The sequence below is a fragment of the Oryctolagus cuniculus genome, chromosome 4 (genome assembly GCF_051225735.1).
Source record: "Oryctolagus cuniculus isolate XC-2025 breed Fujian yellow rabbit chromosome 4, ASM5122573v1, whole genome shotgun sequence".
Taxonomy (NCBI): Eukaryota; Metazoa; Chordata; class Mammalia; order Lagomorpha; family Leporidae; genus Oryctolagus; species Oryctolagus cuniculus.
This window is the reverse complement of record NC_142870.1, coordinates 64825312-64969490: the sequence shown is the minus strand read 5'-3', so window position 1 is coordinate 64969490 and position 144179 is coordinate 64825312. Positions and strand designations below refer to the sequence as shown.

Genomic DNA, 144179 nt, shown 5'->3' with positions numbered 1-144179 from the left:
TCCGAAGGCAGGAGCCAGGAGCTTCTTCTGGGTCTCCCATGCAGGTACAGGGGCCCAAGGACTTGGGCCACTTTCTACTGCTTTCCTAGGCCTTAGCAGAACTGGATCGGAAGTGGAGTAGTTGGGATCCAAACCGGCACCCATATGGGAAGCCGGCACCGCAGACAGCAGCTTTACCCGCTATGCCACAGCGCCAGCCCCTGGTAGTTCTCTTTGTATCCAGTCTTCCAAAATTTCATGATGACATATATTTGTTTATTTATTTAAATTTTCATTTTATTTGAAAAGCAGACAGAGAGACAGAGACAAAGACAAAGAGACAGAGAGATAGATATAAAGAGGTCTTCCTCTTATGCTTAAGATTTGCTACTGGTTCATTTCCCAGATGCACTGGGAAGTTTGATGTACTGGGGTTTGAACTGGGGAAGTTCAAATCCAGGAGCTCAGAACTCAGTCTGAGTCTCCTATGTGGTGGTAAGGACCCCAATATTTGAGCCACTCTCTATTGCTTCTCAGCGTGTACATTAGTAGGAAGCCACATTGGAAGCCCGGCAGCCAGGACTTGAACCAGCTACTCCAATATGGGATGTGGGTGTTTCAAGAGGTGACCTAACTGTTGTGTCCAACACCTGTCTCATTATGAAATATGTTAAATTTCTTAAAGTGGGGTCCCTTTCTTCTTAAAAGTATTATATGCACTGTTTTGCTTCTTGGTTTCTTCTTTTTTTTTAACCAAGTGTATTCTAGGATCTCCACATATTAGACAGATGGAAGATCTGTCTCATAAAATACACTATGAGAGATGACTGTGTATGCTTAAGGTCCAGTCATCATGAGTGATAGTGAAGTAGTTCTCTTTTGTAGCTTAGAATATTAAAACTAATTTTAACACATGTAGTAGAAAGAATAGTATAAAATCTTCATGTACTTATAGTGGGTATTAGTATACATTTCGAGCAGACTTCTTGGTCTTTGCAAGGTTTTGGACTGACATCGGGTCAGGCATGATTTGATTGTCACTGTTTCTGTCTTGATTGTGACTAATAAATAGCCTGTATAAGGACTATGGCTACCCACTCTGTCTTTATTTGTCTTTGCTCTTCTCACCTTGTGTTTCAATTATTCTCACTCTGAATTTCCCTGGCAGAACTCTTTTGAGGTTATTTTTCCATTAGTTGTATTCACTTAACATGACACACACAAACTGCGGAAAATTTCAATAAGCAGGCAGTGCTGCTCCTAATCTCATGAACCATCTGACACATGAACTAAGTGTAAGTACCAATATCTATTGGATATTAAATAGTATATCTTAAAAAGTGATAGAAATTAATAAATAGAAAACTTAATAAAAATTCTAATATTTTCTCCCTATACTCCATTGTATAGTTTTGCATGCCTCTAGGGCCAAATACCTCTCTTTGAGGTAGATGCTTCTATCCTCCACCTTTTTGCATATAGCTATTTTTCATTTTTTAAAATATTTATTTTACTTATTTGAAGGGCAGAATGACAGAGAGAGAGGAAGCCAGAGAGTTGGAGATCTTGGTTTCCTCCTCAGATGACTGCAGTAGCCAGTCCTGGGGGCCAGGCTGAAGCCAGGCGCCTGGAATTCCATCTCTGCCTCCTGGCAAGAGTCCAGGGAAGAAGAGAAGGGCCAGACACACTGTGTCCTAGGCTTTTAATCCACTTCCAAAGGGGAGTGGTTAATTACCCTGATTGGCTGGTTGGCACCCAGGTGTGGCCAGGTAGGGGGATGAGGTCACATAGGGGCGTGGCAAAGGAGTGGTCTTCCAGCTCACAACCTAATCAATTTTAACCTGTATGCTTGCCTACTTCAGTCCTGAGCAGGTAGCATTTGCTGCCTCCCAGGCACATTTGTGGGAAGCTGCATCAAAAGGTGGAGGTCGGACTCAATCCCAGGCACTGATTGTGGCATCTCAAGCAGCAGCTTAACCTGCTGTTCTGCAATAATCACTCCTACATGTAGTGAGCCTTATTGGTGCATAAGGTACTGCGCTACTGCAGTAATGCTTCTTCTTCTTTTTTAAAGATTTATTTTATTCATTTAAAAGGGAGAGAGAGAGAGAGAGAGAGAGAGAGAGAGAGAGAGAGATGCCTTCCATCCACTAGTTCACTCTCCATTTGGCTGCAATGGCTGGAGCTGAGCTGATCCGAAGCCAGGAGCCAGGAGTTTCCTCAGGATCTCCCACGTGGGTGCAGGGGCCCAAGGACTTGGTCCATCCTTTGCTGCTTTCCCAGGTGCATTAGCAGGGAGCTGGATCAGAAGTGGAGCAGTTGGAACTTGAACTGACGCCCATATGGGATGCTGGTGCTGCAGGCTGGAGCTTTAACTTCAATCCACTGTGCTACAGTGCCAGCCTTGCAGTAGTATTTTTTTTTTGAGATTTACAAAAATTTATTAGAGTCAAAGACTTCTAGTAAGAGTAGCATGTAGGGGGGCTTCCAAGAAAGGAAAAAACCCAAAGAATCTCATAGCACTGGGGTTTTTAAAGTACAATTTCAAAGGAAAAAAACTTGACAATCAGATTGGCATTCAGTTACCATGTGGGGACAAAAACTCATCAAAAGACCTGATTTACAATTCTCCATCCTGTCTGGCCATGCAGAAGGGTGGGATAGGTAACTTGCTTTCACAATAAGCTATGAAGAGCTCCCTTGCTATTCTCTAGGCAAATTTGGAGATTCTGAAGAAAGGAGGGCGGCCTTTTGTTCTTGCTTAAAGAAGCAAATATTTTACATCTCCAATTCCATTGGGACCACCCTGACTACCCACCCTGACTACCTATTAACCCATCTGACTCCTCACATCCCCCCCTTAACATGAATGGACGCTTGCAGTAGTGTTTCTTAAATTTCCATATATATATATATATATATATATATATATCCAAATCACTTGTGGATCTTTTTTTTTTAAGATTTATTTATTTATTTGAAAGTCAGAGTTACACAGAGAGAGAATGAGAGGCAGAACAAGAGAGTGGAGAGAGAGGTCTTCCATCTGCTGGTTCACTCCCCAATTAACCGCAATGGCCAGAGCTGTGCTGATTGGAAACCAGGAGCCAGGGGCTTCCTCCAGGTCTCCCACATGGGTGCAAAGGCCCTAGGACTTGGGCCATCTTCTGCTGCTTTCCCAGGCCATAGCAGAGAGCTGGATGGGAAGTGGAGCAGCTGGGACTTGAACTGGCACCCATATGGGATGTCGGCAATGCAGGCAGCAGCTTTACCCACCACGCCACAGCATTGGTCCCTGGAGATCTTTTAATATGCAGATTATGACCCAGTCTTCTTGGGGTGGAGCCTGTGATTCTGCATTTCTAGTAACTCCCAGTTGATGGCAATGATGTTGATCTAGGAAGAATACTTTGAGTTGTACAGCTGAAATGCAGAGGTTTGCACAACCTGGTCTCTATCCTTAAGGGATTTATACTACAGTTAGTGATGAACATGTGCATAAATAAATAAAATTCCCAGATTTCTGAAATTGTGATATTGTTCTCCTGTGTTAGTGTCCCTGTGGTCCTAGTTGCATGCCCACCAAATTCCACCTAACTTTCCGGACAGCTGTAACATGTGCCACACATTTTCAACACTCACTGATTTTGATATCAGAAATGATCCCCTAATAAAATATATATGAAAATGTGGCCCCTTAGAGTTACTCAGAAGTCCCATCTGGGGTGCCACATATGCTATTGAAATTTGGGGTGCCAGATGATATCACCCTATGCTTATTAATAAATCCCTGATATTAATAAGCCAAAGAGGGTTCTTGCCTAATATTTAGAGAAGAATTCTAAACACCGGCATCCATAAGTGAGGCAGCATGGTACATTTTAGGCTTTTATTCAGTGAGAGAAATCATAGGAGAGTGAGAGCTTTATCTAAGAGAGAGAGAGAGCTAAATCTGGGTTCATACTGAGCACCAGGAACCAGCCATATGGGGGAGCGTCTAGGCCAGGAAGCCTAGGGCAGGTGGCCCGAAGGCCACGAGCCCTGGGGGCACAGGGCTACAGCCAGCCGCCTCCTGGCAAGAGGCCAGGGAAAAGAAAAGGAAGCCGGACACACTGTGTCCCAGGCTTTTAACTCACTTCCAAATGGGAGTGGTTAATTAGACTGAGTGGTTGGTGGCCACTCAAGTATGGCCAGGTAGGGGCATGAGGTCACACAGGGGTGTGGCGAAGGCGTGGTCTTCTAGCTCACAAACCTAATTGATTTTAACCTGTGTGCCTGCCTACTTCCCCTTCCCTGAGTGTAACCTTCCTGAAGAGTTTGCCTTAGAGAATTAATAAGCTAAACTATTGTTTTAAAAATCTACCAATGTCTGTTCATGTCTTATCTCTTTCGGATAATACAATTAAATATTTTAGAGTTAAAATATTTTATTTATTTATGTGAGAGGAAAAGTTACAGAGAGAGAGAGAGGGAGAGAGAAAGGTCTTCTACCCACTCATTCACTCCCCAAATGGCCACAATAGTCAGAGTTGAGCTGATCTGAAGCCAGGAGTCAGGAACTTCTTCCAGGTCTCCCACACAAGTGCAGGGGCCCTAGAACTTGGGCCATCTTCTGCTGCTTTCCCAGACCATAGCAGAGAGCTGTATTGGAAGAGGAGCAGCCGGGACTTGAACCAGTGCCCATATGGGATTCTAGCACTGCAGATGGAGGCTTAGCCCACTATACCACAGCTCCTACCCTTGGGTATTATATTGAAGTTTGTACTAGGTGTCATATAACAATGAAAACCAAAGACTTTTTTTCTACTAGGAGAAATTATGACACTGGGCACATGCTAGAAATTGCTTGCAACTTAGTCTTACAAGCTGGGACTAGCATGAAGGGTGAGTGGCGCCATGGATAAAGCGTCTGACTATGAATCAGAAGATAGGACTAGTCTGTGGTGTAGTTCCATGACTAAATACTCAGAGGAGTTACATAGTTAGCATAGCTCCAGAAAGTAAAAATTTTCTGAATGAGCAGGACTATGGACTTGATATATAAAGAACAAAGAATATAAGGAACCCTGTTAGCCTCAAAATGGACTTGTGAAGGATTAATCATCAGTGATAAATGTTCACTGTCCCCAAAAAGCTGAATGTGTTGTGCTATTTTGAGCAAATCCTATCCATCACTGTTGACCCATAATAGCTATCCATTTATTATGCTGACTGGTGAGGATCTGCTCCCATTGAGGTCAGCTTTGTAACTTGCTTGGCCCCAAATTACCACAGTGGCTATCATATCTGTTGCTAATACCAAGCATCCTCTCCTTCTCCATTATTGCTAACACACAGACTCACCTCTCCTTCATTCTAAAGCAGAAAAGAGAAATACAGCCACGTGACTCTGTCTCTCCACATCTGCCTGCCAAGTTCAACTGAGAGCATAAAAGAGACTTTCAAACCTAATCAATTATTGAACATTGAGTGCTGACTTCATAGATATACTCTGATGTCCTGTGGAATTTAAATTGCATAAGGGCTAGTTCTCATCTTCACAGAGCTCCTAGTCCAGTTCTAATATTATACAACACTGCGAAAAGTTAACTATGTGAGATTAATCACATCTCATTTACCTTTGTGTTTTCAGTAGTGCAATGGTTTGAACAGGAGATGGTTCTTAAACTCATGCAGACAGGTACATCCCAGTCATGGATTGATGGGACGAAGAAGGTAGAGGCTTGTTCCAGGTATTGTGTCTAAGAGGTTTGCTTAAAGAAAAGTCTGTAGGTCACTGAGGGTGTGCCCTTGGAAGCTAATTCTCTCCAAAGTGTTTTGAAAGTCTAAGTTGGGCCCAGCTGATCTCTCTGCTCTCTGGCTCACCATGTGAGTCTTCCTCCACATGCACTTTGCCGTTATCACTAGATAAGGATCATGGACTCTAATCCCCAAAACCATGAGCCCAAATAATTCTTTCTTTGTAAGGAACTTGTCTTAGGTATTTTACTGTTGTAATGACAAGCTGACTAATACCAACACTTACAAAAAGTGACTAATATATAGTAGATGACTAAAATTTGTATTGAGGAATGTCTATTAAGCAATGAAATTAGGGGGCCAGCATTGTGGTTTTTCGAGTAAAGCCTCCACCTGTGACACTGGCATTCCATATGGGCACCAATCAGGCTCGCTGGCAATGGCTTGGGAAATGCAGAAGAAGATGGCCCCAGGGTTTGGACCTCTGCCACAGTGTGGGAGACCCAGATGAAGCTCCTGGCTCCTGCTCCTGGATTTAATGAACCAGCAGATGGGTGATCTCTCTCTCTCTGTCTCTTCTTTTCTCTCTGTAATTATGCCTTCAAGCAAAATAAATAAATCTTTGTTGGTAGAAATAATTGAGAAAATCTAAGGATTGAACTATGTAGGGTCTTCTAGGCCTAGACTAATCTAGTTATTGAATAAATTTCAAGATTGATTTCTATATTTTATTGAAGTAAAAGAGAAGAGATTAAATTTTGGGGTATACTGAGCTACTGTATTTTTCTGTTGTTGCATAATAAATCATTGCAAATTTATCACTTTAAGGTAAGTCTTTAGCAAATGCTTATTAACCTATAATTTCTGTGGGTCAGGAGTCTAGGGACAGCTTAACTGGGTTCTCTGTTCAGGGTTTCAAAAGGCTGTAGCCAAATTCTTTGCTAAGCCACATTCTCATTTGGAGATTCAGCTAGCAAAGAATCCGCTTCCAACCTTGTTTAGGTTGTTGGCAGAATTTTCTTCTCTGAGATCCTTAACTTTTATTGCCTGTTGACTGGATGCTAACCATGTCTTGCCATGTGAGCCTTTGTATAGGCAGTAATTAGCAATCTACTTGTTCTGGGCCAGCAGATCTTGACCTTGATATGCTCATGGTAGGTAATATATACATACACACATGCACACATATGATCATGTATAGTATCATTCACACACACCTTAGTTCTCTTGTACAGAATAATTGACAGATAGATAACCTAATCACAGGAGTGGTGGTTTTCCAGCATCTTTGGCCCATTTTGTTAGTTAGCATTAAGTCAGGGATTATGCTTCATTAGGTGTAACCTTAGAGTGTGTCAATCTAGCTACCAAATATTAAATAATATACTTCTAGTATATTTTTTATTGTACTAGGTAAGGTATCAGCACTCTAGTTAGTGATATTAAATAACCTCATTTGGCTCATTAAATCTCAGTGTCGTAAAACATTTTTTCCATGTGTCTCTCAGGCTCCTGCACATCTTGTGAGCAAGAGGCTTTGACGTATTTGTTCTGATAGCACAGATGTTTATATAGCTAGTGTCGCCTTCCTTCCATATCAGATAAGAGATTTGCTTCCTTTCCTAGAAAACAGTCTGGCTTGCTAGCTTGCTTCCTATAAGATTGAGGGCTTCCTAAAATGAGGGTTCCTTAGCAATGATGTAAATCCATTTTGTGCAGCATCCACCTGGGCCCACACAAATGATGAGAATCAATGTGAACATGAAGTTCATGTTGCCTGCTGTGCCTTGATGTGCCCTTTGTTCTTATCCAGGATCTCATGTCTTCTGCTGGCATGAAAGTGTGGGCAGTCTAATGCATTAGCTTGCAAGCAAGATAAAAATCGCAGACCTTTCTCAGTTCTTGACACTCAATTTTTCTCTATGTCATTTGAGATTGGGATGAGATGATTTCTAGGGTTCTTTTCACTTTTAATCTTTGATATTCTAATACTCTTAATTGGCTCTGTCATTTTTATGATTGTCATAGAAGTACTCAACCACTTTTGTACATGATCTCCTAAAAGAGTCTATAACTAAACACTCTACAGTAGTCTGGCTATAATCAAGATTCTTTAAAACAACATTTTGTAAATTAGGAAACTAAATTTATTTTAATTTGCTGGTAGTACTAATGTAGTACATTGGCCATTCAGGGAAAAATCTTTGGCATTCTGATTTTATGGGGAGTGAGGTGTTCATTTCTAGCTCCTGTTTCTGGTGTATTTTATGTATGTATATGGCACCCTTATAAAATCCCACTCTCTGTATTTCTTTAATTCCTATTTAAATACAGATGACTGAAATATTCCACATTCTATATTTTATTCAAAGTTTTCTCACATTTTAAAACATTACATTTGGGGCTGGTGCTGTGGTACAGCAGGTAAAGACACTACCTGCAGTTCCAGCATCCCATATGGTTGCTGGGTCAAGTTCCTGCTGCTCCACTTCTGATCCAGCTTTTTGTTTTGGGCTGGGAAAGCAGTAGAAGATGGCCCCAGTCCTTGGGCCCCTGCTTCCACATGGAGGACTCAGAAGAAGCTCCTGATTCCTTGATTTGGAAAGCCCAGCTCCGGCCATTGTGGCCATGTGGGGAGTGAACTAGTGGATGGAAGACCTTCTCTCTCTCTCTCTCTCTCTCTGTGTAACTCTGCCTTTCAAATAAATAAATAATTTTTTTTTACAAAAAGAAAATTGTATTTGGCTTAATCCTTTACAATGAAAACTCCAACATAAAAGAAAACAAACATTCTAACATCAGATATCGTGCCACACATAAACATTCCATGTGTGTGGTATGTGTGTGAGTGTGTACGCGTGTGTGATAAATCAAAAACAAAAGTGGGCCCTTATTTTCATCAGAAGGGTCACGTGTTGGCAAAATGCCATTTATTTGATGCTAACTCTTCTCCCCTGACAGTCCCAAGTGGTGATGTTGAGGTGTGATAATTAAGATGACTAACGATGACATTGGCAGCTCCAAAAATAGTTAAAATTCACTGTATTTATTGTGTATCAGGCTTTATATGCTTTTATTTTTTAAAGATTTATTTACTTGAAAGGAACAGTTAGAGAAAGAGAGAGAGAGAGAAAGAGAAATCTTCCATCTGTTGGTTCCATCCCCAAATGACTACAATTGCCAGAGCTGGACTGATCCTGGCAGAGCCAGGAGATTCTTCTAGGTCTGCTGTGTGGATGTAGGGGCCCAGGGATGTGAACCATCTTCCACTGCTTTCCCAGGCACATTAGAAGGGAGCTGGATCAGAAGTGGAGCAGCCAGGTCCCAAACTGTGCCAGTAGAGGCACAGAGTTGGTCCCTATTTTATGTGCTTTACTAATGTTTCATTTGAGCTTGAAAACCGTTTATGGGTTGACTATTACTATTTTTTTAAGATTTATTTATTTATTTGAAAGTCTGAGTTACACAGAGTGAGGAGAGTCAGAGAGAGAGAGAGAGAGAGAGAGAGAGAAAGGTCTTCCATCTGATGGTTCACTCCCCAGTTGGCCGCAATGGCTGGAGCTGCGCCAATCCGAAGCCAGGAGACAGGAGCTTCTTTCGGGTCTCCCACGTGGTTGCAGGGGCCCAAGGACTCAGGCCATCTTCTACTGCTTTCCCAGGACACAGCAGAGAGCTGGATAGGAAACAGAGCAGCTGGGTCTCAAACCAGTGCCCATATGGGATGCTGGCGCTTCAGACCAGGGCATTAACCTGCTGTGCCACAGCAACCCATTTTCATGAAATGATGGTAGAAAGATACTGTAATTCAAACTATGTTAAGTAGTGTTTGACTTGGGTCCCATGGACTTAGAATATTTTTTTTTTCCAGTTGAGAGCCTCTCAAGAGAGAAAGAAAATCAGTCAACAGTTGAATTAAGAGAAACAAGCCAAATTTAGATTTTGAAAAATCTATTAAATATTCCACTCATAATTAATTTAGAACACTGAGAAAAATAAGAAAAAAATCCCATCAGTTTAAAGAAAGACAGATAGGACTGAATAAAGAGGGATAAAGGCTGGCGCCGCGGCTCAATAGGCTAATCCTCCACCTGGTGGCGCCGGCACACCGGGTTCTAGTCCCGGTCGGGGCGCCGGATTCTGTCCCGCTTGCCCCTCCTCCAGGCCAGCTCTCTGCTGTGGCCCAGGAGTGCAGTGGAGGATGGCCCAAGTCCTTGGGCCCTGCACCCCATGGGAGACCAGGAGAAGCACCTGGCTCCTGCCTTCAGATCAGCGCATGCACTGGCCGCAGCGTACCAGCCGCGGCGGCCATTGGAGGGTGAACCAACGGCAAAAGGAAGACCTTTCTCTCTGTCTCTCTCTCACTGTCCACTCTGCCTGTCAAAAAAAAAAAAAAAAAAAAAAAAAGAAAAGAAAAGAAAAGAAAAAAAAAAAAAGGGCTAAAGAGAGGGCTAAAGAACAAGAGCTCGAAGACTCTTTCAGGAGCCTCCTTCCCCACATCCCAGACTCTACAGCTCTGTCAAATTAGTCCCAGCAGCATTTCATGTGCTGCCTGCTTTCTTTTCTTTTCTTTTTTTTCATGACTTGAACGCCTCTCTCAGCTGCACATTTCTCTTCAAATACCACCCTGTTTCTCTGCTCCCCTTGCCAGACAAATTCTCCAAAGAACTGCCTGTGCTTGCTGTTCCTACTTTGATTTCGTCTTTCATCTCACTTCAGTCGAGTTTGCTGCGTGATATGACGTGGAAGCTGCCCTTGCCAAAGTCATCAGTGACATCTGTGTTGCTGTCTTCAGGAGAGGGCTCTGGTTCCTATCTTACTATACCCCTCCACACCATCTAACACAACTCATCATCTTTTCTTCACAAAACACTCCTTTCTTCGTAACATCCTCATCTGATGGCTTTCTTTCCCACTGGTCCTTTTTTTTCTCTTTTCTTGACTTCTCCTGCATGAACAAACCCAAGTCAAGTCCAACCTTTTTGTGCCTAGCCCCATGCCTGGCCCAAGAGACTATTCAATTAATATTTGTTATATCTATGGATCAACACACTGATCCATGAATAAATAAGTCAGAGAATAAAGGAAGAATTATAGAGGCACACAGGCTGGAAAGCTTAACTTTGCCTGCAGTGGTCTGAATAGCTTTTCTGGAGAAGGTGAAAATTGATGTGTACTGAGAAAGGAGTCAGGATGTGTCTGGTGAACAAAAGGAATTCATTTCAGAAATGAATTTGATTATAAAATTGCCTTGTAGCATTTTATTCTTTCCGGAGCTATGGGAGAATATACTATTTCAAAGGAGAAAGCAAAAAAGAGAGGGAAAAAGAATTCCTTGGAAGATGTATAACAGAATTGCTATGCTGATGGCTGGGCAGGTTTAGAGATGAGTAGTTCTGCTTGGATCAGAAGGACAGAGCATTGCAAGAAAGTTAGACTGATAGAGTATACTCTGCCAGGGAGATCAGTTCTGATAGGCACAGTCAGCCCTCCACATCTGTGGATTCCACATCTGTGGAGTCAATCAACAAAGAATCAGATATTTTCAGGAAAAACTGTCTGTATTTTGTCATTATTCCCTACAAAGTACAGCATAACAACTATTTACATGGCATTTACACTACATTTGGTATTTTAAGTTATCTAGAGATATTTAAAGTATACAGGAGGATGTGTTATAGGTAAGAGCAAATATTACATCATTTTGTGTATGAGACTTGAAGATCCAACAATTTTGGTATCTATCAAGGAGTCCTGGAACCAGTTCCCCCACAGACACCAAGGAATAACTGCACACAGAAATACAGGTAATAGGGGCCAGCGCTGTGGCGTAGTGGGTAAAGCTGCCACTTGCAGTGTCAGCTTCCAATATGGGTGCCGGTTTGAGTCTCAGCTGCTCCACTTCCGATCCAGCTCTCTGCTGTGGTCTAGGAAAGCAGTAGAAGATAGCCTAAGTCCTTGGGCCCCTGCACCCACATGGGAGACCTGGAAGAAGCTCCTGGCTCCTGGCTTCGGATAGGTGCAGCTCCGACCATTGAGGCCAACTGGGGAGTGAACCAGCAGATGGAAGACTTCTCTTTCTCCCTCTGCCTTTCTTTCTCTCTCTGTGTAACTCTGCCTTTCAAATAAATAAATAAATCTTAAAAATAATACAGGTAATATACATAAGCATTGTTTAAAGTAAGTAAAATAATATGCAAAAATATCATGGTTCAGGTCATAATAGCACAATACTGAATATTTATTTGATTAAAATTATATTTTTCCTCTGTTGAAAGAATGAAAGAAAGTGAAAATTCTGTGTTTTCAATAGAGGTAGGCAGGAAAAGGACTGAATTTCTCAGGCTTTACAGAGGAAATTCAAGAAATAATGTCTGAAACTAAAAAATTATTCAGTCACGGTATTAACATATTGTCAATAGAGAATTAAATGCTAAAGAGAAAGCCAAATCAGTTGGAAATGGCTACTTTTAGGGAAAAAAAATAGAAGAGGGAAAGAATCAAGTGCTTATTGTTTTTCTTAATAAACTATGTAAAAGTGTTTTTGCTTTAAAACGTATGTTAACAAGAATTAAATTAGAAAGGAGGGAGATTAAGCAATGTAGTTAAATAAGCAATCCAGTTGTCAACACTGATTTTTTGACTGTGCATGCCCAACTCTTGCTTCCATGCGGGAATTTTTTCAAAAGAATTGGTGGAGAGGATGTGGACTTTGCGTTTAGTTAATCTTTATAGAAGTGCAAATACTTTTAACATCAAGCTTGTCTGAGAACAATATATTTTATTTTATTTTTTTAAAAAGATTTATTTATTTGAAAGGCAGAGTAACGTAGAAAGAAAGGAAGAGACAGAGGGAAAGAGGTCTTCCATCCACTGGTTCACTCCCCAGACGACTGCAACAACCAGAGCTTGGACATCCTTGACAAGGATGGCAGAGGCCCAAGACCTTGTGCTCCCACTTCCACTGCTTTCACAGGCTCATTAGCATGAAGCTGGATCAGAAGTGGAGCAGCAAGGACTCACACGTGTACCCGGAATTGGGATGCCTACATCCCGGGTGGAGGCCTAACCCCCTGCCCAACAGTGGTAGTTTTAACAATGTGCTTTCTTTTCATTAAAGCCCTTTGAGGAAAATCATTCTTTCTTTGAGAAACTGTAATTCGTAGCTCTTACACTGCAGAATTCACTTTTTTTGAAGATAGCAGAAGAGACATTTATTATACATGCTACACTCAGCCACAACTGAGAAAAGAACTCGGAGAATGTCACAGGCTCAGGGCAAAGGCGTAGCAAGGTCTGTTTTGGTGTGAGTGAGGTTTGCCTCGGTGATCAAGTTGTGATAGAAATTCCAGATCCGTTGACAGACAGGTTCTAGACACCATGCAACCCAACAACTTGTACCAGCATCTGACATTGCTTGTTGTTGCTCTTTGGCCGCCATGAGAGGGCCAGACAGTGCTTTACTTGGACCTCCGCCTCATCTTTCTCCTTTGGCACTTCAGCCTGCCCCTGTGTTTCTTCCATGTGGGTAATGTCAACTTTCAAATGTTTGGCTTTCTGTAAAAATTATTATTACTGGCTCATCCTATAAAAATTATTAAGCAACAGGAAACACTAGTGTTAAACATTTATTAGTATGCAACAGAAATAACTTAGAATAACATTTTAAAATATTTTTGGCTTTCTGCAATTAAACCTCTGAAAAAAAGAAAAAGTCACTGAGGTCAAAATAGAATTCATTTTCTTTCTTTTTAAATGTTTCTCCCATTGCTTACTTTTTTTTTAAAGAGAGAGAGATTTTTTTTTAAAGATTAATTTTATTTATTTGAAAGATGGAGTTTTACAGAGGGAGGTAGAGACAGAGAGAGAGGTCTCCCATCTGCTGGTGCACTCCCCAGATGGCTGCAATGGCCAGATCTGCACCAATCTGAAGCCAGGAGCAAGGTGCCTCCTCCGGGTCTTCCATGTGGGTGCAGGGGCCCAAAGACTTAGGCCATCCTCCACTGCTATCCCAGGCCATAGCAGAGAGCTGGATTGAAAGAGGAGCAGCTAGGACTAGAATAAACTTCTATATGGGATGCCAGTGCTTCAGGCCAGGGCTTTAACCCGCTGCGCCACAGTGCTGGCCGTGCTTACTTAATTTTATAATTATTTGAAATACAGAGAGACAGAGAAAGATCTTGCATCAACTGGTTCACTCCCCAAATGCCCACAACAGCCAACATTGGGTCAGGCCCATGTCAGGAACTGGGAACTCAATCCCAGTCTTCTACATAGGCAGGGACCCTAGTACTTGAGCCATTCTCACAGTGCACATTTGCCGGAAGCTGGAATCAGGAAGGGAGCTGGACTCAAACCCAGGCAGTTCAATATAGAGTGAAGTAGTGCTACACTGAATGCCTGCCCACCCCAGAATTCATTTTCAGTAAGAAAAAAAGTCATCCAGCAGAGGCAACCTATTAAAGAAAGGAAAGTCTTACCTGGATAGGTGTGTCTGCTACGTTTATAAAAAATGTTGTCACAGGATGGTAGCAATACAGACCCAAGACACTAAACAGACTCAAATGGAAGCAACTGCTCTCAGATTCAATCTGAGAATTTTAGTATAGCAAATTCCTCCCATAGAAAAACGAGTTACATCAGGTGGTTTGTGCTTGAGAGGAAAATACTTTTTTTTTTTTTTTTTAAGATTTATTTATCTGAAAGGCAGAGTTATAGAGAGGCAGAAGCAGAGAGAGAAATAGAAGTCTTCCATCTGCTGGTTTACTCCCCAAATGGCTGCTACAGCCAGAGCTGGGCCAATCTGAAGCTAGGAACCTGGAGCTTCCTCCAGGTCTCCCACATGGGTGGGAGGGGCCAAGGACTTGGGCCATCTTGTACTGCCACAGCAGAGAGCTGGATTGCAAGTAGAATGGCTGGGTCTCAAACCAGTGCCCACATGGGATGCCGGCACTGCAGGCGGTGGCTTCACCCACTAAACCACAGCACCGGCCCCGAAAATAATTGTGTTTAGCCTGCTTATGTCTGTGGGGTTCAGCTTGGAGGTGAAATAGATTTGGTTAGAGAAAATTATTCTTTGAAAAGAATTGGGTCAAGTATAGTTTCTGCAGAGTGTAGAACTACAAGGGTCTCCACACTGCTTTCCAAATGGTTCTATTCTTTTTTTGCAGGCCTACTAAATGTCTTGAAAAACTGGTTATTTGAGGGTAGAATATTCTGTTTCCAGCCAGTCTTGTCCCCCCTTTCTTGGGGCAGCGGAGGTCGGTAGAGGCAGTAACAGAACTCTAGTGTGTGAATGATAGCCTTCCAAAAGAAAAAGGATTTTTGCATCCCATATGGGTGCCAATTCGAGTCTCAGCTGCTCCACTTCTGATCCAAATCCTTGCTAATGCACCTGGGAAAGCAGCAGAAAATGGCCAAAGTCCTTGGGCCCCTGCATCCACGTGGGAGACCAGGAAGAAGCTCCTGGCTCTTGGCTTCCACTTGGCCCAGCCCTGGCCATGGCAACCATCTAGGCAGTGAACCAGCAGATGGTTCTCTCTCTCTCTCTCTCTCTTTCTCTCTCTCTCTGTAATTCTACTTTTAAAATAAATAAAATAAATCTTTGGAAAAAGGATCTTTTCAGGTGTAAACATCTTAAGATGAGATCATACTGGGTTAGGTAGGCCCTAAATCCAATGACAAATATCCTTAGAAAAGAGAAAACATAAGGAAGTCAAGTGAAGATGGAGGCAAAGATTGGAGTGATTCATGATCACCAATTATTGCTTGCAGCCTGCAGAAGCTAAAAGGGAGATGTGAAACTGACCCTCTCGGGGCTGGCACTGTGGCATAGCAGGTAAAGCCGCCAGCCTGCAGTGCCGGCATCCCACCTGGGCGCCGGTTCAAGTCTCTGCTGCTCCTCTTCTGATCCAGCTCTCTGCTATGGCCTGGGAAAGCAGTAGCAGATGGCCCAAGTCCTTGGGCCCCTGCACCCACCTGGGAGACCAAGAAGAAGCTCCCAGCTCCTGGCTTCAGATCTGCACAGCTTTGGTCAGTCGTTGCAGCCAATTGGGGAGTGAGCCAGCAGATGGAAGACCTCTGTCTCTCTCTCTCTGCCTCTCCTTCTTTCTGTGTAACTCTTTCAAATAAATAAATAAATCTTAAAAAAGATTATAATAAAGTAACTGACCATTTTGCAGAGCTCCCATAAGGAACCAACTCTGCTGAAACCTGTGTTTCAGACTCCGACCTCCAGAATGTTGAGAAAATAAGTCTCAGTTGTTCTCAGTTACTCAGTTTGTGATTATTTGCATGACAGCTGCAGGAAACTACTACACACCTGTTCCAGCTTTGCTCCATACACAGCCCCCAGCTGGGACATCCCTGCCCATCTCAGTAGCAGGTGATACATGGGCCATAACCTGCCGCCTCCCAGAGCTACATTAGCAGGAAGCTGGAATTGGAAGTGGAGGAGTCAAGACTCAAATCAGGCATTCCAGATATGGCATGCAGATGTCCTAAATTTAAAAACTGCATCAAATGTCTGCCCTTGTATGTGGCTTTTTTTTTTTTTAGAATCAACCTGTAATTTTTTTTTAATATTTGTTTTTATTTATTTGAAAGAGTTACAGAGAGAGGTAGAGACACACACATATATAGAGAAAGGTCTTCCATCTGCTGGTTCAGTCCCCAAATGGCCACAATGGCCAGAGCTGGACCCAGCCAAAGCCAGGAGCCAGGAGCTTCTTCTGGGTCTCCCACATGGGTGCAGGGGCCCAAAGACTTGGGCCATCTTCTATTGCTTTCCCCGGCCATAGCAGAGAGCTGGATTGAAAGAAGAGCAGCCGGGACTAGAAACAGAGCCCATAAGGAATGTTGGCAAGTCAGGCCAGGGTGTTAACCCGCTGCTCCACAGCGCCACCTCCTGTGGCTATTTTTAATAGCACAGTTGTTGGCACTTACTTGCTACATTAACAGCTAAGTGAAAGTGTACCAGCAGAAATGGTAAGAGGACAGGACAAACCAGATGAAAGAAACAGCACAAACAGAGGCACAGAAGGAGACAGAAGAAATAGGTGCCTATATGAACACTGCCTTCTTTACAAATTCACGGCAGGCTGATCTCACTTAAGGATACATCATTAGGGCTGGAACAGTGGTGTAGTGGGTAAAGCCCTCACCTGCTAAGCTGGCATCCTTTATAGGTGCCAGTTCAGGTCCCGCTGTTTACTACTTCCAATCCAACTCCCTGCTAATGTACCTGGGAAAGTAGCGGAAGATGTGTCAAGTCCTTGGGTCCCTGCACCCTTGTAGGAGACCTGGGAGAAGCTCCTGGTTCCTGGCTTTGGTTTGGCACAGCCCCAGCCATTGTGATTATTTGGGGAGTAAACCAGAGGATAGAAGATCTCTCTCTCTCTCTCCTCTGTAAACTCTGCCTTTCTTTCTTGTTTCTTCATTTCTTTCTTTCTTTTATTTATTTCAAAGACAGAGTTACAAAGAGAGGTAGAGCCAGAGAGAGAGAGAGAGAGAGAGGTCTTCCATTCCACCGGTTCACTCCCCAAGTGAACACAATGGCCAGAGCTGATCTAAAGCCAGGAACCAGGAGCTTCTTCCAGGTCTCCCATGCGGGTGCAGGGGCCCAAGCACTTGGGTCATCTTCTACTGCTTTCCCAGGCCATAACAGAGAGCTGGATCGGAAGAGGAGCAGCCAGTACGCAAACCGGAGCCCATGTGGGATGCTGGTGCTGCAGGCTGGGGCTTTAACCTACTGTGCCACAACGCTGGCCCCATAAACTCTACCTTTCAAACAAATAATTTTTTTTAAAGATATATCAATAAAGAAGTCCTTCAGCTGCAGGTAACAGAGCCCAACCACAATGGCTTAAAAAGCAGAGTTCTTTTTTCCTTTAGAAAAGAACCTAGATAGAGACAGCCAAAGAATGAATCACTAATGACTCAGTCTCCCTTCATTTTTTTAACTTTTATTTAATGAATATAAATTTTCAAAGTACAGCTGATGGAGTACAATGGCTTCCACCCCCATAACTTCCCTCCCACCCACAACCCTCCCCTTTCCCACTCCCTCTCCTCTTCCATTCACATCAAGATTCATTTTTTATTCTCTTTATATACAGAAGATCAGTTTAGCATATATTAAGTAAAGATTTCAACAGTTTGCACCCACACAGAAACACAAAGTGAAAAATACTGTTTGAGTACTAGTTATAGCATTAAATCACAATGTACAACACATTAAGGACAGAGATCCTATAGAGGAGTAAGTGCAAAGTGACTCCTGTTGTTGACTTAACAAATTGACACTCTTGTTTATGGCATCAGTAATCACCCTAGGCTCTTGTCATGAGTTTCCAAGGCTATGGAAGCCTTTTGAGTTCGCCAACTCTGATCATATTTAGACAAGGTCATAGTCAAAGTGGAAGTTCTCTCCTCCCTTCAGAGAAAAGTACTTCCTTCTTTGATGACCTGTTCTTTCCATTGGGATCTCACTCACAGAGATCTTTCATTTAGGTGGTTTTTTTTTTTTTTTTTTTTTTTTTTTTTTTTTTTTTTTTGCCAGAGTGTCTTGGCTTTCCATGCCTGAAATACCCTCATGGGCTTTTCGGCCAGATACTCATGCCTTAAGGGCTGATTCTGAGGCCAGAGTGCTGTTTAGGACATTTCCCATTCAATGAGCCTGCTGTGTATCCTGCTTCCCATGTTGGATCCTTCTCTACCTTTTTTATTCTATCAGCTAGTATTTGCAGACACTATTCTTGTTTATGTGATCCCTTTGGCTCTTAGTCCTATCATTATGATCAATTGTGAACAGAAATTGATCACTTGGACTAGTGAGGTGGCATTGGTACATGCCACCTTGATGGGATTGAATTGGAATCCCCTGGTATGTTTCTAACTCTACCATTTGAGGCAAGTCAGCTTGAGCATGTCCCAAATTGCACATCTCTTCCCTCTATTATTCCAACTCTTATATTTAACAGGGATCACTTTTCAGTTAAGTTTCAACACTTAAGAATAACTGTGTATTGATTACAGTATTCAACCAAAAGTATTAAGTAGAACAAACAAAAAAAATACTAAGAAGGATAATGCATTAAGTTGTTCATCAATAGTCAGGACAAGGGCTGATCAAGTCACCGTTTCTCATAGTGTTCATTTCACTTTAACAGGTTTCCTTTTTGGTGCTCCGTTAGTTGTCACCGATCAAGGAGAACATATGATATTTGTCCCTTTGGGACTGGCTTATTTCACTCAGCATAATGTTTTCCAAATTCCTAACAGGGTTCACTTTTCAGTTAAAATTTAAACACCTAAGAATAATTGTGTGTTAATTACAGAGTTCAACCAATAGTACTAGAACAAAAAAATACTAAAATGGATAAAGTATTACATTGTACATCAACAGTCAGGACAAGAGCTGATCAAGTCACTGTTTCTCATAGTGCCCATTTCACTTCAACAGGTTTCCCCTTTGGTGCTCAGTTAGTTGTCGCCAATCAGGGAGAACATATGATATTTGTTCCTTTGGGACTGGCTTAGTTCACTCAGCATGATGTTTTCCAGGTTCCTCCATCTTGTTGCAAATGACCAGGTTTCATTGTTTTTGACTGCTGTATAGTATTCGATAGAGTACATGTCCCATAATTTCTTTATCCAGTCTACTGTTGATGGGCATTTGGGTTGGTTCCAGGTCTTAGCTATTGTGAATTGAGCTGCAATAAACATTAATGTGCAGACAGCTTCTTTGTTTGCCAATTTAATTTCCTTTGGGTAAATTCCAAGGAGTGGTATTGCTGGGTTGTATGATAGGGTTATATTCAGGTTTCTGAGGCATCTCCAGACTGACTTCCATAGTGGCTTAACCAGGTTGCATTCCCACCAACAGTGGGCTAGTGTCCCTTTTTCCCCACATCGTCTCCAGCATCTGTTGTTGGTAGATTTCTGAATGTGAGCCATTCTAACCGGGGTGAGGTGAAACCTCATTGTGGTTTTGATTTGCATTTCCCTGATTGCTAGTGATCCTGAACATTTTTTCATGTGTCTGTTGGCCATTTGGATTTCCTCTTTTGAAAAATGTCTATTGAGATCCTTGCCCATCTCTTAAGTGGGTTGTTTGTTTTGATGTTGTGGAGTTTCTTGATCTCTTTTAGATACTGGTTATCAACCCTTTATCTGTTGCATAGTTTGCAAATATATTTTCCCATTCTGTCAGTTGCCTCTTCACTTTCCTGACTGTTTCTTTTGCAGTACAGAAACTTCTCAATTTGATGCAATCCCAATAGTTAATTTTGGCTTTGACTGCATGTGCTTCTGGGGTCTTTTCCAAGAAGGCTTTGCCAGTACCTGTATCTTGCTGGGTTTTCTAATGCTCTCTAATAATTTGATGGTGTCGGGTCATAGATTTAAGTCTTTAATCCATGTTGAGTGAATTTTTGTGTAAGGTGAAAGGTAGGAGTCTTGCTTCATGATTCTGCACGTGGAAATCCAATTTTCCCAGCACCATTTATTGAATAGACTGTCCTTCCTCCAGGGATTGGTTTTGGATCCTTGTCAAATATGAGTTGGCTGTAGACGTTTGGATTGATTTCTGGTGTTTCTATTCAGTTCCATTGGTCTATCCATCTGTTTCTGTACCAGTACCATGCTGTTTTGATTACAACTGCCCTGTAGTATGTCCTGAAATCTGGTATTGTGATGCCTCCGGCTTTGTTTTTGTTGTACAAGATTGCTTTAGCTATTCGAGGTCTCTTGTGCCTCCATATGAATTTCAGCATCATTTTTTCTAGATCTGAGAAGAAGGTCTTCGGTATCTTGATTGGTATTGCATTGAATTTATAAATTGCTTTTGGGAGAATGGACATTTTGATGATATTGATTCTTCCAATCCATGAGCATGGAAGATTTTTCCATTTCTTGGTATCCTCTTCTATTTCTCTGTTTAAGGTTTTGTAATTTTCATCGTAGAGATCTTTAATGTCCTTTGTTAAGTTTATTCCAAGGTATTTGATTGTTTTTGTAGCTATTGTGAATGGGATTGATCTTAGAAGTTCTTCCTCAGCCGTGGCATTGCCTGTGTATACAAAGGCTGTTGATTTTTGTGCATTGATTTTATACCCTGCTACTTTGCCAAACTCTTCTAGGAGTTCCAATAATCTCTTAGTAGAGTTCTTTGGGTCCCCGAAGTAAAAAATCATATCATCTGCAAAGAGGGATAATTTGAGTTCTTCCTTCCCAATTTGTATCCCTTTAATTTCTTTTTCTTGCCTAATAGCTCTGGCTAGAACTTCCAGAACTATATTGAATAGCAGTGGTGAGAATGGGCATCCCTGTCTGGTACCAGATCTCAGTGGGAATGCTTCCAACTTTTCCCCATTCAATAGGATGTTGGCTGTGGGTTTTTCATAGATTGCTTTGATTGTATTGAGGAATGTTCCTTCCATACCCAGTTTTTTTAGAGTTTTCCTCATGAAAGGGTGTTGTATTTTATCAAATGCTTTCTCTGTGTCTATTGAGATAATCATATGGTTTTTCTTCTGCAGTCTGTTAATGTGGTGTATCACATTGATTGTTTTGCGCACATTGAACTATCCCTGCATACCAGGGATAAATCCCACTTGGTCTGGGTGGATGATCTTTCTGATGTGTTGTTGCATTCTATTGGTGAGAATTTTATTGAGGATTTTTGCATCTATGTTCATCAGGGATATTGGTCTGTAATTCTCTTTCAATGCTGCATCTTTCTCTGGCTTAGGAATTAAGGTGATGCTGGCTTCATAGAAAGAATTTGGGAGGATTCCTTCTTTTTCGATTGTTCTGAATAGTTTGAGAAGAATTGGAGTTAGTTCTTCTTTAAATGTCTGGTAGAATTCAGCAGTGAATCCATCTGGTCCTGGGCTTTTCTTTGTTGGGAGGGCCTTTATTACTGTTTCAATTTCTGTCTCAGTTATGGGTCTGTTTAGGTTTTCTGTGTCTTCATGGTTCAATTTAGGTAGGTTGCATGTGTCCAGGAATCTATCCATTTCTGATAGGTTTCCCTGTTTGCTGGCATACAAGTCCTTGTAGTAATTTCTGATGATTCTTTTTATTTCTATGGTGTCTGTTGTTACATTTCCTTTTTCATGTCTGATTTTATTGATTTGGGTCTTTTCTCTTCTTTTTTTAGTTAGTTGGGCCAATGGGGTATCAATTTTGTTTATTTTTCCAAAAAACCAGCTCCTCATTTGGCTGATTTTTTTGTAATTTTTTTTGATTCAATCCTGTTGATTTCTTCTCTGATTTTAATTATTTCTCTTCTCCTACTTGATTTGGGTCTGGTTTGAGCAGATTTTCTAGATCTTTGAGATGCATTGAAAGCTCTTCTATTGGGTGCCTTTCCAATTCCTTGATATAGGCACCTATTGATATAAACTTTCCTCTTAACGCTGCTTTTGCTGCGTCCCATAAGTTTTGGTATGTTGTACTGTTATCCTCATTTACTTCCAGAAAATTTTTGATTTCTCTTTTAATTTCTTCTATGACCCAATGTTCATTCAGGAGCATGTTGTTCAATCTCCATGTGTTTGCATATGCTCTAGGGATTCCTGAGTTGCTAATTTCCAACTTCATTCCTTTATGGTCTGAGAAGCTGCATGGTATGATTCTAATTCTTTTGAATTTGCTGAGACTTGCTTTATGGCCTAGTATGTGGTCAATCCTAGAGAAGGTTCCATGTACTGCTGAGAAGAATGTAAATGCTTTCTGTGTAGGATGAAAAGTTCTGTAGATATCTGTTAGATCCATTTGGGCTATAGTATCATTTAAATCTACTGTCTCCTTGTTGATCTTCTGTCCTGTTGATCTGTCTATTTCTGAGAGTGGAGTATTGAAGTCCCCCAGTACTACTGTATTGGGGTCTAAGTCTCCCTTTAAGTCCGCTAATAAATCTTTTAGATAAACTGGTGCCCTGTAGTTAGGTGCATATACATTGATAATTGTTATATCTTCCTGTTGAATTGATCCCTTAATCATGATATAGTGTCCCTCTTTGTCTCTCTTAACAGTTTTTGTGGTAAAGTTTATGTTGTCTGATATTAAGATGGCTATGCCCACTCTTTTTTCATTTCTGTTGGCATGGTATATCTTTTCCCAGCCTTTCACTTTCAGTCTGTATGCATCTTTGTTGGAAAGTTGTGTTCCTTGTAAGCAGCAAATAGATGGGTTTTGTTCCTTAACCCAATCAGTCTATTGGTGTCTTTTAACTGGACAGTTCTGACCATTAACATTCAATGTGACTATTGATAAGTAGTAACTTTGCCCTGCCATTTGCCAAAGATATTTTCTAATATATGTTTTGAACTTCCTGTGTTCTTTTGCTGTGAGGTTTCCTTCCTTTACCTTATTTCATATTGGTGACCGTGTTTCTGTGTTTCTGTGTGTAACACATCTTTAAGCATCTTTTACAGGGCTGGACGAGTGGCGACAGATTCTTTCAATTTCTGTTTGCTGTGAAAGGTCTTTATTTCACCTTCATTCACAAATGAGAGCTTAGCAGGATATAATATTCTGGACTGGTAGTTGTTCTCTCTTAGTACCTGGGCTATATCTCGCCATTCCCTCCTAGCTTGTAGGGTTTCTGATGAGAAGTCAGCTGTGAGTCTGATTGGAGATCTTCTGAGAGTAATCTGACATTTCTCTCTTGCACATTTTAGGATCTTTTCTTTATGTTTCACTGTGGAGAGTTTAATTACAACGTGTCGTGGTGAGGATCTCTTTTGGTCATGTTTATTAGGGGTTCTATGAGCTTCCTGTACTAGGATTTCTCTGTCCTTCTCCAAACCTGGGAAATTTTCTGCTAGTATCTCACTAAAAAGGCCTTCTAATCCTTTCTCCCTCTCCATGCCTTTAGGAACTCCTAGAACCCGAATGTTGGGTTTTTTAATAGTATCCTGAAGATTCCCAACAATATGTTTTAGATTTCTAATTTCCTCTTCTTTTCTTTGGTTCGACTGTATATTTTCCTGTTCTCTGTCTTTAATCCAATATTCTCTCTTCTGCTTCACCCATTCTGTTTTTAAGGCTCTCTAATGTGTTTGTAATTTGATCTATTGAATTCTTCATTTCATTATGATTTCTGGTCACTATCACAGTTTCATGTTCTACTAGTTGTTTCATTTCATTATATTTCATTTTCACAAGAGAGATTTTCTATCTTGTCCATTAAGGATTTCTGTAGTTCAAGAATTTGTTTTTGAGAACTTCTTAATGTTCTTATCAATTTTTTGAGATCTGCTTCTTGCATTTCTTCTAACTCATCATCTTCATAATCTTGAATTGGGGTGTCTATTTCATTTGGGGGCATCATAGTGTCTTCCTTGTTCTTGTTACCTTGGTTTTTGCGTTTGTTGTTTGGCATATTGGAGATATTCTTGGTTTCTTCGGTGTACTGTGACTCTAGATTAAGTGGACTGTCTGCTTTTGATGGATCCTTTGAGGCTGTGATGGGTGTGGCCAGAGAGCTCTGTTTGTTTCTTCAGGGTTAAGGGTGTGCCAAATGTGACTCACCCAGATTGTTCTCTCTCTCTCTCTCTCTCTCTCTTTTTTTTGACTCAGTTGGGAAGTAATTCCACACAGCTGAGTGGAATTGAGGGTAGTTGATGTATGAAATCTGGCCCCTGTGGGTATTCGTCTGCTTACCCCTGGGACATCACAAAGAGTTTATGCAGCCCTCAGTGTGGTCTCAAATTTCTCTGCAGTCTCTCACCAGGTTGCCCAGGTTACCGAGTTTGTGTACTCAGTGAGTTCTCTCACCCTCCCCCCCCCTCAGATTTTCACAGTCTCAGTTTGTTAGCTCCACACTTTCACTAGTTCTTAACCTCCTGTTATTTCTCCCCACCAGAGTCAGGTTTTTCTGCTTGGCTAATGGCGGGCGCCGCTTTACATACGTAAAATGGCGCCTGCTCTTTGTCTTGCTTGGCTTTGTAAGGTTATTGGAGAGAGAGGCTTATGTCCGAGCTGTTTCCCCTTATTTATTCATTTTTTCCTCTCCTCCAGTCAGCCTGGTGAACTTTCCCCAGTGGGGCTTCAGGCCTCGTTCCCTGTAGGCTCTTTCTGCCTTTCTCCGCCAATGTCTCAGGTTACTGGGGGTTTTTGTCTCACCTCCCCTTCCAGCACTGGCACGCAGACTCTGCAGCTTGGCTTCTGTGGCAGCTCGGCTCCCGTGTCTCGGCTTCCATGTGGTGGATGACCTTGCTCTCCCCATAGGTCATCCATGTCACATCTACTAGATCCGGAAGAGTTTCCTCTGCAATTTTTTCCTGAGTCTTTTACTGAGGCTACAGTAACTCCACTTTTATTAAACTATCTTTTCCCGGACTATTGGTGCGCGCCCTTACTATTCTGCCATCTTGGCTCGCCCCCTCCGGCACATTTCTAACTCCACCACTTGGGGCAAGTCCAATTGAGCATGTCCCAAATTGTACATCTCTTCCTTCTCTTATTCCCAGTCATATTTAACAGGGATCACTTTTCAGTTAACTTTAAACATCTAAGAATAATTGTGTATTAATTACAGAATTCAACCAATAGTATTAAGTAGAACAAACAGAAAAAAATACTAAAAGGGATAAAGTATTAAGTTGTTCATCAATAGTAAGGACAAGGGCTGATCAAGTCACCGTTTCTCATAGTGTTCATTTCACTTCAACAGGTTTCCTTTTTGGTGCTTGGTTAGTTGTCACCAATCAGGGAGAAAATATGATATTTGTCCCTTTGGGACTGGCTTAATTCACTCAGCATGATGTTTTCCAGATTCCTCCATTTTAGTGCAAATGACCGGATTTCATTTTTTGACTGCTGTGTAGTGTTCTATAGAGTACATATCCCATAATTTCTTTATCCAATCTACTGTTGATGGGCATTTAGGTTGATTCCGTGTCTTAGCTATTGTGAATTGAGCTGCAATAAACATTAAGGTGCAGACAGCTTTTTTGTTTGCCAATTTAATTTCCTTTGGGTAAATTCCAAGGAGTGGGAATGCTGGGTTGTATGGTAGGGTTATATAATTAGGTTTCTGAGGAATCTCCAGACTGACTTCTATAGTGGCTTAACCAGTTTGCATTCCCACCAACAGTGGGTTTCCCTTCATTTTTTTATTCCATCCTCTCTCTAAACAACTTTAATGGCAGTATCACTTTATTGTCACACTCCAACTTCATATTTGCATTCTAGGAAGGGTGAAGAAATAAAAGGAAACAAGAGGAAAGAAGAGTTGATTCTTTTTTTCCCAAGTTTTTAAAATTTATTTCAGAGTTATATAGAGAGAAAGAATTAGATTGATCCTCCATCTGCTGGTTCACGCTTCAAATGGCCACAATGGCCAGGCTAAAGCCAGGAGCCTGGAGCTTCTTCCATGTTTTCCAAGTGGGTGCAGGGATCAAGCACTTGGGGCATTTTCTGCTGCTTTCTCAGGCACAGTAGAAGGAGCTGGATTTGAAGTGGAGCCGCTGGATCTTGAACAGGTGCCCATATGGAATGCTCGCACCACAGGCTTGTCTTAACCTGCTATGTCACAATGCTGGCCCCAAGAAGAGTGATTTCTACTGCATGAACCAAACTTTCCTAAATATTTCAACAAATTTCTCCCTAAGTATTTTTTATCCAAACAATACATATGTCCATCTTTAGCTGCAAGGGGATTTGGGAATGTCAATTTTTTTAGTGGGCCACATTTCTGCCATAAATATAATTGGAGCTCTGTTAATAATGATGTGAATATGAACACTGGATAGGACTAGCAGTGTCTGCTACAAAGCAGACAGAAGACAGTGAAAGAATTTCTTTACAGCCTAAAGTCTAAAATCAGAGGCAGCACTTATTTCTTTCCCATTATAGTTCTGAAGGTTGGTTACCAATGGCTCTCAAACCCATTGGCTTCACTGCCACCAAACCAAAGCTGTTTGTAATTCTGTGGCTTCACCCCTAGTCTGAAAGCTATTATGGAGAGATTAGAAGCTCTGCACTGTCGGCCGGTGCCGTGGTTCTCTTGGCTAATCCTCCGCCTGTGGTGCCGGCACCCTGGGGTTCTAGTCCCAGTTGGGGCACCAGGTACTAGTCCTGGTTGCTCCTCTTCCAGTCTAGCTCTCTGCTGTGGCCCAGGAGTGCAGTAGAGGATGGCCCAAGTGCTTGGGCCCTGCACCCGCATGGGAGACCAGGAGGAAGCACCTGGCTCCTGGCTTCGGATCGACGCAGCATGCCGGCCGTAGGGGCCATTTTGGGGATGAACCAACGGAAGGAAGACCTTTCTCTCTGTCTCTCTCTCTCTGTCTATAACTCTACCTGTCAAACAAAAAAAAAAAAAAAGAAATTCTGCACTGTATTCATGTAATGTTTTAGTGGTAGGCTCATTGTAGCCACGCCCATACCCTTTTCTTTCAATATCATCCTTAATTGGGTAGAGTCTTAGGGTTCTTTAAAGGAAGAAACCTCTAAGCTCCTACACTCCTGAACAAGAGATAGTAGGCAGCCTGTGCATGTGGCGACTGTGTCGGGCTGCAGGAGAAGATGGTGGTCTCTACAGACAAATTATGAGGACGGAATATATAGCCTGAAAGTAGAATGTGGCCCTAAATAGCTGGAAGTTCCTCCATCAGTTAGATTTGTAACAAAATTTAATATGAATGAGATAAATAATTCCAGTGGAATGTTGGATGCACAGAGCATACCTGCATTAGCAAAATGGGCAAAATTCATACAGCATTAAAGTTGTACTTCAAGAACTAAGATGTCTAATGATGTCCAAGGAAACTAGGAAGCTTCCACAGCCAACAAAAGGACAAACACACCACACTTAATTTTAGTGGAGCTCAAACTTGTCTTAAACCAACAATCTTCTACTCATATTAGTGTCTTGATTAAATATCAAAATGCAAAGTGCCCACACATTAAATAAAGAATTCCATCTGGTATAAGTGACCCACACATTTATAAGAATAAAAAATGCTGATGAGGGTGTGGGGAAAAATGTACCCTAATCCACTGTTGATGGGAAGGTAAACTGGAACAGCCACTGTGGATGACAGTAGAGAGATATCTCAGAAATCTGCATACAGACCTACCATATGACCCTGCCACCCCACCCCTGGGAATTCACCCAAAGGAAATGAAATCAGTGTATGAGGAAGTTCTCTGTACCTCTATGTTTACTGTAGCTAAATGCATGGATGCAGCTACATGTAGCTAAGATATGGACTCAACCTTCATGTCCACCAAGTGAAGACTAGATAAAAAAGTTACGATAGATGTACACTGTGGAATATTACACAGTGGTAAAAAAAAGAGAATGAAATCCTGTTGTTTGTAGCAAAATGGAGGCAACTGTAAACAACTATACTTGGTGAAATAAGCCAGCCTCCAAAAGACAAATACCATATGTTCTCCCTGATATGTGGTAACTAATAGAGTACCTAAAAGGTAATCTATCGATGTGATGATTTTATCTTTTTTTTTTTTTTTTGACAGGCAGAGTGGACAGTGAGAGAGAGAGACAGAGAGAAAGGTCTTCCTTTGCCGTTGGTTCACCCTCCAATGGCCGCCGCGGCCAGCGCGCTGCGGCCGGCGCACCGTGCTGATCCGATGGCAGGAGCCAGGAGCCAGGAGCCAGGTGCTTTTCCTGGTCTCCCATGGGGTGCAGGGCCCAAGCACCTGGGCCATCCTCCACTGCACTCCCTGGCCACAGCAGAGAGCTGGCCTGGAAGAGGGGCAACTGGGACAGAATCCGGCGCCCCAACCGGGACTAGAACCCGGTGTGCCAGCGCTGCTAGGCGGAGGATTAGCCTAGTGAGCCGCGGCGCCGGCCCGTGATGATTTTGAACAGCCCCTGTCTTGACTGTTGAAGAACAGATTTTTAAATTTTTCCAAACTATTTGGTGAACTCTTTACTTAGTGTAGGGTTAACCTTATGAGTTTAAAGTTAACTAAAAATAGATATTTGTGGGGCCGGTGCTGTGGAACCATAGGTTAATCCTTCTCTTGTGGCACCGGCATCCCATATGGGCGCTGGTTCTAGTCCCAGCTACTCTTCTTCCAATCCAGCTCTCTGCTGTGGCCTGGGAAAGCAGTGGAAGATGGCCTAAGTCCTTGGGCTGCTGTACCCACATGGGAGACCAGGAAGAAGCTCTTGGCTCCTGGCTTTGGATTGGCGCAACTCCGGCCATTGAGGCCATTTGGGGAGTGAACCAATGGAAGGAAGACCTTTCTCTCTATCTCTCCCTTTCACTGTCTGTAACTTATCTTCCTCTCAAATAAATGAATAACATCTTTAAAAAAATAGATCTTTGTATAAAATAAGAATAGAAATAGGAGAGGGAGGAGGAGGAAGGGTGGGAGTGCGGGAGGGAGAAATGGAGGTGTGGGAAGAATAACTGTTCCTAAGTTTGTATATATGAAATGTATGGTTTGTATACTTTAAATAAAAGATTTTTAGGTAAAATGAATGTATTTACTATATGTACACCCATTATGTTTTGAGGTAACAGGAGGCAAAATGTAGCACAAGTTTTCTTTTGTTGAGGCACTGTCATTTAAACATAAGCCTGGAATGTTCCAAGTAGGGTTTAGGTTTACAGACACAAGCACGATGACAAGTGTTAGATGGCAATAGAAATGTGTGTCTCTGAAGAAGGAAAAACAGAAATGGCGTCCTCTAGCCTTCTTGCTCAATGAAAGAGCTGCAGTTGAAATTGTTTAAAGTAGCAGGAACAATGAATACTGTCACAAATTGTTAAATTTTGAAGTAATGTGGGTGTTGACTACTAGTAGTATAAAAATATGTTTAGGATTGTTTTAGATACCTGTATTTATAATAAGAAAGTATTGGGGGTGATCAATGAATTTCTGTAAAAAGCTGTTCCTGTGTGTTATATGTAACAGACATGGTTAGTATTTGTTTGCAGTCTTTGTTTAAGAAATCTTGCATTTAAGTTTAAAATGAAGTAAACAAAAAAGGAAACAGGTATATGCAGATGTGATTCTGAGATTAAAGTTGATCCTAAAATTACATAAGATGCAGACTGGGAGAAAACAAGTAAAAAGAAACAGCAGAGCAGAGCAGAGCTGGAAGAAAGGACAAAATTCCACAAACACTATGTTTCTCCAATTTAGGGCATGAGTCATTATGCAGCTACCAACATTTCCTGACCACGAATAGATTTCTGGCGTTATTCAAGAATCTGGGTCATCATCCTAACTTTCAGATTAGATCACAAAACAACTGATTTTTCTAAATGTGATATTGTTAGTGTGGGGTAAAGCTGTTGTCTCTGATTTCTTGGTGTATAGTTATTCAAATATGCTTGTTCAAAATTCTGAACATTTGGGACTCTTAAACACAAAGACTACTGTTCATGACACTGAAAATTATTTCACTAATAGATTCTGGACAAACCCTAAATCAATTATAAACTCTTAAAAATGTCAGATGACCAGTGAAAATATATCCCTTCACATAAATATGCATCACTTCACATATATGCCTTGGACTTCATTATTCTTTAAATGTTTTCAGGCTGCATTTATGACACTTTGAAGCCCCCAAGACAGAAATGTATTTACAGCAAAAGCAGGGTAATGTAAAAACAAATTGCATTTTTTTCTATCACAAATGGTATAATTTTTTAAAAAGATTTATTTATTTGTTTGAAAGTCAAAGTTACACAGAGAGAGGAGAGGCAGAGAGAGAGAGGTCTTCCATCTGCTAGTTCACTCCCCAGTTGGCCACAATGGCCAGAGCTGAGCTGATCTGAAGCTAGGAGTCAGGAGCCTCTTCTGATTGTAAAGTGTAATTTCAATATTTATTTGAATTTCAATAATACCATGTACAGTTATGATTCTGTTTCTGAATTTGTGCTGTAGTTTTGTTATAAGATTCTGCTCTATAGAAATTTTCAATGAAAAGAAATATTTGTTAAACTAGTTCCTCAAAACAGTTTGCAAATGGAAAGCTCTTGCCTATAACTAAGCAGTGTGTGACTGAGCATCCAGCTTCACAATACTGAAGTTTAAGCCTATCTCTAATATTTATGTACTTGACCTTGGGTAAGTTTCTTTTTTTCACAATTTTTTAAAATTATTTTAAAGGTGGAGCTTCAGGCAGGAGGGGGGGGATATCTTCCATCCACTGGTTTACTCCTCAAATGGCTGCAACAGCCAGATCTGGGCCAGGCAGACACCAGCAGTTTGGAACTCTAATCTGATCTCCTATTCTGAGGAGCAGAGACCCAAACACGTGGGCCATCTTCTGCTGACTTCCCAGACACATGAATAGGAAGCTGGATTAGAAGCAGAATAGGAGCAGCAGGTTAAAGCCTCAGCCTGCAGCACTGGCGTCCCATATGGGTAGCGGTTCAAGTTCCAGCTACTCTACTTCTAATCCAGCTCCCTGCTAATGTGCCTGGCGAAGCAACAGAGAATGGACCAAGTCTTTGGGCCCCTGCACCCTCATGGGAAACTCCGAAGAAGCTCCTGGCTCCTGGTTTTGGATCAGCTCAGCTCTGGCCATTGGAGCCATTTGGGGAGTGAACCAATGGATGGTAGAACCTCCTACCCCTCTTCTACCTCTCTCTGTTACTCTTTCCCATAAATAAAATAAATCTTAAAAAAAGAGCATAACAGCTGGCACTCCAGCTGGCACTTAAATATGGGATGCTGGCATCTTAAGTGCCGTCTTAACCCACTGTACCACGATACCAGTCCCTGGGCAATTTTTTTTATTTCTCTGTGACTCCATTTTATCATTTTAAAATAGGAGAATTAAGTATACTGATGTCATTATTGTGAAGACAAAAAATTGGAACACTCATTTCCGCATTAGAAGTGCCATATAAATTTATTCTTATAAGTTTAGTCATTATTATTGGGAAATAGGGAAATGGACATGGTTGGTTTACAGAGGTCCATAATTATTCTTATTCTCAGCCTTTGTGGAGCAAAAACTCTCTAACATGCTTCCCCTGGTCTACATGGTACATGTGGCCAATACCTGCTTCAGGGTGTGCTCTGACTTTGGTGCAATGTTATTTCCCATGTATTCCTCTGATGGCAAACTTGAGGAGCTGTATGTAGGAAAAGAGGAGTAGGAATCATGTCAACAAGTGACAGTTACCGAAGTCCATCATGGAAGAAGGTCAAGCACTTGATCTTTTTTTTTTTTAATGATTTATTTGTTTGAAAGGACAAAGACTATGAAAGACAAAGAGAAAGCTTCCATCTGCTGGATCACTCCCCAAATGGCTTCATCAGCCAGGGTTGGGCCAGGCTGAAGCCAGGAGACAGGAGCTCAATTCAGACCACCCATCTGGGTGGCAGGAACCAGAGTATTTGGGCACATGAGTAAGGAGAAGCTGGATTGGAAGCAGAATAGCCAAGACTCAAATTAGCCTCTCCTAACATACGGGATGCAGGCTTCTCCAATAGTGCCTTAAAGCACCGCACCACACCACCGGCCCTGAAGTGCTTGATTCTTGCCTTCCAAGTTAGAGACAGCCCATGAAATTTACGTTTATTAAATAAAAGCTTTCTATAAAAAGAGACATAAAATGTAGACAATAATACCATTTAGAAGCGTTTTCATCTGTACCTATCAGCCAGTGGTTTAAGCCACAGAGTTCTTTTGTTATCTCACACAATCAACAGTCTAGAGGTTGATAGTTCCTGGGTAGGGGCAAAAGTTCAATGAGATGATCAAGGGGCCAGAATGTTCTCTCTGGCTTTGCATTCTGAGCATGTAGACTTTCACGCGTTGCCTAATGCTGGAGTATGGCTCCTGCTGCTTTCAACATCATATGCCCATAGGTGGAATTCCAACCAGGATTTAGGCAACAAGTCAGGGGGAAGGGAGCTTGTTTCTCACTGGAAAGAATTTTTCCTAGAAACTGCCCAGTAAATTTGGCTCTAAATTTCATTGCAGGAAAAGGGTCACATGGCCTCAGCTAGCTTCATGGAAGGTTGGGAAAGCATATGACAAATGTGGTGGTGCTGACCTGATTGTCCCCCATCAGTCATGATGCCTCATGTGTGACTGAAGGCATCATCACCCTTAATAAACCTGGTGTTCTGTTAGCAGAAAAAATGGGCAACAGCTGCCAGTAGGCAAATGATCTTTCTGCCACAGAATCTGGGACAATCAGAGAACTATTCACAAAATTAAATCCAATTAAGTATTCAATTGATCAAATTGGGAGTAATCTTTAAACTTCTTAGGAAACAAAAATGTAACAATTGTGGAATTACAGAGAAGACAACACGGAGCAGATAAGACTTGCATTTGGTCTTAAAGAATTAAGCTAGTTGGGGCCAGCGCCATGGCATAGCAGGTAAAGCTGCCACCCGCAGTGCCAGCATCCCATATTGGTGACGGTTCAAGTCTTGGCTGCTCCACTTCCAGTTCAGCTCTCTGATATGGCCTGGGAAAGCAGTGGAAGATGACCCAAGTCCTTGGGCCCCTGAACGTGGGAGAGAGACCTAGAAGAAACTGCTAGCTCCTGGCTTCAGATCGGCACATTGTGGTCATGTGGGGAGTGAACCAGCGAATGGAAAACCTCTCTCTCTCTGCCTCTGCCTCTCTGTAACTCTGAATTTCAAATAAATAAATAATTTTTTTAAAGAATTAGGCTAGTTTACTGCTAGAGGAATCTTGTCAAGCCTCAACTGTACAGTGAATTCCAACTGTTTCAAATAGTTATCTTGTATCTTCATTGGATGCTGTATCTTTCCTCTAAGTGGAGTAAGTCAGAAACCTCCCTGACCTCTCCTTCATCCTCCATATCCAACCAGTCACCCCCCATAAATAAAGGGCTTCTGTCTTGTCTGGATTAAAGGTTCCTCTGTATCCAATGATTTTGTCTTCAGTACAACCTTCACTATGTAGCCAGTGACACAACACAAAGCTGATCCTCCCCACTTCTCATCTATCCACATTTTCTCAGGACTTACAGAGAAAGCCCCACACTCCTTAGGAGCTTGTTCTCATCCACTTTCTGCATCTCACCTCCTTCTCCATCAACATTTATCCACCACACTAGTCTACTTGTCATTCTCTTAATGTGTCAAGTGCTGTCACACTTCACCCCAGTTCATGTGGGCCTCTCTTCCTACACTGAATGTAGTTTACAGCTTCGTTACCTGGGAGGCTCCTTATTCTTCAAGAATGACCTTATATCATCTGATCCCCTGGATTGAGAGAAGCCACTGTGTTCCTTGCTTCCTTGTTTCCAGCCATAACTCCAGGCAAAATCCTTTATTATTGGGGAGAGTTTTGTTGAGAACCTCCCATATGCAGATATCAGGTTGGGTAATTTTAGACATTGTATTCTTCAATCCATACCACACTTCACTGTAAAATTTTTCTAGACAAATCCCAGGGCCAGTGTTGTGGCATAGTGAGTTAAACTGCTCTCTACAATGCCAGTATTCCATAAGGGTATGGATTCAAGTGCCAGCTGATCCACTTCTGATCCAGCTCACTGCTAATGTGCCTGGGAAAAGCAGCAAAAGATGGCCCAAGTACTTTGGTCCCTGCCATCTGCCTATCTGGGAGACCCAGATAGACTTCTAGACTCCTGGCTTAGGTCTGTTCCAGCCCTGGCCATTGTAGCCATTTGGGGGAGTGAAGCAGCAGATGGAAGATTTGTATTTATCTGTCTCTGTCTGTCTCTCTCTCTCTCTCTCACTCTCTAACTCTGCCTTTGAAATAAAATAAAATGAATTATTTTGAAAAAAATTTATAGATAAATCCTATTAGCATAGGATGATCTCATCTGACACAGAAAGCATTTAATTGGACTTTATGAGACTCATAGACCAAAAGGATCGTGGGGATGGTTTTCCCAGTATCATACACTGGCAATCACCATTTTCTTCTTTTAAAATCAAAAGTTGTGACATAACTCCAGGCATAATTTCTGCAGGATACACTACACCATTGGTGGTCACTTATACCAAAGCTGTTTTTAGTTGGTCTTCATGTCTAAGAATTTACACAGATGGCTGATAGACTATTTTACTTTACTATTAGTTACTTCCATCAGCTTTTTTATGAGGTATCATTAATTTTTTTAAAAAGATTTATTTATTTCTTTAAAAGGCAGAGTTACAGAGGGAGAGGGAGACATAGAAGTCTGCTGGTTAACTCCCCAGATGGCTGCAATGGCCAGGGCTGGGTCAGACTAAAGCCAGGAGCCAGAAGCTTCTTCCTGGTCTCTCATGTGCGTGCAGGGGCCCAAGTGCTTGGGCCATCTTTCTCTGCTTTCTCAGGCACATTAGCAGGAAGCTGGATTGGAAGTGGAGCAGCTGGGACTTGAACTGAGACCTACATGGGATGCCAGCACTGCAGACTGTGGCCAAACCCACTATGCCACAGTAAATATGCAATTAACACCTGTTGTGAAACTGTACCATAATATTTTGCATTATCTCCAACATGATCAGTTTGCTGACTATTCATCAACCATTAAAAGTTCAAACTGCTCAACAAAACATGAAATAATGATAGAAAGACTATGACATAGTAAGCCCATACATTGGCTGGTAACAGATGATATTGCTTTCTCTGTATATTGGTTGATAAATCATGAAAACGATATATATTAATTTTACTGTTCAGTGGAGTAATAAATACATTCAAAAAAAAAAAAAGAAAGCAAATATTTTTGAAGCAAATAGGCTGCAACAAATCAGTGCTACATTTGACAGAACTAAATAAGGAACCCTGTGCTCATAGGAGATATACTAAGTCCAGGAGGTTGGGAACTGACCCACGGTCACTTTCCTGGGAATCAATAGAGCCAGAATTTGAGCTCAGGTCTGCCTTTCTCTGCATTAATGTTCTTTTCACTATACAGCACTATCTCTGTATAGCACTTGATATACAATGTTGCAATCATTACTTTTTTATTTATTTTTATTTATTTATTTATTTATTTTTTTTTTTGACAGGCAGAGTGGACAGTGAGAGAGAGAGACAGAGAGAAAGGTCTTCCTTTGCTGTTGGTTCACCCTCCAATGGCCGCCGCGGCCGGCGCGCTGCGGCCGGCGCACCGCGCTGATCCGATGGCAGGAGCCAGGAGCCAGGTGCTTTTCCTGGTCTCCCATGGGGTGCAGGGCCCAAGCACCTGGGCCATCCTCCACTGCACTCCCTGGCCACAGCAGAGGGCTGGCCTGGAAGAGGGGCAACCGGGACAGAATCCGGCGCCCCGACCGGGACTAGAACCCGGTGTGCCGGCGCCGCTAGGCGGAGGATTAGCCTAGTGAGCCGCGGCGCCGGCCGACAATGTTGCAATCATTACTTTAATGTTCTTTATTTTTAATTTATTTGAGACAGACATACACAGGTGTATACACACACAAGAGAAATGTCTGCAATAACCAGGATGGGCCAAGGCTTAAGTGAGGCGCCTGGAACTCAAGCCATGTCTCCTTCGTGGGTGTCCAGAATCCAGGTACTTCAGCTGTCACCTGTTGCCTCCATGATCTGTAATAGCAGGAAGCTGGAATCAGAATTGGAGCTGGGACTTGAACCCAAGGACTCTGATATGGGATGCTGGCATCCCAAGTGATATCTATCACTGAACCAAATTCCACCCCAAGTGCATTCTTTAAGATCTGGCCACTCTGTTAAAATATATCTCAATATAAATCATTATCACACCATGTGTGTCTTTCATTGTTACAGAACTAATTAGAGATTGTCCTGAACTACTCCAAAAAGTGGGACCATGGGGAAAAGGACTCAAGGAGTTCCTGAAAAAGTCTGATAAAAATTATTGCATCTGGGGTTTTTGACACAGTTATTTCTTTTAGTTGCAAGAACATATTGAACTGGTTCAACCACCTGATATAATCTGAATTAATATTCAAATAATTTCTCTTAAATTGCCTCGTTAGCTCTAAAACAGCTACTCCTGTTCCTTCCTCTTAGTGAAATTTTGGTTGCACTAATGTGTTTCTGGCTACCTGTGGGTACTCCAATGCAGAAATTAAAATAGCTAGTTATATTTAATAGTATGAATACTAAACTTAACTTAAAATCAAGGACTGGGGCCAGCATTGTGGCAGAATTAAGCCACCTCTTATAATGCCAGCATCCCTTATTAAAGTGCCAAATCGAGTCCTGGTTACCCTGCTTCCAATTCCACTCCCTGCTAATATACACAGGTAGACAGCAGCTGATGGCCCAAGTGTTTGGGCCCTTACAGTCATGGGTAGAACTGGATGGAGTTCCTGGCTTCAGGCTTTCGGCCTGGCCCAGTCATTGCCATTATGGTCATCTGATGCGTGAACCAGAGGATTATAGGTATCTCTGTGTCTCTGCCTCCCTCTCTGTCACTCTGTCTTTCAAATAGAAAATAGACTTTTGACAGATAGACAGATATATAGATATAGATAGATGATAGATTTTAAAAAACTTTATTTTATTTTTTAATTAGATGTAACAGATTCAATGAGATTTGTAGAAACAATTCCAAGAACATAACAAAATTCCCTCCCTCTCAGTCTTTCCTTCTCCCTTTCTTTTTTTAGTTTTTGAGATAACATATTTTAAAATTACATTACAGTAAAAAAGGCTTAATACCTCACTGGACAAGAATTTTAACAAGTAAAAGCAAAAAGACCCTAGTTTAGTGGGAATATAAGCAGCAACCATAAACAATGATTTAAATGGAAAAATGACCATTTCACACATATATAGTAAAGATTTTCAAATATTTATTGGCCATTTGTATTTTTTTTCTTTTGAGAAATATCTATTTTTTTAGGATTATTTTTAACTTTTATTTAATGAATATAAATTTCCAAAGTACAGCTTATGGAGTACAATGGCTCCCCCCCCCAACTTCCCTCCCACCCACTCCCCTCCCCTTTCCCGCTTCCTCTCCTCTTCCATTCACATCAAGATTCATTTTCAATTTTCTTTATATACAGAAGATCAGTTTAGTATATATTAAGTAAAGATTTCAACAGTTTGTGCCCACATAGAAACACAAAGTGAAAAATACTGTTTGAGTACTAGTTATAGCATTAAATCACAATGTAGAACACATTAAGGACAGAGATCCTACATGAGGAGTAAGTGCACAGTGACTCCTGTTGTTGACTTAACCAATTGAGACTCTTGCTTATGGCATCAGTAATCACCCTAGGCTCTTGTCATGAGTTTCCAAGGCTATGGAAGCCTTTTGAGTTCGCCAACTCTGATCATATTTGGACAAGGTCATAGTCAAAGTGGAAGTTCTCTCCTCCCTTCAGAGAAAGGTACCTCCTTCTTTGATGACCTATTCTTTCCACTGGGATCTCACTCACGGAGATCTTTCATTTAGGTCATTTTTTTTTTGCCAGAGTGTCTTGGCTTTCCATGCCTGAAATACTTTCATGGGCTTTTTAGTTGGATCTGAATGCCTTAAGGGCTAATTCTGAGGCCAGAGTGCTATTTAGGACATCTGCCATTCTATGAGTCTGCTGTGTATCCCGCTTCCCATGTTGGATCGGAGAACTATCTATTTCAGTCCTTGGCTCATTTCTCAAGTGGATTGTGTTTTTTTGTAGTTGTTGAATTTTTTTTTAAAAATTATTTACTTATTTGAAAGTCAGAGTTACAGAAAGAGACAGAGAGTGAGGTCTTCTGTCTGTTGGTTCACTACCCAAATGGCTGCAATTGCTAGAGCTGAGCTGATCTGAAGGCAGGAACCAGGAGCTTCTTCTGGGTCTCCCACGCAGGTGTAAGGGCCCAAGGACTTGGACCATTTACCACTGCTTTCCCAGGACATAGTAGAGAGCTGGATCAGAAGAGGAGCAGCCAGGATACGAGCTGATGCCCATATGGGATACCAGCGCCACAGGCAGAGGCTTAATCTTCTACACCACAATGCCAGCCCCTGTTGTTAAATTTTTTAAGTTGCTGATACATTTGGGATATTACTCCTCTGTCAGATAGGTGGTTTGCAAATATTGTTTCACATTCTGCTGGATATGTCTTCACTCTATTGATAATTTCCTTTCCTTTGCAAATGCTTCTGAGTTTGATATAGTCCCATCTGTTTAGTTTTGCTTTTGTTGCCTGTGCACTGGGGAGTCTTGTCAGAGAAGTGGTACCCCACACCAATGTCTTTGAAGTGTTGCCCCCGTTTTCCTCCGGCAACTTTGTAACCTCATGTCTTAAATCCATCTCGAATTGATTTTTGTATATGGTGAGAGATATGGATATAATTTAATTCTTTTTTAAAAGATTTATTTATTTATTTGAAAGTCAGAGTTACACAGAGAAGGAGAGGCAGAGAGAGAGAGAGAGGTCTTCCATCCGCTGGTTTACTCTCCAGTTGGAGGTAATGGCCAGATCCAAAGCCAGGAGCCCAGAGCTTCTTCCAGGTCTCCCACGTGGGTGCAGGGGCCCAAAGACTTGGGCCATCTTCCACTGCTCTCCCAGGCCAAAGCAGAGAGCTGGATCAGAAGTGGAGCAGCTGGGATGGGAACCAGTGCCCATATGGAATGCTGGCACTGCAGGTGGTGGCTTTACCTGCTATGCCACAGCACTGGTCCTGGATATAATTTAATTCTACACATATACATCCAGTTTGGCCAGCACCATTTGCTGAAGAGATTATTCTTGTTCCACTGCATGGTCTGAGCACTTTTGTCAAACATCAATTGTCTGTATGTACGTGGATTAATTTCTGGGCTCTATTATGTTCCATTGATCTATGTAGCCAGTATGAAGCTGTTTTAGTTACTATAGCTTTGTAGTCAGGTATTAATATGTTCAATATTTCTTGCTCCAGATTGTCTTGGATGTTCTAGGTCTTTGTGATTCCATATGAATTTCCAGATTGTTTTATTTAACTCTGTAAAGAACGCCACTGATATTTTAATAGGGATTGCATTGAATCCATAAATTGCTTTAGGTAGTATAGACATTTTGATGATACTAATTCTTCCAATCTATGAGCAAATTTTCATTTTTTATGTGTCTTTGATTTCTTTCATCAATGTTTGATACTTTTCACTATAGAGATCTTTTACTTCTTTGGCTAAATTTTTCCTAAATATTTATTTTTTTGTGGCTGTTGTGAATGGGATTTCTTTCTTGATTTCTCTTTCTGTGAGTTCTTCTTGTATGCTTATTTTGTAATCTGCAAGTTTATTGAATTAGTTCATCTATTCTTTTTTTAAAGCTGTATTTATTTATTTAAAAGACAGCTAGAGAGGCAGAGAGAGAGAGAGAAAAGGCTTCCATCTGCTGGTTTACGTCCCAGATAGCTGCAATGGTTGGAGCTATGATAATTGAAATCCAGGAACCAGGAGCTTCTTCTGTGTCTCCCACACAGGTGCAGAGGCCCAAGGACTTGGGTCATCTTCTACTGCTTTCCCAGGCCATAACAGAGAGCTGGATCGGAAGCAGAGCAGCCGGGACTTGAACCGGAACCCATATGGGATGCTAGTACTGCAGACAGTGGCAACATATAGTGGGGTTGTGGTGTTTTATCCATTCAGCCAACCTAAGTCTTTTGGTTGGTGAATTTGTTCCATTTACATTCAAAGTTAGTATTGATAGATAAGAACTACATAGAATAATTTTGTTGATTGGATAATGATTCTACCTGTTCTGTTAGTGAATTTGACGGTGTCATATATTTTCATGTTTACTTCTACTGCAGGATGCCCTGCAGAATTTCTTGTAAGGCTGGTCTGGTGGTGGTGATTCTCTGGTTTTTTGTTTATCTGGATAATACTTTGTTTCTCTTTCACTTTTTTTTCTTACTAAGAATATTTATGCATTTTATTTTATTTTATTGCTTTTTATTTTTTAAAATTTCTTCATTTATTTGAAAGTCAGAGTTACACAGAGAGAGAAGGAGAGGCAGAGAGAGAGGTCTTCCATCCACTGGTTCACTCCCCAATTGGCCGCAGTGGCTGGAATTGTGCCGATTCGAAGCCAGGAGCCAGGAGCCTCCTCTGGGTCTCCCATATGGTTTCAGGGGCCAAAGGACCTGGGCCATCTTCCACTGCTTTCCCAGGCCATAGCAGAGTTGGATCAGGAGTGGAACAGCCAGGACTCAAACCGGCACCCATATGGGATGCTGGCACTGCAGGCAGAGGCTTTACCCACTACGCCACAGCACCGCCCCCCCCTTCACTTTTAAAGGAAAGCTTCTCTGGATATATACTCTTGTTTCTAAGTTTCTTTCTTTTAAGACTTTGAATATATTATCCCACTCTCTTTTCACCTGTAGGGTTTCCTCTGAGAAGTCTGATGTTAATCTAATTGGTTTTCCTTTATATATATCTTGGTATTTTTACTGTGTTTCGGAGTCTCTCCTTATCTTTAACTTTTGACAACTTGATGATGATAAGCCTTGGAGAAGTTCTTTTTTGGTTGATTGTGCTTGGGGTTCTTAGAGCTTCTTGTAGTCTCTTTAAAGACTTGGGAAATTTTCAACTATTATTTCTTTTAGCATGTTCTCAATTTTTCTCCTTTTGTTCTCTTTCAGGAATGTCTATATATTCATATTTGGCCATTTAATGGTTTCCCATTTTGGGCATAGGCTTCTTTCATTCTTTTTAATTCTTTTCTTTTATCTTTATTTTTGTCTGGGTTTTTTTTTAAAGATTATTTATTTATTTATTTGACAGGTAGAGTTACAGACAGTGAGAGGGAAAGACAGACAGAAAGGTCTTCCTTCCGTTGGTTCACCCCCAAATGGCCGCTACGGCCGGAGTTATGCCGATCCGAAGCCAGGAGCCAGGTGCTTCTTCCTGGTCTCCCACGTGGGTGCAGGCACCCAAGCACCTGGGCCATCCTCCACTGCCTTCGCGGGCCACAGCAGAGAGCTGGACTGGAAGAGGAGCAACCGGGACTAGAATCCTGTGCCCATGGGGATTCCGGCGCCGAAGGCAGAGGTTCAGCAAATAATGCCAGCCCGGGTTATTTCAAAATACTTGTTTGAGCTCAGAAATTCTTTCCTCCACTTTGGTCTGTTCTGCTGAGAGTATTGAATCATGTTTTTTATTTCACTGACTGAAGATTTCATCTCCAAAATTCATATTTGTTTCTTCTTAATGAGTTCTATCTCCTTAATAACATTTTCATTCATGTCATTCATTGACTTCCTCATTTCTTTAATCTGTGTATCTGCATTCTCTTGCATCTCTGTTTTTTTTTAAAAAAAAGATTTGTTTATTTGAGAGGTAGAGTTACAGACAGAGAAGGAGAGACAGAGAGAGAGGTCTTCCATCAGCTGGTTTATTTCCCACATAGCCACAACGGCCAGAGCCAGGCTGATCTGAAGCCAGGAGCTAGAAGCTTCTTCTGGGTTTCCCACATTGGTACAGGGCCCTAAGCCCTTGAGCCATCTTCTACTGCTTTCCCAGGCTATAGCAGGGAGCTGGATTGGAAGAGGAGAAGCCATGATACAAATCAGTGATCATATGGGATGCTGGTGCAGCAGATGGATGTTTAGCCCACTATCGCACAGAGCCAACCCCCTCCTGAATCTCATTGAGTTTCATTACAATCATTATTTTGAATTCTATATCTGTTATTTCATAGATTTCCTTTAGTGCAGGATCTAATTTTGGAGGATTATTGTGTTCTTTCAGAGGCATTATGTTATCCTTGCTTCTTCATGTCTCCTGTGTCTCTACATTGATATCTGCCTATCTGATGTATTCTCCCTTTTTCTTTTTTTTTTTAAAAAGATTTATTTATTTATTTGAAAGTCAGAGTTACACAGAGAGAAAAGGAGAGGCAGGGAGAGAGAGAGGTCTTCCATCTGCTGGTTCACTCCCCAACTGGCTGCAATGGCTGGAGCTGTGCTGATCCAAAACCAGGAGCCAGGAGCTTTTTCCAGGTGCAGGGGTGGCTGCAGGGTCTCAAGGACATGGGCCATCTTCTACTGCTTTCCCAGGCCATAGCAGAGAGCTGGATTGGAAGTGGAGCAGCCAGGACTCAAACCGGTGCCCATATGGGATGCTGGCACTGCAGGCGGCAACTTTACCGGTTACGCCACAGTGCCAGCTCCTCCCTTCTTTATGGTAAATTTTATTGTAAAGGACTTTATGGTTTAGCTGGAATGCAGAGTATCACATGACTTGATGCATTGGCTTTGGTTCTGGATGAATGCAAGAGTGTAGTCTCCAGGTGAATTCTTTTCTTTCTTTCTTTCCTTCCTTCCTTCCTTCCTTCCTTCCTTCCTTCCTTCCTTCCTTCCTTCCTTCCTTCCTTCCTTTCTTTCTTTCTTTCTTTCTTTCTTTCTTTCTTTCTTTCTTTCTTTCTTTCTTCTTTCTTTCTTTCGATAGACAAAGTTAGAAAGAGAGAGACAGAGAGAAAGGTCTTCCTTTTCCGTTGGTTCACCCCCCAAGTAGCCGCCGCCAGGGCTGGCGGGTTGTGACCCTGGCGTGTTGCGGCCAGCGTGCTGTGCCGATCCAAAGCCAGGAGCCAGGTGCTTCCTCCTGGTCTCCCATGCGGGTGCAGTGCCCAAGCACTTGGGCCATCCTGCACTGAACTCCTGGGCCACAGCAGAGAGCTGGACTGGAAGAGGAGCGACCGGGACAGAATCCAGGGCCCCAATGGGGACTAGAACCCAGGGTGCTGGCGCCGCAGGCGGAGGATTAGCCAGGTGAGCTGTGGCACCGACCTCTAGGTGATTTCTTCATCAGTGTCATCCGTGTCTGTAACTGCCACAGTGGACCACTCTGCTGCCTTTCATAGGGGTAGAAGTGTGGTTTGAGATGAATAAGAGTTTCCTTGGGTGTGTATCTTTGGTCCACAGAGAGTTCAGTGTCAGTTCCCCTGGTGGATGTGATAGCCAGGGCCTTGCTTTTGGTGCTGAGGGGACAGGGAGGCTGGCCCCTTGTCCTATTGGCAACCTTGAGTGATGCCAGGGCTTGTGGCTCTAGGACTACGTGATACAGATGGATCATTCCTCAGGTTCTGCTAGGAGAGTCCAACTGGTGCTCTGGCTTTTAATATCAACAGTCATTGTCCTAGGTCTAGGGGATGTGAACTGGACCCTGTTCCAGTCCTACAGGGTGACTACAAAGTATACAGGAGATTTTACTGTGGATATTATGAATAGAGTTGGAATGCAAATAGGTTCTTCCCTACATCTCTGGGTGGATTCTGGTGCCACCAATAAATTTAGATTGAATTATTACAGCCCTGGTGTTGCAGGATAGAATGGGTTATATCCAGATATCCCAGAGTGGGAGTGGATTTTTTTTATGGGCTGGTTTTGATGTTGGCCCCCAGAAGCTAAAGTGGATCCCCCTTGCCCACGTAGAACATGAAGCATAGCTCTAGGGCTAAAGCTCAAAAACTCCCATAGTTTAAGGATGCAGGGAATCTGTCCTGTGTCCCCTGGACTGTCCTGTTTCTGACTATGATGCTGGTAGGAGAATAGAGGTGCCCTGTGCAACTTTCTGCTGCCAAGTACAGTGCTCTGCAGGATTGGCGGAGGGGAAAGAAGCAAGCTGGCTTCCCTGCTCAAACCCCAGTCAGCTCTCCAGGCTGGAGTAAAAGTCATTGGGTGACAGTGGAATTCCCTCTCAGCTAAAACTGTGAGCGGTGGGAGAGTGCAGCAATTTTTTCCTACCTTGGTGTATTAAGATGGCAGCTCACAGCCAGCAACTGGCTGTGCTGCTCAGCTGGCTGCAGCAGTGTCTCTGTCCTCTCTCTTGTTCCAGAGTCTTCATTTCTTTTTTTATCCACTTCTTTGCTGAAAATTTCCATCAGTCAGACCCCTGGAAATGCAGTCATTTCTTTGTCTTTTCATATCCCAGAGCAACTGAAGTCAATGTGGCTATACTCTATTCAGCCATTTTATATCTGAGATGATAGATCTTTAAAAAATGAATAATAAAAATAAAATAGAGGGCTTAGGGGAGGTGTGATGAAGCAGGTTAAGTTGCCACTTGCAACAGTGGCATTCCGTATGGGAGTGCCCATTCAAGTGCTGGCTGCACTGCTTCTGATCCAGTTCCCTGCTAATGCACCTGGAAGGCAAAGGAAGATGATCCAAGTGCTTGGATCTCTGCCACCCAGGTGGGAGACCCAGATGGAATTCCTGGCTCCAGGCTTCTGCCTAGCCCAGACCTGATCATTACAGCCATTTGGAGATTGAAGCAGAGGATGTAAGATATCTCTGTCTTTCTCCCTCTCTGTGTGTCACTTTGTTTTCTTTCTTATAAATAAATAAATAAATATAAAAAACTGAGGTCTATCCTATCTGTAGCTGGAGTTTTTATTTCAGTCAAAAGGCTTAAGATAGAAAATAACATCATAATTGATTCATTCGGTCATTTCCCTCTACCATTCCACTACTCAGTTACCTAACAGGATTTTAGACCCCAAGAGGGCTTAAGCATAGGGAGGAAAGAAAAATAAAGAAGACAGAAAAGTTTTTATTTTTTTTAAACTTTTATTTAATGAATATAAATTTCCAAAGTACAGCTTATGGAGTACAATGGCTTCCCGCCCATAACTTCCCTCCCACCGCAACCCTCCCCTTTCCCACTCCCTCTCCCCTTCCATTCACATCAAGATTCATTTTCAATTCTCTTTATATACAGAAGATCAGTTTAGCATATATTAAGTAAAGATTTCAACAGTTTGCGCCCACATAGAAACACAAAGTGAAAAATACTGTTTGAGTACTAGTTATAGCATTAAATCACAATGTACAGCACATTAAGGACAGAGATCCTACGTGAGGAGTAAGTGCACAGTGACTCCTGTTGTTGACTTAACAAATTGACACTCTTGTTTAAGGCCTCAGTAATCACCCTAGGCTCTTGTGATGAGTTGCCAAGGCTATGGAAGCCTTTTGAGTTCACCGACTCTGATCATATTTAGGCAAGGTCGTAGTCAGAATGGAAGTTCTCTCCTCCCTTCAGAGAAAAGTACCTCCTTCTTTGATGGCCTGTTCTTTCCACTGGGATCCCACTCACAGAGATTTTTCATTTAGGTGTTTGTTTTTTTTTTTTTTGTTTTTTTTGTTTTTTTTTTTTTTGCCAGAGTGTCTTGGCTTTCCATGCCTAAAATACTTTAATGGGCTTCAGCCGGATCCACATGCCTTAAGGGCTGATTCTGAGGCCAAAGTGCTGTTTAGGACATCTGCCATTCTATGGGTCTGCTGTGTATCTCGCTTCCCATGTTGGATCGTTCTCTCCCTTTTTGATTCTATCAGTTAATATTTGCAGACACTATTCTTACTTATGTGATCCCTTTGGCTCTTAGTCCTATCATTATGATCAATTGTGAATAGAAATTGATCACTGGGACTAGTGAGATGGCATTGGTACATGCCACCTTGATGGGATTGAATTGGAATCCCCTGGTATGTTTCTAACTCTACCATTTGGGGCAAGTCAGCTTGAGCATGTCCCGAATTGCACATCTCTTCCCTCTCTTATCCTCACTCTTATATTTAACAGTGATCACTTTTCAGTTAAGTTTCAAGACTTAAGAATAACTGTGTATTGATTATAGTATTCAACCAAAAGTATTAAGTAGAACAAACATAAAAAATACTAAGAGGGATAACATATTAAGTTGCTCATCAACAGTCAGGGTGAGGGCTGATCAAGTCACCGTTTCTCATAGTGTTCATTTCACTTTAACAGGTTTCCTTTTTGGTGCTTGGTTAGTTGTCACCGATCAGGGAGAACATATGATATTTGTCCCTTTGGGATTGGCCTATTTCACTCAGCATAATGTTTTCCAAATTCCTAACAGGGATCACTAGAAAAGTTTTTATTTTATTAACACTATTAAAGGTGGATTTCTATTATCAACCAGACATTTTTTCAATGTATATTTTAATAATCATTAAAATACATTATTATTTAAATATCGTTTAAATAAAATTATTTAAATTTAAATAATTAAATAAAATTATTTAAATAAAAGACATTATTTAAATAAATTTTAGATAAATAATTTAATTTAAATAATTTAAATAAATAATTATTTGAATAAAATATATTATTATTAAAAATTATTTTTAATAAACTGCTTTATTAAAATTAATTATTTTATTGTGGGTACCAGGTTGAGAATTTGCTAGATTTTATCTTTCTATAATTATCTACCAACATTCTTCTGTAAAAAAGAGTTTCCATTGCTCCTAAAGAATCAGGATGTAGATTTAGTTCTTTGGGTTTAATACCAAAGTTCATATTTAAGCAATTTGTATAATAATCACCCCTAATAGAACTGAAGAAAATTCTGTCTTTTTCATCTCTCTTACATTTTCCTTCTGCAATTAATTTGACCTATTATTATTCTTTGGAAAAAACATAGATTTGAAATTTCCCAAATTGGTATATGAGCAATTATGAACACATACACACACACACACATGCACACACACATATGATTTATTTATTTGAAAGAGTGGGAGAGTGAGAAGGAAAGACAGAGAGATAGAGATCTTGCATCCACTGGTTCGCTCCTCAGATGGCTGCAATGGCAGGGGCTGGGCCAGGACAAAACCAGGAGTTTCTTCCAGGTCTCCCATGTGGGTAGCAGGGGCCCAAGCACTTGGACTATCCATTGCTACCTTTTCCAGGCCATTAGCAAGGTGCTGGATGGGAAGTTGGGCAGCTGGGGCACAAACAGACTCCCATAAGGGATGCTGGCACTGCAGGCAGTGGCTTTACTGCTACCGCACAGTGCCGGCCCCTCAAGCTGTACATTTTATTATCATTTGTATTTGAAACCTCTTAGATCTTTGGTCTAAGATATCCCACACTGATTTTTTTTTATGCTTCTGTGACCACATTTTAAAATCCAATCTTCTAGGAGACTACATTCCTTTTGGTGCAGAATAATAGGTAGAAATCAGTATTTAAGCATTAAATATTAATTGTTGCAAGGATGTCATGGCTTCTTGAATTGTGTGTGTGTGAGTGTGTGCGCACACGTGCATATTTTTCCCACAGTCCAAGATTGAAAAAGATTACTTAACACATGTCCAATCTAAGGAACACTAAAATCAATTGCTCCATACTTTAAAAATACAAGTATAAAATATTTAATGTTCCAAGTCAGGCTTTTCTAAATTAAGAAAGGCAAAAAATGGTGGTGGGCTTATGGCACAATGCTTGTCACTGCTTGGGATGCCCACTTCCATATCAGAGTACCTGGTTCAAGTCCTACACTCTGCCACTGACACAGCTTCTTGCTAATGTCCACCGTGGGAAGCAGCAGGTTTGGGTCCCAACTGCTGTGCTTCCACTTCAACTTACTGCTAATGTGCCTGGGGAACCGGTGGAAGATATCAAGTACTTGGCTTCCTGCCACCCACACGAGACATATGAATTGAGTTCTGGGTTCCTGCTTTATACTTGACTCAGCCACAGCTGTGGTGGGCATTTGGAGAGTGAACTAGTGGACGGGAGATCTCTCTTTGTCTCTCTGCCTTTCAAATAAAATGAAAAGTAAATAAATAAAAACTAAAAAAAGAAAGTAAAAAATAAGTATTATATATAATGAAAGGCAATGTTTCAAATATTATTGTATCCCTAACTATAAAATTAGTTGTTTAGTTGCTTTAATAACTTCTGTTAAACCAAAGTTATTTTCAGTAATGGAGGAAGCAAGGAAAATTCCCATTAAGGATTTTTTTAAATTTAAAGTCAAGTGAGAGAGAGAGGGAGAGACACACAGAGAGAGAAATCTTCTATCTACTTGTTCACTTCCTGAAACAGCTATAACAGCCAAACCTGGACCAGGCTTAAGTCAGGAGCCTGGAGCTCCATCTGAGATCTCCAAAGTGGGTGGCTGGAACTCATGTACTTGGGCCATCTTCCACTGCTTCCCCAGGCACATTAACTGGTAGTTGACTAGCAGTTGGAACCCAAACCAGTGCTCCAGTATGAGATGCCAGTGTTACAGGTGGTGGCTTGATCCACTGCCCCACGAAGATTCCCTCCTCCTCCATTCGTTTTGTAACTCCATAACATGACTATAATTTGCTGTTATGATTCTTCAAGATTTTTGGCCACTTATTCAGATAGATACACGTCTCTGTAAGAGGAGCTTGGGAGGCAAATGGTGTAGAGCAGATACCTCAAACAGACAGTTTGAGTCTCCTTGAGCTCCCAGACCAGTGTGGTGGTTTTGTAAAGTTTACTTTAGATTACATCAGCATCTCAGTCAAATCTTTGACTTCGAACTGCTAAGGGCACTCACTACAAAAAGTTTGTGGAAAATGAAATTTAGTGGTGAATTTGGGGCCAGCATTGTGGCCTAGTGGGTAAGGCTACCGCCTGCAGTGCTGGCATCTCACGTGGGCTCTGATTTGGATCCCAGCTGCTCCACTTTTGATCCAGTTCTCTGCTATGGCCTGGGAAAGCATGGAAGATGGTCCAAGTCCTTGGGTCCCTGTACCCGCACGGAAGACCAGAAGAGCCTCCTTGCTCCTGGCTTCAGATAGGCATAGCTCAGCCACAGATTATCTGGAGAGTGAATCAGCAGATGGAAGAACTCTCTCTGCCTCTGCCTCTGTGTAACTCTGCCTTTAAAAAAATGAATAAGTCTTTAAAAAATAATGGTAAATTTATTTTGGTGCATAATATTTTAAAATATATTCGTAATTTTTCTACTACACACATTTTTCATGACCTTGAAGATCTTACTTCGCTGCCCTCAATGTCGTGAGCTTGTCTTGATTATGGAGTATAAAGAACCTGGAGCCATTGCTGTAATCTGTATGTCTCTTGCTATGTCAAGTGTCCTATTCTTGCCTTCACAGGTGATGATTCCTTTAACTCCTGGAAAATTCTATACTGCCTCTTACTAGAACATGCACTAAATGGTCTGTATATAGGTAATCTTGGCAGGTGGCCAAGATTCATGGATAGTAAGATACTTGGAAGACAAGTTTTCTCCATAAATTAAACAGATTATATAAAAATGATCCTTATTGATTATTTGTAAAGACAGTAACATTATCTTTCTTTTTAAAAGATATATTTAAAATTTAATCAAAAAGCAGATACATAGAGCAAAGGAGAAAGATAGAAGTCTTCCATATATTGGTTCGTTACCACAATGGCCACAACAGCCAGGGCAGGGCCAAGCTGAAGCCAGGAGCCAGGAATTCTGTCCCTATATCCCACATGAGTGACAGGACCCAAGCATTTTCGACATCATCCACTGCCTTTCTGGGCACATCAGCAGGGAAATCGATCTGAAAAAGAACAGCCAGGCCTCCAACCAGCACTTATATTGTGGGATGCCAGAATCATAATTGGTGACTTAACCCAATGTGTCACAGTGCCATCCTTTAGTCCTTCTATCTTCTTGCAAGTTATTCACTTCTTGCAAGTTCCTCACTGTAACAACCAAAAGCCCAATTTCTCCTACTACAGGATTCACAGAATGGAAAAGTCCCAGTGTCTTTGTCCTATTTGTTATTTTCCCAAAACTCTTTAAAGAAATTCCCTGGCCAGTTTTTCGGCAGATTCCTTAACAATCTGTTCAATCCGTTTCTGTTCTTTTCCTAAATTATTGCTTTTAAATTTATCTTCAAGAGTGTCCTTTTAAATTTAATTTAATCTATTTTATTCTTAACATAATTTTTGAAGATGCTGACGTCAGTAGCTTCATACCTTTTGTTCTTCATAGTCAGCTGGGTGCTTCTCTTTTTTCTGCTTTCGAGTTCTTTGCAAATTTGGAGTAAAGTCCATGCGCTGGTTCATGCTCTGTATCCTCTTTTGTATCTGCCTCCTTCATTGTTCTTAGCCTTTTCTTGTTTGTCTCTCATATCCAGTGGGTATTTAGTGACCATGGAGTGATTAGGAATAATAATCCAGTCACAGGGGCCGAGGCTGTGGTGTAGTGGGTAATGCTGCCGCCTGCAGCTCCAGCATCCCATGTGGGCACCAGTTCAAGTCCCGGCTGCTCCAACTGTGATTCAACACTTTGCTCTGGCCTGGGAAAGCAGTAGAAGATGGCCCAAGTCCTTGGGCCCCTGCACTGGTGTTGGAGATACAGAAGAAGCTCCTGGCTCCTGGCTTCAAATTGGCCTATCTCCGGCCACCGCGGCCATCTGGGGAGTGAACAAGCAGATGGAAGACCTCTCTCTCTGCCTTTGCCTCTCTGTAACTCTACCTTTCAAATAGATAAATAATTTTTTAAAAAAATATTCAGCCACAAACAATAAACACAAAGCAGGTGCTTTCTCTAAAATGCATTATTATTTTTTTTTTTAATTTAAAACTTTTAGAAGGGGTTCTGTTCTTATTGCTGTGCAAAAGAGCTAAGGGACTTCCCAGGACCATCCAAGTTCACAGGAGCCTGACACAGAAGGTTCTTGCAGCCCTGCAGAAACTTGGTCTTCCTCCTTTATGCCTCTGTGCGTGCTTCTTTTTTTCCCCAGAAATCTTTTACTTAAGGCATACAAATTTTCATAAATACTTTAGGAACATAGTGATTCTTCCCACCACACCTGCCCTCCTATCTACATTCCTACTTTTCTTCCTCCTCCCTCTCCTATTCCCATTCTTATTTTTTACTAAGATCTATTTTCAGTTAACTTTATCCACATAAGATTAACTCTATAATAAGTAAAGATTTCAACAAATAGTATTAACAAAAAACTATTCCTCAACACTTGAGACAAGGACTGTTCAAAACCATCGCATCTCAAAGTGTCAACCTCACTTCTATAGATTACCTTTTAGGTGCTCTATTATTTACCACAGATCATGGTATTTGTCCTTTTGATGCCCCTGTACTTTTCTCCACCCTTCTCCACCCCTCTTTCCCCCGAGAAGTTATTTCTGACTGTGTGTCTTGGTCATGTTTTTGGTCATCAAAGAGGCTGAATCATGTCCTGAGCTGCCAGTTATTTTTTTCCCGAGAGTTCCGCAATTCTCTCATTCTCATACTCTGAAAAGAGAGGAAAATATTTATTTTTAATTTTAAAAAATGTGTATTTACTTAAAAGAGCGGGAGGGAAGGTAGGAGAGATAGAGATAGAGAGAAAGAGAGATTCCATCATCTATAGGTTCAGGAATTCAATCCCAGTTTTCCATGTGGGTGGTAGGAATCCAATCAGTTGAGCTACATCCTGCTGCCTCCCAGTGTCCACATTAGCAGAAAGCTGAGTCAGGAGCTAGAGCCAGTACAGAATTCAGGTATTCTGCTATGGGAAATGTGCATCTTAAAGACCACTTAACCGCTAAGTTGTATGCCTGCCAGGGGCATATATTTTAATTATAACCTCGAGAAGCATTTCTAACTCAAATTTAATAATGAAAATCTTTTTCTTAAATTCTTTGATTTTATAAATATACAGTATTTCTCTTTCTGTTTCATTGCCAATCTTAGTTTCTAATTATATCAACATTGTATTATTTGCTTTACCCACAGTATATAGGAAACTGGCTCAAAACTGCAATATCAGAATGGAAGGGGAGAGGGAGTGGGAAAGGGGAGGGTTGCGGGTGGGAGGGACGTTATGGGGGGGAAGCCATTGTAATCCATAAGCTGTACTTTGGAAATTTATAGTCATTAAATAAAAGTTAAAAAAAAACTGCAATATCAATAGTCCTACCAAAATAAACCTGTGGAGTGAATTTTAAAGTTTATTTCCAGTTCTTTCTGTCCTTAGGCCATATCCTTGGGATAAAATGCTAGGGCCAATTTTTAAAATGACTTGGAATAATAATCTCTGTGTGGTTCTTTCATCAGTTTGACAAACAGGTCCATTTACTTCACTTTTTTTCAGTTATAGGGGTTGTTTTTATGTGATTAACTTGATGGATATATGAAATCTTTAGAAATGTCAAAAATCAGGGCTGGCACTGTGGCGTAGCAGGTAAAGCTGCCGCCTACAATGCCGGAATCCTGTATGGGCGCTGGTTCCAGTCCTGGCTGCTCTACTTCCAATCCAGCTCTCTGCTGTGGCCTGGGAAAGCAGTAGAAGATGGCCCAAGTGCTTGGGCCCCTGCACCCACGTGGGAGACCCGGAAGAAGCTTCTGGCCCCTGGCTTTGGATCAGCGAAGCTGCAGCCATTGCAGCCAATTGGGGAGTAAACCAGCGGATGGAAGACCTCTCTCTGCCTCTCCTTCTCTCTCTGTGTAACTCTGACTTTCAAATAAACAAATAAATTAAAAAAAAAGAAATGTGAAAAATCAGAGTCCACATAATTCTAAAAGGCATTTTCAGAAGGTATACTAAAAGATATCTTCAGAAACATTTTGCATTAACCCCTGTTTCTTACATTGTCTTCTCTCCATCCTTTCATGTCAGCATTTTTATTCTTATTTATTTCTCTGTTATACGCTTGTTTCACCCTCAAAGTTTGGACAAACAGTATGTCTTCCTTTTATCCTCTTTCTTCACCATCTTTGTGATATAACACACTGTTTTCCATCTTTAGCAAAGATGTGTAAACTTTATTTTTTTCTTCTGAATTGTATGGAAAATTCCAATCATGTACAAAAGTGGGAAAATTTCAAGAACCTCAATGTGCCTTTCACTCAGCTTCGATCACTACCAATTAATAGCTGATCTTTTTTCCTTATTTCCTCACCCCAGCTCCATTCCTTTTTTTTTTTTTTTTTTTTTTGAGTCCAAGCAACCAATATCAATTATTCTGACTAACTGCCTCAGACAAGCGAAGTCACAGTGTTTGTTTTTTTGGTACTGGCTTATTTCATTTAGCATAGTGTTTTCTTTTTTTAAGATTAATTTTTTATTTATTTGAAAGAAAGAGTTACATACAGAGAGAAGGAGACGCAGAGAGGGAGAGAGAGAGAGAGTGAGCGAGAGAGTAGGCTGCAACTGCTGGAGCCGCACCGATCCGAAGCCAGAAGCCAGGAGCCTCCTCCAGGTCTCCCACAGCGCCGGCCCTCCAAATGGCATTTTAACTGCTGCAACAAATGCTTGCCCCAATATTTACCTTTTAAACCTCCACAGTATCTCTATTACACTTAGAAATTAGCAGTTTCTTAAACACCTGGTAAGCATTCAGAGTTCTAATTACGTAACTCACACTGTCTGATGTAGGAGCTTAAGGGTCTCTGCCACTGGGCTGTCTTTCCTGCAGTCTTTGTGCAAGGCAGATGCATCCGCACTTCCCTGGTGAGTCAGTCTGTCCTCCAGCTGCATGGGATCGGGTGATGCCTCCATTTCCTTTGCTGAGTCTACTAGCCCTTCATGGACCGATATATTCTAAGATGAAACTCACACGCACTTTCTTGCACACAGCCTACATCTGATCCATAGGAAACACCCTTACACCTTTTACATGGAAAATTCTAAGATTGTGTTGGGGCCAGCATTGTGATATTGAAGGTAAAACCACTTCCTGTGTTGTCACATTCCAATTGGGTGCCAGTTCTAGTCCTGGTTGCTCCACTTCCTGTACAGCTCCCTGCTAATGACCTGGGAAAAGCAGTGGAAGATGGTCTAAGTGCTTGGATCCCTGCCACCCACATAGCTCTGGTCTGGCTCAGCCCGGGGGTGTGGGGGTGTGTGTGTGGGGGGTTGTTGCTATCATGTGGAGAGTGAGCCAGAGGATGGAAGCTCTCTTTCTGTCTCTCTCTGTCTGTCTCTGTCTGTCTCTGTCTCTTTCTATTTCTTTCAAATAAATACATCTTTAAAAAAATAAAATTCTAAGACTGTAGGCTGTCCAATGTCATATTTTCTCCTTGGATGTTTCATCTGGACAGTGCCCCCCTCATCTCATAAATTTTCCAGGTGACAGATTGGCACTAGTCCCTAGGGTCCCTAAAACTTCAGGGATACATGATAGGATCTCTAAGCAGTTCCTTAAAGCCAGACTTGAAATGAGAGTAGAAATCTGTACCTTTCACAGAAATAAAGAATTTAGGAATATATATGCAGATTTTATTTTGAGGTTTATAAGATGGCCTGTTTACAACTATCTTTACGTCCATTATTTTATTTTCTGTCTTAGCAGAGATTTCCATTTTAACATCCTCTTACATATTCAGCCACTCATTTGGACAATTTAAAGTTTGTTTGATTGAATGAAATAATATCTTCATTTTTCACATTGTACCTTGAGCTGACCAAATCTGAAAACTGATAAACTATATTCTCTTGAACTGTGTATTCCTCAATTTATAGCATGTGAATTCCATGAATTTGTAATGAGAACACTTAGCATACATTAAAGAATCTGTTGGGTGGTTATACATTTATTCTGCTATTCAAGCAAACTCTTCTCTTTCAAGTGAGCTGAGTACCTGGCTGTAATTTGTTCAGATGCACAGTGACTCAATTCTCTCAGTGTGTGCCTCATTCGTATTTAATTTCTAATCTCAGTTTGATAGAGTTCTCTGTTTGATGTAGGGCATCCTTATGCTTCACCTTCTTGTATGTAAATACGAATGCTGTATTGTATATTATGATTACTTTGTGCAAAAACACCTCCTAAGAGAAATGGTGTCTGTTAGTTTTAGATAATGGGTGAAGACTCCCTGTTTATGGGCTGAGTAGCAGGCTGTTAGGCATTACAGTCTTGTAGAGTTTACAGTTTCCACCGTGTGTCATTACAAGTACTTCTTAGCAATTTCAGCCACTTTCTTTCCATTCACAGAAGCACTCCAATATTTGCATGTTCTGTGATGGGAATTAGTAGTTGCTTTTGAGAGTTTTTGCCTTTGAGCAAACGCTTTTAACAGATTACCCGTATGGAAAAAGATAAATGCTAAGAAAGAGAATTGGACCAGCACTCGAGAGACCTGGATTAAAACTCAAGAATGCCTGTTAGAAACTAGGAAACACTGCTATCATTCTAATTTGAATGGTATCATTTTAATAGTCTTAAAATCCTTACTCCTACATAAGTATATCATCTTCCAAAGTGCCTCAAAATAGCATGTATCATTATTAATCATTAACACAAAGAAATAAATCCATTATTTAAAGTTTTGGAGTTTTTATAGAATTTTCACAGATACAATAATCTATAAATAGCAAATCTTTTTTGAAAGACAAGGCATTTATAAATTGTATCAACTTAGTCGAACATATTCATAATTAAAAAAATACAACAGCAATATACACTGTAGCGAATGACACTGATCTAGAGCTATTGTATTAACCATTGCTGGCAGTACGGAATGCATTTCCCCGATATTTGTTTTCTTAGACATGCTCTTATGGTGTTTTTGTTTTTGTTTCTTTTTTTTAAAGATTTATTCATTTATTTGAAATTCAGAGTAACACACAGAGAGAAGGAGAGGCAGAGAGAGAGAGAGAGAGAGGTCTTCTATCCGCTGGTTCACTCCCAGTTGGCGGCAACAGCTGGAGCTGCACCGATCCAAAGCCAGGAGCCAGGAGCTTCCTCCAGGTCTTGCATGTGGGTGCAGGGGCCCAAGAACTTGGGCCATCTCCTACTGCTTTCCCAGGCCACAGCAGAGAGCTGGATCAGAAGTGAAGCAGCCGGGTCTTGAACTGGCGCCCATACGGGATGCGGACACTGCAGGCTGAGGCTTTACCTGATACACCACAGCACTGGCTCCTGGTGAAGATCTTTTCTAGTCATGTATATTAGGCATTCTATGTGCTTCCTGTACTTTGATGTCCCTTTCTTTCTCCAAATTAGGGAAGTTTGCTGTTAATTTTTCAGTAAGAAGGCCTTCAATTCCTTTCCCGCCTTTCTTTGCCTTCAGGAACTCCTAGAACCCATATGTTGGATAGTTTGATAGTATTCTGTTGATTATAGACAGTGTTTTTTTAGTTTTCTAATTTCCTCTTATTGTTTTTGGCCTGACTGCTTAATTTCTTGTGCTTTGTATTCTAAGACAGATATTCTTTCTTCTGCTTCACTGATTCTATTGTTATGGCTTTCCACTGCATTTTTTTTATTTGTTCTATTAAATTCTTCATTTCATTTTGATTTCTCTTTATTTTGTTGGAGAAATTTTCTTTCATGTCATGTACAGATTTCAATAGTCCATGCATTTGCTTCTGATTACTTCTATGTAATCTTATGATCAATTTTTTTTGAATTCTATTTCTGGCATTTCTTCAGTCTCATCCTCTTGACAATTTAGTATTGACATGTTGTGTTCTTTTGTGGGCATCATGTTGTCTTCCTTATTCTTGCTTCTTGAATTGGTATATTTATTATTTGGCATTTGTGGAGATACTTGTTTTCATCTTCGTTTTTTCACTGTGGTGGCTTTTACCTTTGTACTATACTTCTGTAGATTAGTGGAGTGTCTGTTTTCAGTGAATATCTAGGGCTGTGTAGTGGGTGTGGCCAGGGAGCTTTGTTCAGTTCTCCAGGTTGAAGGACATGTCTAAGGTGACACAGAGCTCTTCTACTCAAAGGAGACCAGTGCCTGAGCGCTAGTCCCAGTGGGTATAATATTCATCTTCTCTACCACAAGGACCACACAAAGGATCTGTGCAGTCCTCAGGGTAAGCTCAGATTCTCCAGCAGTGTCCCTCACCAGATAACCAGGGAGCCCTGTGTGTGTGTGTGTGGAATCTCCCACAGTGACTGCCAAAGTTCCAGCTGCACTGTGAGTTCTCCCACACAGCCTCAGTTTTTTCACAGTCCTGACGCAGAAGTCTCTGAAGTCAGGAGCACCCAGCCCCCTGTTAGTTCTCCCTATCAGAGTCACGAATCTCTACTCAGCTTGTTGCTGGATGTGGCATGAGTTGGCACAACTATTAAGTATGTCCAAAATAGTGCCACCTCTATTGGCTTGTTACAGGATGCCTTTGCAGTGTGATCAGGGAGAAAGAAACGTGAGCTTCCTATTTTTTTCTCTTCTAGTTTGGTAGGTACACTATTCCCCATAGGGTTCCAAGCTGGGTTCACTCTATGCTATTCCTGCAGCTTTATTGCCAGTGGCTTGGGCTGCTCTAATCTGGTCACACCTCACTCTCCAATGCTGGTGCAGAAGCTCTCGGTTGCTTGGGTCCTGAGTTGTGGGTGTTCACACCCTCCACCTAGTTCCACTGTGTCCCTTAGTTTGCGTAGAGTTTCTTCTGCTGCTTTCTCCCTAACTCTTCCCTGAGACTGCACTCTCTCCACTTTTTAAAAACTATCTTCTCTACTAGAACAGTAAGCCCCCTCCTACTCTGCCATCTTTTATCTTTCTTTTTCTTTTCTCTTCTTTTCTTTTCTTCTTTCTTTTGTATACTTGAAAGTCAGAGAGAGAGAGCAAGAAGGAGAGCAAGAGAGTGAACTTCCATCCACTGATTCACTCCCCAAATGCCTACAACAATTGAGATAGTGCCAGGCTTCAGCCAGGAGTCCAGAACTCAGACACCCATGTGGGTTGTAGGGAACCAAGTACTTTGACCCATCACTTACTGTATCCCTGCATGGACACTAGCAGGAAGCTGGAATTTGAAAAGGAGCCAGGATTCCAACACAGGCATTTGAATATGGAATGTGGACATACCAATCCATACCTTAATGACTGCCTCAAACACCTGCCCCTGGAGTCCTCCTCCTGAACTTCAACTTTTCTTTACCAGAGATATAGTGCAACTAAAGAGGTATGACAGTGGGATCAGGTAGAGTCATGTTCACAATCTTTGTCCTGCTCACTAGGCTTGAGTCATTCCCTCTTTTATAAAATGGCAATAATCATGTTACCTATTAATAAGGGTTATTATGAAAATCAACTGTTGTTCATCTTTGAGATCTCGACATAGTCATTACTTCCCTTCTTTTTTTTTTAATGATTTATTTTATTTATTTGAAAGGAAGAGTTACTTAGAGAGAGAGAGAAATAGAGAGAGATCTTTCATCTGCTGGTTTACTCCACTAATGGCTGCAACAGCCAGGGCTGGGCCAGCTGATGCTAGGAGCCAGGAGCTTCATCTGAGTCTTGCACATGGGTACAGGGGCCCAGACACTTGGACCATCTTCTGCTGCTTTCCCAGGTGCATTAGTTGGGATCTGGATAGGAAGTGGAGCAGCTGGGAATTGAACTGGTGCCCACATGGGATGCTGGTGTCACAAACAGCAGCTCACCCCATTATGCTGCAATGCCTACCCCATCACTTTCCTTCTTGATTTCCTTCTCCAACAAGAAAAAATAAAATATATTTTATTTCTGTGCCCACATCTCCTCCCCCAACTCCCCACTCCATACTTGGACCCTGCACTATCAGTACATTTCTCATTATATCAAAATTGCATCTATGTATGCTTGTCTCTTTTGTTCAGCTATGATATACTTGTAATCCTTATATTTCAACACTTGATGAGGCACCTACTTATCAAAGAATATAGTCTCAGTAAATGTTTATTGAGTGAATGAATGACGTACTTGCACAGTACTTGAAATATTTGAGGCATACAAATAATTTGTTCTTCTTAACTTCCTTTTTTTAAAGATCCATCTGCTCATTTGAAAGGCAGAGTTCCAGAGAGGCAGAGGCAGAGAGAGAGGTCCTTCATCCACCGGCCCATGCCCCAGGTGGTCACAATGGCTGGAGCTGTGCCGATCTGAAGCCAGGAGCCTCTTCCAGGTCTCCCACGTGGGTGTAGAGATCCAAGGACCCAGGCCATAGCAGAGAGCTGGATCAGAAGTGGAGCAGCTGGAACCTAAACTGGCACCCACACAGGACGCTGGCACTGCAGACAGCAGACCCACCCACCATGCTACAGTGCAGGCCCCTTGACTTCTTTTGTAAATTTGTATCCACAGTTTCAACAAAGAGATTTATCTTTTGTCCACAATGCTTTAGCTGATAAAATGCAGGTTTAGGATTATTTTTTGATCCATTCTATGTAATTAGGTACACTATAAGGGGGATAGTTCATAAGGCTACAATTTATCAAACTTGGTGAATAACAGGATGAAAATTGCTTTGAACTTTTAACCATCGCCTGTACACATACATCTGAAAAGAAAATTAATTGTTTGCCCCTTTGTTTATGTTTTTATAAGTATATAACTTGGCAGTGTCACTTTAGATCATCAAAGCAATGTATCGGAGACCTTAATGCATTTAACTCAGCGGCCTCATTTCATTGCATTACAAATGATGTTAATTCTGTGCTTAATTATGCTTAACATAATTTGTATGCAATCTAGTGTTTATCAGTTGGACATAATAAAAATACTGCTGTTTTCTGCCCATTTCCCTCTGGTTTCATTTGTTGATTTTTTTAAAGCAGCTGGAGTTGTTTCATGTGAATGGAAACAATTATAAGGCTATGCACTAAGTGTATTTCTCTCTAGAAACCATCTTATATCAACTGCAACCTTTGCTTTATAAAGAACTGATGTGGGGCTGGCATTGTGTCACAGAGGGTTAAGCCATATGAGCCAGTTCAAGCTCTGGCTACTCCACTTCTGATCCAGATCCTTGTTAATGTGCCTGGGAAAGCAGAAGGTGGCTCAAGTACTTAGGCTCTTGCACTCATATATGAGTCCTGGGTGAAGTTCTAGGCTCCTGGCTTTGGCTGTGGCCATTTGGGGATTGAACCAGTGGATGGAAGATTCTCTCTCTCTCTCTCTCTCTCTCTCTCTCTCTCTCTCTCTTTCTCTTTCTCTCTCTGTGTTTGTGTGTGTCTTTGTCTCTCCCTCTGTGTAACTCTGCCTTTGAAATAAATAAATAAATTTTTTTAAAAAGTTGATATATATTCTTTTTGGTTTGCCTTTTTTTAAAAAGACATTTTGTTGATTTTATCTGAAAGGCAAAGATACAGAGAGAGTGAGAAAGAAGCAGAGAGAGATTGTCTATCCACTGGTTCACTCCCCAAATTGCCATAATGGGTGGAGGTTGTCTTTTTGGTCTAGAAAATTCTAAATACCAGAAAGTCTCTTTTCTTTCCCTGCTGTTGTGTTGGCTCTTTTAGGGCTCTAAAAGTCCATCTTAGATATAAGACATCAACTTGATCAAAAGAGAATGAGAGAATAAATAATGCATTAAAGATCTCAACAACTCAAAACCCATTTTTTAGAAAGCTTTTATTTAGCAAATACAAATTTACCCATTGTTGTATAAACCACAGCTTCAGAATGCATGCTTTCACACTTTCTACTACCCTGGCTCTGTTTTAACCTTCCCTGGGACATTTGAATACTTTTTTGTGTATCTTTTCAGTACCAAGTTCATTGTTGTGCTATGATATTGACTATAGAACAAAAAAACTAATGATTTAATGATTATTTGATGTGATATTTGTTTGTTGAATGATAGTTTTCCATATAGTGAGTGTTCTTAGAGTTCAACTCAATATTTGATAAGCACCTGTTACATGTAAGCCATTTTGCTCAGCATTTTGGCAACAAAGATAGCTAACAGATAATTCCAGTATCGATGTGAAAGATGAGCCCACTATAGTCAGAAGTTTTATGAGGATGTGAATGCCTAACTCCACCTTGGAAGGGAAACTGTCAGATAATAATATTGAAATACCAAGTACGAGTACTTTTCCTGCTGACTGGACATATGAAAAACTTGAAAGATAATCAAGGAATGTGCAGTTAACTCTGCAATCTGGGCAGGTAGAAAGCACTTTGCAAGGATGAGTTGTGACATTGTGTAGTCACCCCCAAGAACTGTCAGGAACATGGCAGGCCTGACAGGCCATTCTGGGCCACAAAAATCCTAAAAAAGGTTTTAATCTAGGCCACCTGAGGCAGAGGTCTTATAATTTATTCATTTTTTTCTCTTATTAAGCATTATTTATTGAATGCCTATCAATTGCCAGGCAGCATTTTGCTAGTTTCTAGGGATACAGAGCTAGACAAAAAATAGACAAGGCCCCATTTCCAATAGATATCAGTCTAGTAACTAAAACAAATATTCATCAAATAATTAAATAATGGTGAATTCCAATTCCAAGTATTAATAGCAACTTGAAACCAGGGACAGCTTCTTAATTCATTAGTAGGCAAATAGCATGAGCTCAGGTATTGCTAATATTTGTGCACCAGGCTCTGCTCTTGCTGCTCAATGTGCAAAGTTAGGTAGCATAGCATTGCTACACTGAAGGCAGCTTTCTCTTTTTCAAATCATGGTGTGTTTAGCAGATGCATTTTTGGATAAATTGACGAAATTGCCCGTGAACACATTCATCATCAGCTATCCCAGGAACTGAGAATAAGTAAGAGAAATCAGTATGCTCTTCTATATATAACCCTATGTGGTTCAGTGGTTAAGAGGGTCTGAAGTGTTATCATCTAGTGGGGGCAAGAGGAGATCAAACATGGGCCATTATGGAACAGTTAAGTGCTATAGCAGACGTACCACAGAATGATGTGAGGATACAAATGAGAGAGATAACTATCTCTAACCTGGAGGGACTGAGGAAGACTTCATGGAAGAGAGGACATTAAAGTTAGATTTGCAAAGAGAATTTCTGTCAGTCACAAAAGGGTCAAAAGGCATTCCAGGGGAAGGGATCCGTCTGCACAAAGATACGGTTATAAAAGTTAACAAGAGGGGCTGGCATTCCACTTGCAGTCCAGCTCCCTGCTAATTGCCTGGGAAAGGCAGTGTAAGGTGGTCCAAGTGCTTGGGGCCCTGCCACCCACGTGGAGACCTGAAGAAGCTCCTGGCTCCTGGCTTCATTCTGGCCCAGCCCTGGATGTTGTGGCCATTTGGGGAGTGAACCACTGGATGAAAGACCTTTCTCTCTCTCTCTCTCTCTCTCTCTCTCTCTAACTCTGCCTTTCAAGTAAATAAAATAAATCTTAAAAAAAAATAATTCAATCAAAATGAACAAAGAATAAAACAAGCCAGCGTTTCAGGCCAGGGTGTTAACCTGCTGTGCCACAGCGCCAGCCCCTCCAATATATACTTTTAAAAGAATGAGTCATTAAGGTAAAGAATATTGTATATAATTGGATTTTTTAACTTTATATGCACTTTCTTTTAAAGATTTTATTTATTTGAGAGGTAGAATTGCAGAGAGAGAGTGGGAAAGACAGAGAGAGAGAGAGAGAGTCTTCCATCCTCCGGTTCACTCCCCAAATTGTCACAAGGGCTGGATCAGGGCTGATCCAAAGCCAGGAGCTAGGAGCTGCTTCTGGGTCTCCCACATGGGTGCAGGGGCCCAAGCACTTGGGCTTTTAAAAAAATTTCCTTCCTGTGTAATATCTTTTTTTTTTAAAGATTTATTTATTTATTTGAAAGGCAGAGCTACAGAGATGCAGAAGGAGAGGGAGAGAGAGAGAGAGGTCTTCTATCCACTAGTTCACTCCCCAGATGGCCGCAATAGTAAGAGCTGTGCCGATCCAAAGCCAGGGACCAGGAGCTTCTTCCAGGTCTCCCACTCGAGTGCAGGGGCCCAAGGATTTGGGCCATCCTCTACTGCTTTCCCAGGCCATAGTAGAGATTTGGATCAGAAGTGGAGCAGACAGGACATGAACCAGTGTAGCTATGGGATGCCGGTGCTGCAGGCGCAGGCTCAGCCCACTACACCACAGCACCAGTCCCCTACACCCACATTTTAATATGAATTAAATATTTGTAAACTGGGACTGAAACAGCTAAATTTTCAATGTATGAAATTTATGTTTGAAATTTTTACTGAGATGTATTATATATGTAATAATCATTTATAACAAATATCTAATCTATTCTTTGTATTTAAGATTTTCTCAGTGAAGAAAGGAGTTTATCTATTTACTTTTGGCAGAATTCTTTATCATGTCTCAATTTGGTAAAAGTTTGTTGTTGGTAGCCTCGACCATTTCTGAAATACTCACTCTGGTGACTTGATCTGTGTTTGTGAGGCTAGGGGGAAAAAAACTAGAGAGTAATGGGAGTGTGTGAGTAGAAGTTGTGCTGAGTGGAGTAGGCACAGCTGTTAGACCTTGAGATAAACTTGCTGGAAGGTTTCACCCCTTTAAGCTACTTATCTTGGATGGAGAAAGACATTTTGGATGTCTACTGCATATTCTGTAGAAGTAGAAACTCCTCCAAAAACTTAACCAAAGCTTGGAATTCTCTCAAGAGAGGAAGATGGCTTCGAGAGCAGAGAAATAATTTAATGTTTATAAAGACTGGGCTGGAGGTACCTTTCTCTGAAGAGAGGAGAGAACTTCCACTTTGATTATGACCTTGTCTAAATAAGATAAGAGTTGGTGAACTCAAAAGGCTTCCATAGCCTTGGAAATTCATGACTGGAGCATAGGGAGATTACTGATGCCATAAACAAGAGTGTCAATTTGTTAAGTCAACAACAGGAGTCACTGTGCACTTACTCCTCATGTAGGATCTCTGTCCTTAGTGTGCTGTACATTGAGATTTAATGCTATAACTAGTACTCAAACAGTGTTTTTCACTTTGTGTTTCTATGTGGGTGCAAACTGTTGAAAACTTTACTTAATATATACTAAACTGATCTTCTGTATATAAAGAGAATTGAAAATGAGCCTTGATGTGAAGGGAAGGGGAGAGAGAGGGGGAAAGGAGAGGGTTGCAGGTGGGAGGGAAGTTATGGGGGGAAGCCATTGTAATCCATAAGCTGTACTTTGGAAATTTATATTCATTAAATAAAAATTTAAAAGAAAACAAAAACAAAACAAAAAAATAAGTATAATCAGGAATGTCTCAACTTTAAAAAAAAAGACTGGGCTGAAATAACTACAGTATATCAAAAGCAAATAACTGCTGAGGAAATTGGCATATTTAATTTAGTTCAGACTATATTTTACATGTTCTGGGTGTACTATAATGTATGATTTTGTATGTAGAGCTTAAATGCATAATTAATATAGCTTTGAAGCTAGTTCTATCAACATAATTAAAATTTATCATGGTATTAGCTTTCAAGCAGGGACTTTTAACTAGTTATAGTCAATGCTGTAAATTAGATCTTTTCTGATGAGCTCTGAATAAAGAATTATAATTTATCTCAATGATATTTTATTAGAGATATTTTAATTCCTAAGGCAAGTAAAAAGTACTGTTCCAGTACATTTCTGTGAAGGAAATCATTCCCACCTCTCCACCCCACCATGTTGGTTTAAAGAATATTATGTTTAACTGAAGGTGAACCAGAAATTTTTATTTTATGCATATGAATCAACTTTGCCTTGAATATAAAGGAAGTCTCCTTTGTACAGAGTTTGTTCTACAAAGGAGACAGGGAAGCTTTTTAAAAAACTTTTAAAAAATTGATTTTCATTTTATTTGAAAGAGAGAAAGAAAAAGAGAAAAGATAAGGAGAAAGACTCAGAGAGAACTTCCATCTGCTAGTTTACCCCCAAAATGACCAAAGCAGTCAAGGCAAGCCCATGCTGAAGCCAGTAGCCCACACCTTAATCCTGGTCTTCTACGTGGGTGGCAGGGGCACTAGTACGTGAGCTGTTCCCTGTTGCCTGCCAGGTTGTGCATTAGCAGGAAGCTGGATCTTGAAGTGGAGGAACTGGGAGTCTGATATGGGACACTATCATCCCAAGCAGCAACTCATTGTACCCCCCCTCCCCCCGCCAAGCAAGGAATATTTAACAAAATTCTGGACTGTTAGGCTGTCCATTGTAAGTGGGGGTTAAAAGGGAGAAATTCCAAATTTCCTTTTCAGTAGTCCAAAAGTAAAGACCTGGGGACTGACTGATGTCAAATAGAGTATAGGTATGACATTTTTCTTGCCTTCCAGTTATTTTTTGATCATATAAGTAATATATGTCTTTAACAATCAAAATTATAAAATATACAATTTAAAAATCCTCTAAGAACTCTTTCTCCAAGGTATAAGTACAATCAACTGTTTGGCATACTTTTTTTTTTCCCAGAATTTTCTACACAAAGTGTCTCTTTTTCCCTAAAATTTTGGGTCTTATGCCAACAACATCTGAATTCTTCCTCCACTGCCTGTTGCATTTTATCAAATTTACCTACCCTGCCGTTTCAATCACTTTTTTGGAATGTTACATTATGCAAATGTAGCCAAAAGTCCCAGTTCCTGGGTCTAAGGGTACATTTTGTGCCAATGCATCTGTGCCTAAGAGCGGATTTTAGATTTGTGCCTGTGCCCAAGATGGGACTAGGTGCCAGCTGGTTCAAAGCTTAACTGGGCACAGACCACCACATGCAGTGAGGCTGCTTCTGCTGGTTGCATTTCCTCCAATCCAGATAGGACTATCTTGTTGAGTACAGTGCTAGAGGGCAATTATTTTTAAAAGATCACACTTCTACACGTTTGGTTCAATGGATTAAGCAAGGTCTCTTTCAATTTCGCCCTTGTCAAAATAATTACGAAGCTTATTCCATCCTGGTTTGTATATTTCCCAGCTTCTAAAGGATGATTTTTATGGTTTAGTATTTGACTACCAATTCAGTAGATACTAGTGAGACGCTTCCAAAAATGTCTTAGAAAACAATCTTCATTCAATGTGATAGGTCGTTTGTAGAACATATCTACCATGTATAGAGACTGAAATTAACAGCCTAAATGCATGCTGCAGTGAGTGTGTGATTACATTTTAACATACCAAATAGATTTACTAAAACCTAATAAAAAATTTCATGGATGTTAGAATAGTGATTCTGAGAAAGTGTGGGCTAGAATTCATCAGACGCTGTAAAATGTCTTATTAAATTTTGTCAACTTGCCCACTCTCTAATAGACCATATTCAGAGTAAGAACGGAAAGCATGCACAGATAGGGATGCCAAATTAGTTCTTCTAAATTATTTTTCAAAGCTCTCTGCAATGTTTATTTTTCAGACAGAATTGGGATAGAAGTTTTTTTTAAACTTTTATTTAATAAATATAAATTTCCAAAGTACAGCTGTTTGATTACAGTGGCTTTTCCCCCCACATAACCTCCCTCCCACCCACAACCTTCCCATTTCCCGCTCCCTCTCCCATTCCATTCACATCCAGATTAATTTTCAATTATCTTTATATACAGAAGATCAGTTTAGTATTTATTAAGTAAAGATTTCAACAGTTTGCACCCACACAGAAACACAAAGTGTAAAGAACTGTTTGAGTACTAGTTATAGCATTAATTCACATTGGACAACACATTAAGGACAGAGATCCTACATAGGGAGTAAGTGCACAGTGACTCCTGTTGTTGACTTAACAATTGACACTCTTGTTTATGGCGTCAGTAATCTCCCTAGGCTCTTGTAATGAATTTCCAAGGCTATGGAAGCCTTTTGAGTTCACCAGATCTTTCTTATTTAGACAAGGTCATAGTCAAAGTGGAAGTTCTCTCCTCCCTTCAGAGAAAGGTACCTCCTTCTTTGATGGCCCGTTCTTTCTGCTAGGATCTCACTCACAGAGATCTTTCATTTAGGGTTTTTTTTTTTTTTTTTTTTTTTCCAGAGTGTCTTGGCTTTCTATGCCTAAAATACTCTCATGGGCTCTTCAGCCATATCTGAATGCCTTAAGGGCTGATTCTGAGGCCAGAGTGCTGTTTAGGACATCTGCCATTCTATGAGTCTGCTGCGTGGGATAGCAGATTTTGAAAGTCACCTTTCTCTGTTTTCAATAGGAAACATCTCCTGTGTCATAGACAGCATGAAATGTGGCATATATATACATGTGTATAGAAAATTCACATAATATGAGACACTTATTCTGCAACACTGTTCACATAGAATATGTTGTAAATTGTAAGTATCTTTTAGTCTTATCAACAATTACAAAGTAATAGTGGATTTCATATAACACCCCCATGTTACTATAGAAATAGACAAAAGAATGCTGCTCAATTTTTCAAACAGAATGGATAAAGTGAGATAACATTGTTATGATAATTTCCTGAAAATCCCTGTATGTCACCTCCAGTACTAAATTAGCTAAAAAGCTACTAGAAACTGAGTTCAGACCTTTGAGTATTGTATGTCATTTAAATATTTGTTAAAGATTTCAGGGATTTTGAAAATTAGATCTGGAAAAACCTTAAAAATTATTTTCCTTCTCCTTTTAGTGAGGAAATAGAAGACTGGAGTGACTTACTCACTTATATATTTGGAAAACTAAGTGAAGAAAGGACTACTGAGACTTTAAGTTTCAGGCAGGGGTCTGCGTTGTGGTGAAGCAGGTTATGCTTCCACTTGCAGCAACAGCATCCCATATGGATGGCATTTTGAGTCCCAGCAACTCTGCTTCCAATCGAGCTCCCTTCTTATGTGCCTGGGAAAGCAACAGAAGATAACTTAAGTGCTTGGTCCCCTGTGTCCATGTGGGAGACCCTGATGAAGTTCCTGGTTCCTGGCTTCAGCCTCGTCCAGCACTAGCTGTTGCAGCCATCTGGGGAATGAACCAGCAAATGGAAGAGTTCTCCCTCTCTCCTTCTGTCTCTCCATCTTTCTCTTTCTATGTAACTATGCCTTTCACATAAATAAAAAAAAAACTTTTAAAAAATATTTATTTATGTCAAAGTCAGAGTTATACAGAGAGAGGGGAGGCACAGAGAGAAAGCAGTCTTCCATCCGATGGATCACTCCCTAGATGACTGCAATGGCTGGAGCTGTATCGACCCAAAGCCAGGAGCCAGGAGCCTCTTCCTGGTCTCCCACATAGGTGCAGGGGCCCAAGGACTTGGACCATCTTCCACTGCTTTCCCAAGCCACAGCAGAGAGCTGGACAGGAAGTGGAGCAGCAGGGATTAGAACCGGTGCCCATATGGGATGCTGGCGCTTCAGGCCAGGGCATTAACCCACTGTGCCACAGTGCTGGCCCCAAATAAAATAAATCTTAAAAACAGAAGTTTCATGAAATAAAAATGTTGCATTAGCCTCTTTTTTCTCTAATAATAATACAAAATGAAGTAAATACTAAGTTATATCATCCTAACTTTGATGATTATTTGTATGGTTTCATTTAAAAATCAGATAATAAATTATTTTCTTAAAAAGTTATTGAGGGGGGGAAGCCATTGTAATCCATAAGCTATACTTTGGAAATTTATATTCATTAAATAAAAGTTAAAAAAAATAAAAATAAAAGAAAGCATTAAAAAAAGTTATTGAGGGAGGGGTTTCCCCTAATTTGTTGGTGCTTTATGCATAAGTTTTTTTTATTGTTCCATAATCAAGGCTTGAAGAAGAACCAAGATTTTTTTATTTAATAAATGTAAATTTCCAAAGTACAGCTGTTTGATTACAGTGGCTTTTCCCCCCACATAACCTCCCTTCCATCTGCAGCCCTCCCATCTCCTGCTCCCTCTCCCATTACATTCACGTCCAGATTAATTTTCAATTATCTTTATATACAGAAGATCAATTTAGTATTTATTAAGTAAAGATTTCAACAGTTTGCACCCACACAGAAACACAAAGTGTAAAGAACTGTTTGAGTACTAGTTATAGCATTAATTCACATTGGACAACACATTAAGGACAGAGATCCTACATAGGGAGTAAGTGCACAGTGACTCCTGTTGTTGACTTAACAATTGACACTCTTGTTTATGGCGTCAGTAATCTCCCTAGGCTCTTGTAATGAGTTTCCAAGGCTATGGAAGCCTTTTGAGTTCACCAGATCCGTCTTATTTAGACAAGGTCATAGTCAAAGTGGAAGTTCTCTCCTCCCTTCAGAGAAAGGTACCTCCTTCTTTGATGGCCTGTTCTTTCCACTGGGATCTCACTCACAGAGACCTTTCATTTAGTCTTTTTTTTTCCAGAGTGTCTTGGCTTTCTATGCCTAAAATACTCTCATGGGCTCTTCAGCCATATCTGAATGCCTTAAGGGCTGATTCTGAGGCCAGAGTGCTATTTAGGACATCTGCCATTCTATGAGTCTGCTGTGTATCCCGCTTCCCATGTTGGATCAAAGAACCAAGATTTTTATTTCGGTATGTTGTGCTTGAGATGAATGTAAAACTGCTAAGAAATGTTGAGTAGACAGTTGGACATACAACTGCAGAAGTTCAGAGGTGGAATAAACATTTAAAGTTGAGACGTATAAGAAAATACTTTTTAATAAAAAAAATCTATTAATTTATTTGAGTGGCAGAGTAACAGACAGATAGAGGGAGAGACAAAGAGTAAGAGATGTCTTCCATCCTCTGGTTCACTCTACAACTGGCCACAATGCTCTGAGCTGGGCTGATTAGAAGCAGGAGCCAAGAGCTTCTTCCAGGTCTCCCATGTGGGTGCAGGGGCTCAAGCACTTGGGCCATCTTTAACTGCCTTCCCAGGCCATAAGTAGAGAGCTGGATCAGAAGAGGTGCAGCAGGTTCTTGAACTGGCTCCTATATAGGATGCCAGCTCTGCATCCTACTATGCCACAGCACCAGCTTCAATAGATGGTCTGAAAAGCTACATAAATAGATGAGAACACTCAAGGAAAATGGGTGCAGAGCAGCTTGAATTTCTAATGTTTATTTGAGGAGCAGGCAAAGGACAGGGAAACGGAGTGGCCAGACCAGGAGAAGGTGATGTCAAGAGGAGAATGATTCGGGAATGAGATGGTGTACAGCTGTGTCAGTGCTTTCGAGTGGTCAAGAAAGATGATGTCGGAGAACTGGATGTCATTACTGACCTTACCACGAAGGACTTTCGGATCATTATTAAGACTGAAGTGATTGAGAAGTTAATGGGAGGTGAAAAATTGAAACGCTGTGGCATAGAGCATTTTCCTAAACTGGTTGTAAAGGAGAATTGGAGCAATAAATGGGGGGACAGGGTCAGGGAAGTTTTTATTTGGTTTTGTTTTTAAAGGGTGAATGATAATGATACATTTTTGGTGACAGAATGTGTAACAGAAATAATCCAACAGGAAGGAAAGGTTTATTGATGTAGAAGAAAGATGGGACAATTTAGCAGCAACGTTTTTGAGAGGGTGAAAAGGAATGGGATTCAGAGCAGGAAGAACCAATGAGGTGGGTGAGTTACTGTTTGCTGTTTTTAGATAAGGAGAGGGTATCTCAAATATTCATCTTTGGTGTCCCCCTGGCCAATATCCTTGTATGAAAACGTTTTCTTGGTCAGAGTACACATGCTACCTAGAGAAAAAGAATTTTATGAATGAATAAAATACTAATAAGATAGAGTCAAAGGGGAAAATCTGAAGTATAATGCAGAACTTATGCCAGGAGGAGGCACCAGGAGAACAGAGGCTGAGCCCAAGTTACCCCCGTGTCCCTGGGGGAAGCAGGCAAGGATAAGAGCCTGACAAGAGCTCTGAAGGTAACAGGAGAGAAGACCTCAGAATCAAATGAAGACAGGTTAGAATTAAGAGACTGCTGAACACCTCCAGTAACCAGTATCAGAGTTTTGTAGACGTCTAGAAACCACCTCATAGTAACAATAGTTTATAATCGTTGAGCACTTGCTGTGTGGCAGGCACTGTTCTTATTTTTATTTTTGTTTATTAAGTTTCATTTTACTTTTTAAGGATTTATTTTATTTATTTAAAAGCTGAGTTACACAGAGAAAGGAGAGACAGAGGGAGATCTTTCATCTGCTGCTTCACTCCCCAGATGACTGCAATGGCTGGGGCTGGGCAAGGCTGAAACCAGGAGCCAGGAGTTTTTTATAGATCTCCCATGTGGATAGCAGGGTCCCAAGTACTTGCAACATCTTCCACTGCTTTTCTGAGGTTGTTAGCAGGGAGATGAATCATTAAGTGGAGCAGCCAGGACTTGAACCAATCTCATATGGCATGCTGGCATTTGCCAATTTACTCTGAAAAGGGCTATAAATGCCAGGGCTGGTATAGGCCAAAGCCAGGATCCAGTATCTCCATCCTGATGACCCACATGGGTGGCAGGAAACCAAGCACTTGGGCCATCTTCCACTATTTACCCAGGCAGTCAGTGTCTTTTAACTGGAGAGTTTTGCCAATTACATTCAATGTGACTATTTAAAAGTAATGACTTTGCCCTACCATTTTCCAAAAATATTCCTATTTTTTCTTTGAATTTTCTTTGAACTTTTACTGGGAGATTTTTTTTTTTTACCTTCTTTCATAGTGATGACCATGTTTCTGTGTTTCTGTGGGCAACACATCCTTAAACATCTTTTGTAGGGCTGGATGGGTGGTGATAAATTAATTCAATCTCTGTTTGTTATGGAAGGTCTTTATTTCACCTTAATTCATAAATGAGAGCTTTGCAGGGTATACTATCCTGTGTTGACAGTTATTTTCTCTTAAAACTTGCAATTTATCTCACCATTCTCTGCTAGTCTGTAGGGTTTTTTGATGAGAAGTCCACTGTAAGTCTAATTAATTGGAGATCCTCTGAAAGTAATCTGGCATTTCTCTCGAGCACATTTTAGAATCTTTTCTTTATATTTTAGTGTGGAGAGTTTGATTACAATGTATTGTGGTGAAGTCTTTTCTGGTCATGTCTATTAGGAGTTCTATGTGCTTCCTGTACTTTGTCGCTTCCTTTCTCCAAATTAGGGAAATTTTCTGTTATTATTTCACTAAAAAGGCCTGCTAATCCTTTCTCTCTTCACACCTTCAAGAACTCCTTGTACTTGTATGTTGGGTCATTAGATGGTATCCTGTAGATTCCCAACCATGTTTTTTAGTTTTGTAATTTCCTCTTCTTGTTTTTGGTTTGTCTGTATAATTTCCTGTGCTTTGTCTTCTAAGTCTGACATTCTTTTTTCTGCTTCACTGATTCTGTTGTTAAGGCTTTCCACTGCATTTTTTATTTGTTCATTGAATTCTTCATTTCATTTTGATTTCTCTTTAAGATCTCAATTTCACGGGAGAAATTTTCTTTCATGTTAATGTACAGATTTCAGTAGTTTGTGCATTTGCTTCTGATTACTTCTATGTAATCTTTTTTTTTTTTAAATTTGACAGAGTTATAGACAGTGTGTGAGAGAGCCAGAGAGAAAGGTCTTCCTTCCATTGGTTCACTCCCCAAATGGCCTCTACAGCCGGCGCTGTGCCCATCTGAAGCCAGGAGCCAGGTGCTTCTTCCCAGTCTCCCATGCGGGTGTAGGGCCCAAGCACTTGGGTGACCACCACTGCCCTCTCAGGCCACAGCAGAGAGCTGGGCTGGAAGAGGAGCAACCGGGACTAGAACCAGTGCCCATATGGGATGCCAGTGCTGCAGGCGGAGGATTAACCAAGTGAGCCACAGCATCGGCCCCCTTCTATATAATCTTATGATCAACTTTTTGAATTCTATATCTGGCATTTCTTCAATTTCTTCATCTTCACAATCTAGTGTTGAAGTGTTGTGTTGTTTTGGGGCCATTATGCGTCTTCCTCATTCTTGTTTCTTGAACTGATGCATTTGTTATTTGGCATGTGTAGAGATAATGTTTGTTTTCTTCTTTGTTTTTTTTTTTTTTCACTGTGGTGGCTTTTATCTTTGTACTATGTCTCTATAGATTAGTGGAGTGTCTGCTTTCAGTGAATATCTAGAGACATGTTGTGGGTGTGGCCAGGAAGCTCTGTTCAGTTCTCCAGGGTGAAGGGTGTGTCTAAGGTGATACACCCAAGTTTGGCATGGTAAGTCTCCTCTTGTCTCTCTCTCTCTCTCTCTCTTTTTTTTTTTTTTTCAATTAGAAGGGTAGTTTATTCTGCTCAGCTGAGCTCCTCTCTTCAAAGGCAACCAGTGCCTGAGTGCTAGTCCCAGTGGGTGTAATATTTATCTGCTCTGCCACCAGGACCACACAAAGATCTGTGCAGTCCTCAGGGTAAGCTCAGCTTCTCCAGCAATGTCCCTCACCAGGTATCCAGGGAGCCCCCTGTGTGTGGAATCTCCCACAGTGACTGCCCAGACTCCCAGCCACACAATAAGTCCTCCCAATCAACCTCAGTTTTTTTTTTTTTTCACAGTCCTGGCTAGCAAGTCTCCCATAGTCATGAGTACACAGCCCCATGTTATTTTTCCCAGCATAGCCAGGAGTCTCCACTCAGCTGGTTGCTGGGCATGGTCACGAGCTGGTGCAGCAGCTGTTATGCATCTTTAAAATGGTGCCCACTCCATTGGCTTGTTACAGGATGCCATTGTAAGGTGATTGTGGAGAGAGAAATGTGTCCCTCCTTTTTTCTTCTCCTATAGTTTGACAGGTACACTATCCCCCATGGGGCTACAAGCCAGTTTCCCTCTAGACTCTAGTGCCAGTGACTTGTGCTGCTATGGTATGGTCTCACCTCACTCCCCAGTGCTGGTGCTTATGTTCTTGGCTGCTGGAATCCTGAGTTGTGGGCATTCATGCCCTCCATGCAGGTCCATTGTGTCCCTCTAATTTACACAGAGTTTCCTCTGCCGTTTTCTCCTTAACGCTCCCCTGAGACTGCACTGTCTTCACTTTTTAAAATTTTTTTTATTTTTATTTATTTATTTATTTATTTATTTTGACAGGCCGAGTGGACAGTGAGAGAGAGAGACAGAGAGAAAGGTCTTCCTTTTGCCGTTGGTTCACCCTCCAATGGCCGCCACAGCCGCCGCGCTGCAACCGGCACACCGTGCCGATCCGATGGCAGGAGCCAGGTACTTATCCTGGTCTCCCATGAGGTGCAGGGCCCAAGTACTTGGGCCATCCTCCACTGCACTCCCTGGCCACAGCAGTAAGCTCCCTCCCTACTCCACCATCTTAGAAGCTCTCTCCTGATTAGGACTTCTAATCCATTATCTCTTTTCATGCCTCAGGAACTCCTAAGATACATATGTGTGGTCATTTGATAATTTCCCATAAATCTCAAATACGCCTCAGTTTTCCTAATTTCTTCTTCTTTTATTTATTTATTTTTTGGATGTGGCTCAGATATTTCTGATCTGTCTTCTTGCTCACATATTCTTTCTCCTGTCTCACCAACTCTGTTGTTAAGGCTTTCCACTGCATTCTTTTTGTCATATTAAATTCTTCATTTCTAGTATTTCATTTTGATTTCTCTTCAAAATCTCAATCTTGTGGGAATTTTTTAAAAACATTTATTTATTTAAAAAGCAGAACTACAGAAGGGCAGAGGCAGAGAGAGAGAGAGAGGTCCTCTATCCACTGGTTCACTCCCCAAATGGCCTCAATGGCTAGAGCCGAGCTGATCTGAAGCCAGGTTCCAGGAGCTTCTTCCAGGTCTCCCACAAGGGTGCAGAGGCACAAGGACTTGAGCTATCTTCTACTGCCTTCTCAGGTACATTAGCAATAATGTAGATTGGAAGTGGAGAAACCGGGACACGAGCTTGTGCCCATAGGGGATGCTGGCATTGCAGGCAGTGGCCTCACCAGTGTTGACCTCATGGAAAATTGTTTCATCCATTTCATGTGTGAGTATCTTTAGCTCATGAAATTTTTTCTCATTGCTTCTAAGTAACCCTATGATCATTCTTTTGAATTCCTTTTTAGACCTTTCATCAATCTTCATCTTCACATTTTAGTATTGAAGTGTTGTTGTGTTCCTTTGGAGAAGTCATGTTGTCTTTCTTGTTCTTGTTTCTTGTTTTTCTGCATTTATTTTTAGGCTTTTGTGGAAACACTTGTTGCTTTTCTCCTCTGATGGCTTTTATATTTGAACTATGCCTCCATGGCTAATTGGAGTATCCCTTCCTTCAGTGGATATTTAGAGGCATGTGCTGGCTGGGGCCAGGGAACTCTGTTCAGTGCTTGGAGGTGATGCAAGAGTCCAGGTGACACCCAGGTTGGGTGTGGTAGATCTCCTCTACTGTCTCGCTCTAAGAAGGAGGTGTCTCCTCCAGCCCTTAGCTGTAGGAATCACAGTTGTGTCCCTGCTCGCTGCTGTGAGTTTATACTATCCATGCTGCTCCACAGCATCTCTCTTCTTTCTGTAGGATTTCCACTGCAAATTTCTCTCCAACCCTCCTTTGGAAGTACAGTTACTGTGCTATTCTATTATCTTCCCTAGGTCAAAATCAGCAAGCCTTTTCCCTATTCAGTCATCTTGGATCCTCCTTCTTCTCAGTTCTTAAGGTAAGCATGCAGGAAGAGGTTTCAGCACTTCTGAAACTGATGGGTGACTTCATAGATTCCCACACTCTCCTGAGCATTTTCCTAAGAGTCTGTCCAGTTTTTCTCCTGCAGATTAATGTCACTGACGACTATCCCTGACTCCACATCTTCTGCAGCAAACCCGACCTGGGGCTATTAATCAACTGGCTTTAGACCTCAGCATTCAGATTCCACTTTTGTCTGGAGCGTCTCATTGTCTTCAGCATTGAAAGACTTGATGGTACTGCTCAAAATTCCGATAGAGTTTTCCAGTGCTCACAGCTTGCACTTTTGGGCCATGGAGGGGTCAGGGTCAGGCTGTCCATCTGCCAGTTTTATTGCCACTTCTTTGAAATCTCACCACAGTTGCCACATTTCATGAGGTCCCACTGGAAGTCCTAGCCCATGGACCAGAGGTTGGTGATGTTCTCCAGTATGGCTTTGAGCTGCAGTGTGATTTTTCCCTAAGGTTGCCTTGTTCAGCCTGGAGCTGATTGCTACTACTGCTTTCCGACCCATTGTATAAGACCCAGAGCATGATTCTAATCACCGTGACAAATGTCTACAGTCTACTGGCTTCTATTGGTAATACAGGAAATCACTGTGTGGCTGGCAAGTTGGTGGTGGCTTTTGGCTGTCAGTTCAGTAGGAGCTGTTCAACCAGGAGACCTGCCCACAAGTGTCTCTTGGGAATGACTGTTTCTTTTGAGTGTGGTGGATGAGTTCCAACAACAAGTGTTCTATGAAGCTTACGAGAAAGGGACAAGGCATCTTACCATGTCTCATACGTTCTAGAATGCCACATGTGTCACAGTGAATTGGTTGTCAATTTGCTAAAGCCAGTCCACATTCAAGGAGTGTGGAATTAAACTTTACTGGAGTATGAAAGAAATTGTGACTATGTTTATTTTAACTCAGTTTTTTTTTAAGTCTTGACTTACATTTTATTCATTCTTGTCTTTTTTTTTTTTTTTTTGTACATACATATTTTTACACCTTCTTGGCCATCATTTCTTTTTTTCTTTTTTTTTAAACTTTTATTTAATGAATATAAATTTCCAAAGTACAGCTTATGGGTTACAATGGTTTTCCCCCCATAACGTCCCTCCTACCCGCAACCCTCCCCTTTCCCACTCCCTCTTCCCTTCCATTCACATCAAGATTCATTTTCGATTCTCTTTATATATAGAAGATCAGTTTAGCATACATTAAGTAAAGATTTCAACAGTTTGCTCCCACACAGAAACATAAAGTGAAAAATACTGTTTCAGTACTAGTTATAGCATTAAATCACAATGTACAGCACATTAAGGACAGAGATCCTACATGAGGAGTAAGTACACAGTGACTCCTGTTGTTGACTTAACAAATTGACACTCTTGTTTATGGCCTCAGTAATCACCCTAGGCTCTTGTCATGAGCTGCCAAGGCTATGGAAGCCCCCTGAGTTCACTGATTCTGATAATATTTAGACAAGGCCATGGTCAAAGTGGAAGTTCTCTCCTCCCTTCAGAGAAAGGTACCTCCTTCTTTGATGACCCTTAACTCAGTTTTTTTAAATTTTATATTTTCTGTGATTTTTTTTCTCTGTCTAAATTAATACCTTCCTTCACATCATATTTCGCATATGTAATTTTGTATTCTTTCCCCTAGAGAAAGCCTTCTTATTGTATAAGTCTGAAGGCCCTGGAAACCTGAATCCAGCCTGAATGGGAACTGTTTATACTAACTCACAGTGCAGAGATAGACATATTTGTGCCTGCATGAATTAAGTTCAGAGAATTACTCATATCTTGCCTTTGTTGTATTAAATTTTAGGCTAGAATTTCTCTCAATGGCCTTGGGTCATCTAGGAGGTAGATTATGTAGTACTACATGCACTAATCTGGGAGACCTGTAGAGTGTCACTTCTTATGAGAATGCATTACAGTTGTTTATAAAGGCAAGACCAATTGTGTTAGCAATGTGTATAGATGTACTTTTTAAACCTGTGTTTATTTGCTGTTACCTAAAATGAAAGAATGGGGGCATTATGGCTCAGTGGGTTAAGCCAGTGCCTGAGACACCAGCATGCCATATGAGCACCAGTTTGAGTTCTGGTTGCTCCATTCCAATCTAGCTCCCTGGTAATGTGCCTGGGAATGAAACAGAAGATAGCCCAAGTACTTGGGCCCCTGCCACCCATGTGGAAGACCCAGATGGTATTCCAGATTCCTGACTTTTGCCTGGCTCAGCCCCAAATTGCAACCATTTTGGGAATGAACCAGTGGAAGGAAGATCTCTCTCCCTCTCTGTCACTCTGCCTTTCAAATAAATAAATAATTTTTTTAAAAAAGACAGAGAGCTCCTCTGTGTTATCTACAGAGCTGGCTGCTTTCTGCTGGGCATCATGGCCACACTCAGACCCCTGGTCAAACCCAAGATCATCAAAAGGAGGACCAAATTCGTCTGGCACCCGACCAACCAATACATCAAGATTAAGCATAACTGGCAAAAATCCAGAGGTATTGACAACAAGGTGGGAAGAAGATTCAAGGGCCAGATTTTGATGCCCAACATTGGTTATGGGAGCTATAAGAAAACGTGCTGCCTTGTGGCTCCTGAAAGTTCCTAGTCCACAACATCACAGAACTGCAGGTGCTGCTGTTGTGCAACAAGTCTTACTACGCACAGATTGCTCACAACAGTTCCTCCAAGAACCACAAAACCATCCTGGAAAGAGCAGCTCAGCTGGCCATCAGAGTCACCAACCCCAACACCAGGCTCCACAGTGGAGAAAATGTATAGATAGTGCGGATACAATTTTATTTGTTTTTAAATAAAACCTTGAAAACTACGCAAAATAAGGGAAAATAAGAGAAAATGGGCATATTGTCCTAAGATTGATGACACACTATTGCTTTTCTAAATAGAGTTGCATTCAAGGAATCTACTAGATTAAAGCCAAAATGTTGAATTTTGAAGATTTCTCCATACTCAACAGTGGGAGGGAGAAACTATGAAGAGAATTGTTAAGAGAAAAGCATATTTTGTCCCATGAATGCATTGTATTTAGGGTGACAACAAAGAATAGGATAAAAATGAGCCAGTCAATTTACAGAAGCATTCTTGATAGGTTGTAAGGTCTGAAATGAAATCCATATGAGGGTGTATCAAGGAGGTATTCACCAACACTATTGTATTCAAACTTCATAGTCTTAGGTACAGCCCATCATGGTTGTGTGAAAAATATCTGGCAAACTGTAGTTACATGGACTATTGCATTCTGTGTAAGATCACTGAAATAAACTAGTACCCTGTTCCTGGAGTTCAAGCCACGGATGACTATTTCATGGAGACATTGGGGCTACTCATGGACCTGAGGAGTAAGAGCAATTAAATACCTATAACTAAAGATGAACGTGAAAAAAATTGACTTCATCTGCAATGTGAATGAGAAGTTGGTGAAGAGTCAGTTCAAAAAGCTGCCCACAAGTATTTCTTGAACCTCTGCCAGGTCTCAGTGTCTAATTTAGAAGGTAATTGGGGGCTATGAATTATCAAGAAGCATTTATCTATTTAGATGAATGATCCCTTTTGGCAGGATTCTGGAAAAACCATAGTAAAGACTTACAGTTAGGAAGGGCAGTGCTGCCGATGTCCTTTGATGAGTCCTGATGCTGACAGACCTCCGTGAATTATGATGGGCTAGTAAAGACACGTCCTGGAGTGGAGACTGTTCCTGAAAAAATTACCTGTTAGCCAAAATGGCATCACATAAAAGCCTCCTTTGAAGTGAATAAACAAAAGGGACTGCAAAGAGTATTCTGTAATTGCTAGGCCTTTAACAATTAGACAGATTACCCTATCAGGAGAGGGACAAAGTGAGGAAGGCTACGGGTCACATGACCTCGCCAACTACTCTAGAATGCTGGTTGAAAGCCTATGAATACACAGTTGGGGAAAACTGAATGTGGCCTTCACAGACCCTGCCACGCTGGGCCTTCAATACCAATATATGACGCCAGAATTGAAGTTCTGGAGCGGTTCTATCCAGGCAAAAAGGGAAAACATAAGTAGTTACCAGCATTGTCTATTGGACCTCAACCTCATACTACTCACACGTTAGTATTTTCTGGCTCTAAAAGGGACTATTATTGACAAATTTCAGGGATATTCAAGTGAGATGGCTTTGAGATAATGAACTAATAGCAATATATTTACATTTCTGCTAAACATGTATCTTGAATCTCATTCCCCCCCCCACTTCCATCTTTCCTTCCTTCTTTGTTTTCCTTTCTTTTGTCTTTCTCCTCCATCCTTCTTCCATTAATCAAAGTAAATCTGTCCATTCTCTTTCCTTCCTAGCAGGTTTTCTAGATCGCATCTTGTCTAGAAGCTGGAAAACAAACTATTCTTTGTTTTAAGGGAAATTGAAAACTCCTTGTCATGTTTATCTGCGGAGACTTCAAAACAGTCATGGAAGAAGGATATTATGAAAAATCATGCATGAACATCAAAACTTTTTTGGAGTTGGTGCTGTGGCTTAGCGGGTAAAGCTGCCACCTACAGGGCCAGCATCCCATATGGGCACTGGTTAGAGACCTGGCTGTTCGACTTCCTATCCAGCTCTCTGCTGTGGCCTGGAAAAGCAGTGGAGGATTATGCAGATCCCTGGGCCTTCTGTGTGGGAGACCCGGAAGAAGCTCCTGGCTCCTGGCTTTGGTTCAGCTCTGCTCCAGCTGTTGTGGCCATCTGGGGAGTGAACCAACAGATGGAAGACCTCTCTCTCTTTCTCTCTCTCTGCCTCTCTGTAGCTCTGCCTTTCAAATAATTAAATACATCTTTAAAAAAACCTTTTGTATCAAAATAAATTTATCTTTCTCTTTTCCAAAAATTCTTTGAAATACCCTTGTATGTGTGTGTGTGTGTGACTTATTTCTAATTTTTTCCTAAATCAGCCACAATATGGCTTTATATTCTGATTTCAAATACTGTAATTCCCAAGAAGTCAGCTTAAGAAAAGTAAGTTAATATGTCCTGAGCCAAATTTTGCATTATCTGCACTCCTACACACCTCCATTACAGCCAATATGAGAGGAAGCTCAGATTCTTCAGCTACAGAAAATAAAGCTGTAGAATGCAACATATCAATTAAAGTCTTACAGTAAATCAGTAATAAAGCCAGGGCTTAAACTCTCATGTTCCAGCTTCCAGTGTGAGAGTCACTAATTCACTGTCCTCCTTCTAATAAGTACAGATTATTATTTTTAAGTTTATTTTTATTTATTTGAAAAAGTAACAGGGAGGGAGATCATCCATCTAATGATGTCTTTTGTCTTTTGAGTTTTGTGACTCCATTTATTTTATTTTTTAAATCCATTTGTTTTTAACAAAATGACAAAAGAGAAATATGCAGCTTTAATGGAGAGGACCCACTAAAACTCTGCTGAAGAGAGTTACTCAGATGTCATGTGTGAGAACTTGCATTCTGGGATGTGGACATGAACTGATAGCTTCAGTTCCCTGAATTGACCACAAAATCATGGAAAAATTTTACTTTCTTGTGAAATGATGATGTAATATGTTAATTAGAATTTAAAAAATCATTTGAGAAAGGGAGTTGGAGAGAGAGATCCCATCTGCTGGTTCACTTCTCCAATGCCTGCCATAACCTGGTTTACTTTCCAAATGCCCACAGTGGCCAGGTGAAGCCTGGAGCCAAGAACTCAATTCAGGTCCCCCAGGTGGATGGCAAGAGCCCAAATACTTAAGTCCTCACCATTACCTCCCAGGGTCTGCAATAACAGAAAACTGGAGTTAGAAGCCAGAGCTGGGTACCAAATCTAGGCACTCTAATGTGGAATGTGGATATTTTAACTGATATGTTAGCCATTAGGCCAAATACCTGCCCCAAATATATATATATATAATAAAAGTGGTAGGGACTTCTGAGTTAATCTAGTCTAATTTATCATTTCTACAGGTGAGACTCATGGGGGTTAACAAACTTGTTTTAGGTCTCAAGATAGTGATGACAGAGTTGCACTGGGAACTTCCTCACCAATTTCTTCTACTGTACCCTTGTTGTAGTTATTGCTATCACTATCCATCTAAGCTGGAATCATGAATTCCATGTTCCTTACTTGTTGGACAAATCTCTTCATTCTTTCTTAGAGCTGTTTCTGCACTGTTCACATCTATACATACTCTTCCTAATCCTTTGCCATAATTTACTTGGACTCTAACAGCAGTTTTCTTAATGATTTCTTTGCCACCTATTTCTCCTTTCTCTAACTCACTCTCCCTCTATACAACTTTTTAAAAATAGAAACATGACCCTTTTGTATGTAAAGACATATAAACCCTAATCAACCTGCTTCCAAAAAGCCTATCCATCTTCATTTTTTTTAACATATGTATTGTCCAATTCCAAGCTAATTTTGTGAACTTTATCATTTTAAAACCACACCGTGCCCCTTAGTCTCTTAGGATTATGCCTGGATATTTATGAGTGGAAGAAATGCTTTCAGTATCTCAAGTAAGACACACATCTAAATTTTCTGACATAAAAAATATCAAGAAATAGGCAATCCAAGGATGGTGGAGCCTCCAGATTCCTATCTTTCTGTTTCACTATCCTTAGTACATTCTTTTTTATTTTAAGATTTTTTTTTGAAAACCAGAGTTTCAGAGAGAGAAGGAGAGACAGAGAGAGAGAGAGCTATCTTCCATCCACAGGTTCACTCTCCAGATGACCACAACAACCAGGGCTGGGCCAGGCCGAAGCCAGGAGCCAGGAGCTTGCCCCACACTCCACTTCATGCATCCTGGAGGGGACTGTGTCAGCCTGGAGAGTGACTTTTTCTGTTTTCCCAAAGTCACTGTAGCACCATCTCCTGGTGTCATCTGAGAAGCTGCTGAGCGCCCTAATTGTGATGGTATCGAAGAGGTCATCCAGACCGTCGGTGGGCGGCAGAGCTGAGCAAAGCACAGAGAACACAGACAGCACATTACCTCAGAGTCAGGAGACAGTTTCTCATGTCACTTCTTTTTCCCCTCTTGCCCACTTAAATTCCTCTTTATTCTTGTTTCAACTTCCAGAACACAGATTTTCCATACTACTAAAGAACTAGAATTTAAAACCTCCATTGCAGGATCCAGAAATTTAAGGCAAAAAGGAGCATCTGAATATACATGAATTAAGTGGATTGAGGCCGTAAATGGTTCCTTGCAGAGCAAGTCTTATTTCGGTGGCATGGAGAATGGCCAGAGCACCCTTGTGAGAGAGAGGTAAATGCTAAGAGGTGGGGGAATCCCCTAGTGTGCGTGTTGCACTGCCTGCAGTTCTGAGAAAAAGGGATTTCTGCATTCTCTATGCCTGCGTGGCTGGCACTCACTCTACTGAGAGTCAACCATTGATTAGCAGGCTTGTGGAATCCTGTGGGCTCCTGGCTGCGGAAAGCTGCCCTCTGCAGTAAGGTATCAAGTGTATCTTGTGAGCCATGATACTTGGGATTGTTTTCCCATCAATGCCTGAAGATCTTCCTCCGGACCTCCCTGGGTACTGCACCTTGCAAAATGTGAAGACTGGAGTTATTTATTGCCAGCACCTTTCTCTCCAGGCGGCAGACCAATTTCCTTTTCTCCAGATGGCTCTCACAGGCCAGCCAGAGGGAGAACTGGGCTGGCCATCTGCTTCCTGTTGCCTTTTCAAGCTGGCTAGCCACTCATCAAAGCGGGCGAAATCCAATGCACCAGCTGTCAGACGAGGCTGCCCCCACTTGGCCTTGTACCTTGTCACAGTGGCCATGATAGGACAGGGACCATGCTGAAACCAGTGTTTGACATAGTTCCCTTCTAAACCTATGCCAGCCTGCTTCCTGATGGCAGACATAAAACATACCTGCCCTGGGATTGCCTCTGAACACGATGCTTCCTCTGACTTAATATGGACTCACAGGAGATGGCTTTCAGGAATGGAAAAGCAGTGTCTGTGATCAATACAGGATAGAAATGCTACACAACTCTGACTTCTATGAATAAGATTATTCAATTATAATTTCCAATTTGCTCTCCCATTTATGCTTTGTTTACTAATCTAATTACATGTTTGTTTACAATACAAAATAATTATGTACTGCTTGCAGTAAATCTCTAAAGTGCAGCTAGAAAGTTAAAAAATCACCTATAACCTGTGAACCATAGGGATAATTACTGTTTATTTACTTGAATAACTGTTCAATTTTTCTTTCTTCTAAAAAAGTTGAAATTATGTTATACATACAGTTTCTTCTTTTGTTTTTGTGCCTTCATATTACAAAATAAACATTTTTGTTTTAGTGAATACAAGTAACAAGCCTTTATAAAATATTATATTGACTACCATAATCATACATAGTAATATCTTAATTCACTTAATCATTCCCTAGTTGCTGGACCTTATGATTTTTCCAATAGTGTTTTTATGACAGTATTTTAGATGATTTTATAATAAATATCAGTGTGTAAACCTATTTTGGATTATGTCCTTAGGATCATTTCCTTGAAGTAGAATGACCATAGCCACTATAAGGCTAATTTATTATATCACCAAATTGGTTTCAAAAAATGTCCATAATGACAATTCCATGATCTCATCAACAATAGTCCTTCCTTCTTCCTTCTCTCCTGCCCTCTTTCCTTCCGCCCTTCATTCTCCCCCCACCTCCTTCCCTCTCTCCCTCTCTCGTCTTTCTCTCCTTTCTTTCTCATATACACTTTCCCCTGCATTCGTGCCTTTTTTTAATACTTTCTGAAATTTCAGCAGATTTCATGTTTTTTCATATCTCAAAAGCATCAATAGTAAAGGGTAGGTTTGAGGAGCAGTACTAAGCCTAGTATCCTGCATCAGACATTAGTTTCTGCCAAGTTCCAAGCAAGGGATCTCAGAGAGTAGACTGAACACCGACTCAGCAGTAGGACCAGATGATGAATCACTGTGTACTCAAAAGGTATCTGCTGTGCTCAGAGCCCCAGGGTGTGCTTCCCTTTGAGCAATGCTCATCTCCATTAGCCAACTCTGTGGGGTCCACTGATGGCCCTAGGTCTTTAAGGGTTCCTTCCAGAGGCCAGGTGGCCCCACCCATGGAGAACAGCACAAGTGTTCTACAGAATGGTGAGGCTGTCAGTGCCAAGTTGGGCATGGTGGTTGGCTCTCAGAATAGCTGTTCAGCAGGAAAGTTGGAGCCCTGCTAGGAGGCCGGACTGTTTCAGAGGCACTGTGGTGAAGGGCAAACACACTCAGCCTTCTGCGGACTGAGTCAGTGATCTGTTGTGCCCAGCAGTGGTGCTGTGTGATCATGTCACACTATTGTTTTGCCATCCATCATAGTCTCACTTATATTTCCTTAGTTCTACCTTGGCTGAGCTTTTTAAAGACTCCTACTGATTAGTACAGCTTTCCTACCACTACCCCTTATTGATAATTGTGTCCTCTCTCCTCCTGACAAATCAAATCTTGCCTATTTTCCCAGGCCACCTTTAATCCCAATCCTTCAAGTCATGTGTCCTAGTAATTCTGGATTGCACTTGGGTCTCCCTTTTCTATATCTGCACAGTTTCTTTTTTTAAAATTATATTTGAGGTGTACAAATTTCATGTATTTCTCATATATATACAGATTTAGGAACATACTGATATTTCTCATCCTACCCTGCCTCCTGCCAGTATTCCCACCCGCCCTCCTCCTTCCTCTCCTATTCCTTCTTTTAATTTTTACAATTATATACTTTCAGTTTACTTTATACTCATCAGATTAATCCTACACTAAGTAAACAGTTCAACAGACAGCAGGAAGAAAAAAAAAAACCACTCTTCCTTAACAGTAGATACAAGAGCTATTAAAAAATCATTGAATCTCAAAATGTTAATTTCACTCTTATCCACAGTTTCTTTTCAATTTATTTTTTGTGAATTCAAGCTTTGGAGGTAGGAGCCAGGTGCTTTCCCTGGGTCTCGCACCCAGGTGCAGGGGCCCAAGGACTAGAGCCATCCTCCACTGCCTTCCCAGGCCACAGCAGAGAGCTGGATTGGAAGAGGAACAGCCGGGACTAGAACCAGGCACCCATATGTGATGCCGGCACTGCAGGTGGAGGATTAACCTACTTCACCACAGTGCCAACCCCCACAGTTTCTAAAAAATTGTTATTGATACTAACATTTTAGCATTTGGTCACATATCATCTTGTATTTTTTTGAATCTGTCTACACAGTCTAGTCTTGTGGCCTCCATGATATCATGGTTTGCTAAAAGAAAGATTTGAATCTTTGTTTTATTTATCTAGTCTATATCTTTTCCTAGAGCTCTGGACCCATATGACAAATTACCTACCTTAATATCACTCCATTGATATCATACAACTCAAACTTCGTCCTACTCAAACTTGGATTTGTGCCAGTAGTCTATATTTGGATGGACATTCTTTATCATCTCTACCTTTTTTCCTTAGTCACCAATCCAAAATTTGTTTATCTCAAATAATTCTACTCTGTCTACCATCACTGCAATCTAACTAGTCTAATTGTGGCTATACTCATGCAGTCTTTCTTCTGCATTGTAATTAAGGTGATCTTTTCAAAACCCAAGTTTGATCATATCATGCTCTATACCACTATAGAACCTATTTTAAATCTGTTAATGGTTGCTCTTAATCTTTTTTTAAAAAATATTTTATTGTGATAAAATACATATTTAACTTAACATTTGCCGTTTTCACCATTTTTGGTGTGTAATTCCAAGGCATTAAATACATTAATATTGTGCAGCCATCAACCTCTATATTTACAAAACTTTTTCATTGCCCCAAACAGAAACTGTAACTATCAAGCAATACCTCCTCATTGCATATGTCCATGGGAACTTTTAATCAACTTTCTGTCTCTGAATTTGTTCTAGATGGTTTGTGTTAGTAAAACCATATGTCATCTGCCTTTTCTGACTTCTTCCACTTAGGATAATGCTTCTGAAGTTCGTTCCTGTTCAAGCAAGTTTCCTTTTTTTTAATAGAAAGCTTTTAATGAATAAATATAAATTTTATAAGTACAATTTTTTTATTTTTCACATTTTTTATTTAGTAAATATAAATTTCCAAAGTACAGTTTATGGATTACAATGGCTTCCTCCCACCCCATAATTTCCCTCCCACTCGCACCTCTCCCATCTCCCGCTCCCTCTCCCATTCCATTCACACCAAGATTCATTTTCAATTCTCTTTATATACAGAAGATCAGTTTAGCATATATTAAGTAAAGATTTCAACATTGATTGTATTGAGGAATGTTCCTTCCATACCCAGTTTGCTTAGAGTTTTCATCATGAACGGGTGTTGTATTTTATCAAATGCTTTCTCGGCATCTATTGAGATAATCATATGGTTTTTCTTCTGCAGTCTGTTAATGTGGTGTTTCACATTGATTGTTTTGCACACATTGAACCATCCCTGCATACCAGGGATAAATCCCACTTGGTCTGGGTGGATGATATTTCTGATGTGTTGTTGCATTCTATCGGCCAGAATTTTATTGAGGATTTTTGCATCTATGTTCATCAGGGATATTGGTCTGTAATTCTCTTTCAATGCTGCATCTTTTTCCGGCTTAGGAATTAAGGTGATGCTGGCTTCATAGAAAGAATTTGGGAGGACTCCCTCTTTTTCGATTGTTCTGAATAGTTTGAGAAGTATTGGAGTCAGTTCTTCTTTAAATGTCTGGTAGAATTCAGCAGTGAATCCATCTGGTCCTGGGCTTTTCTTTGTTGGGAGGGCCTTTATTACTGTTTCAATTTCTGTCTCAGTTATGGGTCTGTTTAGGTTTTCGATGTCTTCCTGGTTCAATTTAGGTAGGTTGCATGTGTCCAGGAATCTATCCATTTCTGATAGATTTTCTTGTTTGCTGGCATACAAGTCCTTGTAGTAATTTCTGATGATTCTTTTTATTTCTGTGGTGTCTGTTGTTATGTTTCCTTTTTCATCTCTGATTTTATTGATTTGGGTCTTTTCTCTTCTTTTTTTAGTTAGTTGGGCCAATGGGGTGTCAATTTTGCTTATTTTTTCAAAAAACCAGCTCCTCATTTGGCTGATTTTTTGTAATGTTTTTCTTGATGCAATCCTGTTGATTTCTTCTCTGATTTTAATTATTTCTCTTCTCCTACTAGATTTGGGTCTGGTTTGCTGTAGGTTTTCTAGATCCTTGAGATGCATTGAAAGCTCATCTGTTTGGTGCCTTTCCAATTTCTTGATGTAGGCACCTATTGATATGAACTTTCCTCTTAACACTGCTTTTGCTGTATCCCATAAGTTTTGGTGTGTTGTGCTGTTATCCTCATTTACTTCCAGAAAGTTTTTGATTTCTCTTTTGATTTCTTCTATGACCCAATGTTCATTCAGGAGCATGTTGTTCAATCTCCATGTGTTTACATATGCTCTAGGGATTCCTGCATTGCTAATTTCCACCTTCATTCCCCTGTGTTCTGAGAAGCTGCATGGTATGATTCTAATTCTTTTGAATTTGCTGAGACTTGCTTTATGGCCTAGTATGTGGTCAATCCTAGAGAAGGTTCCATGTACTGCTGAGAAGAATGCAATTTCTTTATGTGTAGGATGAAAAGTTCTGTAGATACCTGTTAGATCCATTTGGGCTATAGTGTTGTTTAAATCTACTGTCTCCTTGTTGATCTTCTGTCCTGTTGATCTGTCTATTTTTGAGAGTGAAGTATTGAAGTCCCCCAGTACTATTGTATTGGGGTCTAAGTCTCCCTTTAAGTCTGTTAACAAATCTTTTAGATAAACTGGTGCCCTGTAGTTAGGTGCATATACATTGATAATTGTTATATCTTCCTGTTGAATTTATCCCTTAATCATTATATAGTGCCCCTCTTTGTCTCTCTTAATAGTTTTTGTGTTAAAGTTTATGTTGTCTGACAGTTTCCTCTGCTGTTTCTCCCCCTACTCTTCCTTGAATCTGCAATATCTCCACTTTTATTAAACTGTCTCTTCCCGGACTATCTGTGCGCTCCCTACCTATTCTGCCATCTTGCCGCTCTTCTCCAGTTTTTGGATTATAGTAGTTCTTCCCCCCCTACTCCCCCTCCCAACCACAAACCATCCCACCACACTCCCACTCCCATTCCATTTTTCATTGATTCATTTTTAATTATCTTTATATACAGAAGATCAACTCTATACTGAGTAAAGATTTCAACAGTTTGCAGCCACACAGAAACACAAAGTATAAAGTACTGTTTGAATACTAGCTTTACAGTTATTTCACATAGTACAACACATTAAGGACAGAGGTCCTACATGGGGAGCAGGTGCACAGTGACTCCCATTGTTGATTTAACAATTGACACTCTTACTTATGATGTCAGGGATCACCAAGGCTCTTTTCATAATCTGCCAAGGCTATGAAAGTCTCTTGAGTTTGCAAACTCTGACCTTACTTAGACAAGGCCATATTCAAAGTGGAAGTTCTCTCCTCCCTTCAGAGAAAGGTACCTTCTTCTTTGATGGCCCCTTCTTTGCACTGGGATCTCACTCAGAGTTCTTTCATTTAGGTCATTTTTTTTGCCAGAGTGTCTTGGCTTTCCATGCCTGAAATTCTCTCATGGGCTTTTTAGCCAGATCCGAATGCCCTGAGGGGTGATCCTGAGGCCAGAGTGTCCAGCAAGTTTTGTAACTTCATTACTCTATACGGTAATGACATTTAATTGTATGGATAGACTACACTTTTTGATGCATTCATCTACTAACAAGCACTCAGATTGTTTCAGTCTATTGGCTGTGATGAATAGCATTCAAATGATCATTGGTGTACAAATACCAACCTGAGCCCCTCCTGATTTTTAGCTATTTTGCCTTCATCTTATTCATTATCAATAAGCGAGTTTCTTAATTTGGTATATAAAGGTCAGCCTAGCTTAGCAGCTCAGTCCCCTATTCCCAGCATACTCTGCTCTCTGAGCTTTCTCTTTAGCATCCTCATACTTGCATGGTTCTTTCCTCTGGCAAGCCATAGACACAGGCTGTCCCACTTGCCTGTAACACTTTATTCTCCCATATTTCACCAATTAACCCCTTCATATTTTCTGTCAAGTGCTTTTTCTCTTGCTTCTGTTATAGAGTCTAGAACACTGAAACATTTTTTTAGCAGTCTATAACAATTCACATTCCATGTATTTGTCTTCTTTGAATGATAATAACTCCCATGTGGATAGTATTTTTAAAAGTTTTAACTCATGCTTGAATTACTGTCGTTTAACACTGGTGAGTGACATTTTTGATAGGTGCTTAGTTAGTGCCTGTTAAAGGAAGATATATTGAAGAAATATACCTTTTTTCCTGAATCTATAATAATTCCCTATATTAAATTTTAGTTTTTCTTAAAAGTTTAGTTGTAAGAGAGAGAGAGAGAGAGAGAGAGAGAGAGAGACTATCCGCTGGTTCATTCCTCAAATGTCCCAAATCCCAGGCAGGGCTGGACCAGGAGTAAAGTCAGGAGCTGGGAATGTAACCCAGATCTCCCATGTGGGTGGAAACTGGAGTCAGGGGCCAGAGCTGGGAATCAAACCGAGGCATCCAATGTGGAATGTGGGTATCTTAACCGCGGGGCAAGCTGCCTGCTGCCCTCATAGATCTTATAATAGCACTGGCACATATCATTGTTTTAGTAATATTTGTTCATTTCAAGCTTCTAATTAGCCAAGTTCCATTTTATTTTGAAAGAACAGAATGTCAAACTTCTAGGCAAGAGAAACACAGCTTCTAGAATGCCAGAGGCAATAGTAACTCCCAAATCATTTTTAGAGGCAGTTGTAACTTCCCATGTTGTGCAAAATATCCTGAGTCAGGTACCAGAGAGTGTAGTGATTGAGAAACAGCTTAAGTTCCTCAAGAGATTGAACATCAGTATTTCCACTGCTAGGGATAAAAGAATACGTACATACACTGGTGGAGCAGCCAGGACTTGAACCTGTACTCTATATGCGGTGCTGCTCTCGCAGGTGGCAGATTAACCAGCTGCACCTCACCTCCAGACCCTAACTTTCCAATTATGTGACTTTAGGTGAGTTATTTAACCTCTCTGTTTCTCAAAAATTATAATGATACCTTTGTGATAAGGGTATGATGAGAATTAAATGAATTAAGATGCACAAAAGGCTATGGAAGAATATGAAACAGCAAGTGTTCAGTAAATGTGAACTTTAAAATTGTGCTTTCTAGTTGTTCTAGGGGGATTCATATGCAGATGCCTAGATTTTTCAATGTGTGCACCAGTTTTGATTTACTGTGTGTAAAAGAGTAGTTCACAGACTGATGATTGTTTTTGTGTACTTTATCTTGATGGTCAGTCTCCTGTTCCCCTCTCTTAGCAGAAAATTCTCCTTACTTCTGATTTTAATCTGTGAAATAGATTTTTTCCTATTGCTACTTCTCTCACTGATTAAGCTGTAGGCTTCCGGAGGAAATTTCTCTTTTCTCAGGGCTGGTTTATCTTCTTTACACACAAGTATCCAACAATTTGGAGGAGAGATATCCAGAAATAACCCTGAGGGCTGAATCACATCTGTGGGGAGGCAGGATAGTTAGCACAATCAGAGGAGTTTGGTCTAATAAAACAAGTATCCTTGATCCTGAATATGTTCTTTCTTCATCCAACTTTACTACCTTTCTCCTGGCAATTCAGGATACGCTGGATAAATACTGAATAGAATGAAATGAAAAACTGCTATTAGATCACCTGTGCTATTAGATAGGAGCCCCTCTCTGGGACTTACCACAGGATGCAATTAGTCACGTTCATTTTCTCATTCTATTTAAACCTGCCACCCCCCATAAAATAATTCTCATGAAATTATTTTGAATTTTCTAATTTTAATTTTGTTTATTTATTTACATTTTATTTGAAAGAGAGAGATCTTCCATGTTCTGGATCATGTCCCAAATGTCTGCAAAAAGCAGGGCTGGGCTAGGCATAAGCCAGGATCTGGGAACCCAGCCTGAGTCTCCTATGTGGGTGGCAGGGATCCAAGTACTTGAGTCATCATCTACTGCCTCCAGAGATGTGCATTTGTAGGAAGCTGGGTCAGAACAGAGTGGTCTCAAGACAGGCACCCTAATATGGGATGTGAATGTACTAAGCAGTGACTTAACTCCAGAGCCAAATGCCCACCCCACCCCACTCCACCCCAGGAAAATTCTCAACAATCACCCTAGGTATAATTTTGTTGTAAACTTAGATATATTTATTTAGATTACTTTTAAAAAAATATTTATTTATTTATTTGGAAGAGTTACAGAGAGACAAACAGATAGGGAGGTCTTCCATCAGCTGGTTCACTTCCCAAGGCCTCATTGGCCAGAGCTGAACCAGACTGAAAGCAGGAGCCAGGAGCTTCATCCAGGTCTCCCATGTGGGTGGCCCAAACACTTGGGCCATCTTCCAGTGTTTTTCTAGGTCAATAGCAGGGAGCTGGACTGGAAGTGGGACAGTCAGGGCACGGACTGATGCTGTGCCACAATGCCATCGCCTACTTACTTTTTAAAAGCTTTATGTATATATGTATGTATTTGAAAGACAGAACAAGAGAGAGAGAAAAGAGAGGGAGAAGATAGATAGATAGATAGATAGATAGATAGATAGATAGATAGATGATAGAGATCTTCCATTCCCTGAATCACTCCCCAAATGTTCACAACATATAACCTCATTAGGACCTAGCTGAAGCCAGGAGCCAGAAACTCCATCCTGGTCTCTCACATGTGTTTAAATGGCACAGGTACTTTGGCTATCATCTGCTGCCTTCTCAGGTACATTAGCAAAAAAGCTGGATTGAAAATGGAGCAGCCAGAGATGTCCTAAATAGCACTCTGGCCTCAGAATCAGCCCTAAAGGCATTCGGATCTGGCTGAAAAGCCCATGAGAGTATTTCAGGCATGGAAACCCAAGACACTCTGGCAAAAGATCTCTGTGAATGAGATCCCAGTGGAAAGAACAGGTCTTCAAAGAAGGAGGTACCTTTCTCTGAAGGGAGGAGAGAACCTCCACTTTGACTATGACCTTGTCTAAACAAGGTAAGAGTCGGAGAACTCAGAGGGCTTCCATAGCCTTGGAAACTCATGACTGGAGCATAGGGAGATTACTGATGCCATAGACAGGAGTGTCAATTGGTAAAGTCAACAACAGGAGTCACTGTGAACTTACTCCTCATGTAGGATCTCTGTCCTTAATGTGCTGTGCATTGAGATTTAATGCTATAACGAGTACTCAAACAATATATTTCACTTTGTGTTTCTATGGGTGTGCAAACTGTTGAAATCTTTACTTAATGTATACTAAACTGATCCTCTGTAAAAAAAAAAAAAGAAAAATAAGAAATTATCAACTCCCAACTTGACTCTCACTGGGATTAAACATGACAATAGGTCTGATCTGATTTCATCATCATTTAAAAAAATCATCTATTATTTTTCACTTTATGTTTCTGTGTGGGAGCAAACTGTTGAAATCCTTACTTAATGTATACTAAGCTGATCTTCTGTATATTAAGATAATCGAAAATGAATCTTGATGTGAATGGAAGGGGAGAGGGAGTGGGAAAGGGGAGGGTTGTGGATGGGAGGGACGGTATGTGGGGGAAGCCATTGTAATCCATAAATCGTACTTTGGAAATTTATATTCATTAAATAAAAGTTAAAAAAAAAAGAAAATGGAGCAGCCAGGACTCAAATCTGTGCTGAGATATGGGACACCATCTTCATAAATGGTGGCTTAACCCCCTGTGCCACACCACCAGTTCCTAGTCTACCTTACTTTTTGTCCTGGTTTATATTTACTTCTTTCATTAAACAAGTAAACTTTAATTGAACACTTGTTATATGCCAGAAACTGTTTTAGGACAAGATCTCTACCATCAGGGCATTTACATATTCATTAGGAGAAGTCAGAAAATGCATAGTAAGCAAATGTCTTGGTATTATGTCAAGTGGAAATACAAGCATAGCAACAAAAACTAAGTCAGGAAAGGCATATTGGGAGTGTTGGTGAATATTATTTACTGTAAAGAGCTCAGAAAACAACTTGGGTAAGGTAACATTTGAGACCTGCAAAAAACAAGGGAAGGAGCCTTGTGGGTATTGAGAGGAAGATTCAGACAGGCTGAATTGGGAGCATGATCAGTGGGTTTGAAGAGCAGCAAGGAGGTTGGTGGGGCTGGAACCCATGAAGCAACTGGGAGGGTGGTGGGACCAGAGGTCAGAGAGCTACCAGGAGAACCAGCACACACGAGTCCTAATTGTAGAGATTTGATTTAACTCTGAGGGGGAAGGAAAGACATAGGAGGGTTTTGAAGAGTGTATTGAGACAATTATATTTTAAAAGGCTCCCGATGGCTACTTTATTGCAAGGGAGACAAGGATGGGAATCAAGGAGCCCAGATAGAACACTTTCTGCAGTTCTCTGGCACATTATGTTTTTCTAACAGTGTAGGTGATAAGAAATGTTCAGATTCTGGATATATTTGGAGTACACAGTTAAGAGAATTTGTGAGCAGATTAGGTGTGCAGTAAATAAGGAAGAAGAGTTAAGAATGATTGAAGTGGGGCTGGCACTGTGGCATAGTGGGTTAAGCCACCACCTGCAGCACTGGCATCCCATATGGGTGCTGGTTTGAGTCCCGGCTGCTCCATTTCCTATACAGCTCTCTGCTATGGCCTGAGAAGGCAGTAGAGGGTGGCCCAAGTCCTTGGGCCCTTGCACCTGCATGGGAGACCAGGAAGAAACTCCTGGCTCCTGGCCTTGGATTGGCACAGCTCCAGTCATTGTTGTGGCTAATTAGTGGACCAGTGAATGGAAGACCTCTCTCTCTCTCTGACTCTCCTTCTCTTTCTGTGTAATTCTGACTTTCAAATAAATAAAGAAATCTTAAAAAAAAACAAGTGGTAGGGGCCGGCATTGTGGCTCAGCGGGTTAACACCCTGGCTAGAAGCACTGGCATCCCATATGGGCTCTGGTTCGAGACCCGGATGCTCCACTTCCAATCAGCACAGCTCCGGCCATTGCAGCCAACTGGGGAGTGAACCATCAGTTGGAAGGCCTCTCTCTCTCTCTCTCTCTCTCTCTCTCTTTCTGTCTCTGTCTCTCTGCCTCTCCTCTCTATGTGCAACTCTGACTTTCAAATAAACAAATAAACCTTTAAAAAAAAAAGAAGCGATCATCAAAGAAGAATGCCCTTTCCTCTGAAGGGAGGAGAGAACTTCCCCTTTGCTTATGGCTTTGTCTAAATTGTGACAATGTTTGTGGATTCAGAAAGTTTCCATAGCCTAGGAAGCTCATGTCAAGAGCCTTCGGTGATCACTGATATCATACATAAGAGTGTTAATTCTTAAATTAACAGCAGGAGTCATTGTGCACTAAATTCCCATGCAGGACCTCTGTCCTCAAAGAGTTGGATTATGAGAGTTAATAATAAAACATGTTCCCAAAGATTTACTTCGTTTTAGCGTATTAATTGGAAGATATACTTATGTCTCATAAGTTATAGTCATGTCTAAGTGCTCGCAAAAGAGGTATCATTCTTGGGTTCTTCTTCAAAGTAAATTAAGTTTCTCAAGACAAAAGTGATTAAAAATAAAGAAATATATAAATTAAATCTCAAAATGGTTTACTCTTATTGAATTAAAATTTTTTTCATTGTTGTAAAAATAATCCTTCTGGTTTTCTACTGCACAGTAGGGTAACAATATTAATGATAACATATTGTATATTTCTTTTTTAAACTTTTATTTAATTAATATAAATTTCCAAAGTACAGCTTATGGATTACAATGGCTCCCTCCCCCACAACTTCCCTCAAACACACAACCCTCCCCTTTCCCACTCCCTCTCCCTTTCCATTCACATCAAGGTTCATTTTCAATTCTCTTTACATACAAAAGATCAGTTTAGTATATATTAAGTAAAGATTTTAACAGTTTTCACCCACATAGAAACACAAAGTGAACAATACTGTTTGAGTACTAGTTATAGCATTAAATCACAATGTACAGCACACTAAGGACAGAGATCCTACATGAGGAGTAAGTGCACAGTGACTCCTGTTGTTGACTTAACAATTTGACACTCTTGTTTATGGCATCAGTAATCACCCTAGGCTCTTGTGATGAGTTGCCAAGGCTATGGAAGCCTTTTGAGTTCACCGACTCTGATCATATTTAGACAAGGTCATTTGTTCTACTTAATACTTTTGGTTGAATACTGTAATCAATACACAATTATTCTTAAGTGTTGAAATTTAACTGAAAAGTGATCGCTGTTAAATATAAGAGTGGGAATAAGAGAGGGAAGAGATGTGCAATTTGGGACATGCTCAAGCTGACTTACCTCAAACGGTAGTTAGAAACATACCAGGGGATTCCAATTCAATCTCATCAAGGTGGCATGTACCAATGCCATCTCACTAGTCCCAGTGATCAATTTCTGTTCACAATTGATCATAATGATAGGACTAAGAACCAAAGGGATCACATAAACAAGACTAGTGTCTGCAAATACTAACTGATAGAATCAAAAAGGGAGAGAACGATCCAACATGGGAAGTGAGATACACAGCAGACCCATAGAATGGCAGATGTCCTAAACAGCACTCTGGCCTCAGAATCAGCCCTTAAGGCATGCGGATCTGGCTGAAAAGCCCATGAGAGTATTTCAGGCATGGAAAGCCAAGACACTTTGACAAAAAAAAAAATGTCCTAAATGAAAGATTTCTGTGAGTGAGATCCCAGTGGAAAGAAAAGGTCATCAAAGAAGGAGGTACCTTTCTCTGGAGGGAGGTGAGAACTTCCACTCTGACTATGACCTTGTCTATACATATTATATATTTCTAAATAGCTAGAAAAAAACTTTTGAATGTTCACAGAACAAAGAAATCTTGAATATATGAAGTTATGGATGCTAATTATACTAATTTGATAAAGTGTATGCATGTATCAAAAGATTACATTGTACCTCATAAATATGTACAATTATTGTGTCAATAAAAACAAATAATCTAATAAAAACTAATGCTAATCCAGTCTTAAGGACAGAAACTATTGCCTTGAGAATTAGGTTTTCAACACATTCTTTTGGGATGACATAATAAAGTCAGATCATATTTCAAAATAAAAAAAGAACCTGAATTTTATAGCATCTACTCTATTAAAAAGTATGATGAGGGGTCAGTGCTGTGGCGCAGCAGGTTAAAGCCCTGGCCAGAAGTGCCGACATCCCATACGGATGCCGGTTCTAATTGCGGCAGCTCCTTTTCCGATCTAGTTCTCTGCTATGACCTGGGAAAACAGTGGAAGATGGCTCAAGTCATTGGGCCCTGCACCTGTGTTGGAGACCTGGAAGAAGCTCCTGGATCCTGGCTTCGGATCGGGGTAGGTTCAGTCATTGCGGCCATCTAAGGAGTGACCAGTGGATGGAAGACCTCTCTCTCTGTCTCTACCTCTCTCTGTAACTCTTTCAAATAAATAAAAAATAATTCTTAAAAAAAAAGTAATGATGAGGGGCCAGTTTTGTGGCTTAGTGGGTAAAATCCCTGCCTGCAGTGCTGGCATCCCATGTGGACACCAGTTTGAGTCCTGGCTGCTCCACTTTTGATCTAGCTCCTTACCATGGCCTGAGAATAGAAGTTGGCCCAAGGACTTGGGCCCCTGTACCCACATGGGAGAACCAGAAGAAGCTTCTGGCTCCTGATTTCAGATTGGCCCAGTTCTGGCCATTGTAGCCATCTGGGGAGTAAACCAGCAGATGGAAGACCTCTCTCACTCTCTCTGCCTCTGCCTATCTGTAACTCTGCCTTTCAAATAAATAAATAAATCTTAAAAACAAAGATGATGGGGGCCGGTTCCATGGCACAGTAGTATAATCCTCTGCCTGCAGCACCAAAATCCCATATGGGTGCGAGTTCGAGTCCTGGCTACCCTTCTTCCAATCCAGCTCTCTGCTGAGGCCTGAGAAAGCAGTAGAAGATGGCCCAAGTGCTTGGGCTCCTGCACCCGTATGGGAGACCAGGAAGAAGCACCTGGCTCCTCGCTTCAGATCAGTGCAGCTCTGGCTGTTGCAGCCATCTCCCTCTCACTGTCTGTAACTCTACCTCTCAAATAAATAAAAATAAAATCTTTAAAAATATGTTGAAGTGGGCATTTAGCCTAGTATTTAGGATGTCATTATCAGAGTACCTGGAATCATTTCCTGGCTCCAGCCCCTGACTCCCGCTTCCTGCTGATACAGACCCTGGGAGACAGAGGTGAAAACTGAAGTAAATGGGTCCCTGACACACACATGGGAAACCTGGATTACAATCCCAGCTTCCAGCCTCAGCCTCATCCCAGCCCTAGTCATTTAGGGAACAAACCAGCAGATGGGGGCTTCCCCCTCTGTGTTGCTCTCTGTGTGTCTCCTCTACATTTTTTAAAAGTGTTGATTACTGAATCAATTTTGTCCTGAGTAACTGAAGACTCTACTGGTAATAACTAAGATAGGAAATATGGAGAAAAGAGAATAGGCATTTGTGTAGTGGAGGTATAGACCAGGAATTGTGAATACCTTACACTCGGGATGTGCTATTCAATATTCATGTGGTAATGCATAGTGTGTGGTTGGATTTATGAATCCAAAATTTCAGGGAAAGATCAAATTTGTAAATGAAAATTTGGATATTGTCAGAATGTAGATGGTGTTTAAAGCCACAAGCCAAGATAAAGTCACTTGGAGAGAATGCAAACATAGAAGAGAAGCACTTGGCCGGCGCCGCGGCTCACTAGGCTAATCCTCTGCCTAGCGGCGCCGGCACACCGGGTTCTAGTCCCGGTCGGGGCGCCGGATTCTGTCCCGGTTGCCCCTCTTCCAGGCCAGCCCTCTGCTGTGGCCAGGGAGTGCAGTGGAGGATGGCCCAGGTGCTTGGGCCCTGCACCCCATGGGAGACCAGGAAAAAGCACCTGGCTCCTGGCTCCTGCCATCGGATCAGCGCGGTGCGCCGGCCGCAGCGCGCCGGCCGCGGCGGCCATTGGAGGGTGAACCAACGGCAAAGGAAGACCTTTCTCTCTCTGTCTCTCTCTCTCACTGTCCACTCTGCCTGTCAAAAAAAAAAAAAAAAAAAAAAAAAAAAAAAAAAAAAGAAGAGAAGCACTTATCTCAGGCAATCAACATCAAGAGGTCAGAAAGGTGTGAAAAAACAGCAAAAGGCATGAACAAGAGCAATTTATGAGGTGGACAGAGAACCCGGTGTCTTGTAAAATCTTTGTGCTATGAAGCAAAAGTTAACAATTCTGTCAAATGCTGATGGGCCAGGTAAAATAAAAATTGCGACTTGGGCATTCAATTTGAAAAATTGGTGATCATGTTAGAACTAGTTTGCTGATGCTGGGGGCAAAATTCCATTGGTGATTTCACAGATAAATGGAAGTACATGAATGAGAATTAATGGGAGCAAAAACACAGGAGAGGAGAGGAAGGGAAATATGAGATAAAGAGGTTATTTTCATTTTCTTTTGTTTTAAAATTTATCTGAAAGGTAGAGTTACAGAGAGCATGTGCACAAGAGAAAGGGACACACACACAGAGAGACAGAGAGATAAAGAGAGAGAGAGGGAGGGAGGGAGAGAGAGAAGGAGAGAGAGACAGAATCTTACATCTACTGGTTCACTTTCCAGATGGCCACAATGGCCAGAGTTGGGCTGATCTGAAACCAGGATCCAGGAACCTCTTTCAGGTCTCCTATGTCAGTTCAGGGGCCCAAGTACTTGGGCCATCTTCTGCTGCTTTCCCAGGCTCAGTAGCAGGGAGATGTATTGGAAGTGGAGCAACAGGAGCCCACATGCTGGTACCACAGACAGTTGCTTAACTCACTATGCCACAACGGTGGTCCCTTTTATTTTTTTTAGAAGTGAGAGAAATGGGGAAGGTTTATAGACTGATAACAAAGGACAAGTGAAGAGGGTGAAAACGATCATATGAGAGGGAGGGAGGGAGAGAGAGAGAGAGAGAGAGAGAGAGAGAGAGAGAGAGAGAATTTGTGGCAGTGGTATTCTTGAACACAGATGAAGAGGTTAGGATCCAGAAAGTGGAAGGTTGTCTTCAGATAGGAGTGTATAAGGGGATGGATGCAAGCGGGCTGATGTGCATGGCTTGGAGTATTCAATTTTCTGCTATCAATCTTATTTTCTTAGAGAAATGAGAACTAAAACCATTGGTCAAGGGTGAGGATGGAAGAGGAGATATTGCAGGCTTGTTAAAGGGAAAGGTATTAAATGGTTGTCCAAGAGACTGAAAAATGAAAGAGATTAGGGAACATTTTAGGCAGTCCCAAGGGCCCACGTGAGAGAATACTGGTTTTGAATGTAAAGATTTAAAGATCTTTCAGTATAGTTGTATTTTGTGCCCCCAGTCACACCACAGGAATAGGTATGGAATAAGCAGAGAGCTCAGTTGATCAGAGGACACTTTTTCCAGATGGGTAGACTAGGAAACTGTGTAGGAGGGAGTTGTAGGTGTATACCAGTAGGTGCTACCATAATTGACCCTGACTACTGAGCCCAGAAAAAGGGAAGAAAGGACCCAAATGGAGTGAAGGGCAGTGCAGTGAATAATGGTGGCTGGGACACAAGAATATAGGGTCAAAGAATTTTTAGAACTGTGCTACTAGATGCAGTGAGTTAGAAATATAAGAGCACACATTTGCAGTGCAGTATACAAACTACTGCACCTAGTAATTTCTTTCCTTTTCTTCCTGAATATTTAAATCTAGCAGTACTGGGGAGAGGCATTGTGGCACAGAGGGTTACGCTACCACCTGAGATGTCTGCATCCCATACTGGTGTGCTTGCTTTGAGTCCTGAATGTTCTGTTTCTGATCCAGCTTCTTTCTGATGCATCCTGTGAGGCAACAGATGATGGCTCAAGTACTTGGGCCCATGTGGGAGATGCAGATGCAACTCTAGGTTCCTGGCTTTGGCTTAGTTCAGCCCTGGTTATTGCAGGCATTTGGGGAGTGAACCAGTATTGATCTCTCTCTCTCTCTCTCTCTCCCTCTCTCTCCTCCTCCCTATCACTCTTCTCTTTCCCTGGGCCTTCCAAGTAGATTTAAATAAATAAAAAATAAAAACCATTTAAAAATCCAGTTGTACTAAATGGTCTAGCAAAAACTCAAGGCTCATTTAAATATCATTCACATTCTCAAGTAGTGATATTCAAAGCTGTGAATTAAAAAACCCTTATACAGTTTGTTTTCCATGCAGGGAACAATAATCACATGTATGTTATCATTGCTCAGAGGCAAGAAAAGAGCAGTAGTCTGTTGATGACTAAATTTGTCAGTACTTGAAATGTTCCAAGAGTCAATATTTAATTAACAAATTGCCTTGCTGATTTCACAGATGGCACATACAAGAGTGTTACATATAGAATAAGAATTAATGACTCCCTGTTTAGAAAAACATTTATATATACATATATCTTTGATAACCAAAACTGTAAACTGAAGAAATTAGAAAGATTGAGGAGTACTCATTAAAAATATCTTTGTGCCAGAATATTTAAGGAAAGCAGCCTACATAGAATGAAATGATATCTCTTACGTGGTTTAAATCTTGAGTACAATCACATATTACATCTAGCAGGTACGACACAATTGCTTCTTCACTGAATCAAATGAAGCATCAAATAAGTGATGATTAGTCATCTATCATGACACTTGTGTACAACAAAACCCTTTCTTTTTTTTCTTTTTTTCTTTTTTTTTGAAAGACAGAGTGGACAGTGAGAGAGAGAGAGAGAAAGGTCTTCCTTTGCCGTTGGTTCACCCTCCAATGGCCGCCACGGCTGGCGCGCTGCTGCCGGCGCACCGTGCTGATCCGATGGAAGGAGCCAGGTACTTCTCCTGGTCTCCCATGGGGTGCAGGGCCCAAGCACTTGGGCCATCCTCCACTGCACTCCCGGGCCACAGCAGAGGGCTGGCCTGGAAGAGGGGCAACCGGGACAGAATCCGGCGCCCCGACCAGGACTAGAACCCGGTGTGCCGGCGCCGCGGCTCACTAGGCTAATCCTCCACCTTGCGGCACCGGCAACAAAACCCTTTCCATTGTGCCCATGTAGGTTCAATGGATGGTAAATGCTGCTGCTGCAGATTGAGAGTCCAGAATGAAGTACCTGCTTTGTTCCTGCACCATGACTTCCCAACCAGCCAGTGCTGGCAGTACACTAGACCAAGCAGTTTTTTTTCACACCTGTGACTTTACAAACACTATTTTCTTAGTCTGAAAATTGTTGTTTTCAACCCTCCGTTGTCATCCCTACTACCTCTTACTCACTCCCTAGCTTGTCTACTCAGAAATTTCTTGTTTCCTTCCAGTTGCAATTCAAGTATTATTTTCTCTGAGAAGCCTCTGCAACTTGCCTTAGTCTATTTTGGCCTGAAGTCTTGCACTTCCTCAGAGTCACTGAGCTTCTTCACACTTCTGGGCCTTGGTCACTTCCTGAGTGAAGAGCCGCTGTCCTATCATTGCCGCAACTCCTAATCCTGCCAATTTGTAAACCTTTCCCAGGTGAGGGCTACAGTCTGACATGGATCCTGGTACTCAGTCCTGAATTCGTGGTGCCGCAAAGTTCAGCTCCCTACTCATTTTCAGCATGATATGAAGTCTCTGGAATTGGGGCCCTGGTTCTGGCTTTCCCAATTCTGGGTCAGTTCATATAATCCATAAATGTAAGGGATGGGATTCCTTTTACAATATAAAAGACAACAACAGGAAATGCAACTTTGACCAATGAAAGACTGATAAATTCCTATCCCTTTCTTCCTGTGTCTTATTCCTACTCTTCATAGACTGTTCTGAAGTACAGAGGTGTCCACAGAATTGTTTGGAGGGTCTACTGAGGCAAAGGCATCAGTTTTTTTTTTTTTTAAATCAGTGCATCTTCTTTGTCCTCCTTCTCTCACTAAAGTACTAACATAGGGGACTTCCAAGAGGGTTGGTTAGAGGTGCCCAGTATTTTCCTGCTCATTTACAGAGAAGAACCAAGAAAACAAATTACCTACATGTTGAAATGAATGCCTGAGGAAGAACTTCAAAACTCAGTACAGGGATTGGATTAAGATGTTGGAGTAAGGAGGGAGCTTACTGCTCTAGTCTAGGAGAAGATAGTTTAAAAAAAGTGAAGATAGTGCAGTCTCAGGGAAGAGTTAGGGAGAAAATGGCAGAGAAAAGTCCATGTAAACCAGAGGGACACAGCAGGCCAATGTGGAGGGTGTGGCCATACACAAATCAGGACCTCAGCAGCTGAGGGCCTTTGCACCAGCTTTGGAGAGAGGTGAGACCAGACTTCAGCCGCCCAAGCCACTGGCAATAAAGCTGAAGGAAAAGCCAAAAGGGAATCTGGCTTGAAGCCCTGTGGGGATAGTGTACCTGGCAAAATAAAGGAGAAGAAAAGGGAGGGCATGTTTCTCTCTCCCTGTTCACCCTGCAACAGCATCCTGTAACAAGCTGATACAGTGCACCCCAATTTGGACATATGTATCAGCTGTACCAGTTCGTGTCCATGCCCAGGAACCAGCCAAGTAGAGATTCCCAAGCCTGGCTGGGAGAACAGACAGGGAGCTGGATGCTTGTGACTGTGGGAGGCTTGTGTGCTGGGACTGTGAACACATTGAGACTGCAGGGCTTTGAAAACACTGAGGCTGTGTGGGAAGGCTCAGGGTCTGGCTGGGACTTTAGGCAGTCATTGTGGTAAGCTCCACATGCTCAGGGCTCCCTGGCTCCCTGGTGATGGACAATGCTGAGGAATCTGCTTACACCAAGGACTGCATAGATCCTTTGTGTGGTCCTTGTGGAAGTGCATATGAATATTATACCCACTGGGGCTAGTGCCAGGCACTGATCTCCTTTGAGGAGAGGAAATGAGCTGAGTCTATGCCAACAGAACAGAAATATCTCCCATCTGATTATAAAAAAAAAACTAGGATATTTACCACAAACAACCTGGGTGTCACTTTTTTATTATAATAATTCTTTTTTTTAAACTTTTATTTAATGAATATAAATTTCCAAAGTACAGCTTATGGATTACAATGGCTTCCCCCCCATAACATCCCTCCCACCCACAACCCTCCCCTTTCCCACTCCCTCTCCCCTTCCATTCACATCAAGATTCATTTTCGTTTCTCTTTATATACAGAAGATCAGTTTAGCATACATTAAGTAAAGATTTCAATAGTTTGCTCCCACACAGAAACACAAAGTGAAAAATACTGTTTGAGTACTCGTTATAGCATTAAATCACAATGTACAGCACACTAAGGACAGAGATCCTACATGAGGAGTAAGTGCACAGTGACTCCTGTTGTTGACTTAACAAATTGACACTCTTGTTTATGGCATCAGTAATCTCCCTATGCTCTTGTCAGGGGCTGCCAAGGCTATGGAAGCCGCCTGAGTTCACTGACTCTGATCATATTTAGACAAGGCCATGGTCAAAGTGGAAGTTCTCTCCTCCCTTCAGAGAAAGGTACCTCCTTCTTTGATGACCTTTTCTTTCCACTGGGATCTCATTTGCGGAGATCTTTCATTTAGGTTTTTTTTTTTTTTTCCCCCAGAGTGTCTTGGCTTTCCATGCCTGAAATAGTCTCATGAGCTTTTCAGCTGGATCCGCATGTCTTAAGGGCTGATTATGAGGCCAGAGTGCTGTTTAGGACATCTGCCATTCTATGGGTCTGCTGTGTATCTCACTTCCCATGTTGGATCATTCTCTCCCTTTTTTATTCTATCAGCTAGTATTTGCAGACACTAGTCTTGTTTATGTGATCCCTTTGGTTCTTTGTCCTGTCATTATGATCAATTGTGAACAGAAATTGATCACTGGGACTAGTGAGATGGCATTGGTACATGCCACCTTGATGGGATTGAAATGGAATCCCCTGGTATGTTTCTAACTCTACCGTTTGAGGTAAGTTAGCTTGAGCATGTCCCGAATTGCACATCTCTTCCCTCTCTTATTCCCACTCTTATATTTAACAGCGATCACTTTTCAGTTAAGTTTCAGCACTTAAGAAGAATTGTGTATTGATTACAGTATTCAACCAAAAGTATTAAGTAGAACAAACAAAAAATAGTAAGAAGGATAACGTATCAAGTTGCTCATCAACAGTCAGGGTGAGGGCTGATCAAGTCACCGTTTCTCATAGTGTTCATTTCACTTTAACAGGTTTCCTCTTTGGTGATATAATAATTCTTTTTTTAAAGAAAGCTTTTATTTAATAAATACAAATTTCATAGGTACAGCTTTAGGAATATAGCGATTCTTCCCCCCATACCCAACTTCCCATCCCAACTCCAATCCCACCTCCTACTCCCATATCATTATTCATTAAGATTCATTTTTAATTATCTTCATACACAGAAGACAAATTCTATACTAAGCAAAGATTTCAACAGTTTGCACCCACACAGATACACAAAGTATAAAGTACTGTTTGAAGACTAGTTTTACCATTAGTTCTCATAGTACAACTCATTAAGGACAGAGGTTCTACATGGGGAGTAAGTACACTTGACTCCTGTTGCTAATTTAACAATTGATACTCTTATTTATGATGTCAGTGATCACCTGAGGCTCTTCTCATGAGCTGCTAAGGCTATGGAAACCTTTTGAGTCCACAAACTCCATCAGTATTTAGACAGGGCCATAATCAAAGTGGAAGTTCTCTCCTTCCTTCAGAGAAAAATATCTCCTTCTTTGATGGTCCCTTCTTTCCACTTTCCACTGGGATCTCACTCACAGAGATCCTTCATGTAGGTCATTTTTTGCCACATTGTGGTTTTCCATGCCTGAAATGCTCCCATGGGCTTTTCATCCCCTGTGTGTCACCTTAACCCATCCTTCACTGTGGAATACTGAACAGAGCTCTCTGACCACACCCACCACATGCCTCTAGGTAGTCCCTCAAAGTAGACACTCCATTAATCCACACAGATATAGTCCAAAGATAAAAGCTGCCACAGCAAAAAACAAAGAAGAAACTAAGGAATATCTCCACAAATGCCAAATAATAAATGCACTAATTCAAGAAACAAGAATGAGGAACACAGTATGACACCCCCAAAAGAGAATATCACTTCAATACTAGAATGTGAAGATGAAGAGGCTGAAGAAATGCCAGAAATGGAGTTCAAAAAATTGATCATAGGATTTTGTAGAAGTAATCAGAAGCAAATGCACAAACTAATGAAAGCTGTATTTGTCATGAAAGAAAATTTCTCCCTCGAAATTGAGATGCTAAAGAGAAAATAAAATGAAATCTTGGAAATGAAGAATTCAATATAACAATTGAAATATGCAATGGAAAGTCTTAACAACAGAACTAGTGAAGCAGAAGAAAGAATATCCAACTTAGAAGACAAATGGCAGTAAATTATACAGTCAGACAAAAACAAGAAGAGGAAATGAGGAAACTAAACAACGCTGTTGAGAATCTATAGGATACTATCAAATGACCCAACACATGGGTTCTAGGAGTTCCTGCATGTGTAGAAAGAGAGGAAGGATTAGAAGACCTTTTTAGTGAAATAATAAAAGAAAACTTTCCTAATTTGGAGAAAGAAGGAACATCCAAGTACAGCAAGCATGTAGAACTCCTAATAGATATGATCAGAAAAGATCCTCACCATAACACATTGTAATCAAGCTCTCTACAGTAAAATAAAGAAAAGATTCTAAATTATGCACAACAGAAATACCAGATTATTTACTTAATGTATGCTAAACTGATCTTCTGTATATAAAGAGAATTGAAAATGAATCAAGATGTGAATGGAAGGGGAGAGGGAGTGGGAAAGGGGAGGGTTGCGGGTGGGAGGGACGTTATGGGGGGGAAGCCATTGTAATCCATAAGCTGTACTTTGGAAATTTATATTCATTAAATAAAAGTTAAAAAAAAATATCAGATTACTTTCAGAGGATCTCCAATTAGACTCACAGTGGACTTCTAATCAGAAACTCTACAGGCTAAGAGAGAATGGTGAGATATATTCCAACTCTTAAGAGAAAGAACTTTAAACCCAGAATACTGTACCCTGCAAAATTCTCATTTATGAATGAAGGTGAAGCAAAGACCTTCCATAACAAACACAAATTGAAAGAATTTGTCATCATCTGTCCAGCCTTGCAAAAGATGCTTAAGTATGTGTTGCACACAGAAACACAGAAACATGGTAATTACTATGAAAGAAGCTGAAGGAAGAAAATCTCCCAGTGAAAGTTCAAAGGAAATCTGTGGGGAGCAATCCGGACTGGACTGAGTTACTGGAATTAAGACTTATTCTATGCATCTGCTCTCCCACAATATGGCGCTGGGAGAGAAGTAAACAGCTTCCGCACAGCTGCCTCCAGTTCAACCAATAAACTGTAGGACTTGCTCCTGATTGGAGGAGAGCAGCGTACTCGGCGTGTGGGCAGCTGAGTTGGGATTGGCAGAGGAGGACTATAAAGGAGGAGAGAGACGGCATGCACCAGGAACATCTAAGGGGAACATCTGCGGAAGTGGGGAATGTGTCCAGGGGGAACTGCCCTTCCACGGAGGTGGAAGGGATAGTAGCCAACCCGGGAAGAACCAGCAGCAAACCCGGGGAGGGCCGAGCAGACGAAAGAACAGCGCAGGGTCCTGTGTCGTTCCTCCACGAAGAGGGGGAGCGACATAATGGTGCCGTGACTCGGATAGGAAGCCTAGGCAGGGTTTAGTGTTGCTCCTCCATGAAGAGGGGGAGCGACATAATGGTGCCGTGACTCGGATATGAAGCCTAGGCAGGGCTTAGTGTCGTTCCTCCACGAAGAGGGGGAGCGACAAAATCCAAAGTAAAAAATTAGGAATATTTATAGAAAAATGGCAGGGCAAAATCATTACTTACCAATAGTCACCTTGCAGGTAAATGGCCTCAACTCTCCAGTTAAAAGACACAGACTGGTTCAGTGGGTTAAAAACACAAAACCGATCTATTTGCTGCCTACAAGAAACACATCTCACAACAAAGATGCATGCAGACTGAAAGTGAAAGAATGGGAAAAGATATTCCACGCCAACAGAAACCAAAAAAGAGCTAATGTAGCCATCTTAATATCAGACAAAATAGACTTTAACATAAAACTGTTAAAAGAGACAAAGAATAATACTATGTAATGATTACTGGATCAATTCACAAGGAAGATGAAACTATTATAAACATATGCACCTAATTACATGGCATCAGGCTATTTAAATAGCCTGCATGCAGTTTCAATACTACAAGGAGCTGGATGTGCAGAGCAGCAGGGGCACTTCAATACATCACTTTCAGCAGCAGGCAGATCAATCAAACAGAAAATCAGCAAAGAAACAACAGAATTAATCTACACTACAGACCAAATGGACTTAACAGATATCTACAAAACTTTCCATACTACAGTTACAAAATGCACATTCTTCTCACCAGTGCATGGAACTTTATCTTGATTGACCATATGCTAGGCCATAAAACAAATCTCAGCAAAAATCAAAATCATACCGTGCAATTTCTTAGACCACAATGGAATAAAGCTGGAAATCAGCAACTCAGGAATCTCTAGAACATATGCCAACACATGGAGATTCAAAACATGCTCCCTAATGAACAGTGAGTGGGTCAAAAGATATCCAAAAGAAATAAAAAATTTCTGGAAACAAATTAATATGACAATACAACATATCAAAACTTATGGGATACAGCCAAAGCAGTGTTAAGAGGAAAGTTTATAGCAATTGATCCTACATCAAGGAATGGGATAGGCACCAAAATATCAATACATTCCAAAGATCTAGAAAAACAATGGCAAACCAAACTCAAAACTAGCAGGAGAAAATAAATAATTAAAATTAGAGAAGAAATGAACAAAACTAAAATTAAAATAACAGTACAAAAGATCAACAAAATAAACATCTGGATTTTTTAAACAATAAACAAAATTGACACGCCATTGGCCTAACAACAAAAGGAAAGAAAAATTCAAAATTAATAAAGTTAGAGATGAAAAAGTAAATGTAACAACAGACAACACAGAAATAAAAAGAATCATCAGAAATTACTACAAAGAACTTTATGCCAACAAACTGGAAAACCTAGAAGAAATGGATATACACAACCTTCCAAAATTGAGCTATGATGATAGAAAACCTAAACAGGCGCATTACCAAGATGGAAATTTAATCAGTAGTGAAGAGCTTCCCAAAAAAGAAACCCCAGGACCAGATGGCTTCATTGCTGAATTCTATCAGACATTTAAAGAAGAAATAACTCCAATTCTCAAGCTATTCAAAGCAATTGAAAGTGAGGGAATCCTCCCAAATTCTTTATGAAGCCAACATCACCTTAATTCCTAGCCTGAAAATGATGAAACAGAGAAAGGAACTACAAACCAATATCCCTGATGAACATAGTAGCAAAAATTTTCAACAAAATTATAGCCAAACGAATGCAACAACACATCAGAAAGATCATCCACCCAGACCAAGTGGGATTTATCCCTGGTATGCAGGGATGGTTCAACATTTGCAAATTGATAAATGTAATACACCACATTAACAAACTGCTGAACAAAAACCATTTGATTATCTCAATAGATGAAGAGAAAGCATCTGATAAAATATAACACCATTTCATGATGAAAACTCTAAGCAAATTGGGTATAGAAGGAACATTCCTCAACACAGTCAATGTGATTTATGACAAACCCACAGCCAGTATCCTAGTGAATGGCAAAAAGTTGGAAGCTTTCCCACTGAGCTTTGGAACCAGACAAGGATGCCCACTTTCACAATTGTGATTCAATATAGTCCTAGAAGTTTTAGCCAGAACCATTGGGCAAGAAAAATAAATCAAAGAAATACAAATTAGGAAGGAGGAAGTCAAACTATCCCTATTTGCAGATGATGTGACTCTATACACAGGGACTCCAAAAGACTCCACTAAGAAACTATTAGAACTCAGAAGAGTTTGGTAAAGTAGCATGATATAAAATCAATACACAAAAATCAGTAGATTTTGTATACACAGACAACACCCATCTGCATGAATACCTTAGCAGCCAATCTTACTACAGGAAAAATCTATAGCCTCCACAAACTAGGAGCCCAGTAAGGGTAGTCACATGGAGATTTCACGGTATTATATAACTCTCCTCCCTAACAACCCTCAGAACAGAGGCTGTGGCAGTGTGATGCCATGGTGAGACAGAAGCCACTTTGTCCTAGAGGACAGAGGACAGCGGTCTCCATGTATTCCCATCCCAAGGGCCCTGCAGACGTTCCACCATATTAGCAAAACAAAAACAAAACACCCACAAAAAAAAACCACAAAAATAAAACAAAACAAAAGACTATAGGCTCGAATCTAACTAGACCCAGTAAAGCCTAGCAAAGAAACAGTGAACCTAGCACCTGACATGCAGTTTCAATACTACAAGGAGCTGGATGTGCAGAGCAGCAGGGGATCCTGGCCCAAGAAGCCTAGAAATAGGGGTATCTGCGCCTTCATATTTGGACCATACTTTCCGCTTTTTCCTCCCCTCCCCCTGCAACTCAAGGCATTGCTCACTGTTGTGGGGAGTCATGTATACCAGGTCTCCTAGTCAGTTTTTGCATCCTCCGGACAGTCTGTCCACTACTGTTCAGAACTGGACACACTTGTAGGACTGTGCACAAGACTGTATGTGCCCAGACTACTGACAGAACCACACCTTCTCTGGACATCAGCATGTGTGTGTGTGTGAGGGGGTAGAACTGGCACACTTCACCTATCCTGGCACCAATGCAGTCCCTGCAGCGTGGGGTTCTCCCACAGTGGGAGAGATGTCAGCTACCCTGACAATTCCAAGGGCTTCAGGCACTCTCACAAGCAGTGGAGAGGGGGGGTGGTTTGTGTGCTCCATCCATCCTGGTGCCAGCCTACAAATCTTCCAGCGTCTGCTCCTCACACAGACAGTGGCTGAAGGATTGTGAGCAAGGGAACTGAGCAATTCCACTGGGCCCCAGAAGTGCCTGTGACTTCTGCTACTGTTACCATACACTGGTGCAAAATAAGGTATAGGCAAACTACACTATAGCATGCAACTAGAAGTCAAGTCAAAGGATCTTGCCAAACTGAACTAGCTCATATATCTTCAGAAAGCAGCCTTCAGAGGAACCTTTCTCTGAAGGGAGGAGAGAACTTCCACTTTGACCATGGCCTTGTCTAAATATGATCAGAGTCAGTGAACTCAGGGGGCTTCCATAGCCTTGGCAGCTCATGACAAGAGCCCAGGGTGATTACTGATGCCATAAACAAGAGTGTCAATTTGTTAAGTCAACAACAGGAGTCACTGTGCACTTACTCCTCATGTAGGATCTCTGTCCTTAGTGTGCTGTACATTGTGATTTAATGCTATAACGAGTACTCAAACAGTATTTTTCACTTTGTGTTTCTATGTGTGTGCAAACTGTTGAAACCTTTACTTAATATATACTAAACTGATCTTCTGTATATAAAGAGAATTGAAAATGAATCATGATGTGAATGGAAGGGGAGAGGGAGCGGGAAATGGGAGGATTGCGGGTGGGAGGGACGTTATGGGGAGGAAGCCATTGTAATCCATAAGCTGTACTTTGGAAATTTATATTCCTTAAATAAAAGTTAAAAAATAAATAAATAAATAATAATAAAAAAAGAAAGCAGCCTTCAATCCATGAAAGCCACTCTTTAAAAGACAATAGTGGGCCGGTGCCGTGGCTCACTTGGTTAATCCTCCACCTGCAGCGCCAGCATCCCAAATGGGTGCCGGGTTCTAGTCCCGGTTGCTCCTCTTCCAGTCCAGCTCTCTGCTGTGGCCCGGAAGGGCAGTGGAGGATGGCCCAAATGCTTGGGCCCTACACCTACATGGGAGACCAGGAAGAAGCACCTGGCTCCTGGCTTTGGATTGGTGCAGCGCCAGCCGTAGCAGCCATTTGGGGAATAAACCAATGGAAGGAAGACCTTTCTCTCTCTCTCTCTCTCTCACTGTCTGTAAGTCTACCTGTCAAATAAAAAAAGGTTAAAAAAATAAAAGACAACAGAAATGACTGATTTGCCAGATGTACAAGGATCAACACAGGGACACAAGAACTACAAGAAAGAAAGCAAAGAACTATGACCCTCCCCAAAATGAACACAATGCTTTAGTGTCAGACTACTGATACTAAAGAGACTGATGAAATGCCTGGTAAAGAATTCAACAAAATGATTGTAAAGAAATTAAAAGAGATACAAGAAAATACATCACAGATAACTAAATAAAATTAGGAAATCAAGACATGATATGAATGAGAAATTCAGCCAGGAAAAAGAAGTTTCAATAAAGAACCAAATAGAAACCTTAGAGATGAAGAATTCAACAAGTGAAATTTAAAAATACAGTTTAGGGTCCAGTATTGTGGCATAGCATATTAAATCACTGCTTGTGATGCCATACAAGCATTAGTTCCAGCCATGGCTGTTCCATTTCCAATCCAGCTCCCTGCTAATGTGCCCGAGAAAGCAACAGAAAATGGCCCATGTGCTTGTGCCCTTACCACCCACATGGAAGACCTAGATGGAGTTTTGGGCTCCCACCTTTGACTTCCTGGTCTAGCCCAGCTCTTGAGGCCACTGGGAGAATCAACCAGCAAATGTGTTCCCTCTTTCCCTCTTCCTCTCTCTCCCTTCCCCTCTCCACCCCCCCTTCATGTTATTCTGCCTTTCAAATAAACACTACTTTAAAAAAATACAGTTTAAATTCTCAACATAAGACTACTTGATGCAGAAGAAAAAATATACATATATATATAAACTTTAAAACAGGTTTTTTGGAAGATGCCTTCTTGTCAGCAGCTCAGATGTGTGCATTAGGCTATCAGCAGGGAGAAGGCAACACTGTGGAATAAGTCAGCGCTGCATCCAGTGATTTTTATGCACACTTGTGATCCAGAGATTCCACAGGAAGGAAAAACCTGCGTTCCCCACTGACTTTGAGTCTGGCTGAGGGGATTAACAGGGGATTGGGCATGCATGTAGGACTGTGAAGTGCTCTCAGACTCTCAACATAGCATAGACTCTGGGGCTCAACTCATAGATGGAGCACCCACAGGCAGCTGGCCCTGGAAACATCTCAGTCTCTCCATGGACAGGACAAGCTAGTGGGCCACAATGGATTATCTGTGCCCCATGACTGTGGGAGATTTATGGGATATTATCACCAACATATGCGTCTTAGTAGTTTCTGAAGATGTGGAAAGAGAGAATGGACTAGAAGACCTATTTACTCTAATAATTACAGAAAACTTCCCTAATTTGGAGAAAGAAAGGGATAACTAGGTATACAAGGCACATAGAACTCCTAATAGACACGACCAGAAAAATTTTCACTATGATAATTTGTAGTCAAACTTTCAACAGTAAAACATAAAGAAAAGATTATAAAATGTGCATGAGAGAAACTTCAGATTACTCAGAGGATCTCCAACTAGATTCACAGCTGATTTCTCACCAGAAATGCCACAGGCTAGGAGAGAATGGAGAGACATAGTACAAGTCTTAAGGGAAAGAAACTGTCAACCCAGAATACTGTACCCTGCAAGGTCTCACTCATGAGTGAAGGTGAAATAAAGACCTTCCATAACAAACATAAATTGAAAGAATTTGTCACCTCTCATCCAGCCTTACAAAAGATGCTTAAGGATGCACTATACACAGAAGCACAGAAAAATAGTCATCATTAGGAAAGAATATGAAGGCAGAAAATCACCTAATAAAAGAACAAGAGAAACCCAACGTAAACAATAAAAATATTTACAAATAATGGTGCAGCCAACTCATTACTTATCAATAGCAATCTTGAATGTAAAATGCCTAAACTCTCCAATTAAAAGATAAGCAGGCTGAATGGATTAAAAACAAGACCCATCTATTTGCTGCCTATAAGAAACACACCTCACCAAAAAAGATAGGCACAGACCAAAAGAGAAAGAATGGAAAAAGATATTCCATGATAGCAGAAATTGAAAAAGAGCTCATGTAGCTATTCTAATATCAGACAAAATAGATTTTAACACAAAAACTGTTAAAGGAGACAAAGAAGGACACTATGTTATGACTAAGGGATCAATTCAACTAGAAGATATGGTTATAATAAATGTATATGCATCAAATTATAGGGTGTCTGGCTATTTAAAACAAATGTTAATGAGTCTAAAGGGAAGTATAACTCCAACACAAAAGTAATGGGAGATTTCAACACTCACTTTCATCAAGGGCTAATTCAACTAGACAGAAAACCAACAAACAATTGAGCTAATATACACTATGGACCCAATCCATCTAACTGATATTTACAGAACCTTTCATCCACAGTTGCAGAATACACATTCTTATCATCAGTGCATGGACACTTCTCTAGGTTAGACTACATGCTAGGCCATAAAGCAAGTCTCATCAAATTAAAAAAAAAAAATTGAATTCCTATCATGCATCTTTTCTGACCACAATGTAATTAAGCTGGAAATTAACTCAACAATCTTGAAAACATATGCAAACACATGGAGAGTGAACAAAAAGCTCCTCTATGAATACTAGATCACAGAAGAAATCAAAAGAGCAATAAAAAATTTTCTGGAAACAAATGAAGATGAAAACACAACATATCAAAACATATAGGATACAGTAAAGCAGTGTTAAGAGGGAAGTTTTTTTTAACTTTTATTTAATGAATATAAATTTCCAAAGTACAGCTTATGGATTACAATGGCTACCCCCCCGCCCCATAACTTCCCTCCCACCCACAATCCTCCCCTTTCCCACTCCCTCTCCCCTTCCATTCACGTCAAGATTCATTTTCAATTCTCTTTATATACAGAAGATCAGTTTAGCATATATTAAGTAAAGATTTCAACAGTTTGCACCCACATAGAAACACAAAGTGAAAAATACTGTTCGAGTACTCGTTATAGCATTAAATCACAATGTACAGCACATTAAGGACAGAGATCCTACATGAGGAGTAAGTGCACAGTGATTCCTAAGAGGGAAGCTTTTAGCAGTTGGTGTCTACATGGAAAAATTGGAAAGGAACCAAATAATTGAGATATAAGTGATCTCAAGGACCTAGAAAAAAACAACAAACTGAATCCAAATTTAGAAGGAAAGAAATAATTAATATTAGATAAGAAATAAACAAAATTGAAGCAAAAATAATACTTGTATAAGTAAACAACTTGATATAAACACTGGCCCAAATAAACAAAAAAGAGGGAGAACCCAAATCAATGGAATTAGAGATGAAAAAGGAAATATAACAACATACACCACAGAAATAAAAAAGGGGTGTGTGGTGCTATGGCATAGTGGGTAAAACCACAGCCTGCAGTGCCAGCATACCATATGGGTGCCAGTTTGATTCCTGGCTGTTCCACTTCTGATCCAGCTTTCTGTTATAACTGGGGAAAACAGTAGATGAAAGCTCAAGAGCTTGGGCCCCTGCACCCATCTGGGAGACCCAGAAGAAGCTCCAGGCTCCTGGCTTTGGATTAAGCCAACTCCAGGTGTTGCAGGGAAATGAACCAGTGGGTGGAAGAACATCTCTCTCTCTCTCTCTCCTCCCCCCCATCGCATCTTTGTAACTATGTCTTTCAAATAAAGAAATAAATCTTAAAAAAAAAGAAATAAAAAGGATAATAGGAATTTTGTGAAGAATTCTATGCCAAATATTGGGAAACCTAGAAGAAATGGATAGATTCCTGGTTACATACAATCTACCTTAATTAAGCCAAGCAGACACAGAAAACCTAAACAGACCAAAAGCTAAAATGGTGATTGAATCAGTAATAAAGACTCTCCCAAAGGGAAAGCTCAGGATCGCATGGCTTCACTACCGAATTCGAACATACATTTAAAGAACTAATTCCAATTCTTCTCAAGCTATTCAAAAACATTTGAAATGGAGAGAATCTTCCCAAACGCCTTCTATGAGGTCAGGTTCACCCTAATTCTTTTTTTTTAAAGAATTGTTTAATTTATTTGAAAGACACAGTTACAGAGAGAGGTAGAGACAGAGAGAGAGGTCTTCCATCCCCTGGTTCACTCCCCAGATGGCCGCAATGGCTGGAGCTGTGCCTATCCAAAGCCAGGAGCCAGGAGCTTCCTCCAGGTCTTCCACGTGGGTTCAGGGGCCCAAGGGCTTGGGCCATCTTCCACTGCTTTCCCAGGCCATCGCAGAGAGCTGGATCAGAATAGGAGCAGCTGAGACTAAAACCGGTGCCCATATGGGATTCTGGCACTTCAGGCCAAGACTTTAAACCATGGCATCACAACACCAGCCCCCACCCTAATGTCTAAACCAGAAAAGGAAGCAACAGAGAAAGAGAACATTTACTACATAGATGCAGAAATCCTCAACAAAATACAAGCTAATAGAATCCAACAACACATCAGAAACAACATTCATTCAGAGCAAATGGGATTTATCCCTGGTATGCAGGAATGGTTCAACATTTGCAAACAGATAAATGTGATACATCATATTAACAAACTGAAGAACAAAAGCCATATGATTATCTCAATAGATGCAGAGAAAGCATTTGATAAAATGCAGCACCCTTTTATGATGAAAATTCTAAGTAAATTGGGTATAGAAGGAATATCCCTCAACACAATCAAGGCAATTTATGACAAACTCACAGCCAGAATCTTATTGAATGGGGAAAAGTTGGAAGCATTCCCACTAAGATCTGTAACCAGAGGAGGATGCCAACTTTCACCATTGCTGTTTAATGTAGTTCTAAAAGTTTAAGCCAGAGCCATTAGGAAGAAAAGAAATCAAAGGGATACAATTTGAAAAGGAGGAAGTCAAATTATATCCATTTGAAGATGATATGATTGTATGTATAGGGGAATCAAAAGACTCCACTAACAGACTATTGGAACACAAAAGAGATTGGTGAAGTGGAAAGATATAAAATTGACACATAAAAATCAATAGCCTCTGTATTCATAGACAATTCCATAGCTGAGAAAGAACTTCTAAGATCAATCTGATTCACAATAGCAAAAAAATTAAATACCTTGGAATAAATTTAACCAAGGAAATCAAAGATACAAAATATTAGAGAAAGAACTAGGAGAAACAAAAATATGGAAACATCTTCCATGTTTGTGGGCTGGAAGAATTAATATCATCAAAATGTCTAGAATACTGAAAGCAATTTACAGATTATATGTGATATCAATCAAAATATAAACAACATTCTTCTCAGATCTAGCAAGAGTGATGCTAAAATTGATAGGGAAACAAAGATACTTCAAATAGCTAAAGTAATCTTACATAACAAAAACAAAGTCAGAAGTACCACAATGCCAGATTTCAAAATATATTACAGGATTGTTATAATTAAAACAGCCTAGTTCTTACAAAACATAGATGTATAGACCAATGGAATAGAATAGAAACTCTAGAAATAAATTCATCATCTACAACCAATTTATCTTTGACAAAGGAAATAAAATCAATCATTGGAGCAAGGACAGTGTCTGCAACAAATGGTGGTGGGAAAACTGATCTCTGTATCCAAAATATTAAACAAGACCCTTACCTTATACTTTACAAAAAAATTCACTCAAAATGGGTCAAAGACCTAAATCTATGACCAGATACGATACCATCAAATTACTAGAGAACATCGGGGAACCCCTGGACGACATTGACATAAGCAAAGATTCCTTGGAAAAGACCCCAGAAGCACAGGCAATCAAAGCAAAAATTGGCAGATCGGATTACATCAAGCTGAGAAGCTTATGCACTGCAAAAGACATTCAGCAAAGTGAAGAGGCAACTCACAGAATGGAAGAAAATATTTGCAAACTATGCAACTGATAAAAGATTAGCATCTAGAATCTATGAAGAGCTCAAGAAATCCAACATCAAAACAAACAATCTAGTTAAGAAATGGGCAATGGATTTGAACAGGCATTTTTTTTCAAGACTAGAAATCCAAACGGCCAACAGACACATGAAAAAAATGCTTAGGATTGGGGCCGGTGCTGTGGCATAGTGGGTAAAGCTGTCGCCTGCAGTGCTGGCATCCCATTTGGGCACTGGTTCAAGACCCACTGCTCCACTTCAAATCCAGCTCTCTGCTATGGTCTGGGAAAGCAGTAGAAGATGGCCCAAGTGCTTGGGCCCCTGCACCCTGTGTGAGACCCAGAAGAAGCTCCTGTCTGCTGGCTTTGCATTGGTCCAGTTCCAGCTGTTGTGGCCATTTGGGGAGTGAACCAGTGAATGGAAGATCTCTCTCTTTCTGCCTCTGGCTCTCCATAGCTCTGCACTTCAAATAAATAAATAAATAAATAAATCTTAAAAAAATATGTTCAGGAACACTAGCCATAACGAAAATGCATATCAAAACCACAATTAGGTTTCATCTTACCCCTGTTAGCACGTTTCTCACACAGAAATCAACAAACAATAAATGCTGATGAGGATGTGGAGGAAAAAGTACCCTAATTCACTGTTGAGAATGCAAACTGATGTAGCCATTGTGGAAGATAATATGGAAATATCTCAGAAAGCTGCAATTAGATCTATCATAACATGAGAGTATCCCACTCCTGGGAATTTCCCCAGGAATGAAATGAATTCAGCATATGGAAGAGTTATCTGTACTCCCATGTTCATTGCAGCTCATTTCACAACAGCTAAGAGATGGAATGAATCCAGATGTCCATCAGCTGCTGATTGGATAAAGAAACTCTGGCATAAGCACAGTATGGAATACTACTCATTGGTTAATTAGAAAAAACACAGGAAATTCTGTGATTTGCAACAAAATGCATGCAATTGGAAAACATTACATTTAGTGAAATAACCCAATCTCCAGAAGACAGATACCATGTGTTTTCTCTGATCTGTGGTAACAGAGTACCTAGAATGTAATATATTGGAGTGAAATTGACATTTTGAGATTAGATGGTAACTTACAGTCCTTGTCTCTACTGTTAATAAAAACTATTTTTTCTTCTTACAATCTATTGAACTCTTTGCTTAGTGTAGGGATAATTTTATGAGTATAAAGTAACTTAAGATATATATCATTCTAAAAATTAAGAGTGAGAAAAGAGAGGGAGGAGGAAGAAGGGGTAGAGCATGGGCAGGAAGGAGGGTAAGGTGGGAAGTGTCACTATGTTCCCAAATCTGTATATATGAAATACAGGAAATTTGTATGCCTTAAATAATATTTTTTTAAAAATAAAAATAAAAAAGTCCATGATCTCACTGTGGCATTTATAATTTATAAAAAAGATTTCTTAGATAAGACCCCAAAGCACAGGTAATAAAAGCAAATATAGAGAAATGGTGTTACATCAAGCTAACAAGCTTCTGCACTGCAAAGAAAACACTCAACAAGGTGAAGAGGCAATCAAAATGGGAGAAAACCTTTGCATGCCATGCATCTGATAAAAGATTGACATTCAGAATATATGAGGAGCTTAAGAATCTCAACAACAAGACAAACAATCCAGTTAAGAAATGGGCTAAGGATATGAACAGACCTTTTTCAAAGGATGAAATTCAAATGGCCAACAGACACATGAAAAGTTGCTCAAGATAGCTAGCCATCAGGGAAATGCTGTGACAGGGTGGCTTTAAGTTTAAGGTTTTACCATAAGACATAGCCTGCCCGGGTGTTTATAGGTTATCTTGCTTGGTTGCTTCAGAGCAGGGAGTGTTCCTTTGAAAGAAAAAAGTTATAGATATCTGTCTGTTCCTCCAGCTATAACCGGCATATTTCTGGCTCTGTACTTCTGCTTGCTTGCTTGATAACAGTCAAGGCCACCAAAACATAGCTTCTTCCTTTAAACTCCCCTAGCACTGCAACTCGGGGCTGCCTTCTCCAGACTTGCTCTGTGGAAAGGCAGTCACCAGCTGGCTAATAAAGACTCCTAATGTGACCTCAAAAGTCTCACTGTGTTTATAATCTGTGTGCCCCACAATAGAAACGAAATGACAATGAGATATTCCCTCACCCCAGTTAGAATGACTATCATCCAAAAATCAAAAAATAACAAATGTTGGTGAGGTTGTAGAGAAAAATGTGCTCAATTATACTGTTGGCGGGAATGTTAACCTCTACAACCATTAAAGAAGACAGTATGGAAGTTTCTCAAAAATCTGAAAATTGATCTTCCATATGACCCACTCCTGAGAATTTACCCAAACAAAATGAAATCAGCATATGAAAGAGTTATCTGTACCCAATTCACAAAAGCTATGATATGGAATCAACCCAGATGTCCATCAACTGATGCCTAGATAAAGAAAATGTATATATACATGATGGAATACTACTCAGTTGTAAAAAATTGAAATTCTGTCTTTTGCAATAAAATGGATGCAGCTGGAGACCGTTATGCTTAGTGAAATAAGCCAGACCCACTGTCTCAATGACATTTGTGTTACTCCAGATCATCTTTAATGCTTTGGATCAAAATACAGAATTCAGTAGCACTAGTATGGTGCTTGTTTGGCTCTGACTACATCCTCTCCAAATCACCCTGCTTTTTTCTGGAGGATGTCTGAAGGTGGTTTGTACAGACACTTTCAGACAGTGTGCCAGCTCCCACACAGCACTTGTCATGGCCTTTTTCTGCTTCACTTTCTAGCATGAAACCCATGGTCAGGGCATATCCATGGAAGGGCACACCTGCAGCGCCTCAGGTGACTACTGCTGCTGTTGCTACACATCCCGTCACATGAACCAATCAATAATGCCCACCTAGTGCTCTTTTGTCTTCTCCAGGTTTCCTATAGCACGGTCAACTCACTGCACAAGAATTCTAGTGAGGAGTCCATGATCCCACAGTAATCTGAAATGAAACTGTCTTTTATCTCTCCAAATCTAGCACCATGCTGCCAAGGACCCCTGGAGGGAAGCAGAATTATCCATTTGTTCATCCTTTAGCCAGAGCTAGAGATCTCAGATTTGAATTTCCAGGTTGGTGAAAGAATTTGACTATCTCACCAAGAGTCGTCCTTGTGGCAAAGGGAGCAGGTAAGGTGGAAGGACAGCATTTAGCACTGTTCAACTATATCACAATTGCTCCCCATATGCCAAATGAGGCTCAATGCCCTACAGCACAGATCAGTCTTTGGCATTTTTATGTTTGACCAGGGAGATAAGGATGGTTTTATTTATTTGTGTATTTATTTATATTGTAGGCATTAATTAAGTATCTTTGGGTCTGCTTTTTAAAAAACATTTGTAGGCCGGCGCCGCGGCTCACTAGGCTAATCCTCCACCTTGCGGCGCTGGCACACCGGGTTCAAGTCCCGGTCGGGGCGTCAGATTCTGTCCCGGTTGCCCCTCTTCCAGGCCAGCTCTCTGCTGTGGCCTGGGAGTGCAGTGGAGGATGGCCCATGTGCTTGGGCCCTACACCCCATGGGAGACCAGGAGAAGCACCCAGCTCCTGCCATCGGATCAGCGCTGTGGGCCGGCCACAGCGCGCTGGCCGCGGTGGCCATTGGAGGGTGAACCAACGGCAAAGGAAGACCTTTCTCTCTGTCTCTCTCTCTCACTGTCCACTCTGCCTGTCAAAAAATTTTAAAAAAATTTGTATTTCATTTATTTGAGAGAGAGAGAGAGAGGGAGAGAGAGAGAGAGAAAGGCACTCTGGTTCACTCCCGCAGGACCTGCAATGGTGAGGTGGTGAAGCTGGGTCAGGTCAAAGCTGAGCCATAACCTACTGCTACTTAGTGTTGCATTGACAGGGATCTGGGATTAGGAGCAGAGCTGACACTTAAACTCAGGCACTCGAATATGCAGCACAGATACCCTAAGTAGTGTCTTAACCACAGGGCCAAATACCTGGCCCTATAAATGGTTTTATAATTTAATTATTGCAAAGAACAACTGCTAAAAGAAAAATATACTACACACGAAAACCTCAAATATTTACCATCCAGTCCTTTACTGAAGGAATGTATGTACCCTTGTTCTAGAAAGAAAACAAATTGCATCTATTAGAAGTGTGAATGATGACAATGAGTGACATGAACTACACAATTGTAAACTATAAATCAGTTCTGTTTGTTTTGCAGCTGTATTTGAATCTTGCATTCTTCATCACAATGGGCACCAAAAGCCCAGAGAAGTGAACATGCTGACTTGTTCCTGCTGGATCACACAGTGGGGTTCTGCCTCCAGCCAGCATGCCTTGTGCAGAAATGGTCTTAGTGCTTTGCCCTGTCCTCTGTCCTCTCACATTTTTTCCCATTATTCTAATCAACAGAGAGCATTCTGCATTGGTGTTCACTGAAGATCCTCTGCCTAGAATAGAGATCCATAAGATTATCTGTAAACAGACATTTGGGAGTCTTGACCCACTTATTTTCACCTGTGCCATGAGATGAATAGATAGATCTTGAGATGTAAGCCATTTACACTCAGAGGCTCCTGCCACATGTGAAAATAGATTTGATTTCTGTTTATTTGATCTCAATTTCATTTAGAATCCATAAGTATAAGTATTTGCTACCTCTTTGATACAAACAAAATTTGATAAAAATTAAATTCAAAATTTCATAAGAAACTTTTTGGAAATTGAAGGATAACTTTTAGTTTATTAGCATTTCCTTTGAAATATAAATTTCTGTGACCTTTTAAGCTAGCTCATCATTGGTAGATAAAGGTTACATATGCCAAAAATATCCCAGGGTGAAAGAAAAACAAAATCTTTGTCATGTGCCACTTTTATTCACTTGAGCTTAAATTTCACTTTTGTTTTCCAAATATCAATTAAAATGATAACAAAGTAGTATCTTCTTATATCTGAGAAGAAAAAGGAAGCTTCAACATTAACTCAATAAACTCTTCTTATTTTCTTGATGCTAGATTGAAACAATAAGAATTGTGATACCAATGTCACAAGTGTGCTTAAGTTTATCTGTGCGTTTATTTCCCCTTTGCTTTTTCTAAGTAGAATGGGCAGAGCATTTCCTATAAAAAGTGCCACCAGACCCCTATCATTCAATTCCTATTGCTTCTGTTGTATGGATTGTGATTGACCAATTTTGTTTCTATGACTCAAGAGTCTCATGAATCATAGCATCAGTTTCTCACCTATCCTTTTCACAGACATTTAAAGAGATAATGTGATAATATCTGTATAGTGTTTTATGGTTTTGGGATGAAAGATTCTTTGTAGTATATGAGGACAAGTGATCTGCAATAACATGAGGATTCACCAGAATTTGATATTGGAACCGCCTCTGAGAATGCAGAGTAGAAAAAGGACCGGTCTAGGTGGCTGATAACTGTAAACAACCCATGGCCTCGTCTGATTTGATTTTTGACTCAAACATCTATTTAGTTGTTTTTCAAACATGAGCTTATTTTAAATCTTAGGTAAAAGAGGAGATTGGGTTTGATGAAACCTTGCCACATATTAGGAACAAATACTTCTGACAAATACAGTAATCATCTCTTCCACCTTTGCAGAGACCTCCTTTAAATTTTCCTCCATTATAGCCTGTCATGAAGCTTCTCTCACTTAAGCACAGTAGAATTTAAAAAAACAAACAAAAATACTTGGATTGATATGGTGCTTTCAGAAATAAGAAAATAAAAATTATGGCACAAACTCTCCTGAATGACTAGACCAATCAATGCTCATACTCATCATATATAATATTCTAGCTGATGCCCATGGCTGCTCTGTAATTTACTGGCATACTTTCTTTTACCATTGAATTATATTTACCAAGATTCTATTGTGTTCATCCTTGAACTAGAATAGTTCAAGCATTTGTTTTTGCAATTATTTAACAACAAAAATTTCTAAAACTTATTAATATACAAATTTAAAAGAAAATTATCCTTTGAAATAAAAGCTATGAATGTTCAGGAAAGGAATATATAAGTGAATCTAAAATATAATTACTGTTGGATTAGATGTGGGCAGGCATTTTGCATTCAGACTGAGAAACATAGTCTAGTTCTTCATTGATCTGAAAAAAAGCTGAAACTGGAAATCATAGAGCTAAAGTATAGGTATATTTTAAGAAATAAACATAATATCAAACAACAATCAATTATACCATAGTAAAAGAAAATACCAGCAAAAGAATAAGAAAAGGTGGACATTAAGGATGTAGACATAGAAACATGATTGAATCTTAAAAACATAGAGCAAGATAGAAAAAAGCAAGAAACTGAATAGTATTTATTTTTTTATTTTTTATTTTTTTAACTTTTATTTAATTAATATAAATTTCCAAAGTACGGCTTATGGATTACAATGGCTTCCCCCCCATATCGTCTCTCCCACCCGCATCCCTCCCCTTTCCCACTCCCTCTCCCCTTCCATTCACATGAGGATTCATTTTTGATTCTCTTTATATACAGAATATCAGTTTAGCATACATTAAGTAAAGATTTCAACAGTTTGCTCCCACACAAACATAAAGTGAAAAATAATAGATGATTTTTTAAATGATGATGAAATCAGATCAGACCTATTGTCATGTTTATTCCCAGTGAGAGTCAAGTTGGGAATTGATAATTTCTTCTTCTTTTTTTTTTTTTTTTTTTTTACAGAAGATCAGTTTAGTATACATTAAGTAAAGATTTCAACAGTTTGCACCCCCATAGAAACACAAAGCGAAATATACTGTTTGAGTACTCGTTATAGCATTAAGTCTCAATGTACAGCATATTAAGGACAGAGATCCTACATGAGGAGTAAGTGCACAGTGACTCCTGTTGCTGACTTTACAAATTGACACTCTTGTCTATGGCCTCAGTAATCTCCCTATGCACCAGTCATGAGTTTCCAAGGCTATGGAAGCCCCTTGAGTTCTCCAACTCTTGTTTAGACAAGGTCATATTCAAAGTGGAGGTTCTCTCCTCCCTTCAGAGAAAGGTACCTCCTTCTTTGGAGACCTGTTCTTTCCACTGGGATCTCACTCACAGAGATCTTTCATTTAGGTGGTTTGTTTGTTTGTTTGTTTGTTTGTTTGTTTTTTGCCAGAGTGTCTTGGCTTTCCATGACTGAAATACTCTCATGGACTTTTCAGCCAGATCGGAATGCCTTTAGGGCTGATTCTGAGGCCAGAGTGCTGTTTAGGACATCCACCATTCTATGAGTCTGCTGAGTATCTCGCTTCCCATGTTGGATCACTCTCCCCTTTATTTATTCTATCGGTTAGTATTAGCAGGTACTAGACTTGTTTATGTGCTTCCTTTGACTCTTAGTCCTTTCATTATGATCAATTGTGAACTGAAATTGATCACTTGGAATAGTGAGATGGCATTGGTACATGCCACCTTGATGGGATTAAATTGGAGTCCCCTGGTATGAAACTGAATAGTATTATGGTGCAATAGGATGTGTATCCTTCAATTTATATATATGAACCAAAGATACAAATTTTTAAGAACTTAAACAAAAACATATGGATTAAGTATGGAGAATCATTGCCTTTAGAGAAGGGAAGAATTGGGAGTGGCAAAGGATAGAAACAGATTGATAAACAGTAAATTAGAGAAAACTGTTGCTTTGATCAATAACATTGATTTATTGTGAACTGAGGGGTATGACTAATTCACCCCTCTCTGACAGATGTTCCTCTTCCTGCCATCTCCAAAAAGAATAAACCAAAAGAACAAGAGAGGTGACCACAGCATTCAAGGAATGTGTACCAGAATTTGGCAATTTGGAAAATAGATGGATCAGTGGCAATTATTTTAGCAGATGAAATAATTTGAAATAACAGTGCTTTTAATCAGGGAAGAAGAAGCAAACTAGTTTTCTACTGCCAAATCACAACAGATAGGTGACACCAGATATGTCTGATGACAATGGAGGCATATATGACTGAAGATGGGACTGATTAAAGTCTGCTCAAAGATCAGTTAAAACTTGGGTCGCCTCTCCTAACCTGTGCAATTAGGTAGCTCCCCTCTCTCACTGTTAGGGAACTGAAGTTGATATTCTGCAGTAGAAGACTAGATGATGATCGTTTGAGGTGGGAAAAGACCTTTCTCAAAACAATAAATAGAGAAATTGTGCATATGGAATGTATGGTTCTTTAGATCCCCTTCCCATTTGTATCTTACAAACATCTAGGTCTCCACATATCACTTTCCTCTTCATGTTGGACATTTGGAAATCTGACAAACCAAGAGACAAGGCCTCTGGAGAGTGAGAACTGGGAATCTCTCAATGAAATGGCCAAGGTCCTGCCTTATCACCTGTGATGAGCAAGCTCTCCCAGAAGCACAGAGAATTCCTGTTTTTTTTTTTTTTTTTTTTTTTTTTTTTTTTTTTTTTTTTTTAAGATTTATTTATTTGAAATGGAGAAGGAAGGAGACAGGAGGAGATGAGGGGAAAGAGAGAGAGAGAATATCATCCATCTTCATTCTTCAAAATGGTCTCAAGAACTGGGGCTGGGCCAGGATGAGACCAGTAGTCAGGAACTCCATCCAGGACTCCCTTGTGGGTAAAAGGAAACCAAGCACTCAGCCATCATCTAGTGACTTCCCAGGTACATTACCAGGGAACTGGATTGGAAGCAGAGCAGCCAGGACTTGAACAGGCATTCTGATAAGGGATGCCAGCATCACAAGAAGTAGCTTAACTCAAGTCATCACAATGCTAGCCCCACCACAGATCTTTCAACAAACTTCCTGATGACTCTCTGTGTGTGTGTGTGTGTGAATGGGCAGACAAGGATCATCATAAACCAGAAAGAAGAAACCAGTTTTGGACAGTTATTTTTCATAAATAACATACATGTAGAGTCTGAATTACTGATATCATTGAGTAATTCATGCCTTTTTCTCTTTAACTTGTCTAAGATTTTGCCAATGATCCTCCAGCGAGTAAGGACCCAAAGAATTGTTCCCTGATATCAGTGTCTAACATCCTATTGGCTACAAAGATCTCAAAGTATTCCCTTCAGGAGAGCTCTCAGAACTTAAAAATGGAGACCCAATAGATTCCTTTGTGCTGAGTTCTGCAGCCGTTGGTCTGCCCGCATCACGTTATCATCAACAAGAGACCTCCTGCAACAATATGGGGCTGCAGGTTGGACTGAAAGGGAACGCAGAGATTGCATTTGCTTCAGAAATGTCCTGATATCTAGATTATTCTGTTCTCTGCTATTCTGAGTGTAGATGGCTGTGTGTGCAGGAGCTTGTGTGTGTGTGTGTGTGTGTGTGTGTATCCATGTGTATATGCATACCCATGCTCTACTCCAAACTCCAAAGCCTTGTCAGGCTTTGTTTAAGGATAGGCACCAGGCTGCTGGGACACTTTGCCTTTTCTCCTTGAGAAATCAGTAGGCTAAGCAGTTGGAACCCCAGAGGAGATATATGTCTTGTTTGCTAAGCTAAAAGTCATCCATGTGACTATCAAGCAGGAGGCTACAACTTTTGTCATTGGTGAGCATTTTTGTTGATAAATTAATGCCTGGATACAACCTCCAGAGAGCTTGTGCAGTTTTACTATAGAAGGAAGGGCAGAGAGAAAGAGAGAGAGAGAGAGAGAGGCTTACAGAGGGACTTTCTTATAGTTTTGGCTTCTCCCATTAATCTTCCTTTGCGCCCATGATGCCCTTGTGCACTGTTATCATTGGCAATGTAAGCTGGAGGTACCCTTGCAGGATGATTGAATTGTCAAATTTCCTTTTCTTAGCCTCCCATGGAAAGTACAAAGACAAATGTTCCTGCTACAGACAGAAAAAAAGCCCTCCTGAGTTTTTTTAGGGAGTATATTAATCATGTTTTTCTGTCTGATGCCTTGACATCTGGGGCCTCGCTGCCCTGGAGGCACTTTGACAGGGATAGCCAGTTCCTAGAAATGGTAAATAAGTTGGCTTGTGCATGTCTCCCAAATGCAAATCAACCAATGCAGAACCCATATTTCCAAATACATTCTTTATCAGGCTTTCATATTCCAGGATACTATCCACCTGCCTTAATCACTTCAGGGCCATGCCCTAGACAACTTGGGCAGCCCTTGTACCCCAGAGGCTAATGAAATTGTTCAAACTAATTCTAAGCTTGCTTGCATTGTCTTACCTGCTTCTTCCTACAGAAACCGTATTTCAGGCTCTTGCTTATGAATTCCCCATCTCACTGTCTCCTAACTGATCCTGGTACTTCCCTGTGATAGCTCCTCCACAGCATACTTCCTTCCCTTGGGAATTATGGCTGACAGACTGTCTTGTCATAAGAAATCATCTCTTTATCTCTCTTGATCTGTTGACATCACCAAACCCAAATATTAATAAAACTAATTAAAATGTTACCCTGACAGGCAAATCACAGTGTGTATGTGTGTGGTGGGTAGGGTGGGCAGGGGCTGGGGTGACAGGACATGGCTGAATAGAGTTTACACAAGAGAGAGAAAAAGAAAGAGTCCCTGAGAGAGAGAAAGAGAGAGAGAGAAGGTTGTGGGCCTGCATTTGTGGTTGTCATGCAACACAGGTACACATATGTTTTTTGGAGTAAAGACACTATACAGATAAGACTGCAAAAACTAAGGATGGGAAGCTTCCAATTGCGTTTAGCTTCGAATTCTGGACTAATGAATTTGAACATTGAATGATTTGTTTGAGCAAGAGAAAATTATCATTAAAGCAATATTTTCTGAAGTAGTAGTTACGAAGTTTGGAAAGAAGAACAAATTGGAAAGAGCTGCCTTATGAGGTAGGAGTACTGGGAGTGAACAAACTCAAGCATAGATCAGTTGTTTGTTGGATGTGGTCTATTGCAAATATAAGCAAATCAGTAGAAGTTGAGGTCTGACATTTTGCATTTCTAACAAACCAAGGATGGTAATGTTGCTGCTCCCCCACCACTCTGAAGGTTTTAAGAAATGGAGGAATTCTAATTTCACTTACTTGATTTTTCCACTTCTCATGCTGAGAAAACAGATTGAAAATTTGCATTCAACATCAGCTTGAGCTGTTTGGCTTGTCCCTAGTTGTGAAACTTGAATTCCAGAATACCAGGTCAAACCAGGCAAAAAGGATTATGCACAGCCTCTTGCCTTGCAATTACCTTACCACACACTGAGTTAATGGCGGCAAGCAGAAAATAAGCACAAGATTCTGAAAAGACCAGAGCTAGACTCGAGCCTAGACATTAAAAAAAAAATTGGAGTCTCCAGAGAGAGATAAAGTAAAGGATCATGGGATTAGTTTTGTTTTTCTTAAGAATATAGTGTGGCTCTATTTGAGTATAGAAGTGAATCTCATCACATAATCTTAAACTTTCTATGAAACTGCATGTGAACAAGTATATTCTTAGATCATTTTTTCCTAAGGGCTCCTTTGAGATCATGAAGATATGGTCATACAGGAAATACTTAATCAGAACCATTTTATTTATTTTTCCTTTTTTTAACTTTTATTTAATAAATATAAATTTCCAAAGTATAACTTTTGGATAGCAGGTTTTTCCCCCCATAACCTCCCTCCCACCATCAATTATCTTTATATACAGAAGATCAATTTAGTATATACTAAGTAAAGATTTCAACAGTTTGCACCCACACAGAAACACAAAATGTAAAGTACTGTTTGAGTACTAGTTATAGCATTAATTCATATTGAATAACACATTAAGGAGAGAGATCCTACATGGGGAGTAAGTGCACAGTGACTCCTATTGTTTTTTTTTTTTTTAATTTTTTTTTTTTGACAGGAAGAGTGGACAGTGAGAGAGACAGAGAGAAAGGTCTTCCTTTGCTGTTGGTTCACCCTCCAATGGCCGCTGTGCCGACGCGCTGCGGCCGGCGCACCTCGCTGATCCAATGGCAGGAGCCAGGTATTTATCCTGGTCTCCCATGGAGTGCAGGGCCCAAGTACTTGGGCCATCCTCCACTGCACTCCCTGGCCACAGCAGAGAGCTGGCCTGGAAGAGGGGCAACCGGGACAGAATCCAGCGCCCCGACCGGGACTAGAACCCGGTGTGCCGGCGCTGCAAGGCAGAGGATTAGCCTAGTGAGCCGCGGCACCGGCTTACTATTGTTGATTTAACAATTGACACTCTTATTTATGATGTCAGTAATCACCCTAAGCTCTTGAAATGAGCTGCCAAGTCTATGGAAGCCCCTTGAGTTCGCCAACTCTGATCTTATTTAGACAAGGCCATAGACAAAGTGGAAGTTCTCTCCTCCCTTCAGAGAAAGGTACCTCCTTCTTTGATTTCCCGTTCTTTCTGCTGGGATCTCACTCACAGAGATCTTTCATTTAGGTCATTTTTTTTTTTATGCCAGAGTGTCTTGGGTTTCAATGCCTGAAATATTCTCATAGGCTTTTTAGCCAGATCTGAATGCCTTAAGGGCTGATTCTGAGGCCAGAGTGAATCAGAACCATTTTAAAAGTACTTCAGAATCACAATTTTTCATCTAAGGAGTGTTTTTTTCTCTGTGTACCTTTTTGTGTACATTTAATTCCTTAACATGGTCACTTTTACAAACTTAGTTAAAATTATTATTTTAATCACTCATCAGAAACTGTTAACATGTCATTTTATCTGTTGAAAAGGTGTGAACATTATCTTACAGAGGAACTGAGATGAAAGCTATTGGTGAACAGAATTACTCTTCCTATGAGATATAAGAAAAAGGTGATTATAAATAATGCATGGTGAAGCTGACATGCAAAATCAAAATGATGTTGGATTTTAAGAATGTGAGTAGGTCTTGTGATTTGTTTTATAAAAAGTATTTTTCTTATAGGGAACAGTAGAATTTAAGGAGCAGAAAGTATTCTTTGAATAATGTATTCCATTACCTTCAATTTTGCAAATGAAAATCTCAGAGCATTTGAATGATTTGCTCATGACCACTTGGTATATTAATGACAGGGTTAAGAGTGCAGTTCTCTCCATGCAGTTTTGAACTATTTTGATAATCCCCTACTGACATATTTTGGAAAATCGATAATATCACCAGCAGTAAGATTAAATATTATCTCTTATTGTGTCCTATTATTTTATTGGAGAGACACAAGGAAAATATTTATGTATTTCCAGAAAGCTTTCCTGGGAAGGTTGGAGAACAGGTACCAAAACACAGTTAGATATAAGGAAAAACCTCGAGTGTCCTGCAACTCAGTGGGTTGAACATAATTCAAAAACTGTTACATATTTTATGAACAAATAGAAGATAAATGATCCAGGACTCCAAATACAAAATAATGACACATAGAGGGAAACATTAACTGCTTCATTTTGATCAGTACACATTATATACACATACTTAATTATCAGACTCTAGCCTATAAATACCATGTACAATTAGAAGAATAGCATTAGGGGCTGGTGTTGTGGTGCAATCAGTTGAGCTACTGCCTGTGATGCTGGCATCCCGTATGGTCACTGGTTGATGTCTTGGCTGCTATACTTCCAATCCAGTCCTCTGCTAATGTGCCTGGGAGAGCAGTGTGAGATGGCCCAAGTGCTTGGGCCCGTCCACCCATGTGAGAGACCCAGACTGGAGATTCATGCTCCTGGCTTTGTCCGGGCAGGCTGCTGCATCCATTTGCAGAGTGAATCAGTGGATGGAGGATTTCTTGCCCTCTGTTTCCCTCTCTCTACAACTCTGCCTTTAAGATAAATATAAGTCTTTTTCAAAAAGAGTGATTTTAAAAAAACATAAAAAGAGGACTTTATGGTGAAAAGAACTTTAGTTTGTCTATAAAAATTTGGGAAGTAAATGAGTAAGCAGAAGTTTGAAGTAGGGGTCTTGGGACCTTAAGGTGACAATATTAGTTGAAGGATGAAAGGCAGAAGTAGCAGGAAATAATACCAGGACCTGAGAATATTGACTGGCTTAGAGTGTTGCATAACAGAACTGGGTGAGAGGGTGGGATCAGCTATAAGAGAGGTAGGGAAACTCAGCAGGCATTTGTACTTGATTGCCATCAAAATAGATGACCAGAACCAGCGGTGTGCTTGGAGCCAGCTCGAACCACCTGATAAGAGTAAGTTACATTCTTCTCATCCCAGCTTGGAGTTTAGTGACATCACATTTGTAGCTTAAAACGCCATGGTGGGAACATATATTACATGGAAATCAGCAAACACTACAAACCAGAGATTTTTTTTTTTCATCTTCCTGGAGAGTCAATGCATCAGCATAACCAGAAACACTAACCATAAAATGGAACTCCATATTCCTTCAGTAACTAGGTTAGAACAAGCATGGGAAAAGATAAATTGAGAGGACAGATAGGGAGATGGGATCTGCTACCCTCCAGTCTCAGGAGAAGTTGTAGAGGCATGCAATTTTCAGAGTAAATGCTGCATTTTAATTTGCAGCATCCAGAGAGACTGCCTTCCAGCTCATTCAGTCTGGGGCCTACATAACATCCTGAATTTTTCACACCTTGACTCAACTCTAAAGCATTTTAGGTAGGAAGAGAATGAATACCTTCATCAAGAGAAGAATAACTAAGAAAAAGTCTACGCATTGAAAATAATTCTGTTACATTAAATTCTTTTTTTTAACTTTTATTTAATGAATATAAATTTCCAAAGTACGGCTTATGGATTACAATGGCTTCCCCCCCATAACGTCCCTCCCACCCACAACCCTCCGCTCTCCCACTCCCTCTCCCCTTCCATTCACATCAAGATTTATTTTCGATTCTCTTTATATACAGAAGATCAGTTTAGCATACATTAAGTAAAGATTTCAACAGTTTGCTCCCACACAGAACATAAAGTGAAAAATAATAGATGATTTTTTAAATGATGATGAAATCAGATCAGACCTATTGTCATGTTACATTAAATTCTAACTTCTATATGATTTTAATCTAAAAAATGACTGTTGTTTATTCAGTTGTGTGTAAGGCTCTCATCCTACTTCGCATCACAATTCTCATCACCATTATCCACACGTCACTAGCAGCAGCATGATCATTTATTTAACGGTTAACCTAAGCCAGGCTTTATGCTAGGCATTCAATAATGATTTATTAGATGGTTACTTTGTGACAGACTTGTGCTAGATCAGTGGTTTTCAGGATTCTTTGTCTCAGGAGCCCTTTGTACTCTTAGAAATTACTTTAAGTCCCAACGGGTTTTGATTGTGTGGGTTATTGATATTAACTGTATTATAAACGAAAAATGAACCATTTAAAAAGACGCATTTAGAAGTGGGCATCTGGTATAGCATTTGAGACACCACTTGGGATGCCCACATCCCATATCACAGAGCTTGAGTTTGAGTCCCAGCGTTACTCCTGATTCCAGCTTTGTGGTAATGTGAACCATGGGAGGCAGCAGATGATGGCTCAGTTAGTTGGGTTTCTGCCACCCATGTGGGAAATATGGATTGAGTTCTTGATTCCTGGCTTCTGTCTCTGGACCAGGACCCATTGTGGGAATTTGGAGAGTGAACTAACAGATGGGATTTCTCTTTCTGTCTGTCTCTCAAGTTAAATGAATAAATAAATGATAAAAACAAACTCATTAATTTACTTAGTAATATAAAACCATTATGTGTTAACAGAAACATTTTTATGTAAAAGACCTCTATTTTCCAAAATAAAAAATATAGTGAGGACCATGACATTATTTTACTGCTTTCCAAATCTTTTTAATGTATGGTTTACTAGAAAGCAGTTAGCTTCCTTTATTTTCTTTTATGTTCTGTCTGTTACCAGAAGTTTCTGTAAACTTCCACTTTACACCTAAGTAAGACTAAGACTGGTGAGGCCAAAAATTTCCTAATATTTCCACTAAAGCAGTTTTGATCTCATGGAACTCCTCCCAGAGCCTTGGGGACTCCCCAGAATTCTTTAGACCATACTTTTTTTAAAAAAATTTTTTTTTGACAGGCAGAGTGGACAGTGAGAGAGAGAGACAGAGAGAAAGGTCTTCCTTTGCTGTTGGTTCACCCTCCAATGGCCACCGCGGCCGGCGCACTGCACTGATCCGATGGCAGGAGCCAGGTACTTATCCTGGTCTCCCATGGGGTGCAGGGCCCGAGGACTTGGGCCATCCTCCACTGCACTCCCTGGCCACAGCAGAGAGCTTGCCTGGAAGAGGGGCAACCGGGACAGAATCCGGCGCCCTGACCAGGACTAGAACCTGGTGTGCCAACGCCGCAAGGCGGAGGATTAGCCTACTGAGCAGCGGCGCCGGCTTAGACCATACTTTAAAAGTTGTTACATGAAACTGCATATCTAAATTGTGTAGCCTAAGCCTCTCCTACCTTCACGGAACTTACTTTGTTGGGCTACACCATTTATATACACCATTTATATACTTTTTCATTTAAGCCCACAAAACCTCTGTGAGATAGCTACTTTTACTGCTTCTCTTTTCCACAAAATGAAACAGGGACAGAGAGGAACAAAGAAGTCTAGAATGCAAAGGTGTTATTGGCAGAACTCAAAGTGGTGGAGCTGGAACTCAGTGTAGGTCCCTCTGAGCGCAGAGCTGCTGCTCACTTTGCTATCCAACTTGCCTCCCACAGCAACATGCACAGAGGAATGTTCACTACTTGCTTTTTAAAATTCTAATTGGATAGGGAAGTTAAATCATCTTTTGAAGGGATCCTTCATGCAACAATTTCCAATATAGCTGCTACTACTATTATTTTGCAACAACAGAAAATATTATGCCGCCTCATGTCATTTTTTGGAAAGATGGAAAATGCACTCTGAGAATTTGGGAGGGAAGTAGAAGAATGTTCTTGATGGAACTGTCCAGAAACCTGCAGCTTTTGAAATGAACCCAGAAATGTTGGGGGAGAAAATGCATCTGATGTTTGCAGTCAGCCAGCAATGGGAGCTGCCATAGCCTGCAGGACTCATTATGTCTCCAAAGACTCCGCCTGAAGAGACATGGTGGAATAAATTTATACTTTTTCTCTGGTCTATTCAGCTTAGACAATAAATTTGGGTGCTACCCATCAGATTTATGGGAAATAATATCTTATAGACATCCTTATTGTCAGATTATCTAGAGATAGTACAGGCATTACCTGTGACATCATCATAATTTATTGACAAAACATTTCTCAAGAGTTCTTTTTAAATGTGCTTATCTTTTGAAGTCTACAGAGACAGACAGAGAGAAGAGACATACAGAAGGAGAGAGAGAGCTGCCATCTCCTAATTCATTCTCCAAATGCCCCCAAGCCAGAAATTTACTCAATCCACTCTTCCACGTAGATGGTGGGGGCATAACTACCTAAGCCATCATTGCACCTCCCAAGGCACACATTAACAGGAAGCTGGAATTGGAGGAGGACCCAGGACTGAAACCAGGCACTCTGATATTGGATGTGGTGTCCCAAGCAGCATTTTTAAAAAATTTTTTCTTTTATTAATAAATATAAATTTTGAAAATACAACTTTTGGATTATAGCAGTTTTTCCTCCCATAACTTCCCTCCCACCCATGAACCACTGCATCTCTTACTCCCTCTCCTATCCCATTCTTCATTAAGATTCATTTTCAATTATCTTTAGATGCAGAAGATCAACTTAGTATATGCTAAATAAAGATTTCAACAGTTTGCACCCATACGGATACACAAAGTATAAAGTCCTGTTTGAAGACTAGTTTTAGATTAATTCACATAGTACAACTCATTAATGACAGAGCCTACATGGGGAGTAAGTGCACAATGACACCTGTTGTTGATTTAACAATTGACACTCTTATTTATGACGTCAGTAATCACCCGAGGCTCTTGTCATGAGCTGCCAAGGCTATGGAAGCCTCTTGAGTTCACAAACTCTGACCTTATTTAGACAAGGCCATAATCAAAGTGGAAGTTCTCTCCTCCCTTCAGAGAAAGGTACCTCTTTCTTTGATGATCCCTTATTTCCGCTGAGATCTCACTCATAGAGATCTTTCATGTAGGTCATTTTTTTTTGCCACAGCATCTTGGCTTTCCATGCCTGAGAAACTCTCATGGGCTTTTTAACCAGATCTGAATGCCATAAAGGCTGATTCTGAGGCCACAGTGCTGTTTAGGACATCTGCCATTCTATGAGTCTGCTGTGTATCTCGCTTCCCATGTTGGATCATTCTCTCCTTTTTAATTCTATCGGTTAGTATTAGCAGACACTGGTCTTGCTTATGTGATCCCTTTGACACTTAATCCTATCATTATGATCAATTATGAACTGAAACTGATCACTTGGACTAGTGAGATGGTATTGGTACATGCCACCTTAATGGAATTTGCAATCACATGGCATGTTTCTAGCTCTACCATTAGGGGTAAGTCCAAGTGAGCATGTGTCTCTTATTCCCACTATTATTTTTTTTTAACAAGATCAATTTTCAGTTAAATTTAAACACCTAAGGGTAATTGTGTGTTAATTAAAGAGTTCAACCAATGGTATTAAGTAGAACAAGAAAATACTAAGAAAATAAAATAGTAAGCTGTTCCTCAATAGTCAGGACAAGGGCTGATCAAGTCATTGTTTCTCATAGTATCAGTTTCACTTCTATAGGTTTCCTTTTAGGTGCTCAGTTAGTTGTCACCGATCAGGGAGAACATATGATATTTGTCCTTTTGGGACTGCCTTAATTCACTGAGCATAATGTTTTCCAGATTCCTCCATTTTGTTGCAAATGACTGGATTTCATTTTTTTTTACTGCTGTATAGTATTCTATAGAGTACATATCTCATAATTTATCCACTCTTCTGTTGATGGGCATTTAGGTTGATTCCAGGTCTTAACTATGGTGAATTGAGCTGCAATACACACTGAGGTGCAGACAGCTCTTTTATTTGCCAATTTAATTTCCTTTGGGTAAATTCCAAGGAGTGGGATGGCTGGGTTGAATGGTAGGGCTATATTCAGGTTTCTGAGGAATCTCCAGACTGACTTCCATAGTGGCTTGACCAGTTTGCATTCCCACCAACAGTGAGTTAGTGTTGCTTTTTCCTCACATCCTTGCCAGCATCTGTTGTTGGTAGATTTCTGTATGTAAGCCATTCTAACCGGGGTGAGGTGAAACCTCATTGTGGTTTTGATTTGCAATTTTCCTGATGGCTAGTGATCCTGAATATGTTTTCACGTGTCTGTTGGCCATTGGATTTCCTCTTTTGAAAAATGTCTATTGAGGTCCTTGGCCCATCTCTTAAGTGGGTTGTTTGTTTTGTTTTTGTGGAGTTTCTTGATCTCTTTGTAGATACTGGTTATTAATCCTTTATCAGTTGCATAGTTTGCAAATATTTTTTCCCATTCTGTCGGTTGCCTCTTCACTTTCCTGTTTCTTTTGCAGTACAGAAACTTCTCAATTTGATGTAATCCCAATTGTTAATTTTGACTTTGAATACCTGTGCCTCTGGGGTTTAGATCTTTAATCCACGTTGAGTGGATTTTTGTGTAAACTGTAAGGTAGTGGTCTTGCTTCAGGCTTCTGCACATGGAAATCCAGTTTTCCCAGCACCATTTATTGAAGACTGTCCTTGCTCCAGGACTTGGTTTTAGATCCTTGATCAAATATGAGTTGGCTGTAGATGTTTGGATTGATATCTGGTGTTTCAATTCTGTTCCATTGGTCTATCCATCTGTTTCTGTACCAGTACCATGCTGTTTTGATTACAACTGCCCTGTAGTATGCTTTGAAATCTGGCATGGTGATGCCTCTGGCTTTGTTTTTGTTGTACAAGATCCAAGCAGCGTCTTAACCAATGTGTCAAATACATCCCCTCTCAGATTTTTTTTAGATTTTTAAATTTTATTTATTTGACAGAGTTACAGGCAGTGAGAGGGAGAGACAGAGAGAAAGGTCTTCCTTCTATTGGTTCACCCCCCAAATGGGAGTTATGGCCAGAGCTACACCGATCTGAAGCCAGGAGCCAGGTGCTTCCTCCTGGTCTCTCATGTGGGTGCAGGGCCCAAGGACCTGGGCCATCCTCCACTGTACATCCCAGGCCACAGCAGAGAGCTGGATTGGAAGAGGAGCAACTGGGACTAGAATCTGGGGCCCATATGGGATTCTGGCGCTGCAGGCAGAGGATTAGCCAAGTGAGCCATCCTCTCAGTTTTTAAAATAAAATTCTTTTTATATAATCTCTGCTTTCTCATACCTGACGCAGTGTACACAAACTTCTTAGATGGAGTTTCATAGAACATTTTAAAAACTTTCGAGATCTGGAAAGGTGTTCAAAGGTCAATTTTTTTTTCTCCAGAATTAAAGTACTGGAGAAAAAAGGGCATGAGCTTTGGCATCGCAAGACTGAAAGTTTAAGTGCGGCTCAGCCAATGATGAATGGTATAGACTTGGGTAACTGACTCTCCCTTATTAGCTTCAGATTTCTCATTTGCAAATTAGAGAATACACAAGCATCTTCAGTGGAACCATTTGAGGCTCAAATGGGGTTCTAAAGGAAGGGCATAATCCAGTTCCTTGCTATCAAAGGCAGATGTTAAAAAGATCTTTCTTCCCTTTTCCCTGCTACATACAGTGACTGTGTAATTTATCATTCCAAATGGAACATTCTTAAGAACAAAGGAAGGCTCATTTAATAATCACACCTGGGCAACAGACATCATCTCTACCATCCTGGGAAAAACCGGTGCATGATCACTCACTCTTCAAGCAACGTATTCTGGAAGGCAAGTAGATGTTTTGTATTGACAGAGTTGTCCTTATTGTCTTCTTTCACTTAAAAAGATAGATATTGTTTTTTAAGAACAGTTTTAGAATTACAGAAAGATGGAATGGAGCGTTCCCATACAACATCATCCCCGCACATGTAATTTTGCCTGTTAACATCTTGCATTAATGTGGTAAGTTTGTGATAAAACCCTGGCAATAAAGGCTCCCTCACCCCTTGCTTAACAGTGAGTTTCCCTTAGTTGCCTAACACACTATAATCCCATAATGACCTCTGTATGCTATCCAATAATAGTTATCTTTACTAAAATTCTACTGGACTATTTTTTATAGTTCTCGATAAAACTAGACAGAACCAGCTGCAGCCAGCATTGTGCCCGGAATCTGCAGAGTGAATCAGGCTGACTGCAGAGTTACCCTGTGGCTCACGGTAATGTAACTGACACAACTCCCGTGATGTTTCGGCAGCCATCTTGGAACAAGTAACTCATGTCAAAAACATAACTTTTTAAAATTTTATCTAAGTTACACAAGGTCCACGTGTTTCATATATATAGATTTAGGAACATAGTGATACTTCCCATTTTACTCTCCCTCCCACCCATGCTCCAACCCTCTTCCTCCTCCCTCTCCCATTCCACTATTGTTTTTACAAAAAGCTGCTTTTAGTTAATGAGTGTAAAGTTAACCCTACACTAAGTAAGATCCCAACAAATAGTATGAAGAAAAAAAAACACTGTTCCTCAACAGAAGAGACAAAGGCTATGCACAATCTTGGAATTTCAAAATGTCCATTTCACTCTAATACATTGCATGTAGGTACTCTGTTAGTTACTTCAGATCAGGGAAAATATATGGTATCTGTCTTTTTGGAACTGGCTTATTTCACTAAGTATAATGGTTTCCAGTTGCATCTATCTTGTTGCAAAAGACAGGATTTCTTTTCTTTTTTACAGCTGAGTAGTACTCCATGGTGTATATATACACTATAACTTCTTTATCCAATTAACAGTTGACAGACATTTGGGTTGATTCCATATCTTAGCTATTGTGAATTAAGCTGCAGTGAACACGAGGATATAGATCACTTTCATATGCTGATTTCTTTGGGTTTGGGTAAATTCTCAGGAGTGAGATGGCTGGATCATATGGTAGGTCTATATTCAGATTTCTGAGGTGTCTCCATACTTTCTTCCACAGTGGCTGCACCAGAAAAACTTGATTTGTTAATTCTCATCTTAATTCTCTTTACCTGTTATTTTGCAATACATAGTTCATTTATTCTAATTCCACAAATTCCCAAACCTCTCTTGAATGGGGAGGTGGTTTTTGGATTTTGTTTTGTCTCCTACAAGAGCTGCCTTATAATAATAAAAGCTTCTCTTTCTCTGATGATACAGCACCTGGTGTTTGTTTTCTTTCAAAGCACATGTGCAGAGTGGGCCCATTGAAAGGCAAAAGTTACAATTAATGAAGCAATGCTGGAAGATTATAACTAACTAAAGTCGAGCGTTTACACTAAGGTTCACTCTTTAACAAAAATTATTTTATTTATTTGAAAGGCAGAGAGAGAGAGAGAGAGAGAGAGAGATGTTCCAGCTGCTGGTTCACTCTTCAAATGGCCCCAGTGGCCAAGTCTGGGCCAGGATGAAGCCAGGAACCTAGAACTCCATCCTGGTCTCCCATATGGGTGACAGAGGGCTTCCCTGGTGTATTAGCAGGGTACTGGATCAGGAGTGGAGCAGCTGGGACTCAAATAAGACTCAAACCCACTGCCTGGGTTCACTCTTGTGTTGCAGTTTCATGGATTTTAACAAATGTGTAGCTTCATGCATTCACCATTACAGTATCATACAGATTACTTTCACCTTTAAAACTCCCCTATACTCTACCAATTCATCCTTCCACAACCCCAATTCTTGGAAACTACTGATTTTTTTTATCTATGTAGTAATTCCTTTTCTTTTTTCTTTTTTAAAAAGATTTATTTATTTGTCTGAAAGGCAGGGTTAGAGAGAGGCAGAGAGAGAAAGAGAGGTCTTTCATCTGCTGGTTCACTCCCCAAATGGCTGCAATGACTGGAGATGGGCTGATCTGAAATCAGGAGCTAGGAGCCTCTTCCAGGTCTTCCATGCAGGTGCAGGGGCCCAAAGACTTGAGCCATCTTCTATTGCTTTCCCAGGCCATAGTAGAGAGCTGGATCAGAAGAGGAGCAGCTGGGACTAGAACAAGTGCCCATATGTGATGCTGTGGCTTTAACCCGCTGCACCATAGCACCACCACCCCACCACCCCCACCATGTCTTTTCTTTTTTTTTTTAACTTTTATTTAATGAATATAGATTTCCAAAGTACAGCTTATGGATTACATTGGCTTCCCCCCCGGAATGACTTCCCTCCCACCCGCAACCCTCCCCTTTCCTGCTCTCTCTCCCCTTCCATTCATATCAAGATTCATTTTCAATTTTCTATATATACAGAAGATCAGTTTAGTATACATTAAGTAAAGATTTTAACAGTTTGCACCCACATAGACACACAAAGTGAAAAATATTGTTTGAGTACTAGTTATAGCATTAAATCTCAATGTACAGCACATTAAGGACAGAGATCCTACATGAGGAGTAAGTACACAGTGACTCCTGTTGTTGACTTTACCAATTGACACTCTTGTTTATGGCATCAGTAATCTCCCTATGCTCCAGTCATGAGTTTCCAAGGCTATGGAAGCCTTTAGAGTTCACCGACTCTTATCTTATTTAGACAAGGTCATAGTCAAAGTGGAAGTTCTCTCCTCCCTTCAGGGAAAGGTACCTCCTTCTTTGAAGACCTGTTCTTTCCACTGGGATCTCACTCACAGAGATCTTTCATTTAAGTCTTTTTTTTTTTTTTTTTTTTTTTTTTTTGCCAGAGTGTCTTGGCTTTCCATGCCTGAAATACTCTCACCTGCCATGTCTTTTCTTAACTTGATAGCTCATTTCTTTCCTTTTCTTTTTCTCTTCTCTTCTCTTCTCTTCTCTTCTCTTCTCTTTTCTTCTCTCTCTTTTTTTTTCTCTCTCTCTCTCTTTATCTCTTTCTTTTTGAGAAAAGGTATAATTATTGAACACATTGAAAGGAAGCAGCAGGGGTCAGGCAGGCTAAGTAAAGGCTAACAACAGCTACAACATGGACTGTATTTTGAGGGCTATACCTGTGGTGGCATCCCTTTTCAGTTAGGGTGACCATTACCATATGCTTGCAAGGAAGCAGCAAGGTGGACAGCCAGAGGTTGTCCATTAAAATAAGCTCATGTCTTTTCATTGCTGAATAATATTCTACTGTGTGGACTTACCATGATTTATTTATATATTCATTAATTGAAGGAAATCTTGGTTGTTTCCTGTTTAGGTCAATTATGAATAATGCTGCTAATAAGCATTAATATGTAGGTTTCTATGTAGATAAAAGATTTCAAGTTATTTGGGTAAAAATCAGGAACACTGGGCCTGTAGTGTGGTAAAGTGAGTTAAGCTGCCTCTTGCAATGCCAGTATCCCATATGAGTGCCAGTTCAAGTCCTGGCTGCTCTACTTCTTCTTCTTCTTTTTTTTTTTTTTAAGATTTATCTATTTGAAAGAGTTACACAGAGAGAGGAGAGGCAGAGAGACAGAGAGAGGTCTTCCATCTGCTGGTTCACTCCCCAATTGGCTGCAGTGGCTGGAGCTGCGCCGATCTGAAGCCAGGAGCCAGGAGCTTCCTCCAGATCTCCCACATAGGTGCAGGGGCCCAAGGACTTGGGCCATCTCCTACTGCTTTCCCAGGCCATAGCAGAGAGCAGGATCGGAAGTGGAGCTGCTGGGACTTGAACCTGCGTCCATATGGGATGTCGGCAGTGCAGGTGGTAGATTTTCCCCCTATACTACAGCCCTGGGACATTGGCCATTTTTCAATTTGTTTTTCTATTTCCCTCAGATCATCAGTAATTCCTGTGGACCTCTATATACTACCAGCCACTTCTCAATGATGTAAACCACTTTGTGTTTATATTAGTGAAATCATTTCCCTGAAAATGAGTCTTTAAAATGCATCAGTTATGATTCACCTGGGGCTGGCAGTATGGCACAGCAGGTTAAGCTGCTTCCTGCAGCACTGGCATCCTATATGAACACCGTTCAAGTCCTGGCTGCACTGCTTTACATCTAGCTCCCTGCTGATGTACCTGGGAAAGCAGTGGAACATGGCCCCAGTAGTTGAGATCCTGCCACATACGTGGGAGGCCAGAATGATGCTCCTGGCTACTGGCTTCGGTCTGGCCCAACTCAGGCCATTGTAGCCATTTGGGTAGATCCACTGGGCAAATGGAATATCTCTCTCCCCCACCCCCAGTTCCATGTTTTCCTCTTTCTGTAGCTCTGCCTTTCAAATAAATTAATAAATCTTTTTTAAAAAAAAAAGCAGTCCTGAACACCAACAATAAGGAAGAATATTATGATTATTTCTTGTCAGATAAAGACTTATACAGTCTGCAATCCAATTGTTATTTTGAATTATTTTTCTTTCAAACTAGATAGTAATAGAATCTGTAGGTATTCATATGTAAGTTTTCATTAGTTTTATTAAAATCTTCAAGCTTTGTCACTTGAGAAATGAGAGAAAACTGGAGAGACATGAGAGAAGCATTTTCCAACTTATTAAATATTGTGGCATGCCTTGGTTGTTTGTCGGATGTTTTGTCTGTTTTACTTTCATCAGAACAGCACTAACTGATTGTCTCTTTTGCATAAAAATCTTCAGTTAGAAAGTAAGTCTGTTGCATCCTCTGGTCTGCTTTAACAAAAACCAGGAGGAAAAGAAAGCTAGGCATCAGAAGCAATGGGTGGCAGGCCTATTAAGGGCTGTTCTGTACAGTGATCTGCCCTCAAGAAGACCCAACAGGCCAGTCCACTGCAGTGGCTTTCAACATGGCAAGCCTGGGCTTCAGCAGAAGTCAGCTTGTGAAGAGCCCTGGCAGCTCTGCCAAGAGTTGGATCACTGGAAATGGACCTGCCCTAGAGTCGAAGGACGACCAGGTCAGAGCCACAGATCTTATTGGCTCTAAGCTGAAAAGCCCTTCACTTCAAAGTGACCACTACAACTGAGGAAATGGCCAAGTAGGGTCAGTAACATTGCAGGCAGAACTGTAAATTCTCTGTTAGAGATGCCACCTGCCTTCACCTGGCCAGCTCTCCTCCCAGGCCAGGTAGGTAATGGAAGTCAACAGGGTGCCTTCCCCAAGGAGGTTCACACCTCCCTTAGGATGTACCCTATGTAAAGAGATATAGGTCTAGGCCTAAAGCCCACCTGATTATTATCAAGCCCCTTCTGTCAGCTTCTATCTTCCCCTCAGTCAGAAAACTTATTTGTAGCTTAGACAGCACCTTTCTTAGCTCCTCTAATAATGACTCTGTCCTTTGTTCTAGACCCTGCCTGGCCCATTTGGGCCTCATTACTTTGTAACCATAGCCTCTACTCTACCACCAATGGCTCTACTCCCAACCTGTGTGTACTGATGGTCCTCTTCCCCACTTAATGTTGTATGATTGTTCACAATTTCTCTACATACAAACCCCGCTACCTGAAAAAATTAAGTGGCCTTTCTTTCAGTCTTGGCTGGAATCAGCTTTAAGCCACATCCATCAAACTGTCCCCACAAGGGTCCAGAGACCCTCCCCCCGACCATTTCCTCACCTCTATAAAATCCTCTCATTATCTGGTTAATACTACTCTTAGGGTCATTGGTTTCTATTCTCACCCTGTCTTTTATACTACAGCGTCTAAGTGTTTACAGCAGGTGATAATGGAACAAACAAAGGCCTTCAGCAACCAGGCAGTCAACCAAATGCTGCTACAGGGATATACTCGGCTCCCCACACAGGAGACAGCGGCCTGAGACATCGCCCCATGCCAGCGAAGAGTACATCATC

General features: G+C 40.7%; 1 pseudogene; it reads right to left on the bottom strand.

The window, feature by feature from the left end:
* Window positions 1-75532: 75532 nt before the first annotated feature.
* On the bottom strand, window positions 75533-138711 carry LOC100352430 (CXXC motif containing zinc binding protein-like; annotated as a pseudogene).
* Window positions 138712-144179: the final 5468 nt, after the last annotated feature.